General features: G+C 33.6%; 6 protein-coding genes across 16 annotated transcripts; all 6 read left to right on the top strand.

The window, feature by feature from the left end:
- The first annotated feature begins 5,253 nt into the window (after positions 1-5,253).
- On the top strand, positions 5,254-5,967 carry LOC107952479 (uncharacterized). The gene is made up of 2 exons (XM_016887730.1): positions 5,254-5,348; positions 5,493-5,967. Exons 1-2 carry the CDS (start codon positions 5,254-5,256, stop codon positions 5,965-5,967), a joined length of 570 nt encoding a protein of 189 aa, XP_016743219.1.
- Positions 5,968-29,222: 23,255 nt separating this feature from the next.
- On the top strand, positions 29,223-33,110 carry LOC107952068 (COP1-interactive protein 1). 2 transcript variants are annotated; one of them, XM_016887310.2, is made up of 4 exons: positions 29,223-29,405; positions 30,179-30,237; positions 30,528-30,709; positions 31,356-33,110. In XM_016887310.2, exons 3-4 carry the CDS (start codon positions 30,682-30,684, stop codon positions 32,981-32,983), a joined length of 1,656 nt encoding a protein of 551 aa, XP_016742799.2. In that variant the 5' UTR covers positions 29,223-29,405; positions 30,179-30,237; positions 30,528-30,681; the 3' UTR covers positions 32,984-33,110. The 2 variants fall into 2 exon arrangements, with proteins under 2 accessions (XP_016742799.2, XP_040941587.1); XM_041085653.1 differs by lacking the exon at positions 30,179-30,237.
- A 728-nt stretch (positions 33,111-33,838) lies between these two features.
- LOC107952069 (COP1-interactive protein 1) lies at positions 33,839-38,788 on the top strand. Of its 9 annotated transcripts, XM_041085649.1 has the most exons (6): positions 33,867-34,059; positions 34,545-34,605; positions 34,984-35,727; positions 36,002-36,172; positions 36,284-38,584; positions 38,691-38,788. In XM_041085649.1, the coding sequence occupies exons 4-5, from the start codon at positions 36,079-36,081 to the stop codon at positions 38,581-38,583; spliced, it is 2,394 nt and encodes a 797-aa protein (XP_040941583.1). In that variant the 5' UTR covers positions 33,867-34,059; positions 34,545-34,605; positions 34,984-35,727; positions 36,002-36,078; the 3' UTR covers position 38,584; positions 38,691-38,788. The 9 variants fall into 9 exon arrangements, with proteins under 9 accessions (XP_016742800.2, XP_040941583.1, XP_040941584.1 ...); XM_041085650.1 differs by lacking the exon at positions 34,984-35,727 and having other exon boundaries at positions 34,548-34,605; XM_041085640.1 differs by having other exon boundaries at positions 34,548-34,605; positions 36,284-38,788.
- A 3,484-nt stretch (positions 38,789-42,272) lies between these two features.
- Positions 42,273-45,302, top strand: LOC107952070 (uncharacterized). The gene is made up of 5 exons (XM_041085628.1): positions 42,273-42,640; positions 42,747-44,508; positions 44,659-44,719; positions 44,807-45,030; positions 45,136-45,302. The coding sequence occupies exons 1-5, from the start codon at positions 42,526-42,528 to the stop codon at positions 45,188-45,190; spliced, it is 2,217 nt and encodes a 738-aa protein (XP_040941562.1). The 5' UTR covers positions 42,273-42,525; the 3' UTR covers positions 45,191-45,302.
- A 1,341-nt stretch (positions 45,303-46,643) lies between these two features.
- On the top strand, positions 46,644-49,432 carry LOC107952071 (protein trichome birefringence-like 23). The gene is made up of 3 exons (XM_016887317.2): positions 46,644-47,084; positions 47,390-47,679; positions 48,320-49,432. The coding sequence occupies exons 1-3, from the start codon at positions 46,859-46,861 to the stop codon at positions 49,091-49,093; spliced, it is 1,290 nt and encodes a 429-aa protein (XP_016742806.1). The 5' UTR covers positions 46,644-46,858; the 3' UTR covers positions 49,094-49,432.
- Positions 49,433-83,650: 34,218 nt separating this feature from the next.
- Positions 83,651-86,707, top strand: LOC107952072 (probable GABA transporter 2). Of its 2 annotated transcripts, none has more exons than XM_016887319.2 (7): positions 83,651-83,959; positions 84,036-84,266; positions 84,714-84,757; positions 84,996-85,182; positions 85,677-85,807; positions 85,886-86,122; positions 86,197-86,707. In XM_016887319.2, exons 1-7 carry the CDS (start codon positions 83,875-83,877, stop codon positions 86,584-86,586), a joined length of 1,305 nt encoding a protein of 434 aa, XP_016742808.1. In that variant the 5' UTR covers positions 83,651-83,874; the 3' UTR covers positions 86,587-86,707. The 2 variants fall into 2 exon arrangements, with proteins under 2 accessions (XP_016742808.1, XP_016742807.1); XM_016887318.2 differs by having other exon boundaries at positions 83,652-83,959; positions 84,660-84,757.
- Positions 86,708-144,179: the final 57,472 nt, after the last annotated feature.

The raw sequence follows: 144,179 nt of genomic DNA, 5'->3' as shown, positions 1-144,179 counted from the left end.
CTCTTATCATGGCAAGTAACTCACATGCAAATAACAAACACACTTGACATAATAACTAAAACACATCTTTTAGGACACAAATAAAACATAACAATTAAACATAATTAAACAAAATATGTAATATGTAATAAAACAAAACATAATATTTTAGAAGATATTAAAATGTGGCAAACATGTTTAAAACACATTAAAAACCATGTAATAACAAAACATATAATAAATAAAAAGCTGTGAAATTCAACACAAAAATGAATAATTAGGCATTATCGTCCACATTCAAGAATTGCATGGTTTGGAATGGTTTCATCTTGCACTTAGGTCTTTCGAGCTTGGGCCAACTTTCAGTCCTTTTTTGAGATGCATCATAAAATGATGTGACTGGAATTACATCATACCCTCCTCTATCTTGAAAATGATTTGTCCTTAAGTCAGGCTATTTACTCACGAAAAATCTTTCACGATCACGTTCCCCTTTGGTCATAAGCTTGACAACATTGCTTCCAAAAACCTAAAAATCACACTTGGTTTGAAAAGAAAGAAGATTATTTTTAATCGTTCCCTCTTTAGAAGGGTACATTTCAAGTTGTCACCTATATAAGGACGAAACAACTTAGTGACTTTGGGAACTGTAAGTACAAAATAATTTTCTAGAACTCTTTCCAAAATTTGAACACGCAAACCAATGTCAGGATCAAAGATATAAGTTGGTCTTACCTTTCCAATATGAATCAAAAGTTTAATAATTGGCAACAAAGTAGAATCATGGAGCATGCAATAATTATTTACATAGTCATGCAAAACAAACAATAAAGAACAACAATCTCCGGGTTTAAAAATGCTATTTTGATCACTTGTCTTAGAAAGTAACAAAAGTTTTTCTTCTGCCAATAATTCAGACATGCTAGTCAAAGAAAATTTAGGCATACACACATTCAAACAACCCAACCTCTCAAATTTCATTCGAATAGGCATGAACTCACATGAAAATCTCACACAAAGACTTAAAGAATTCACATAACAATCATAATCAAACAAATTAAGCATTCTACATAAAACTCCTTTATCATTCAAAACAATCAAATCATGCAGACAACTAATTGGACCAAAAACATCAACGAATACTTCAATTTGTGATTTTATGTCACTTGAACCAAAACAGGTCATTTGATGAGAAATTCGTTTTAACATGTTATCAACATCTTTCAATGAATAGCAACAAGGCAGGTTATTGTAAAGAGATCCTTTGAAAGTAAAATCATTGGCAGTCCCATCAAAAATAATTGAAACTAATTGTCTTGACTTAATAACCAAATATTTCTTACCTTCCTTACCATTCAACACTTGAAGAACATTTGTACTTTTTCTTCCAAATGCGAAAACACCTTTCGTTGGGAAGATAATAAAGTTGGAACTCCTCCAACGACTCTTTAGAAATCTGAAATGAAGAGATATCACAAGGACAGTTCGCATGTTAGTTAATAAAAACACTTCTCTCATTTTCACTCATTTATTTCTTAGCTTCATTTTTTTTACAACAATGTCACTCGTATCACTCACACTTTCTTTTATTTCTTCAATTTCAATTTCTTTTTTTTCCCTCGTACTCTTTTTCTTTTTCGATTTCAATTTCTTTTTCCTGACGCTCTCTTTTTATTTCAACCTCTCTTCTCACAACCTCTTTTTCTTTTTTGATATCCTTTTCTCTCATTTTTTTTTCTTCTCAAAATTTTTTATTTTTCTCTCACTTTTTTTCATTATCAACCCTTGTTTTTATTTTCTTACAATTTTTTCCCATTCTTTCGTTACAAAATGAGGTTGACATAAAAGAATCGGAATGAGAAGATTTTCGTTGGGTAAAAGTGGAAGGATTTACATATGATACACAATCAACTCTTCGTGATTGAACCTCCGTGGATAAGTACTTTGGCGCACTTGAAGAGATAGTTGTGCTTTCTCGTTTGTTACCTCGATAGGCTTCAAACTTGTGGCTCGCTATACTCTAACTTACATTCCTCAACGAATAGGAATCATGACGTGGATCTCTTCTCAAGGAATCATAGGACGATTGGCTCCTTGAAATCTTGCTTCTATATGATCTACTTTTCTGTGAATTTGCTCGGCTTGAGATCTCATGACACTTCAGATTTCTTTTAAAGAATATTGTAATTCCAACTCGGAATAGTCTTGTGACATGATTCAACAATCGATTAGTAACAAAAAAAAATATGATAGAAAGTTCCTTACCAAACAAATCCTCACAAGTCACTCCAAAGGAAATTGCTTCAATTGTGTTTGCATGCAAATTCAGTTTTTTCCACTCGAATGATCTCACCACTCTTACCTTTTTCTGCTCATAGTTCCTCTCGTAGGGTTCTTAAAAGGACCAAAAGAACTTTTTCAAACCTTTCGAAAGATTGTGGGAAGAATCAAGTCAAAAGGTAACAAAAAATGTGATATGGGTATTTTGGTAATTTTAGTAATTTTTCACAAAAAGTTTAAAAATGGGTCTTTATGGGTTTTTACAAGGAATTTTGGTATAAGGGTAAAAAAGGTAATTTTTGGGTCAAAAATTTTTCGGTAGTGTGGTTTTTTTTTTGGAAAAAGTAAAATAGACTTAAACTATTTTTCCTAAACTTTAAACCCTAAATCCTAAACTTCAGGTTGGAATGTTATTTAGGTCCAAAGGCAGTCTAAGAGATGCTGGCATGCACTATGGTAGGCTGATAATTATTTTATTAAGTTTCCAAAAAATGATCTAAAAAGGTTAAAGGTAGTCTACAGTTCAAAATGTTCTTGGTACATATGGGCTTCTAGACTAAACCTTAATGACCCTTGTTAGCTCGATGAAGCAAATCGAAATGGGTGAAAGCAAAGGCAAGAATGAAACAATGAACACAAAGAATTTAGAGTGGTTCGGCCCCAATTGCCTACTCCACTACCTTAGCTTTCCATCTCTAAGGATTTTTTCCAAACTCACTAATTTGTTTAACCTTTGATGACAAGGTTTAACCTTACAACTCCTTAATATTTCTACCTGAAATCTCAAGTTTCAAACCCTCTCAAAGAGATTCAAATCAGCAAATAAAGAAATAATCCTTACAAGATAAAATTGTTTACAAATTGAAGCACAAATACAATGAGATACACTTGAGCAAAATAATAGAGATAAAACTCACAAGTGTATGTAAGAAGAATATGAAAATTTAAGCTCTAAGGTTGTTTGATTGATGAGTTTTGCTTGAAAGTGATTTCTTAGATGTTGTAGGACTTTGAAAGATGGTATTTATACCCCCAATAGATTTCCAACCTTTGAGGTTGTTGGTGAAGTTAATATGGCTGTTGGGGATGTAAAACCAAAGAATTTATTTCACTTGAAACTGGGAGTATCGATACATCCAAACAAGGTTTCGATAATTTTTATCATAAATGCTAATTCAGTGACCGTTAGAATGAAATAATCAATACTTAAAAAGTATTTTATCGATACTTCCTGAAATAGGTAATGATATTAGATGGATACTTCGTAGGGTTTATGAAAAACATAATATTATTTTGGTATCTTTTTTAAGAAATATATTGATTATTTTCAAAAAGTATCGATATCGGAAACATGGTATCGATAATTTTTAGGGTTTCTTTGAACAGAATGCCTTTTGGTTTCGATTTTTCTAAGCGTATCGATATTTCCAAAATTATTGATACTTGTCCATAAGGTATCGATACCTTTTGTCTTAGAGCAAATTTGACTTGTTTGAAAATCATTTTAACTTGGTTAAAATCATTTGCACTTGATTTTAAAATTGTTTCAAAGTTTTATCTCTTAGACTTCAAATTTAAAAATTATTTTGTCAATTTTAACTTATATTCAAAAACACTTTTAATTTGTTATATAAAAATATTTTATCAAATAAAGCTTAGTTTAACAATCTCCCCCTTTTTGATATAACAAAACATTTGGTAAATTTGTTTTTGAATAATTGCTCCCCCTTAATAAAAGACATTTTAAATTTGAGGCCAAAATAAAATTTGTCATTCAAACTGGCATTCATTTTTACTTTAAAAAAAATTGGTCACGTGAATATGCATTTAGTTATCATCAAATAGTAATCAATCAATTTACCTTAATTTACCTTGTCTTCTCCGCCTTTTTGTTATATCAAAAGACAAATAAAGCTTAAGGAGAAAAGAGTTTAGCTTATCAAAAAATAGATAAAATTGAATGAGCAATTAAAAAAAATGTATCTTAAAATACAAAGAAAGCAATAAAAAGATATAGGCATAAATATAGAAATAAAAGAGCAAATGTTATGAAAATGAAATGTATGTTCTATAGCTGGTCTAATAATCATGATAAGGGGAGAAAGGAGGCGTCGAAACGAAATAAGTTAAGAGAGATGACATTTGCATCTCTAAAATCGGGAGGCGAGAGTTAACATCTTTCCTAAGACCTTGAATGTTGTTGCTCAAGGAATGGATATCATCGAAGATTATGGCTTTTATTTTAATTTAAGGATTATTTTTGGGAGTTTTATAATAATTGGACTCTCTGGACTATTTGGTTTAATTTTGGGATTTGGATTTTTGTTTTTACACTTATTTATGACGGTTATCTAAAAAACGGTTTTATTAAAACAAAGGTTTTCCAAAAATACGAACGAGATTTTCTAATGCAACGGTATTTATAACTTTCACTGGAAATTACGTTTTGGCAAATAAATTAGTTAAATAATGTTTTTGATAATAGATATAAACAAATATGAGTTATAAAACTTGAATGATTAATCGAAACGAATCAGTTTTCAAAACCCTTCTTTGTGGCATCTTCGGACTCGACCATAACGTCTAAGCCATGTTTGGGGTGTTACATTTAGTGGTTTCAAAGTTAAGTAGCAAAACTCGAGCTGTGAAATTTTGGATTCCAAAATTGTGTTTAAAAAGAACTGATTTTCAAATAATTTGGATAGTTTTAAGATACTATGTGGTACATCGAGTCTCCAACGCCGATCCTGTAAATATTTCTGAACTTAGATAGTATACTCTAGAAACGCTATAGTTAGCACTTTTTGAAAACTATACTGAGCTAGTTAGAGACTAAAATCTCTAAAACACTTTAGAACTTCTGATAATTTACGCATAAAATATCTGCTAAGAAATACTGGAACTAATATATAAAATTTTATAATGTAGATAAAATTTGAAATATACGATGAGCTCTCGTGGAACTAGCGGTCATGGTATTCATGGGCGCAGTAGATGCCGCAGGGGGCTCGAGTTGAGTCTTTCTCTCTAGGCAGTAGGCCAAATTTAGACACGAGTGAGACACCAGTTTTACCTGCTACTGAGACTAGGTCTTAAAACCGTTTGGCTGGGGACGACGCACTGTGCCAAGCCATGTTGAGAATGTTGGAGAGGGTCACTAGACCCCACTCTGGATCTGGGGGCCGTGAGTCAATAATTGAATAACTTCAGTCTAATAGAGCTGAGCTGTTTAGGGGTGTCACTAGAATTGCCACTACTGTGGCCGAGTATTGGTTGGAGGCCACCGAGAGGATTATGAATGATATAGACTGTACTCTTGAGCAGAAACTAAAGGGTGAAATCTCTTTATTTTGCGACGAGGCGTATCAATGGTGGTTGTCGGTTGAGGAGGGTACTCCGCTAGATTATCTGAACTGGGACTATTTTAAGACTGCTTTCCAGGGGAAGTATGTGGGGGTAAGCTATGTGGATGCTTGTAGGCGTGAGTTCATGAATCTCAAGCAATGTGATAGATCTGTGGTTGAGTATGAGGCCGAGTTTTTGAGGTTGAGCCGCTACGCTCGAGGCATGGTGGCATCTGAGTGTGAGAAATGCGTCCATTTCGAGGACGGCTTGAGGGATAATCTAAGGGTATTGATTGCTCCACAGAGGGAGCCAGAGTTTGTAGCTTTGGAAGATAAGGCGAAGATCACCGAAAATGTTAAGTAAGTGGAACGCCAAAATAGGGACCAAAAGAGAGGCAAGAATAAGAGAGATTTAGAGCCATCTAGTTCTGTTCAAAGGCCTAAGGAACGAGTCAGACCTGATGGGTCTATTAGAATGGGGGTTCTTGTTGCTCATACTGGGATTCAGCCATGTGGGAATTATGGTAGATGTCATCCGGACGAGTGTTGGAGGAGGTTAAGGGCTTGTCTAAGATGTGGGTTTTTAGAGCATCAGATTAAAAAGTGTCCACAGCAGGCTAATCAGATGCAAGCTTCAAGATCGTGTTCTTATAGCCTCAGAGATTAGTTCAGCAGCCATCTAGGGGTCGTAGACCGGCCAGGGGTGGTCATGGTATGGACCGAGGATAGATAGCACCTGGTGTAGAGGTGCTAGTCAGACTCAGGCGAGGTAACCTGCGCTATTTTATGCTGCTCGACGTCGAGAGGATAGAGACGCCCCTAATATTATCACAGGTACACTCTTTATTTTTTATGTTCCTTATACTGGTTTGATAGACATATGTTCTACACATTCCTATGTAGCTAGTACTATTTCCAAAAACTTAGGGATTTCTATGGAGTACACTTCTAGTGAAATTACCGTATTAAGTCCACTGGGGCAGTCTATTCGAGTAAGTAGACTTTATAGGAATATGCCGTTGGAAGTACAAAGGACTGTGCTTCTAGCAAATCTGATGGAGCTGCCGTTTGGAGAATTTGACTTAATTCTGGGTATGGACTGGTTAGTTGAGCACCGGGTTAGTTTAGATTATGCGACTAAGAGGGTTGTTCTGATGACTGAGGATGATAAGGAGGTGGTTGTGATCGGTGAGCATCGAGATTATCTGTCTAATGTGATCTCTGCTCTTGTAGCTGAGAAATTGGTTCGGAAAGGGTGTGAGGCATTTATGGCTTTCGTCAGTGTTTTAGTTTCTGGGACTCTTCTGTCGAGGATATTAGAATAGTGAGGAAATTTCCGGATGTTTTTCCTAATGAGTTACAGTGTTTACCTCCGAATCGAGAAGTTGAGTTCGTCATTGAGCTTTTACCGGGTACAGCTCTGGTGTCCATCGCTTCATAATGTATGGCACCAAAGAAGCTTATAGAGCTTAAGACTCAACTTCAAAAGCTTCTGGATTGTGGTTTCATACGTCCTAGTATGTCTCCGTGGGGATCACTGGTTGTGTTTGTAAAAAAAAAAGGATGGCACCATGAAGATGTGTATTGACTACCGGCAGTTGAATAAACTGAGTTTGAAGAATAAGTATCCACTTCTGAGTATCAATGATTTGTTTGATCAGTTCTGAGGGGCTTCAGTGTTCTCGAAAGTAGATCTCTGATCTAGGTATTATCAACTTAGAGTTAAGGAAGTTGATGTTCATAAGACTGCATTTAGGATTTGTTGTGGGCATTACGAGTTCTTAATTATGCCCTTTGGATTGACGAATGATCTGGTTGTATTCATGGATTTGGTAAACCGAGTGTTTCAGCTGTATCTGGATCAGTTCTTCGTGGTTTTCATCAATGATATTCTAGTGTACTCTAAGACTGAGGACGAGCATGATGAGCATTTTAGAGTATTGCTTCAGATACTATGAGAGAAATAGCTCTACGCTAAGTTGAGCAAGTGTGAGTTGTGGTTGCGAGAGGTAACCTTTCTAGGGTACGTGGTTTCTTCTGAGGGGATCCGAGTTGATCTTAGAAAGATTAAGGCTGTGCTTGATTAGAAACAGCTTAAGAACGTATCAGAGATTAACAATTTTCTGGGTCTTGCGAGGTATTATCAGTATTTTGTTGAGGGTTCTCTCTGATTGCAACCTCTTTGACTAAGTTTCTGTGCAAGGGTGTTCTTTTTGTCTGGACTGATGCGCAAAAATCGAGCTTCGAGAAGCTCAAGTCTATTCTGACTCAGGCTCCTGTTCTGATACAGCCTAAATTTGGTAAAGAGTTTGTAGTCTATAATGATGCATTGCACGTTGGTTTGGGATGTGTACTGATGCAAGATGGTAAGGTTGTGGCTTATTCGTCTCGTCAACTTAAGTTACATGAGGGGAATTATCTAACGCATGATCTCGAACTAGCTATTGTTGTTTTTGCATCAAAGATCTGGAGGCATTATCTGTATGGTGAGAGGTGTAGAATTTACACTGATCATAGGGGCCTCAAGTACCTTCTTACTCAGAAGGATTTGAATCTTAGACAGCGTCGGTGGATTGATCTGCTCAAAAATTACGACTGTGCGATTGAGTATCATCCTGATAAAGCCAATGTGGTGGCCGATGCTCTCAGTCGAAGAGCGATGACTGATTTGAGAGCGATGTTCGCTCGTCTTAGTCTATTCGAGGATCGAGGTCTATTAACCAGTTGCAAGTTAAGCCGACTTGGATTGATCAGATTCGAGATAAGCAATTGGGGGATGGGCCTTGGTTCAACAATTTCATCAGGTTGAAAGTGGTAGCACTACAGATTTTGGGCTGAATACAGATGGGGTTCTGTGTCTTCATGGTCAGGTTTGTATACCGAATAATTCTGATATGAGACAGTCGATTCTGAGGGAGGCGTATAGTAGCCCTTATGCTATGCATTCCGATGGTAATAAGATGTATCGAGATCTCTGTGAACTATACTAATGGCCAGATTTGAAACATGAGGTTACGAATTTTGTTGCTAATTGCCTGATGTGCCAACAAGTTAAGGTTAAGCACTAGTTGCCTTCGGGTTTGCTACAACCTATTAATATTCCCTTATGAAAATGAGAACGAGTAAAGATGGACTTTGTTAGTGGGTTGCCCTTGACACCCACTAAGAAGGATTTTGTTTGGGTCATTGTAGATCGATTGACCAAGTCCGCTCATTTTATTTTGGTTCAAACGGACTACACTATTCAGAAGTTAACGAAGCTCTATATCTCTGAGATTGTAAGACTGTATGGGGTTCCTGTTTCGATAATTTCTGATAGGGATCTTCGTTTCACTTCTTGGTTCTGGAAGAAATCACATGAGGCTTTGGGTTCAAGATTGGACTTCAATACTACATTCCATCTTTAGACCAATGGTCAATCTGAGAGGGTGATTTAGATGCTGGAAGATATGCTTCGGAGTTGTGTGATTGATTTCCGAGGTAGTTGGAAAAATATTCTGCCGTTAGCTGAGTTCGCCTACAACAACAGTTTCCAGTCTAGTATCCAAATGGCACCTTACAAAGTTTTGTATGGTCATAAATGTCATACTCTGCTCTGTTGGACTGAGTTGGGTGAGCATCGATTTTGGGTCTTGCGTTGGTTTCCAAGACTGAAGATAAGGTTAGACTAATTCGGGATCGTCTGAAGGAGGCTTCTGATAGATAGAAGTTTTATGCAGATCTGAAAAGGAGAAATATTGAGTACTCTATGGGTGACTTCATTTTTCTTAAGGTTTCTTCATGAAAGAAAGTTCTGAGGTTCGGTCGTAAAGACAAGTTGAGCCCTAGGTTCATTGGGCTATATCGAATTCTGAAGCGTGTGAGACTGGTCGCTTATCAGTTGGAGCTACATCCAGAGTTAGACCGTGTCCATGATGTGTTTCACATCTCAATGTTAAGATGATACCAGTCTGATCCATCTCATGTTGTCTTTGTGGATGAGATCGAGGTTAGACCGGATTTAACTTTTGAAGAGAAGCCAGTTCAAATTTTGGATCGAGATATTAAGGTTCTAAGAAGGATGTCCATTCCGTTAGTAAATGTTCTATGGCGGAATCATGGCATTAAGGAAGCCATGTGGGAACTTGAGAACTAGATGCATCAGTAATATCCTCATCTATTCTGATCAGGTAAATTTCGAGGCCAAAATTTCTTTTAGGGCGGTAAAGTTGTAACGCCCTAATTTATTTATTCCTATTTCTGTAAATATCTGACACAAAGTGTGTATTTATTTTAGTGGTTAAGTGTTCTGGATATGTGTGTGAGGTCTTGGGTTCAAGTCTCCCTTTTGCCAAATTTTGTTTTTTTTTTAATCCTAGCCTTACCCTTGTTGAATGGACTTATATAAAATTGTCTGTTAATCCATATCAAAATGAGCTTGCTAGTTCAAGTGGTAAGGAGTTGGTGTATAAGAGGTCTTGTGTTCGAAATTCCTTGCGTGAGCATGGGTATTAATTTTTGCCTCGACTAACTAAGAGAGTTTGGATAGGATTGGGAGTCTGAGTGAGTGGGTAGTTGTGGTTGAGAAGATAGTAGGGAGTTGGGATATTGGGACTTATTAGATTTTATTTTTCTTTTTCTTTTTTTCTTTCAAAATTTTGGTTCTTTCTCTCTCAAAAAAATCCTGACGTTGGTTTTTCCCTTTTCTCTGTGTTTTTCTGTCATTTGACAATTATTTTCTTTTACTCTCTACTTTCTATCAATTTAATTGTTCAATCGCAGTCTTTTGGCTTTTCAGTGTTCTTGTGTGATTGGTAAGTGGAGATAGAATTCTTTGATCGGGTTAGAGAATTTTTCCTTTAAATCCGTTTAGTATGATGTTGGTTTTCTATTGGTATTGAAATTATGTTGTTGGTAGTAGCAAATCGTGAAGAACGGGACTCTCTTCACGAGGAATTGTAGTCGGAGTCGTTCGGTGTAATTGGGTAAGTGTTGAATGCTTGAGTTTTACCGTTGTTGGTTCCATTAGTTCGGTTTAATTGTGCGCTTAGACTGATTTTAGAAGTTTTGTTATATTAATTTTAGGTGTTGGTTGGCTCAAAAGTGATTTTGCATCAAAATCGTACCAGGTGTGTTCCAAAACGCAGAAAATCGAGCTTCAGTGAAAGCCGAAAAACCATATTGTCGATGCCACACAGGCGTGTGCGAGATACGACCGTGTGTTTGATGAGGGCACGGTCGTGCGCATGACATGACCATGTGGTGGTGTGAGTGTGACCGTGTGGGCTATACAGGCTAGGCCAAGTTAGGCGTGTACGCCTACATAGGCATGTGGGTTTTGGGCCAGGCCGTGTGGGCCACACGGGTGAGGCCAATCGGGCATGTGGGCCCATATTTCTAAAATTTTCCCTAGGGTTACACGGGTCGTTTGATCGACTTTGGGCCTACCATAGGGTCAATAAAGGCTATCAAAACCCTAAAATTATGTGATCTAATATTTTAATATTCTGCTATGAGTAGGACACTATTATGCATGTTTGATTATTCTGTTAAATATATAATTGTTATCTGTATACCAGCATGTAAGCATGATATTCTTGTATATATGTTTGGGGTGGGAATTGTATATATGTAGAAGAAGTGTTCTGTATGGCGACCTTTGCCTATATTATGGCAGCTTGGCTGCATATTATCTGATATGTATCGTAATGACATGATATGGTGTGTAGAGGATGGGAGTAGGATTCTGAATATTTTTTTTACATATCTGATTCTGTTATCTGTATCTGTAAAGGACTTAAGTCTGAATTTGAATCTGACTGTATATGTGATTTCTGTATGTATTGTATGTCTATTTCCGTTGGGTTGCACATTGAGTTTACAAAAACTCACATCTGTTTGTTCGTTCTGTTCAGGTAATCCACGGACTTAGACGGATCGGTGTGACGGAGCCTCACGGTGATCACAAATTCGTAAATTGTTTAAGATTATGGCTTTTATTTTAATTTAAAGATTATTTTTTGAAGTTTTGTAATAATTGAACTCTTTGGACTATTTGGTTTGGGATTTGGATTTTCGTTTTTACACTTTATTTGCGACAGTTATCTAAAACACGGTTTTACTAAAACAAAGGTTTTCCAAAAATTCAAACGGGATTTTCTAATACAATGGTTTCTATAACTTTCGCTGCAAATTACGTTTTGGCAAATAAATTAGTTAATAATGTTTTCGATAATAGATATAAATGAATATGAGTTATAAAACTTGAATGATAAATCGAAATAACTCAATTTTCAAAACCCTTTTTTGTGGCATCTCTGGATTCAGCCATAACGTCTCGGCCGGGTTTGGGGTGTTACATGATGTGTCCCAGATTTTTGTATTCATAGCATATGATGGGGTCTTTCTCTTTAGTAGATTCATTATTGAGTCCTTCCTTCTTTTGGAATTGTCTTCCTTTGTTGGACCTTATAAACCTCTTGAATATTTTTGCAACAATTGTCATCTCATCATCATCATCATTATTTCTAGAGTCTTCATCCTTATCACAAGTTGTTGATTTGAATGCAACTCCCACTTTCTTTGGAACTTCTTTGATTTCCTTTGTATTGTAGTTGATCTTTATTTCATACTTCAACAAGGAACCAATGAGCTTATCAAGGGAGAGTGAGTTGAGATCTTTTAACTATTCTATCGCCATCACATTAAGTTCCCAAGATGTTATGAGACTATTCAACATCTTCTTTATCATCTTTTTATTGAGATATGTCTTCCCAAGAGCTTTGAGACCATTGATGATATGAGTGAAGCGATCAGATGCTAGAGCAAGCACTTCAAGGGGTTTTGAGGATGTCGTGGCTGAACTGAAGAATACCAATCGACATGCTTATGATTGGTTGAAGGAAAAGAACCTTAGACATTGGTTAAGGTCCCACTTCTCAATTAGGAGCCAGTCTGACATGGTGAATAATCTTTCTGAATGCTTTAACAAGGTAAACCTCTATTATTTATGTTACTTACTAATCATTAAGGACATGCAATGCATTAAAGAATTTGTCTCACTAATCCTTTATGTTGCTTACCGGTAGGTGATATTGGAAGCAAGAGGGAAACCTATTCTAACCATGATGGAAACAATTAGGACTAAGATTATGTTGTTGATTGTGAAAAAGAAAGAAGAAGCTGAAAAAATTAAAGGAATATTATGTTTAAAGATCAAGAAAAAGTTGGATGTCAATATCAGAGATTCATTAAGGTAAATAGATAATTTTTTTAATATATTGATGCCTTTATTCTGCCTTGTGTATGATTGCTGGTGGGACTGATCACATGTTTTTAATTCATGATGTCTTTATTCTGCCATTTTTCAATATATTTATGCCTTGTGCATGATTGTTGTTAAGGCCGATTAGATGCTGGTGGGGATAAATATCAGATTAGATGTGGTGCAGGCCGTCAGCATGTGGTGGACCTAGTTGAGAATTCTTACTCCTACAGGTAGAGGTGAGTATTCGATTGAGTCGAGTCGAATCGAGTCAAAAATTTTCGAGTTAGTCGAGTTGACAAATCCTATTTTAGCACCCAAACTTAATTTGAATTTTTTTCAAATCGAATCGAATCGAGTTAAAAAATTTCGAGTCAAATCGAGTCGAGTTAACGAATCCTATTATTTATACTTAATGTTACGTTTAGATGGACCGATTATTTAACTAGTAGACGAAGTACAACATTATTTAACTACATGAACAATATAATGATTTTGCCTTTTAATTTAATGGGTAAACATTTATCAAAACGATGTAGTTTTGCATTTTAACTTAATTATTTTGAATTTTAACTTAATTATTTTGAATTTTAACTTTTAAAAAAGTAAACATTTATCAAAACTATATAGTTTTATCTTTTTTTATTCGGATTTTCGGATAACTCAAATTGTGTAATTCATATTCGAGTTAAACCGAAAAACTTAATTTTTTATTCGAGTTGATCCGAATAACTTAATTAACTCAAATAACTGAAACTATTTAATTCAAAATTTGAATTTTTTATTGAGTTTTGCAAATCGAATCGGATTTTTCTCACCCCTACCTGCAGGAATTGGAATCTCACTGGCATCTCTTACATGTATGCAGTGGCTGTCATTCATCTAAAAGATGAGTACCCAAAAGCTTATGTACAAACTTGGTACACTAAGCAAACCCAGCTTACCATTTACTCCAACTTCATAAGGCTAATAAGGGGTCCTAAGCAATAGAGGTCTATGCCAAACATGCTGCCAATACTCCTCCTACATTAAGAAGGCGACCTGACAAACCTACTAAGGTGAGAAGGAAAGAACCTGATGAACCAGAAACAACAGAAAGGCTGACCAAGAGAGGGGAGAAAATGAGGTACAATAAATGCAAGAAATTATGCTACAATAGGAGGAGTTGTAGAGAGGAAGTTGGCCAAAACGTTCCAGTAAGTCATCTGCCTTTACTTCATTAGATTACTTATAAGTGCAATTTGTTTGATGGATTTCACTTGTTTATGTAGGTCCAAAGACACTAAGTTAGTGTCCATAATCAAGTGGTTGTTCAAACTTAGCAACAGGCTACCCCAACTCAGCAAGAGACTGCCCTAACTCATCAACAAACTGCCTCAACTCACCAATAAGATGTTACCCTAAGAGAAAAGCTTCCATTCAAGAGGAAACCAACCACTGTTAGATGGATGCCTTCTACTCAGGAGTCATTTGTGATAGACCAATGATGACATTGTGGATAGGACATTTGTTTTGTTAACTTTTTGAACTTCTGTAAATTTACCTATAATTGTTACTGATTTCATAACTTAGGCAAATTATTTTTTACAAATTTGCCTATGATTGCCACTATTATCTAAACTTAGGCATATAGTCACTGAATTTTTTTGTAAATTTGCTTACAATTCAAATATGTTAAATTGTATTGAATTGTAGGTAAATTTGGCAATAATTTGCCTTCCTTTTGTAAACAGTTTGGCATTAATTTATGAAAGAAGTTTAATGTTGATCAATGTGTTTTTTTTTGTTTTTTTATTATCTATTTTATCTTTTTTACAATTTTGAGCATTGATCATGCAATGTAAGAAAATAAAAAATAATAGCCAAATATTCTTTCAAGTCTTAAAAGAAGATTAAACATTCAGAAAATGAAATGAAATACAAATGTGTGAGAATAGTCTCCTATTACAATTAGTCTTTCAACTTTCAAGTTTGTAAGCAAACTTTTACCCTTTATAGACCATTACATTTAGGACCTCTAGCTTCCACTCACCATGAATGAATACTCTTCCAATACTAGTAACCACATAAGTTGGTTTTCATTGCTAATGACAGCAACAACACTAATTATGACATAAGTTAGTTTAGGGTTTAAAAAACAAAAACAATATTACAAATAAAGCATCAAAACCCATGTTTCTCTCTCTCTCCTCCTTGCATCCTCCAATGTCCTCACTTTTTTCAGAAGACCAAACAACACAATTCGTGAATGGGGCGTTAATAGTGGATCAAACCAGGTGAAAAATGACATGGTTTTCGAAACCCACTACCAACTTCTTACACCCCAAAAACCTCCTATTTAAGTTGTCATTGGACCAAGACGTGTTTAATTTGGCTAGGTTTCCACAATAGCACACCGAAATCATAGTCAGAATCTCAAATTTTTCTTTTCTTTTCTTCTTCTTATTCTTGTAACACCCCTTACCCGAGTTCGACGCCGATATCGGGTACGAGGCATTACCGTTCTCAATTCACATACACATGTACTAAGTCAGATCACATGAGCCTGTTAAAATTTAAAACTTTTTTGAACATGTTTAAACACCTCAATATGGGCTTACGAGGCCTCAAACATCCATTGGAAGCCTTTCAGAACCAACTCAAGTCCTTAAACCAACTTTATAAAAATGACCCTTGAAATAGGGCACACGCTAGTGTGGAAAGGCAACACGCCCGTGTGGCCACTATGATGTGGTCGTGCTGATGGCCCGTGTGGTTCACACAGCCTAAGCTCAAGGGAACACGCCCGTGCCCCGAGTCCCAGACATGGTCTTACACTGACACCTCTATACGTTCTGATACCATGTCCCAGACATGGTCTTACACTGACACATCTCGTAGCCGATGCATGTCCCAAACATGTCTTACACTGGCTTACATCTCGAAGCCGATACATATCCCAGACATGTCTTACACTAGCTCTCATCTCAATGTCGATGCCATATCCCAGACATGGTCTTACACTGGCTCCCATAATGTGGCCGATGCATGTCCTAGACATGTCTTACATTAGCACACAAATAACCCGAATGTCATGGCATGAATATCCGATTTATTTCTTAAGGTTCAAACGGGAGTTCTACTATCTCAATATTCATCATACATAATCATTTCCACAAACAAGAAATTTATGCTATATCAATTCAAACACATATAATAACAATGTAGTTGTAATATTTACATACAACTTACCTCGATACTCAAAATGTGGCGACTAGTTGATTTAATCTACTTGTTTGGCTTTTCCCCGGTCTAGGTTCAAATTTTGTATTTTATGATCTAAAATGGAAACATTTAGTCGTTAAATCATCAATTAAATCTAAATGCTCAATAATTTATGATTTGGGCAAAATGACCATTTTGCCCCTAGACTTTTACAAAATCACCATTTTACCCCTAGCCCCAGAAATAGATTTTTATCGAGTTTCCTTATTAGTCAAGCCTAACCAACCATTTATCTCTCTTATGAAAACCCCAAATTTCCAATATTTCACAACATTATTATCTATTTTGCAACTTTACAAAATGGTCCTATTAGGGTTTTCATGAGAAGTCCCTTCACAAAAGTTGTTTATCTCAAAACCATAATTCATTTTCTTCCATAAAATTTCAGAAAAAAACATGAAAATTCTCATGGTAAAACCCTGGACTTTCAACCATTTAACAAAATAGTCCCATTGTTAGAAAGCTCATGCTACAAGGGTTCTAAAAATATAAAAATTTTCAAGAAAAGCCATTAAAGTCACTTACTTGCAAGAGTAGAGAGTGGCTGAAATTTTTGAAGCTCAAAAACCCCTACAATGGCTGAGTTTTCGGTGGAGAAGTAAATAGGGAAAAGATGATATCTTTTCTCTTTATTTTATTTCATTTTGGTCAAATAAATTACCAAATTTCCACCTAATTTTGACTTTCTCTATCTTTTGTCTGCCATCGTCGGTCATCACTTATCCAAGGGTCTATTTGCTCTTTAAAGACCCCTAATTTTGGTTCTCTAGCTATTTAACACCCTTAGCTATCAAAATAGGACTTTTGCACTTTATGCGATTTAGTCCTTTTTTCACAATTGGGCTCACAATAGCTAAAATTAATTCACCAAAATTTTCATTCTCCTTTATAAACATGCCATCACACATGAAATAATATAAAAAAATAATTTTTTCGACCTCAGGTTAGTGGTTCTGAAATCACTGTTCTTACTGAGCCCAAAATCGGGTAGTTACAATTCCCCTCTTAGGGATTTTCGTCCCCGAAAATCTTACCGATGAATAGATTCGGGTATTGGTCTCTCATGGTCTCATTAGGTTCCCATGTGGCTTCTTCGACTCCATGTCTATGCCATAATACTTTAACAAGTGTAATACTATTATTCTTCAATTGTTTTACTTCCCGAGCCAAAATCTTAACCAGCTTTTCGCCATAAGTCATGTCCGAGCTAATCTCAACCTCTGTCAGCGAGATGACATGCGAGGGGTCCGAACGGTAGCGATGTAACATAGACACATGGAATACATTGTGTATCTTTTCTAACTCTGATGGTAACGCTAATCGGTATGCTACCGATCCAATTCTCTCAGTCACCTCATAAGGTCCAATAAACCATGGACTTAATTTGCCTTTCCTTCCGAATAAGAGAACCTTCTTCCATGGGGATACTTTCAAAAACACCTTATCACTGACTTGAAATTCGATCTCTTTTTGTTTCAAATCTGAGTAGGATTTCTGGCTATCTGATGCGGCTCTCAGGCAATCACGAATCACCTTAACCTTCTCTTCGGTCTCCTTGACCAAGTCGACCCCATGAATTTGATTCTCTTTAAGTTTCGTCCAATATAAGGGTGTTCGACACTTGCGTCCATACAAAGCCTCATAAGGCGCCATTTTTAGACTTGACTGATAACTATTGTTATAGGCAAATTCGACTAGCGGTAAATACTTTTCTCAACTACCTTGGAACTCGAGAACACAACACTGCAACATGTCTTCTAAGATCTGAATCACTCTTTCTGACTGACCGTTGGTTTGCAGGTGAAAAGTCGTGCTAAAATTCAGTTTCGTTCCCAATACCTTTTGCAACTTTCTTCAAAACTGTGAGGTAAACCTCGGATCTCCATTTGACATAATCGACGAGGGTACTCCATGAAGTCTCACAATCTCAGAAACATACAATTCAGCCAATTTCTAAAGGGAATAGTCAGTGCACACAAGTATAAAATGTGCCGTCTTGGTAACCCTATCAATAATAACCCAAACGGAATCCTTTTTCTTTGGCGTCAATGGCAATCCTGACACAAAATTCATGGTTACTCGGTCCCACTTCCACTCGAGAACCATGCAGGCTGAAGTAAACCTGAAGGTACTTGGTGTTCGGCCTTCACTTGTTGGCAAACTAGACACTTAGAAACAAACTAAGAAATGTCTCTTTTTCACCCCAACCACTAGTACATTTTCTTCAAGTTGTTATACACTTTTACACTACCCAGATGAATAGACAAGCAACCACTATGTGCCTCTCGTAAAATCTCTGAATAAGCTCATTATCCTTGGGTACACAAACTTTATCCTGAAATATCAAGTATCTGTCGATACTAATCCGAAAATCTGATTCAACACCTGACTCACACTAAGTTCTCTTGGCTTGCAATTCACCGTCGTTATTCTGAGCTTCACAAATTTCTTGGAGAAATGTCGGTCTAGCCTTTAACTCTGTTAGAATCGAACCATCCTCTGACAAGGCCAATTAGGCATTCATTTCTCTCAAAGCAAATAAGGATTTTCTACTCAATGCATCAGCGACCATGTTCGCCTTTCCCAGATGGTAGTCGATAATCAACTCATAATCCTTTATCAATTCAAACCACCGTCGTTGTCGTAAATTCAGCTCCTTTTGAGTCATCAAATACTTTAGACTCTTATGGCCAGTAAATACTCGGCATCTCTCGCCATACAAATGGTGCCTACAAATTTTCAATGTGAACGCAATGGCGACTAACTCTAAATCGTGCATCGGGTAGTTTTTCTCGTGTAGTTTTAGCTGTCTTGAGGCATAGGCTATCACCTTACCTTATTGCATAAGCACGCACCCTAACCCATTCAAGGATGCATCACTATACACCACAAACTCTTTTCCCAGTTCTGATTGCACTAGAACTGGGGCTTCGGTCAACAAGGTCTTTAGTTTCTTAAAACTCTGTTAGGACTTCTCTGTCCATTCGAACTTGACATCCTTTTGTAACAACCTTGTCATCAGAGTAGCTCTCATGGAGAATCCATTCACAAATCTTCTGTAGTACCCAGCTAAACCCAAAAAGCTTCGAACCTCTAACACATTCCTCGGCGGTTTCCACTCAACAATAGTTGAGATCTTGCTTGGGTCAACTTTAATCCTATACCTGACACAATGTGGCCTAGGAATCCGACCTCGTTAAGCCAAAATTCACTCTTACTAAACTTGGCGTATAACCGTTTATCTCTCAAGGTTTGTAAAACAGTTCTCAGATGCTCCGCGTGCTCACTCTCATCATGCGAATAAATCAATATATCATCGATAAAGACGACTATGAACTTATCTAAGTACGGTCAAAAATACTGTTCATTAAGCCCATAAAAGCTGTTGGGGCATTTTTTAAGCCAAAGGGTATAACGAGGAACTCATAGTGGCCATACCTCATCCGAAAAGCAGTTTTCGGTACATCTTACTCCTTAACCCTTAACTGTAGTAGCCTAACCTTAAGTCTATTTTAGAAAACATGGTAGCTCCCCTTAATTGATCGAACAGATCATCGATTCTTGGCATATGATACTTGTTCTTCACAGACACCTTATTGAGCTATCTATAATCTATACATAACCTTATCGACCCGTCTTTCTTCTTCATAAAAAATACCGGAGCACCCTCCAAGGAAGAACTCTTTCTTGCAAAACCCTTATCAGTTAGTTCTTGCAACTGTACTTTCAACTCTTTTAATTCAATCGGAGCTATCCTATATGAAGCGATTGAGATAGGTGCCGTACTAGGGACCAACTCGATACCAAACTCAACTTTCCTAACTGGAGGCAATCCGGGTAATTCCTCCGGAAACACATCCGTAAACTCGCATACCACTGGTATCGATTCAATCTTCAACTTAGACATTTGAATATTCAGCACAAAAGCGAGGTAAGCCTCATATCCTTTTCTCAAATATCTCACTGCCAACATGGATGATATCACCACAGGCAAGTTATCCGTTCTACCCGATTCAACCCGAACATCCCTGCTTTCACACTTCAACTCAATAACTTTTCTTCCACAGTCCAATACAACGCTATGAGAAGTCAACCAATCCATCCCAAGGATTACATCAAATTTATTAAACGGGAATAACATCAAGTTAGCCTGAAAGCAATGACCTCTAATTGTTAAAGGGCAATTTCTACACACTTGGTCAACTAGCACATGTCTGCCTAAAAGGTTGGACACCTTTACCATAAATTCAGTGGACTCTATTAGCATGTTCATACGAGGTATCAATTCCATACAAATATAAGAGTTGGTAGACCCTGGGTCAATTAAAGCAACAACAGATATATCGTGAAGAGAAAAAGTACCCATAATCACATCTGGTGAAGATGCCTCTTCGGGAACGCGAATGGTATAAGTCCTTGCAGGCGCTTGGCCCTCGGACCTCACAGCTGTATCTCTAGGAGCACCTCTGCTACTAGCCCTACTGCTTGGGTTCTTTTGTGGTCTACCCCTCGAAGGAGTATTACTCGCTCTCTCATCTTACTTTTTCTCTCTCCTCTAAATCGGAGCAATTTTAGATGAAGTGGTCTAGAGATCCACATTTGAAGTAACCTCTTTCATCCCCTTGGCACTCACTGAAATGACACCTAACACACTGCGAACACTCCGGCCTATTTGGCCGAGCACTACCAACACTTGCGATGGAAGTGGTTTGGGCTTTAGACGCCGTGTACTGCTTATTCTTCTTTCTACTTGAGAACTCCACTGAAGCATTCAATCTGGTAGTGAATTCCCTCAATCTCTTAGATGAGGACTGATGCGATTTCTCCATCTGTCTTTTTCTTAAGTCTCGGGACTCGATGTCAGTTTTTCTCTTCTCTTTGGCCAATTCCTCGGCCTTACATGCTCTCTCCACGAGCGCCACAAATTCCCTCAATTCTAAGATGCCAACTAATATATGGATATCTTCGTTTAGACCATCTTCAAACCTCTTGTACATAATAGCTTCTGTAGATATGCACTCCCGTGCATATTTGCTGAGTCTCACAAACTAACGCTCGTACTCCGTCACAGTCCTACGACTTTGCTTCAGCTTTAAAAATTATTTCCTTTTCTGGTCATAAACCTCTGGCTAACGTACTTCTTTCGGAACTCTTCTAGGAAGAATTCCCAAGTTATCCTCTCTCTCGGTATAATAAAAACTAGAGTATCCACCATTAGTAGGCCGAGTCTCATAGGAGTGAACTGCGCACTTCACGCACTCCTCAAGTGTGCACGATAGCTCATCAAATACCCTAATAGTATTTTTTAGCCAAAACTCTACTCTCTCCGAGTCATTATGAATATTCGCCCAAAATTCCTCTACCCCTTACTTACGAATCTTGTTTAATGGAGGTTTCTCTCTCCTAACCATATTTACTCATTAAGGAGCTACAGGGGCATACTGAGGAATCGGAGGAGATGGGGGAGGTGGAGTATTCGGATTCACATGAATGAACTCCGAATACCATACTTCTATCATATGGAGGTAAGCTTCTCTAGCTCCTCTACCTTGACTCATTGTCACGGGCCCACTATCTACTAGTGCAGTCCTTTCAACGGGAGTCGGCGCATTACTCTCCACATCATCCGCCGTAGCTACGCCAGGATCCATTTACTATATAAATAAAAATACAATTTATCTCATTAGGAGTCGTCACACTATCAATATAAAATTATGGCATGTATAACTAGACACGTACTCACACTAGGTTAGTCCTAGAACCGACTAAGCCATAGCTCTGATACCACTAAATGTAACACCCTTTACCCGAGTTCGACGCTGATACCGGGTACGAGGCATTACCGTTCACAATTCACATACACATGTACTAAGTTAGATCACACGAGCCCGTTAAAATTTAAAACTTTTTCGAACTTGTTTAAACTCCTTAATATGGGCCTACAAGGCCTCAAACATCCATTGAAAGCCTTTCAGAACCAACTTTATCCTTAAACTGACTATATAAAAATGACCCTTGAAACAGGGCACACGCCCGTGTGGCCACTATGACATGGCCGTGCTTATGACCCTTGTGGTTCACATGGCCTAAGCACAAGGGAACACGCCCGTGCCCCGAGTCTATACGAATTAAATTCTAAATTCGAACCTACAGGGGCATTCACACGGCCTGATACACACCCGTGTCCATTGCCCATGTCCCTCACATGGCATGACACGCCTGTGTCTAAAAACCTTGACATTCTGTTTCTGACGTCAGCATCCAATTTAGGGCATACGGCCAAGGTACACACCCGTGGCCAGAGGCTGTGTCCTCTACATGGCTGAGACACACGACCGTATCTCTGCCCGTGTGTTTACTACCATGCATACTGACTTGTCAATTTAATGTGCAGGGGACACACGGCCGGATAACACGCCCATGGGGCTGACCGTGTGTCACATACGGCCTAGACACACGACCGCGTAGACAAAATAAGGCTATTTACCAAGCCTTTTTGCCACCCTTACTTGCACTAACCTGTGACACCCCTAATTTGACCCTAGTCGAAAGTGGTTTTGGAACCCCAAAACCGAGTTACAAAAATAATTAGATGTTATATTCTGTGCTTATTGTATGTGGAATTTGTATGTGTGAATATTTCATGCCTTGATTTTATCAAGGCGGTGTTAATTTATAAGAAAGGACCCATGTGATAAGACTTGAAAATGTGATAGGTGAAATTTAAAGTGGCCAAATAATGCATGAGTTATTGACATGAGGGACTTGCATGTCAAATGGACCACTTTTAATTAGTGGCCGGCCATAATGATAGTTGATAGATATTATATGCATTTTATTTTAGCATGATAATAGTTAATGGCTTTATATTATGGAAGAAAGAATAATTAAAAGAAGGAAAGAGTGATAGAAACAAGGTATGTTCATCTTTCTTTTCCCCATTGCCGTAACTAGTGAAAGAAAAAGGGAGAGGAAGAAGCCAAGCCATTCGGCCATGGTTAGTTCATAAATCAAAGGTATGTTAATGTGATTTTTATGTAATTGTTTATGAAATTAAATTGATAAGTGTATTGTATAGTTAACCCATGGTTTAAATTCATGAATTATTGAACATATGTGCATTCGGCAATTTCTTAAATTGTGATAATTTGATAGCTTTTGGAAGGTGTTGTTTAGATGTTAAATTTGCTTGTATAATGGCCGAATGAGTGTAATGTTAATGAATTGATGGAGTTGTGAGTGTATAAATTTCCTTAGTTGAGGCAAAGCATGTATTCGGCCATGTGAGTAAAATGTTAGATTTTGAACTTTTGAAGTTTTAAATTATAAATGGTTATTAGATGAGCACTAAGCTTGTTAATCTTTGTTTGTGAAGTTGTCAATTGATATCTTAATTAGGGAATTGAATATTGTTTATAATTTGAGGTTATTGAAAGTCGAATTAGATGATAAATAACGATCGGCTATTGTGTTTATGTGAATATATATATATGCTGAATGTAGTCTTGGATAAGTAAATTTTGATGTATTAGATTGGTAACATGGTTTTGCCGATTGTGAAAATGTGATAAAGGTGCCAAGAAATAATTTAGTAAAGTAAATTGAAATGAAGTTTTGCTGAATGTGTTTATTGGTGTGTGAAAATTTGAATTGTAACGTTAAATCGTTAGCATGTGTTCTATGACTTCCGAATGTGAATTAAGGTAAATAATGTGGAGAAGGATGAGTTGAGTTGTAAAATTTATGTATATGAATTAGTGGTTAATGGACAATCGGTCAAAGTGGTTAATATGCATTTGTATATGTTATAATGGCCGATTGTAATCAAGAATAAAGATGTGAATGAATGGTTGTTAATGAGTTGTCGTATGTTTCTTATTAAGAAAAATTATTAATGTTTGAATCTAAACAAATTAGTTAAGTAATTAAACAAACCAATTTATTTTACCTAGCTCAAGAGCGAAAGGAACTTAACTCGGAAAAAAGGAAAAGCGAAACAAATGGAATAGTCGATTCGTAGTTGTCCGACGACATTTAAGGTAAGTTCTTAAGTATTTGAGTTTGATTCCTTTGTAAGTCTTAAGTTTTAAAACGGGATGAATATGAATTATGTATATACGTTAAGGTCAATGACTTTTCTAAATGACGGCATATATGATATTATGTTTTAAATATGTGAATGAGAACTTTACAGAGTAAATTGTATAAATCTGCTAGGGACAGCAGCAGTAGCGTGTTTTGGAAAAATTACCATAAATTGTGAGAGTTGAGTTAAAAGATGGATAAATTATGTAATTAAAGCTTGACGCGTCTAGTTTCGTATAAAAGAAATCGTGTAAGTAAAGGGGTTGCCGATAATGAGATTTTCAAAGTTGTGTGAGACAGAGTCAGAATGGCTCCGAAATCCTCTATTCAGTATTTGGAAAATCATTATAAATCGTAAAAAAATGATTATAAGTTAAAATTTTATGCTTAGACTCCTTAATGAGTCTAGTTTCAAACAAAATAAACGAAAACATATTTTGAATTCTGTACAATGAGAAATTAAATTCTTAGTGAAGAGTAGTCAGAGTAGTCAAGCAGTAAAATAGGGGAAACTTTAAGAAAAATCTGGTATTGATTGGCCAAACCAAAAATTCTGAAAATTTTGTGGATAGAGGATATACGAGTCTATTTTCAGGGAAAATTAACGGCACATAATTTGGAATCTCGTAGCCCTAGTTACAAATAATTTAACGACTGTTGCTCAGGAAAACAGCTTGTAGAGAAATTGTGGTCATGTTGTAAACATGGATAAAACTTGTTTTAGTTGCTTATAAGCTATTGATTAAACCCATACGTGAATTCTAAATTGTGATGTTATAAAATGATATATGAGTGTTAGATGGATCTTTGATATTCAAATTTGTGAAATTGTAAGTTTATAAGTATTCGAATGTGAAATGATAGTATGGCTTGAAATTGAATTATTCATCGGAGAATGACAGATGTAGATTCAGCCAAGACAAAGTGTATACATGAAAGTATATGTGGTATGTGAAGTATATTTGGATAATTGTGATGTGAATACATGAAAATTTATATTTTGATTTAGGATTCAATGTGATGAATGTGAAAGTGTATGTGTATGTGATACGGCCGAATGGCCAATGTGATGAATGTGAAAGTGTATGTATATGTGATAAGGCCGAATGGCCAATGTGATGAATGTGAAAGTATATGTATATGTGATAAGGCCGAATGGCCAATGTGATGAATGTGAAAGTATATATATATGATAAGGCCGAATGGCCAATGTGATGGAAGTGGAAGTGTATAACTGTGATAAGTCCCGAAGAACATTTGTGTCAGTACTGTATCCGGGTTAAAACCCCGCAGGCTTTATGCGAGAATATTATCCTGATTAATGTCCGTAGGCTTCGTGCTCGTACTATATCCGAGCTTTAAAGACCCGACGGCTAAATCTAGGATTCAAGTAAGACTTTGATATTGAGTATCTGCAATAAGTTACCATCAAATAAGTATTATGTATTTAAGATGTTCAGGTACGTATTACTTACTCATCGGTGGAGTGATTTCGAGGTGAATTATCAGTATCAAAGAGGTAGGTAAATGTGATTAATATTATAACTCCAAATATGAGAATGATCTAATTGGTAATGGTATGCTTGTATAATGAAGTATGTGATGAAATATTCTTATGTATTAGTGCATATTCGGCCCAAAAGCCTTAAGATTTGAGTATGGGTTGGGTTCAGCTAGATGTGCCAGTACAAGGTAAGGATTATGTTTTGTAAGCTTACGTATATGTGATAAGGAATATGTTTGGTTCTTTATGTGCCTACGGTAATTTAGTACTTGTCATGTTGAAATACTTAATAATATGGATGTGATTATGAACAAGTGGAAAGGATTATGGAAATTTGAAAATTGATGAAGAATGTGCTTTGGAAATATCTGACCATCTAGGTCATTATTATTCGAAAGTATATATGTGATAGCCAAGTGATGCGTTTATTGATATTATAGTTCGAGATGAAGCTCTAGATTAACTTCATCGAACAGTTGAAATGAATGACCAATGATAGTGAATGAGAACACTTTGTTTTGCTTAAAACTTACTAAGCTTACAAAAGCTTACTCTGTTCGATCATGTTTTGGTTTATAGGTTGTGGATTCTGACTACCAGTTCGGGGATCATCAGCGCTTCGTCACACTATCTACCATTACGGAAACTATGTAATTAGACTTAGCTTATGGCATGTATAGGATAGACAATATAGTAGAATGATAATTTGACTATTGTATATAAGCCATATGAAAATGGCATCTTTTGAATGTTTACTTATAGAATTTTATTCTTCTGATCTGATTCCTAATTTCTAGTAACGCCTCATCCTACTCTGGCAATGGTTACGGGATAGGGGTGTTACATAACCTACTTAACCTTTAACATGAAAAATCTACACAATAATACAAGGTCTAATCAGCCACACAAGATATTATCTCATTCATGAAAATATCATCATTTACATAGATCAATAATAATATTAACCATTATCCATGGCTTTATACAAAATGAAGGGATTCATCCCAAGCCAACACATTTAGTCAAATTAATATTGACACAAAACTCAAAAGTCTAAGCCCTATACATGCCATATTCAGAATAATAAGACCAACTATACCAAGTGCTTCAGTTGATAGTGTGATCGATGCCTCCGACGTCTGATGATCCTCTAGCTAATTATGTGGCACTATAAGAAAATGGAAAGGAGAGGGAGTAAGCATAAAGCTTAGTAAGTTGCATGCAAATAAATATAACAACAACTTTACCATTCATCATCATGTTCATAATACAAAAGTAGGCATAAGTTCAACTTACTCATCACTATCCATTACAATTCACATAGCATATATTGAGCTCACATCTCATTCATTTCAAATGGGTACCTGTACCACTCACAACATGGCTATACTTTTCTCGTTTAACTCAAACTGTAACTCTCACCATTGAATCATTTGGAATACTATTGAATATTCACTAAGCTTCAAACATAGGGTATAATGCTGATGCCATGTCCCAGACATGGTCTTACATTGACTATCAAAATCGAGGCCGACGCCATGTCCCAGACATGATCTTACACTAGCTCTCACATATCAGTGCCGATGCCATGCCCCAGACATGGTCTTACACTGGCACTTTTATACGTGCCGATGCCATGTCCCAGACATGGTCTTACACTGACACATCTCGTAGCCAATGCATGTCCCAGACATCTCTTACACTAGCTCTCGTTTCAATGCCGATGCCATGTCCCAGACATGGTCTTACACTAGCTCTCATAATGTAGCCGATGCATGTCCCAGACATGTCTTACACTAGCATACAATAACCCGAATGTCATGGCATGAATATCCGATTTATTTTCTAAGGTTCAAACGGGAGTTCTACTATCTCAATATTCATCATACATAATCAATTCCACAAACAAGCAGTTTATGCTATATCAATTCAGACACATATAATAACAATGTAGTTGTATTATTTACATACAACTTACCTCGGTACTCAAAATGGGGCGACTAGTTGATTTAATCTACTTGCTTGGCCTTTCCCCAGTTTAGGTTCGGATTTTGTATTTCATGATCTAAAATGGAAACATTTAGTAATTTAATCATCAATTAAATCTAAGCGCTTAATAATTTATGATTTGGGCAAAATGACCATTTTGCCCCTAGACTTTTACAAAATAACCATTTTACCTCTAGGCCCGGAAATCAATTTTTATCGAGTTTCCCTATTAGTCAAGCCTAACCAACCATTTATCTATCTTAAAAAACCCCCAAATTTCCAATATTTCACAACATTACTATCTATTTTACAACTTTACAAAATAGTCTTATTAGGGTTTTCATGAGAAGTCCCTTCATAAAAGTTGTTTATTTCATAACCATGATTCATTTTCTTCCATAAAATTTCAGAAAACAACATGAACACTCTCATGGTAAAACTCTAAACTTTCAACCATTTAACAAAATAGTCCCATTGTTAGAAAGCTCATGCTACAAAGGTTCTAAAAATGTAAAAATTTTCAAGAAAAGCCATTAAAGTCACTTACTTGCAAGAGTAGAGAGTGGCTGAAATTTTTGAGGCTCAAAAACCTCTACAATGGGTGAGTTTTCGGTGGAGAAGGAGATGGGAAAAAGATGATATCTTTTCTCTATCTTTTGTCTTCTATGGCAGGCCATCACTTATCCAAGGGTCTATTTGCCCTATAAAGACCCCCAATTTTGGTTCTCTAGCTATTTAACACCCTTTGCTATCAAAACAGGACTTTTGCATTTTATGCGATTTAGTCCTTTTTCACAATTGGGCTCACAATCGCTAAAATTAATTCACCAAAATTTCTATACTCCTTTATAAACATGCCATCACACATAAAATAATATAAAAAAATAATTTCTCTGACCTCGAGTTAGTGGTTCCGAAACCATTGTTTCGATTGAACCCAAAATCGGGCCGTTACAATTCTTCTATTTCTCTTTTTCTTTTACTGCCTAAACCCTAAATTAGTGCCAAAATGGGCTATTTAAATTTGTGCTAACTGGGCAGCTGGATGGTTAATGACAACAAGGAATCCGTCAACTGTCATGTCACTTTTCCGTTATGTCTGTAACGAAAAATGGTTAAAAAGACTTGTTTTATTATTTTTTGAAAGTTGAGTGACTAAATTAAAACCTGACTGACTATTTTGTTAGTTACCTCAAAATTAAGTAATTGTTGGTTTAATTTATCCTAATGAATAATAAATTTATCATAATAGAGTAAAAAAACCTAAAGATTTATGCTTCACTGTTTCAAATATAGGTCATCTGCCATAGAGTAATTTAATTTAAAAAATATAAAAATTAATTAAAATTTTAGGACAAGACAAAGCGCGGGACATCACCCACGTAGCATTTACGTTTTGAAATTTTAGCCACTTATTTTTTATTGTTTACGATGAAATGAAATTATCGCGTATTTTTGCTATCCGATAAAATGAGATTCCATCGTAATATACAAAACGAAATTTTAGGGCTATTTGTATCATAAAAAAGAAACCGCCAAAATTCCGTTCTCATGGACCGGAAACATCACAAACACCGAAAGCCTATTTTATAATTTCACTTTTTTGACTATTTTCCCTTTTTTCTTTTCACCTGAAAATGTTTCCTAATTTTCCATCATTTTATCAATTCGCATTCCATTTTGATCCGCTGAGAGAAAATCCGCCTTCGATTTTCAGGTAATATTTGCTTTCAATTCATTTTCTTCTTTTTTTTTCTTCGTTTGATTGTTAACGAAGATGGAATATAAAACGAAGAAAATCATTCAAATTAATAATTTCATGTTTAATTCAGAAATAAAAAACTAAATAAGTCAAATTTGAATTTTCTGATCTTTCGATTCGTCTAAGATAAATAATGGTTAGATTGAATTTTGAATTGGATTTTACGTAGCTTTCAGCGAATGTCATTCCTTATCGAACATAACCGACGTGTTAACGCTTAATCCCATAATTAAAATTTAAATATTGTGATTAAAAAACCTATTTGAAGGCCATGGGTGGCAATGAACTGGATGTTAGCTGGTATATTTTCTCCTTGTAGCAAGACAATGTGTTTGAATTTCAGAACTGAATTGGTGAAGAAACGGGTGGGGGTTGTTGTTGCCTTTGAAGATGACGTATCAAACCTTGGCCACCATTTATCCATTACCCAATCTTTGGAAATTCTGATTTATCAATGGACCACCATTCTTTTTTGGTGGGTCTTGTTGTCAAAATCAACTATTATGTAGAATAATCGTTACATGTTACTCATTATCCGATAATGAGTGTCGGATACAAATGTAATGTGCGGTACCGTGTTGAAGGCAATGAAGGGTTTGTCTTTTTAGCTTTTTGTTGCACTATTTGATCTAATTATGTATCAAAATCAACGATATTTCCGGCCCATAACAATCTCCTATTAGGAATTTTGACTAGGTTGTGTTCTAATTAATGAATTCATAATGCAGATATGTCAAGAATGCACATGGAAGGATTTGACAGGCATGTCTTATTACTTGTTTCCAAGGTCAAAATTTTGCCAGACTTTGAATTTTAAAGAGTTTGGTTAAATGCCTGGTGAACAGTTCTTGTGTAAAAGATGAATTAGCTTTCTTCTTTTATGACTTTGCTTATGATGAAATGCACATTTTTGGTATTGGCTAGGGAGGAAGAAAACTAAGGATAAAGTGTAGACCATCTAAAAAATAGTGAATGCACAAGCTGTTTTTGAGGATATGCTTGATTTAGGACTTTGTTATGTTTGGATGTGTCAATGTGAAAAATAATTTACTAATGCTATGTCACCTTTATTTTCAGATATTTAGTTTGATGTGTTTGAGATGGAGCATGCATTTTTTGGCTTGGGGATTCATTCTTTAAGTTCGCAGCAAATTTCATATTGGAGAAGACGCTATAAAGCCAGACAACGACCTCTAAGGGTTGTTATCCTGATACACAGAAGTTCAGAACAATGGAGCAAGTGGAAGTGATTAAACCAGGTTTGTAAAAGCTGATGAAAACCTGAAAATATGCACACATTGTTTGGCTGCAAAACCAAATTTTACACCCTCGCTAATATACCCCCGTGCTACCTTCCTTTTATCATCCTCTTACATTATTTTTGTAGATTCAAAGATAACATGAGTGCCATTATAGGCACATTTTCTTTTTCTTCCTCAATGTAAATCTTAATGGATGCATGTCTGCAAAGTTATGTGCATTTTTGGCTAAAGATTAGGCACTAGTCAGTGAAAAGTTAAAATCACTTTGTCATCCTCAAGTAGTTGTATTGAAACTGTAGTGTTGCATTCACCATTTTTATGTTTCCGCAAAAGCGAGGTTTAGGAATCTGCTTATAACCTTACTTTGCCCTCTAGAGAAAAACTTGACAGTGCCTTGTAGTATTATCCTGTTTCTAGTATCCTACGAGTTATGACTGTCAGCTTATTAGTAATTCTTTGTCATTGTTTAATGTCAATTGCTTTTGTCAAAGTCTCCTGATTTGCGTTCATTGTTGTATTGATTCCGTGCTGTAAGATCTCAGGTGCTTTTGACTAAGATAATGTAAGAGTTTTAACATTTTCTTCCATACATATTTCATTTGATGTTGATGTATCAGATTCGGAATTTCCCTGTTTTTCACAGATGTTGAAAAGAGAGTAGAAAGAATCTTGAAGCTCATCAAGAGGAAAAGCAGGAAAAGGGAGCCAGAACTTATTGGGCATGTTGAGGAGTTTTACAGACAGTACCAGTCACTCTCTGCGCAATATGAGCATCTTAAACGAGAGTCCGTTGAGAAAGTTCTCAAAGGAAAAGGAAAAGGAAACGAAAGTCATCCCTATTATTCATCCGGCTCGGACTCAGAATATTACTCCCCTACGGATAGAGAAAATGACACTGACACGACATTTGATAATGATAGAAGATTCCATAGATGGATGGCAGATAACATCAAGGAAGAACTTAATCGTGCATATGAAGAAGACGCTGATTTGAAGCACCAATTGGCCTCTAAGACCGAAGAGAGTGAAGCTTTAGCTTCAGGTCATCTGTCTGCTTCAAGTAAAACAGAAGAAATAGAAACCATCAACAAAGATGAGCCTAAAAGAGATTCTGAAGTTGGGATTGATGGTAAGACAGTTGAAACTAAACAGCAAGGAGAGACAAATACCGCAATGTATGTGCCGGTTTGGGAGGAAGGAGATGAAGTAACTAAACTCATGAAGCAACTCAAAGAAAATGAAAAGAACCTAACATCTAGAATCAATAATTCAATGGCACAGGTCTGCAGTCTGAAAAAGGAAGTGGACTATTTACGTGCTCAACAATGTGAAGCCAGAGGAAATGTAATGAAGCCGGAATTAGAGGTTCAAGTGAAAACTCTGAAAGAGGAAAACCAAGGCTTACAGGTGCAGGTGATCGACTTGGAATCGGAGGTTGATGCTCTACGCAAACAGAATATTACATCCAAAGATGAATTGAGGAGTAATGTTCATGAAATCAATCAATTGAAAGAGGAAAATGCTCACCTGAATTCAAGAATTCTAGGACTGGAAGCACTATTTAGAGAGAGGAGACTTGAGGACTGCCAAACTAAAAGGGAAAAACAAATAACTCAGATGAGTACAGAGGTTAAGTTGGATCATGTGACGGAGAAAAACCAAGTGGAGTTACAGATTGCAGACCAACAGAGAATGATGAAAGAAATAGAAGAACATACTAGGAAAACCATGGAACGTAACCCAAAGCTTATCAAACAATTATCTGCTGGAAACAAGTTAAATTACATAGAAAGAAAGATGGGGAATTTAGCACAAGAATTCTACCAGAAACTCGATGATAACATCCGTCTTCTGTGCTTAAGGATTGCGGTTGCTGAAAAAAAGCATTACGAAAACAAAGAGAACTACAAGAACATAAAAGAAAGTTTAGAGCAAGAAAACAAAGAACTGAAACAAAAGCTTGTTACTTGTGAAACTGAGTTGACGAAGCTGATAGATAATGCAGAAAAGAAAAGGGAAAATGACGAGGTATCGAATTCAGAAGAAGAACAAAAGTTGAAGTTATTGAAAGCTGTGAGTGTGCTTGAGAAAAAAGTGGGAGAATTGGAGAAGATTAATAAAGAAAAAGATGCGACATTGTTGAGTCGAGAAGAAGAAAAGAGGGAAGCCATAAGGCAGCTTTGTTTGTTGATTGATTATCATCGTACCAACTGTGATTATCTCAAGGAATTGGTCTCAGAGTTGACTGTTAGAATCAAGAAAAAGATATGACTTTTTTTTTTTCACATTTTCAGAAAATTTATGATTTTTTCTTCTTCTTTTCAAATGTTTAAATTCATTCTTTTTTAGAGGAAAGTAACACCGTCTGAACTATCACCAGTACATTGTTTCCACCTAATAAGTCTATTTACTTTATTCATTAATTTTTGTAAAAAAAAAAAAGAGAGAGAGAAAAATCTTACATTCTTATCTAGTTTTATTCTTATTCATCGATTTTTATATTTGGTGAATTGAATATTTTTAGAGAAGAAAACGTTGAAGCTGATTGAATGGTTAAGTTGGTGTTTGACAAGAAGAAAAGTTTACAATTATATATGTAACTTTTTCTTTTGACTCTTTTTAACTTATTGTAAAATTTCTTATTTTATCCACCAAAAAGAAAGAACACTAATGTAATTTAAATAATGTATTAAAAATATGGTAATTATTTTGTACATGGTCTGCGGCCATCAAAATTGAAATATATTTTTTATCTATTCAATTTGTATTTTTTTTATTATAATCTATATTCATCTTATTTTATTGGTGAATTTTCTTTAAAAATAGTTAATAAAATTATAAATTATTGTATTAATTATGTTAAATAATTCTGGGTCAAAAGAAATTATTGCTATAAGTAATATAATTAATAAAATCCTAAATTTTGCGGTAACTATATCAGTCAACGACATTCAAATAAATGCGAAAATTGAAAACACCAAAAAGCGCGGGAAAATTTTAATTATGTCTTTCCGATTAAAAGGAATCAAATCATCTCGCGTTTTCTTCTGACGAGAAATTGAAGGGAATGGAAGGGTATAACTGCAATAAATAATAAATGGAAGGGTAAGTTAATTAATATTAAAAGAATTTCCAAAGATTCAATCTAAAGCTACAAACTGGCTAAGGAAAGTGCTCTCTAAATCTAATACAAACAAATTCATTTTCTCCATTTATTCCTTTTCACTGCTAATTTTATTTCTCAATTCAAAGGAAAAAAGAACAAAAAAAAAAATCCACAGTCTCTCTTTCTCAGATTTTTTTTCTGGTTCTTCTTCGTAATCAAGCCTTATAGCTCTGCTTCAGAGGTAATCTTTGATTATCAAATGATTATTCATCACTGTAGTTTCTGTTTCGATTACTTAAACTCTAGTTTTTATCGAAATCTTTGATCTTTAGTAGTTTAATTTTCGTTATCTGTGTTTTATTTTATCATGATTTTTGTAAAATAAATTAAGCTTTCATCCATTCGTTTTCTTAAACATAAATCTAACTTAAGATTCTCTTTTCCTCGTTGAAAATTATCTTGTATTATTGTATATAGATTCCCAAAAATCCACGTGGTTTTGATTTTTTTAAGAAATAGAATTGAAAATGATTTGAGATCATGAATTTGAATTCAAGTAAATGAAGTTCTTCTTCTTCTTCCTCACTTTTTTCTTTTTGCCTTTTTCAAAAATTTTCCAGATTTTTCTACTTTTTGAACTTTTTGCTTACATCATCTTAGATTCGATTATTACTGTTAAATTCATTCTCTTTAGATTTGAACTAAAAAAATATCTATTTGCTTCAGTAGAAACTTATCAAAGCTTCATAAGCAAGACTGAGAAAACAAGGTGAAGAGGAAGAATCAGGTGAATAATACTGTTTATTTTTTAACGAGTTGTTTTTTTTTTTGGTTACAGTTACAGTTTATTTCCTTTTTAAATTTTAGCAATACTATTTCCTCTTTTTCATATTATACTATAAAAGGTTTTTGAGTAATTGAGTGATAAATTGACTGGGCGTTGCCTTATGTTTTGTCAAACGGAAAAAAAAAAGGAGGAAAGAACAGCTGACCTTTTCTTTTTCCAAATCAATTTATCAAATTTACGAATGGGTGATACTGATGATAAGATATCCATTCGGTTACGACGACGACGTTTTTGTTTCTTGTAATAATATAATTAAAATCATTAATCTTGTTTATTATCATGCTTAAAAATTAGAAAATTCTTTTTTGTTGGTTTCAGATTGTCATTTTGAGCTGGATTACCCCAAACAAAAACAAAAACAAAAAGAGCTTGGATTTGATATTTCAATTGTTTCTTTCTGCTTGGAAGTTTTTATGTGTTAGGATAGTTGATTTCATTGGTTGTGTCTGTGGTAAGGGAGTAACGATTTTAGTGATAGACATGATATGATTACGCAATATAAACAAAATAAATTAAACAAGACATAATGGATTTATATTTGATGCAGTGACACATCATCTAAAAATGAATATAAGTGGATTTATTTTAAAAAATTTTAGATGATGTGTAAATATGTGATTCATTGACAATACATAATTTATATACCGTTGCATCAAATATTAATTCTATATAAATTTCATTCAAGCAGACAATTTCGAAATTTGTATTATATAAATTATCGACTATCAAATTCATATGCCAAGTATCACACGATTAAACATGAGGACAGGACAATTCAACAGTAGTAAACCATTTTCGGCCCATGTATGGTACTGTTTCTTGGACCATTATAATTTACATTCTATAACTTTGTAGGAGAGGTTTGTGAATTAGCATTTATTGAAAACTTAATGCTCACTTGCTTTGTTGGTGAAAAAGATGGAAAAGGTAGGCATTAATGATTTGAGATCATGGAAACAAAATATTGGTGGATTTTCTTGCTGATCTTTCAGGATTGTTCGGAATTAACCCTGTTTACAATGCAATACTTTGGGATTTAGTAATTTAAACACTGTTTACCAGGTATGTGAATAAACCTTAGATAGTTTATATTCCTGGTTCTGAAAAAAATCCTGAGAACTGTTCATTAAAGAACATACTGTATAGAATATGATGGACTGATTCGAGACTCTTTGAGTATTAAAGGAGGGTCTACTGTTTAAATCTTGAGAATTGTTGTTTTGTCTATTTGTTTTTCTTGAAACATCTGTGTTCAACATTCGCATCTGAGTGTGTAAGTAAATGGATATGGCATGAGAAAACTTAGAGCGTCATTAACCTTAATCCTGCTTGTCAGATTTTATGCTCAAGATGGAGATTTGCCTTGTCTTAACGCACACTTGCTGAGCAAAATTTGTTGGTAATCTAACTTAGATGAGAAAGCATCGTTTTAGGGAGTCTATGAAGTCCTTCTTTGGGCATCATGTTGATCCAGAAAAGGATGAACAGCTTAAAGGAAGTAAAATAGGTAATTGTTCTACATTTTTATTTATTTTTTATTTTTTTTTGGATGTTCTGAAATGCCACCGCTCTCAATTTAACAGGATTTTCCGTTTATGTTTTATTCTCTTCACTGCAGAAATTGATGACAAGGTGACAAAAATATTGAAGCTCATCAAAGATGGAGAAAATGACTCCAAGAAGGAACCGCTTGTCCAGTTAATTGAGGATTTCCACAAGCACTACCAAAGTCTCTATGAACAATATGATCATCTCACAGGGGAGCTGAGGAAAAAAGTTCATGGAAAACAAGAAAAAGATGCCTTGTCCTCGTCAAGTTCAGATTCAGACTCTGATTATTCTTCGAAAGACAGAAACAGTAAAAATGGCCAATTGGAAAGCGAATTTCAGAAAATAGCTGACGGCATTAAACAAGAACTTGAGGAAGCAAATCTGGAAATTGCTGACCTGAAAAGGAAGCTGACAGCTACAAGTGAAGAAAAAGATGCTTTGAGTTCAGATTACCTAGCCTCTTTAAGCAAGGTTCAAGAAGCAGAGGAAACCATAGAAAATCTGAAGCTTGAATCTGAAAGATCAGAGAGTGAAAAATCAAAACTTTTGGTTGAAAATGAAGAGCTGAGGCATAAACTGGACGCTGCTGCAAAGGTAGAAGCTGAGGTTAATCAAAGATTGGAATCTGCAGAACACCAAGTTATGGAATTGGGCGAAGGTCTTAATGCTACCGTGGAAGAGAATAAATCCCTTAACTCGAAACTTTCTGAGGTTTCAAATGAGTTTCAGCAGGCACAGGGCAGAATACAACAGCTCATGGCTGAATTGAGTCAGTCAAAGGAGGAACTAGTTGAGAAAGAAAGGGAACTTTTGACACTCAAAGAGTTGCATGATATGCATGGGAGTCAATCATCTGCTCAGATAAAAGAATTAGAGGCACATGTAACAAGCTTGGAACTTGAGTTGGAATCATTGCAAGCAACTAACAGAGATATGGCGGAGCAGCTAGAGAACAAAGCAAGTGAAGCAGAACAGCTGGGAGAACAAAATATAGGACTCCAATCCCGCATTTCAGAACTCGAGATGATGTTAGAAAAGAGAGAAGAAGAAGTTTTTATTCTCACGAAGAAACTTGAGGATGATAACAGAGAATCATTGTCTGGAATGGAGAACTTGACTGCTCAGGTAAATAATCTGCTATCGGAGATGGAGTCGTTGCAAGCTGAGAAGGCTCTGTTGGAAGAAAATTTAGCGTTTAAAGGTGATGAAGCATCAAATCAAGTACAGAGCTTAATGGATGAGGTAAACACATTGCAGCAGCAGCTGGAATCCCTTCATAGCCAGAAGGCAGAACTGGAATTGCAGCTTGAGAGAGAGAAACAAGAGTCATCCGAAAGATTGAATGAAATGGAGAACCAGAAATCAGAGCTGAAGCAAATGGTCGAGGACCTTCAAAGAGATTTGGAAGCAAAAGGAGATGAGAAAAATGATCATCAGAGAATGCTTAAAGAACAAGAAGATGCATTTAACAAGCTAAGCGAGGAGTACAGGCAACTTGAAACTTCATTTCAGGACTGCAAAGCGCTTATCGAAGTTACAGAAAGGAAGATGCAAGAAATGGCTGGAGAGCACGATAAGAGCGTTCACTCCAAGGATCAAACTGTAGCTGATTTGGAGCAAATTATTGAAGACTTGAAACGAGACTTAGAAATGAAAGGAGATGAGATAAGTACTTTTGTCGAGAACGTCCGCACAATCGAAGTTAAGCTCCGCTTGTCAAACCAAAAACTCCGAGTCACGGAACAGTTACTAACTGAGAAAGAAGAGAGTTTCAGAAAAGCAGAAGCCAAGTTCATGGAAGAACAAAGAATGCTTGAAGAAAGGATCACAACATTGTCTGCAAACAATGAAGCATATCGCAGGATGATCACTGATATCTCGGGGAACGTGAATAATACCTTGACTGGATTTGAAGCTATCAACCAGAAATTCGAAGAAGGCTATAGTAAATACAAACACTGCGTTGAAGAAACATCAAAAGAGCTGAGGATTGCTAAACATTGGGTTGGAGAAACAAAGAGCGAAAAGAAGCGGCTTATGAATGAAATGACTAACCTGATCGAGCAACTGAAAGATCAGAAGGAAAAAGAATCTACGTTACGGGAACAGGTTGAGAAGCTACAGATTAAGGCAAACAAGGAAGAAAACGAGAAGGAGAATCTGATGAAATCGGTGAAGCAACTGGAGAATAAAGTTGAGTTGTTGGAGAGGGCAATGAAAGAGAAGGATGAAGGTATATTAGGCCTAGGAGAGGAGAAGAGGGAGGCCATTAGGCAACTTTGCATGTGGATAGATTACCACCGGAGTCGCTGCGATGATCTGAAGGAAATACTTTCGAAAAGTGGCAGAGTTCAAAGGGCAAGCTAGAGTAAGTCCCTCATATTTTTCATTACATTAGTATGTTCATTTTGGTTCTGCATTTATGGATTGTTTTTAATTGTTTCATTTGTTTTTTTTTCTTTTTATTCCACAAGTTGGGCTGTTGATAAAAGCAAATTGTCAGGGTGATGTTCAGTTATGTCTCGTAAAACTCGGTTGCTTGTAAAGATAATAAAACTGCAGTTATCAGAAATTTCTTGAGCATTGGTAAATGAGTTAAAAGGTGAATACATTTTAGCTCTACACGGGGTGAGTTAAAAGGTTATCACATGTTTCAGGGTTTTTTAATCAAATCTTTATTCATAATTTTTTAACTCACATTTCATTTAAATTTTAGTTTTTATATTTTTCGAATTGCTTAATATTAATATTTATATTTTTCTAAAGTTTGAAATTTTAATTAAATTCAATTATTAGTTTTATCTTATGTGTATAGCTATGGATTTAGTTCATAGTTTTCAATTAAACCATTCTATATTTAAATTTTGGAAATTACTGTTTTAGTAATGATATTTTTTTAATCTATTAACTGATTTTTAGTGAGTAATACATATGATAATATATTTATTGTGTTAAATTTTGAAAATAACAAAACTTTATAAATTTCACCGACAACGAAATTTGAAAATTTAAAATTTTAAAAATATAAAAACTAAATATGATTAAATTATAATATATTGATTAAAATCAAAAGTTTAATTAAATACAAAAATTAATAATAGAATTTAACGTTCCGGTCTTATAGCGATGAAAAGAGAAGCATGGCAGAAAAATTTTAAACTCATCGACAGCTAGCTATAGTTCAGTGTTGATCAAAACATCACTCTCATCTCAGCATCTTCAAATCTGCTTTAACACTAGCACCACTGTTCACCATTCACACTGTACGTGGGAGAGATTTAATTAAAATTTTCTAAAATTTTAAGGTGTTGTATAACATTGCGTCAATGTATAGAATAGAAATATCAAAGTAAAATCTTTTGAAATGAGTTATAAATATTTTTTATCATTAATTATAAATGAAAAACTATCCAAGTTAAATAAATATGAATGTAATTATAATATTTCTATGATTTGTAATGACATTTATAGATAAATAAAGTTTTCGTGCATAAATCTCATGTACAATCAGTTATTAATAACATGTAATCTCATTATTAAATAAAAAAATAGAGGACTTGTAAAAATATATTAATAATTTTATTTAAATATAATTAAAATCATAACAAAATGTTAAACCTTTAAACTCAAGAGTTATTAATATTTATTTATAATAGTTAGTTTAATGTTTAATTATGTTTTAAAAAAATTGTTAGTATTTATTTACAAATCCTCTATATTTTTTTGTTTAATGTAATAATAATGTGTTATATTATTATTCATTAATGGTATATAAAATTTATATATTGACGATGCATCAAATAATTTTTTTAAGTAATAATTTTTTTTTTAAAAAAAACTTCTCTATTCTTACATAAATTAATTAGAAGTTTATTGAAAAAGGGGTTTTTTTTTTATGATTGATTGAGGCTAGGTTTAGTTAGTAAGAATTTTTTTAATATTTTAAGTTGGAGTGATTAGGGGTGTAATTTTTTTGGTAATATAATTAGATATTTTTGTTAAAATATAATTTTTAAAACTAGACCGGTGGTTGAATAAGTTAACTACCACGTAATTATTTTTTTACATTATTTTGTCACATCAATTATCCACTTAACAATTCGTTAGATGTTGACCGGAAAACAGATTCAAACGATTGAATTGGGTGAAACTTATAATTAAGAAGGAAATTAATTGGGTGATTTGAGGATGGATTTAATTAATTTACTAACACGTAATTGATATTTTAGGTAATAAAGAAAAAGGTATGAGATGGTCAAATATACAGAGGTTTGTGTGAAGAGAGTTATTTTATTTTCCTTGAGGAAACGTTCAACCATTTTATGTTATTATCACATCTCTATACTAATAAATAAAAGCAACTAAGCAAAGGGAAAAGATTCTGATTTATTTAAGAGTATATAACCTTGTCTCCCGTAAGAGCTTGTAGACAAAAAAGAAAAAAGAAGCTTAAGTTTGACTCCATTTAATTCCAAGAAAATTAAAATTAATAACACACCCACCAAAAATAAAAGTAGCACTAATTGCCTCATCTTTGCTTTCTGATTTCACCTTATGGATGGTCTAATGTCAAGACCATATTGTTAGGAGGGATAATCACGGACCCGAACATAGACCGTAAAACAGACATAAAGTATATATAAAAAATTATTAATTTAAATTATACTATTTTTAAAAAAATTTACCTCAAACATTTTATCACACGTGTAATACAATTTTAACTCATAATTTTCACATAATACTTACAAAAAACCAAGCTTATTTTTAATTAACAAATTTAATTGCTACCATTTGAGTTAAGATTAAAATTTCAAAATTCGTTAAGTATAGGGACTAAAAAAGATTAAATTGAAGAACATGAACTAAACCACACAATTAATGTGGGACTAATAGCAAGATTTAACCTAATTTATTTAACTATTATCATTTGAGTCAAGATTAAAATTTCAAAATTTGAAAAGTATAATGATTAAAATTGACTAAAATAAAATTTAAAGACTAGATATATAACTTACTCATAATATAGAGACTAATAACAAAAATTTGACCAATTACTAAATGTGATACAACTTCTATTTTAAGTTTTGGCTAAATTCATGATTTAGCTCCAGATGTATACCCATTTTGCCACTTTTGTACTTAATTTTTATTTTTATTTTTACAATTTGATACTTAAAGTATCAATTTCCTCTATTTTCAATCTATTTGGTAACTACCGTTAGGCCACTTTGGCCAATGGAAAAGTGCCACATAACTTGTTCTTGATCAATGAAAAAATTCCATGTGGCAATTAGATTTATTTAAATTAAAATATTAAATTTAAATTAAAAAATAAAAAACTATAATATTAAATATTTAAATATTAAAAAACACTGTTAACTTTGATCAACCATTGACCGAGTTGATCGAGTGTTGGTCTAGCATATGTCACTATTAGAATATGTCACATGTTTTTTTTAATATTATATATATTATATTGATTAAAAAAAGTAAAAAAAAATTATATATAATACAAAATAATATATAACAATTGAAATTGTTATAAAAATTTAAAAAATATATTTAAATTTCAAGTAATTACAAAGAAATCTTGAAATTTAAGTATAATTTCATAAAAAAAATTATTTTTATAATTTTTACAATTTCTTTTAAAAATTCTTGTAATAATATTATTAATTCCAATTAATTCCTTTTCAGTTATCTTATTTTATTATAAATTTTCTATAATTTATATTTTTTTTCTATTTTTTGTATTTTTTAAATGTATATATATATTTAATAAAAAAATATTTGTTTTTTACATGAAGTCAAACATGTGGTGTATCAAAAATAAGTAAAAAGGAGGCATACTTTTGGTATTAAATTGATGAAAAAAATATTTAAGTACAAAATTAAAAAAAATGGGTATACTTCAAAATTTGTGTAGGATCAGTTCAATACTTCAATGGTAAACGTTGATTTCTTCTTCGAAAACAAATCATGTCAGTCTCAGACCCATTGAATTACTTTCTTCGAACCAAAGAAAGCCAGGTTTGCTCTTCCATGGCAGCCTTTTCCAAAGAAACTTCGACACGTCATCGTTTTGGGCCCCCTTCTTCTAACGACTAAACCCACCACTGAAACTACAGATTGTGACTTTTTGTATTTTTTTCTTTCCCTCCAAACTTCTGCTTTAGTCTTTTACCATGAAACACAGATTCTTTGACTTTTTAAACATTAGTCGTCTCTCAAAAACACAATTTTGAAGCCAAAATTAAGATACCTAAAGCTTGGTTTATCTCTTTTGGGATCTTTTAGTTTTGTTTTTCAATGGCTGAAGAATCAAAAGCTCGGTTAGTTCGTTGCCTGAGGTGTGATAGTCTTATAAAGGAGCTTCCTCGGTATTCTTTCTTCAAGTGTGGTTCTTGTGGTGCTGTTCTTCAAGGTTAGAATTCTCCTTTAACAGTTTTAAACTTTTTATTATGTTGGTTTCTCTGCAATTAGATAGACTGTATCTGAGAGAAATTTGCTGCTTTTCTTTGAAAATACAGCAAAGAAGAAAGAACAGGTGAGTAATGTGAGGGAACATAGGCTTAATCCTGGTAGAATCGAGAAAAGAGATGGATATGTTGATGATTATATGTCACAATCAAAGAATCCAATGAATAATTGGGCTCATCAAAGGCATGATCATCATGATTTGAACATTAACAGGTCTAGATCTGTTAATTCAAGTAGGGAGAGCAAATTTGGGGTTTACTCGCCCAGATTAGATAACTTGAGTAGGTCTTTGAGGTTGAAAGGTGTGGATAGAGATGGGTTTGGAGGGTTTTACAAAAGGAGCCTGGAAGCAATAGATGAGGGACCTTCAAGTTATAGGTCTGCTTCAGCCTATGGCTACTGTAAACCAGTGAAGGGATTTGAATGTCTAGATGTGCCTAATGGGGTTCGAAATTTCGAGAAGGATCGAGCTCAGGTGCTTAAGAAGCTGGATGAGTTAAAGGATCAACTGAGTAGGTCTCATGATATGCCCCAGAGACCTAGGGAACTGGTTCCGAGTTATAACAAGATGGACTCAACTGACCATCTTGGTAGTTCTATTGGGATGTCTTCGGCTCATCTTCGGTCTGGACAGTATCATTATTCAATGAATAATGATGAAAATGTGGTGAACTTCTATGGAAACTACCATTCAGTTTCGAAGCATGCTCGTCCTCACCCTCAGCAAAGGACTTATGGCTATGAGCATCATCTTGCATCATATATGAATCAAGAGGAAGCCTTGTATCACCTCACTGCATGCTCATGTTTATATTGCTATGACAAAAACCGGAAAGGCCCTTTGCGAGTTACACCAGCTGCTTTTGGCAACAGAGGTTCTTTGAAAGACCCTTGCAATTCTACTTCGAATCATTATGTGAGTTCTAACAGAGTTGGGCAACACTATCTACCTAGACCTCAATCAAACTTTGAAGATACACCGGTGCACTTATGGCCAAGTGACATCGGTTCGGATATTGATGATTTTGGTCGAAGATGTATTAGAAAGGTAGTGCTAACCGAAAGGAAGAATCGGCTTTGTCACCCTATAGCCAGTGGTGCTCCATTTATAACATGCTATAATTGCTTGGAACTGTTAAAATTGCCTAGAAAATTCAGGAAAATGATGGACAATGAGCAGAGATTACAATGTGGTGCTTGTTCCACTGTGATTGTGTTTGAAATGAGGAAGAAGGGACTGATTATTTCTGTCCCTGGAAATCTCAAGCAAACACCTACTGAAGCCGAAGAAGCGTCTAATGGATGTTTTAATGCTGGTGGCACCATCCAACAAATTTCAAAGGAAGATCAGAGTCCTCCTAATGTCATTGATTGGAGAGATTCACCAGGCTCTTCCGAGCTTCCGTTTAGTTCCGATATTTCCACAACAGTTTCAAGTTTACCTTTTCGGGATAGGACTAAACCAGAACATCAAGAGAATGTTATCCTAGTGAAAAGTGCTTCTCAAGCTGTTTCCGGAAAAAATTCACTGCGGGGGACAACTGAGGCGGAAGTTTCTTTCAATAGATGTCGGAGTTCAAGTTCATCTCGAGACTCTTTGGAAGGAAGCAAAGAACAAAACCAGCTGAAACTCCACAAGGGGAGCAGATCATTTTTAGGTCTTATAAAGAAAAGCTTTAGAGATTTCTCAAGATCTAATGGTAACATCAAGAATGAAAGGCCTAATGTTTCGGTGAATGGACATCCAATATGTGAAAATGGAGTTAGAAAGGCAGAAAAGCAAGCTGGGCAGGTTCATCCCGGAAATTACTGGTAATTCATGCAGTTCCTTCTAAGCATGCTTCGGTTAAATGATATCGAACTCTGAGAATAAATGTAACAAGTAACATAGATGATTTAAACTGTCTGCAACTCAAAAACAAACAATTAGTACTGATTTTTCTTTTAATCTGGCTTTAAAAGGTACGATTCTCGAGCCGGATTCTGGGGTGTGATTGGCCGACCATGCTCTGGCATAATTCCTGTGAGATCATTTGATACTTGTACTTTTCATTGTTGACAGAACATGTTCACTCTAAGTTATGGATGTTTGTCGGGTTTTACCTTGCAGCCGTTCATCGAAGAATTCAATTACCCCATGCCCAAAAACTGTGCTGCTGGAAACACAGGCGTCTTTATAAATGGGAGAGAACTGCACCAGAAAGATCTGGACCTACTAGCTTGCAAAGGATTACCAACTGCAAGTGATAAAAGCTATATTATCGAATTCTCCGGACGAGTTCTCGATGAAGACACGGGCGTAGAATTATACACTCTTGGCAAACTGGCCCCAACGTAAGTCCTACACTGTCATTTGATAGTTTGACACCCTTTATAGAGACTAATTTGAGGTTCCAATCTTTATAACTTGTTTCTAAACTATTGGTGATCGGATAACAGAGTCGAGAAAGAGAAACGTGGATTCGGCATGCGAGTTCCCGGTGCGGTCGAGTGATTAAAGATGGAGCTGCGATGAACTTATTGGAAACAGGTCCAATAAACAAAACCATGTTCAATGGTGAATGTAAAGTCAGAATCATACACAACATTATGTTGTATTTGTAAAATAAAAAATAAAAAAATGAAAGAAATTCAGTAAGCACCATATATTATTTCTTGCCTTGTGAGATTCTTTTAAAAGGCAGGAAGGAAAGATGTCAATGTCAAACACAACTTATTTCACTGCCACCCAAGAACAAGCTTGGCCATTAAAATATGTGTGCAATATTCAGCTGTTAAGGTGTCTTTATATGTAAAAGTAGAGAAACTAATTAAAAAAAAAAAGGGGTCTTGCTATATCTCATTCTACTCTTCTTCAATTTTTTAATTTAATAACTTCTATCAAATTGGATTAAATGACAATTTTTAAAAAAATATTCTCACATGATTAATTTGGGGCTGTAAGGCTGTTTCCCAGAAATACAATAATTTTAATTTGGTCAGGTGAACTAATTTTTTTAAATTAAAAAATGACACATAATTTCGAAATTCTTTTATTGGTGCTATCAATTATAATAAATAAATTAAATTTTTAAAATTAAAAGTAGAGAGATTAAATTTCAAGTGTGAAAAGAGTATAGGGACTGAGAATAGAATTATAATAAAAGTATCATGGAGGTCTTTGTACTAAGTGTCAGATTGTGCTTTTATCCCCTCTATTGAAAAACTTGGCAAATTAATTTTTATACGTTATATGAAAGAGTAAATTAGTCATTTCTATTAAAAATTTCATCTATTTGTACGGTTATAAACTGTCATGATTTACAGAATATCCAGACAGTGAAATGTGGCATGCCACGTAAATATCATACTGATGTATCAGACCAATTTTTAACAATAGAAATGAATAAAATTTTTAACAAAATGGCTAATTTACTCTTTACTTTAACATAAATAGACTAATTTACCTATTTTTGAATAGAGAGAACTAAATGTAATTTAACTTTGAGTACACATGTCTCTATAGTAATTTTATCAATTCTTTTGCCGACAGAAGCCACTGCTTTTTTTATTGGAAGAAACTGAAGACCTGCAATTTTTTTCCAAAACGTTGGATTTGTTATTGAGGAGCTATTAGATTTTTACCACCAAGTTTGATAATTTAGTACTACTCATATTTGGTAAAAAGAATATATAAAAAATATTGACAAATAAATACAATATTTTTTTGGAAAAAAATACATTTTATTATCTTATATCACATTTATCACTGTCATAATTAACTTCACTACTTTTTTTTTTTATATTTTATTTCATTCAAATTATTTGAATCTAAACTAACCTTTAATTGCTACTTAGTAATCATAATCACTTTTATTAGAGGCCCATAAAACCTACCATTATAAAAATCCATAAATATATGACCAGTTAATTAAGGTTAATAATTACTTAATAATTTGAAAAAAAAAAAACAAGCCTGTAATATTCCTCATCTGTTTACCCTAATAAAATAAAAACCTGTGATAACAAAATCCAGAGTCCAATGTCGGTCTTCTGGATTTATTACTAAACTATTTGGATTTTGGTTCTCTACCCAAATTCAGACAAGCAACCGGAAAAAAGTGTCAGTTGTTTCAGTTTTCAGACAAGGAAACAAAGCAGGAAAATCGGGTCAGAAAAAAAAATGAGAGTTAACTGGAAATCATGGTCACTTAACAAGGACCATCTTGTGAAGCTTGCAATTGGCATTCTCTTAGTGGGTTTTGCTTTTAAGCTCTTGGTTTTTCGTTCTAAAGGATTTGGTGTTGATTTGGAATTCCCTGAGGTAGAGAAAGAGTATGTTCAAAAACCAGATTTGAAATCTCCTCTCCCTGTTCAAATACCTGAAAATGATGATCAAATGCCTCTAGGTAACTAATTTTTCATCTTTTTCTCTTGCTTTTTTTTTTGGGGGGGGGGTGTTTATTTTCATTGATATATAATCTGCTGTAAGTAGAGTTAGTATTCTGAGATCCGCTGATCTAGTGTTTCTGATAGTGTTTTTTTACTACAAAGATTGAAATTTTTGATGGTTTTTTTCTTTAACAAATTGATTTATGTGATTTTAACTTGATAATTTCCTGATAAACTATATGCTAATCGGATCTACTACTGCATTTTTTTTTTGGATGTTTTAGTGTTGTGGCTTAATTGTTTAAATTTATGGTTGGACCAGATGTTGTTATAGAGAAATGTGATCTCTTTACAGGGGATTGGGTTCCCAATCCCTCAGGTCCGACCTATACCAACGGGAGCTGTCCCTTGATAGAAGGTCATCAGAATTGTATGAGGAATGGCCGTCCTGATTCCGGGTATCTACACTGGAAATGGAAGCCGCGTGACTGTCAGTTACCTCGTTTTAATGCGGAGAGATTTCTGGAGTTGATGAGGAATAAAGCATGGGCTTTGATCGGTGATTCCATATCTCGTAACCATGTGCAGTCATTGTTGTGCATGCTCGCAACGGTATTTGGTGTCCCTGGCCTCAACTTTCCATTTTATCAGAAGAACTGTGTACTAGTTCAATTAGATGAGGAGGAATTTATCGTAACATATAAACTATTTGATGTTAAAAAGATCGGGACCCTATGAAAATGTTTGCTCTGCATATGCTTATGTGCTTTGCTCGTTGTTGATTGCGTCTGATATTACTGAATCACTCCTAATACACATCAGCATTGCATTATAGTATGCTCAGATAGCTGATACACAAGACACTAGCACCTAGTAATCTGCTGAAAATACTGTTACTAATCGAAGGCCTTACATTATCTCGATTTCGTTTCCTTGTGTTAAAGTGGATGAGCTTCACTAGTGCTGTTCTTGGTACCTAATAGCCCTGTCATGTCTATTGCTCCCTAGTTCCTTTTCCATGTTCTGTAAGCATATTAAGGCAAAGGCCATGATTGATAGTTTGCTCTGTTACTACTGTGCCCTGGCTCTATTTTTTTACCTGAGGTTTTGATTATAAGCAATTTATGCTGCAATTCATACCTGGCATTCGTGCTATTTTATGTTTGACTATGGTTGTATGCAGAACTCTCTCTTCTTTATAATTTCTGTTGTCAGGTTATTGACTATGTTTATTTTTTCGTAAAACATTCAGGTTGAACGGCCTGCTGAAGTTTACCATGATGAGCAGTACAAATCAAAGAGATGGCATTTTGCATCATACAATTTTACCGTTTCAAACATTTGGTCTCCTTTTCTTGTAAAGGCTGCTGTTTTCGAAGATAATGACGGTGTTTCTACGGCTGAAGTTCAGCTTCATCTGGACAAACTTGATAAGACATGGACAGATCTCTACCCAAGCCTAGATTACATGATAATCTCGACTGGGAAATGGTTTCTCAAGGCTGCAATCTACCATGAGAATGACACTGAAGTTGGCTGCCATATATGTCCAGGAAAGAACCTGACCGAATTAGGATTTGTTTATGCTTACAACAAAACACTCCATTATGTCATGGACTTCATTGCAAACTCAAAGCATAAGGGGTTGATCTTTTTCAGGACATCCACGCCGGATCATTTTGAGAACGGAGAATGGCATAACGGAGGGAGTTGTCCGAAGACAACCCCGGCTAAAGAAGGAGAAGTTGAAATAAAAGACTTGAGCCGAATTCTGCGTAATGTTGAATTAGAAGAGTTTGAGAAGGCAGCTGCAAAAGCCGCTAACAATGGGGTGAATCTTAAGCTTCTTGACTTCACAAACCTCTTATTAATGAGACCAGATGGGCATCCGGGTCCATACCGGCAGTTTCAGCCGTTTGCAGAGAACCAAACAGCCGTGGTTCAAAACGACTGTCTACATTGGTGTTTACCTGGACCAATGGACTTTTGGAATGATGTGATTATGGAGATGGTGGTCAGGGGTTAAATTATTAAAAAGGGAGAAGTTCTGAGCAATTTTTGGAGGTTGGTTTTTCTCAGAAATTTTGACAATGGCAAGCCTGAAGCTATTTCATCAGATTGAAAAGTAGATAAACTATACTTGTCTGTAATTCATTTCTTGGATTGGCAATTGTAACTTGATTCTAAAACTCTATGATTGGAGATTTGCTATTAGTGTATAGATAAATAATCTGCAAACTTGTACCTATATGCAATTTATTGCATTTTCCATACAACCATGCCCCCATAAGTGCTTTGCTGAATTTGGAATTGAGAAGGCTTAGGTTTTGCAGCAATGAAAAGATTGTGATTTATGGGTATTGAATTTAGAAATTTTTAATTGGATTCAAGAGTTATATCCTCTTTTTCTTACCATGGTTTTGGTTTTTTTAATATTATTTTCTTATTTTATGGATTTCACATTAATATGTGTATGTCATATTTATTTTCTTTTTTTTCTCATGTTGGGTTTTGTATAATTATGGATAATAGTTAAAAGTTTGTTTATTAGTTCATCATATATATTTTACATAATTTATTATAATAATTCAATTTTAAAAATGAAGTGTTATGTTTTCATATTTTTTTAATGTAAAATATTACAAATTCATATAATATTTTACAGGTTTAATTTCTGTCAATTTTGACATCTTCGTATATTTGAGTGATATTTATTATTTTTAAATAATATCATAATATACATATTCTAATAATTTTCAATCAAGTTTGAGTTTTTGGGAATCAAAACAACTCAAAACAGGAGAAGATTCCTTGTTTGACCTAGTTTGTTGGTATAAGTTGGTCAGTAATCAAAATGTACAGATACTTGTAATGGATGACACCCACACCCGACCTGATCATTAGGTCCGAACGTAAGATGTCATATTATGTTGCCGGAATAACTTAGACTGTCTGAACTCAATTAATGTAAAAATTAACAAATAACACAATACAATTTATTTATAGTTGAATTATACAACTCAAACATACATAATAGATACATTTTGTTCTTATTTAAATGATTACAAATTTATACGAATTGAATTTAGAGTCAAAATTCAAATCCATTTTTATGTCATAATTTAGTTCATTTCATAATTTATATTGTTTTTGTCCTAATAATTCAACCTTAACTACAATTTCATTTTTAAAAAATTGTATCATTAAACCAATCATATATTAATGAAAAAACATTTACTTAATTAAAATTTTAATATGATTTTACAAAGAATGCTGAGTGAGTATATTTCAATATTAACAAAAAGATACCGCTACAACACGTGACCTACGCTTTAATATGACTAATTTACCTAAAAAGGTTCATTTTCAAGCATATTTACGGAAATGGGTCGATTATAGAATTATTTACCGGAAAGGGTCGGTTTTGGCAAAACGCTCCTACGTGGACGCTTTTTAAGGGGAAAATGCCAGCTAATCGCGCCCTTGGGGGAGCATTTTTGCCATGTCAGCCAAAAACGCGCCAACGAGGACGCGCTTTGCTGATGTAGCAAAAACGCTCCCCCAGGGGCGCGTTTTGCTCCGTGTTTTTATAGGTTAAGGATTTTTGCATGTTTAGTCCCTAAGGTTTATTTAGGATTTTTAGGGTTTTTAGGGTTAATGTTTTGTTAAAATAAGTTAAGGTTTAAGGTTTAGGTTTTTGTTAAAATAAGTTAAGGTTTAGGGTTTTAGTAGATTTTAAAAATAAATTAGGATTTAGTGTTACTTTATAAAAATTAGTTAAATTAGGGTTTATGATTTTTCTATAGTAGTTCTTGAAAAAATAATTTTGAGAAGACGTTTCTGAACAAATAGTGTCAAAAACGCTTCAAGCAGAATGCAATGTCAGTAAAATTTCTTAAAAAAGCTCCCACGTGAATGTTCTTTTCCTTTAGTAGTTCTTGAAAAAATAATTTTGAGAAGACATTTCTGAACAAATAGTGTCAAAAACGCTTCAAGCAGGATGCAATATCAGCAAAATTTCTGAAAAAAGCTCTCACGTGGACGCTCTGTTTTTACAATAGTTCCTGAAAAATAATTTTGAGAAGACGTTTCTGAATCAATAGTGTCAAAAACGCTTCAAGCAGGATGCAATGTCAGAAAAATTTCTGAAAAAAGCTCTCACGTGGACGCTCTTTTTGGACAGTAGTTCATGCTTGGCCTTAGGCTATAAACGAGACAAATTTCATTCTCAGGTTGCATAAGTTACAACAAGAAAAATTAGAGAGGCTAAGCAGAATAAAAGTTGAAGATAAGTGAACGTATTAGTGCTGTTATTACTATGATGGTGAGGTCCGTGACATCAAAAATATCGTTTTTATCAGAGAACACAGCACGAATGGTTTTTAACTAGAGTATAGATTTTATAGAATTTCGTAAAAGAATTAGGCGCAAAATCTTCGGAATGACACACCAAGTAGGGTTTCTTCTATTAAGTATCGATTTTGTTCGTTGATTGATCCCGTGAGATATGACTCATTTGATATCAAAGGTGGTCGTAACTTTGAGGTGGTGGTGCAGACTCATCTCGCTAGTGGATCTCCCTATCTTGAGTTATATGTTCAATTTTCACCGCCAAATTAAACATTTGTGACTTCAACATCCACTGTTGTTTGAGAGGAATACATGACCCCTAGCTGACACTCCGTTAGTGGGAGGCAGAACACGGAAGTACCTGTGTTTGGTGGCAGTATGAAAATACAACTCCTGCACGACATTCGGTTAGTGAATGGGACATGCACATCGGTGGGTCGATGTTCGATGTTGGAAATACTTATTGGAGAATGACATTAAATTCTAATGGTTGGTAATCCACATCTGATTGGGGACGTTTCGAAACGTCCACAAGAAGGGATGATGTACTCCCTACGACGTCCACCAATGAGGGGACCTTATACGTTGCAGATGATGGTGGGTTGGATGATGAGTCCAATATAGATCCACCTCGAGAGTCAGGCCCCGATGGTGCAGAAGTTTTATTATTTCTGAACGGAGCCTGTTCCATCCGAACTTGAAGACGTTGAAGGGGGTTCAGACGAAGAAGAAGAAGATCCGCAATTCAGAGTGTACTCACCTCCAGCCCACATACATAATGTCGATATATCGACAGATGATACGTTGAAGTTTCTAGATCTACCATACAGAACGTGTGACCGTACAGATTCATCATTAAATTTGGGTGTATTGGAAGTTGGTAAGGAGTTTTCCAGTAAGTATAGTTTTCTTGGTGCTTTGAAACAATAACATCAATCACGGGGTTAACTACAACGTGGCTAAATCCAAATCTGAGAAATTCGAGGCCAAGTGTGCAGTGCAATGCGGTACATGTTCATGGAAAATCATTTAGGAAAAAGACAGGCTTGTGGGAGATAAAAAAGTACAAAGGTCCACATACATGATTGTCGGTACAGTATCACTAGGTGTTTAGGGTTTTGAATAATAATGTTATTACGCAATGTTGTATTATTTAACGTACTTTGTTTACAGGTGTTTCACAAGATCATCCCAAGATAGATTCAGGTATGATAGCTATCTTAATACCACCGATGTTGAAGGCAGATCCCAGGACTTTTGTGTCATGCATAATTGTCAGTATTCGTAGCCAATTGAGGTACATGCCATCTTACCGCAAGGCTTGAATAGCTAAGCAAAATGCATTAAAAAATATGCATATTGGGTAGGATGCTTCATATAATGAGGTTTGACAATGGTGTTAGGTGCTGGAGAGGTACGCCCCAGGTTACATAATAGACCTTGAAACGGTCCCTACATACTACAACGACCGATTGCTCCGTGTATGCCAAGTGTTTAAGCGTCTGTTCTAGAGCTTTAAGTAATTTCGGGACACATTTGTATACTACAAGCTATTGGTACAAATCGATGGTACCTTTTTTTATGCTAGATATACCCATCGACTATTGCTAGCTGTGACATAGGATGGCGATGGTAAAATCCTTCCAATTGCGTTTGCAATAACACTGGGGGAGTCAGGTGATGATTAGGATTTCTTTCTTTTTAGGTTAAGGAGGCATGTATGCCCCCAATCTGATATCTGTATTATATCAGATCGGGGCACTAGAATACTAACCGCAATTGAGCGATAGGGAAGCCTATGAGATCACACACACCATCGGTATTGTCTAAGGCACGTTGCGTCCAACTACTACGGGCAATATCGGTTTACTACTGAACGATGGCAAGTGACCAACATGGGTATTTAATCTCTGTTAATATACTTTCGTTTGTAATATTTAATTTATTCTGAATGGAATATTGGTATGTAATTTTCGCTATCAACTTATATTGGCAGGGTACGAGATCAATAAGGATCGTTTTCATGAGATGTTGGGGATTTTACTTTCAGTTAACAATGAAGGCGCAGACTACCTTTGAACATACCTTTCGAACAGTGGACACAAGCATACGACGACGACCTACGATATGGTCATATGACCACAAACCTAGCTGAATGCGTAAATTCTGTTCTAAAAGGAATGTGTTATTTGTCGGTAACCTCGTTGTGCGAGAGACATATTTTCGTTTGGCAGCATTATTTCCAAAGCGAGTAGTGGGTTATAAATGCCAAATACAGGGAGGCCATGTATGGTTCTGAAAGGTTTTGCAAGAAATTAACAAGGCGAAGGTGTGGGCCAACACGATGCATACTGTGTGTTGCAACAACCTATAGTTTCGTGTGATGGAGTTTGACAGACCGAGCCAATGTATACTAGCGGGCAATATCGTGTACACTTGATAAATAGAACTTGCGATTGTAGGATGTTTGACGCACTTCGTTATCTTGTCAGAATCTCCGTTTGGATCCCATGAGATATGTCGAACAAGTGTACATAATAGAATACATGTACAATGTGTGGAGACACATATTCCCACCGGTCCTAAATGAACGTAAGTAGTCGTCTGTATCGCTTGTTCTATTTAAGTTGTTATCGAATAGAAAATTACGTCGCAAACCAAAAGATCGACATTGCTCGAGTAGAATACGTAATAATATGGATATTCGGGAAAGAACGAACCAACAGATGTTGTGTGGATGGTGTAGGAACCCAGGTTATACAATTCGATCATGTCTAAACCGAAATCGTTGATAATTGTTATAATGAAACTCTGTTGCATTATTTCTATTTCGCCTTATTCAAAAGAACTTCTATTTTATTAAAATTATAAAATTAATTTACTATTAAAATATTAAAAACAACATTTATTTTATTAAATGAAACAATATAGAAATAATTTGTACAAATATATTAAAAAAATGTATATGCCGATCGGAATCAGTGCCACATGGGGGTGGTCAACGATTACGTGCTAGATTCCTCATTGGTTGCTCCGGCAGGGGTTGGTGATTGATCCGGTGGGATTTTTGGTTGCTTTGGCTGGGGTTGTGGTTGCTCCGGTTATGAGTGTTGGGAGGATAACCCACCTTAGGAGAATAAAGAATGTGGAGGTGTTTGCATTACCCACGGCAGAAGTGTTTGAATCCCATTAGGCGATGGGGAATGGTAATGAGATAAGCTCACCGACGGTGCCTCGTGCGATCTCTCCAGCGATGATGGCCTATATATCATAGGTTGAGTCAGAGTCATCGGGAAAGGAGATGCACTGGGCTATGCATTCTAACCTGGCATAGGATTGGGAAAAGGAAACATATAAGGGTTAGGATACATATAAGAGCTAGGATACGCACTTGGCATAATCTAAAGGGGTTTGTTGTGGGTGTTGTCGGTTGAGGCGTTGGGTCCGGTAATTGTGTGGGCACTATTAATGGGCCCGGTGATTGTGTGGGCGCTGTTAATAGGTTTGTGCCGTCATCCCTTTTTATTAAATTTAAACGGCCCTGTCATTCCTTTTCGACACGGATTTGTCAATGCCTGTACTCTTCCAACAGCAAATATGGCTTGCCATAGATCCTAAACCATGGCATGTAATCTGGCGTACACGCTAACTCTGGGACGATGATCTATTCGCGATCAGGTATATGATCATATCGATTTTTCCAAATTTTGATATATTTGGGCCAGAGTACCGGCCAATTCATATTCGTTTGCCGTAAGTCGATTTAGGAATCGGTTGTCGAAATCCAAATTGCCGCAACACTCTATCCGTCTGGTACATCTCGACAATAGCATTGTTGACCAATGAGACCTTAACATGTCAAATGTTTGGATTTTGAAAGACTTCTTCCCGAATTACTGCCCGTATTGTCGGATCCTCGAATGGTGTCTATTGAAACTATATGAACGAGATAAAAATATTAGTTATATACATAATACATAATACTAAACACTAAATACTAAATACTAAATACTAAATACTAAATATGAAACGACTATTTTATGTATATATATATTATTTAATACTTACTTGCGCTTCCGACCGTTGGTCTAGTAGAAGCCGTATATCTTCAAGAGCGGTAGGTATTCCAACATAACTCGTCGGATGGTTCCACCTAATTAAATAAATTTTCAGCATACAATTTTATTTTAAATCTATGGAATAATTGTAAAATCAAATAAAAATTTTACCTCGCTATGAATGAGAATGTATATGGGTGGTTCACTCGAGGATATAAAAATGAAAAGTGAAATCGAGCCCATTATTGTAGTAATGATAGGAAACCTCTAATTTTGGCTTTATTTGGTGGTGTCGTCCTGTAAATCTCCCGGTACAATGTTGCCAACACGATAGACCCCCAAGTAAGTTCCCCAGCTGCTCTAAAATCAACGAGTTTTAGCAGCCACCTTAGATGTACGAGGTTTTGTGACAAGTTTGACATCAGATAACCTCCAATCATATCAAGGATGTATGCTCGAACATATTGTATTCTTTCTACTTCAGTCGAATCATTCCCCGACTCTAAAAATGTGTCTCGTAACCAGCCCATCTCGATCTGACCTCCATAAATATTATCCGGAATCGCATCCAAAAGATCGTAGCATATAGAACAATTAATTCCCCGGCCATTGCTAACACGATCAAATATTTTTGAAATTATGTAAAAACTAATACTAATTTAAAAAAAAATTAAAGTAAATAACTAATTAAAAAGAGCTTTGAGAAATTTAATGAGAAATTTGAGAGCTTTAGGGAGAAATTTTAGAGTTTTTTTTTGCTAAAATGTGAAGAAATAATGCGTGAAATAATATGAGGGGGTTTTATACTTTTTTTTTACTGTTGGACCCCCCGCAACGGTAAAAAAAATAGCCGTTGGGTTTAAAAAACACGGAGCAAAACGTGCCTTTGGGGAGCCTTTTTGCCACGTCAGCAAAGCGCATCCTCGTTAGTGCGTTTTTGGCTGACGTGGAAAAAGCTCCCCCAAGGGCGCAATTTGTTGGCATTTTCCCCCTAAAACGCATCCACGTGGAGCATTTTGCCCAAACCGACCCCTTCTAGTAAATAATTCTACAATTGGCCCATTTCCGTAAATATACTTGGAAATGAGCCTTTTTAGGTAAATTAGTCCTTTAGTACCTTTCCTAATTTTTATCCCCCAAATATATATTTCAACTTCAAATTTGTTTTTTCTCGAATTCAGCAAATAACTTCAACTTAAAAAAAAACTCAAACCATCACTCAAAATGAGTGTTTTTATTCTCTAAATTTAAGAAGCTTCCTCTCTAAAGTTTTGATTGGTAAAGTGAAAAGAAAATTGGAAGGATAAAAAATCGAAAGGGTAGAAAATTAGAAGGATGAAAATGTAATTTTTCTTTCCATAGGTGTGTTTGGTAGAAAAAATGGAAAATAAAAAAATTACTTTTTCTTTCCATTTCTTTCCATCTATTGCTTGGTATAGTTGAAAAATTAAAGTAAATATAATAAAACATTTGAAAAATGCATAACTTTGAACTAACATACACAACTGTTTTATTTTCTCTCATTTCATCATTGCAATTTGGAATGATTGATTTTTATATATTATGATGGAAAATGATCATCTCTCTTATTTTATTTCTTCTCACTTTTTTTTCTAACCAAGCACATTTAAAATTTATTTTCTTTTCACTTTTCCACTTCCTGTGACAGCCCAAAATTGACCCTAGTCGGGGAGTGGTTTCGGGACCACAAAACCGAGTCATACTAATAATTAGCCATCATATTTGATGTTTATTATATGTATATATGCATGTGTGAAAATTTCATGTTTGAATTTTGTTAATTGTAAGTGAATTTTATTAAATAGGACTTATGTGAGAAAATTTAGAAATGTGCTAGGCAAATGTGAAGTGGCCTATTAATGCATGTTATGAAAATGATGGGTTTGCATGTCAAATTACCCAAAATTTGAGCTAGTGGCCGGCCATGCTATGAGTGGAAACATGTTGGGAACATGTTGGCTTAGTGAGGTATGTTAGAAAAAAATAAAATAGGGAGTATGGGTAATAAAGAAATAAAAACAAAAAAATGTGTGGTTGTCCCCCCCCATGGCCGTGAGCTAAAGAAAAGAAAAAGAAAGGATAATAGAAAAACAAAAGAAAGACAAAATGTTGGTTTCATCTTCTCCCTTAGTAGCCGAACTTTAAAGAAGAAAATGGATATAGCATTCGGCCATCTTAAGCTTAAAACAAGGTTAGTAATTCATGTTAGATTTTGAAATTTTAGCTTATTTTAAGTTAGTTACTAAGTTCCTTACTTTGCCCATGTTAAAAATTTGGATTTGGGTGGTGAATGGAGCATTCGGCCATGGTGGTTAATGAAGAGATTTGATTATTTTCTTTATGTTTTAATGAATAAATGTTGATGAGAGATGTTTGATCTAGTTAAAAATTTAATTTGATAGTATTTATATGTGTAATAGCCGAACTTGGACTTGCTTAGTTACTTGAATAAATGTTTTGTATTTAAATGCTAGAATGTGAGTGTTGCCGTTTAGATGATTTGAAAAGAATAGGGTAGATGTTTGAATGTCTAAAGGTTCGGTATTGTACATGAATTCTAATGGTATGATTTTGTGAATGCCGAATGAGCTATCGGAGGTGTGGATGACTTTTATGCATGTGAGTGTGTGTATGCCATTTAGTTGGTGACATTCGGCATTTCTTAATTAACATTAGAGATGAGTGAATGAAATCGGCATGTGTATTTGTGAAAATGCCGAATGTGAACTTGGATAATATTGAGTAATGTATGTGCTTTAAAATGATGGAATGGAGTGGATGCTTTAAATGTGTTATGAACAATTATAAGTTAAATTAAGGTTTGCTAAATTACCATTGTCATTGCCGAATATACAAACATACATATGCATGTGTAATTGAAGTATGAATGTTTAGCAAGATGGTTAAACTAATTGATTTATTGATTAAGCACAAGGAGAATCAAGCAAAGGCAAAGAAAAGATCATCGAGTAGCCGAGTTGGAACCGTCTTACCCAACATAAAGTAAGTCATCAAGCATATATTTTGTATTGATCTAAATAGACATAATGTCTATGTAATTATGCCGAATGGAATGATAAATTTATATACATGTATGCATGTGGTGATGAAAGTGTTGAATGAAAAGAAAAGAGGTGAGAGGTATTGAGTTGTTGATCTCGGCACTAAGTGTGCGGGTATAAACATTTATGATCATGAGATTGGCACTAAGTGTGCGGGTTTAAATTGTTCAGCACTAAGTGTGCGAGTTTGATTATATAGCACTAAGTGTGCGAGTTGATTATATAGCACTGAGTGTGCGGACTTAATATATATATTTTTGAATCACTATGGGCACTAAGTGTGCGACATTATTGAGTTGATCACGGACAGCGGATCGGGTAAGTACCTTGAGTTCGTGACTACTAGGCGCTATGTTTATATTTGAAGTTGAGCTTGGTAAGTTTGAACCTATGTGACAATTATAATTGAAGTCACGTACATAAGATTTATCGTGGAATAGGTGAAAGGTCGTTTAGTTGTATGATGGTAACGAAAATAAAATGATGTATGAAAATGCCTCAAATATCCTATTGATTAGTATATGGAATGTGAATGCATGACTTGGTATGAGATTGAACCGATAGGCCTGAGGAACTATGGTATGGTTCGGTGTGGATGGAGTAACTAACCTCGTTCCATTTTGTTTCCTCTTGTGATAATGTTATTAATGTATGGTAGTGCATTGCTTATGACTTACTGAGTTATATACTCACTCAGTGTTTGCTTGTCGCCTACTTTAGGTTTCTTGGACTCGTCATTTTGCGTGCTTGGGACCGTCATCGAAGCCATCACACCGGCTAGCAACTTTTGGTATCTTCTTTTAGTCGGTCTAGGAGAACATTTTGGCATGTATAGGCTATTATGTTTTGTTGAAATTTGGTATGTAAAATTTTAGCCATGCGAAAATGGCATAAATGTTCGGTTGGATTTGGTTCTATGATGTTTGGACACAAGTCTTGGTAATTCGGTTTTGGTTGAGTATCGGTTGAGGCCTACTCGGTTATTATGCCATATGTCATGGTTGATTATTTTGGTGTTAAAATTCATGATATGGCAATAGTGTAGTAGGGAGATGTTTGATAATGATTAGCCTTTGGCATGGCTAGACATGATTATAAATTGGGGATATGTATGATGAATTACTGGTTAGATCAAGGAGAAATCACGAAATAGGCATAGTTGTTTTAGTAACAGATGCTGGCAGCAGCAGTGATGTGAGATTGAAAAATCACTAAAAACAGTAGGAATGGAATTAATTAATGAATAAATTATGTAATCGAAGCTCGATGAGTCTACTTTCATATAGAAGAAACGAAACGACCATGTGAGCTGTATGTTAGGAGATAAGTAAACTCTTGTGAAGCAGGGCCAGAGCGATTTCTGGATTTCCTGTTCCGACTTTGGAAATTCCTTATAAATTAACCAGAGATAATTAGGAGTCATGCCATATATGTATAGATTCCTCTCTGAGTCTAGTTTCTAGAGAAACAAATGGCATCAGTATTGAAGCTCTGTGCAGGGAGATATCCAAGTCGTAATGCGCAAAGGTCAGTGTAGTCGACCCCTGTAACATGGGAGACTTTGACTAATAAACTGTACTAATTGGCCTGACCAAAAATTTTACAAAAAAATATGTAGATGGGCATATGAGTCTAGTTTCAGGGAAAATTTACAGAACTGGATTTCGAGTTTCAGAACTCAAGATATGAATTTTAAAGCGACTAGTACGCAGATTGGCAGCTTGTCTGGAAATTTTTTTTTTAAGTGGTTTGAAGTCTATTAACACCTCGTGTTCGACTCCGACGACGGTCTCGGGCTCGGGGTGTTACATTTGATTGGTATCAGAGCTATGGTTTAGTCGGTTCTAGGACTACCATAGCACGTATGAGTCTAGCTATACATGCCAAATATGTTAATGTTTAAATGTGTGATGACTTCTGACGGTTAAAATTTTTTTTTGTTTTGATTAGTAAATGGATCCCGGTGTAGAGAGAACCTTGGCGGATGACGTTGAAAGCGTAGCGGCTGCTCCTGCACAAGGGACGCCGCCTGTTGAACCTCAGTCATCTGCGAATAATCAAGGTGAGGGGGCTAAACAAGCCTTCTTTACCATGATGAATGAGTGGGTCGCGCAATATGCCTGAACCAATCCGGCTGTCCAACAATTCCCGAATTTGAATAATCCACCCCAAGAGCCCGTAATGCCATCAGTTACTGATCTTGTGAGGCTGAGTAAACCACTTGTAGACTTGATTAGGAAGCGCGGGGCTGAGGAGTTCAAGGCCATAGTTACTGATGATGCCGAAAGGGCCGAGTTCTGGCTTGATAACACCATTCGGGTGTTCGATGAACTGTCATGCACACCCGATGAATATCTAAAGTGTGCTATATCTTTGTTGCGAGACTCATCCTACTATTGGTGGAGGACCTTGATTTCCATAGTCCCAAACGAACGAGTTACTTGGGATTTCTTCCAAGCGGAATTTCGAAAGAAATATATTAGTCAACGGTTCATCGATCAAAAGCGTAAGGAATTCTTGGAACTCAAGCAAGGCCGTATGACAGTATCTGAATACGAACATGAATTCGTAAGACTCAGTAGGTATGCCCGGGAGTGTGTAGCTGATGAGGTTGCTATGTGCAAAAGATTCGAAGAAGGATTGAATGAAGATTTAAAGCTATTAGTGGGTATTTTGGAGATAAAAGAATTCGTGACACTAGTCGAACGAGCCTGCAAGGCGGAATAACTTGGAAAGGGGAAGAAGAAGGCTGAATTTGAAGCTAGAGACTATCGTAAAAGATCGACGGGTAAAGCTCCGTTCTCAGCTGTAAAGAAGTTCAGGGAGGACACTAATAAGTCGAGGATGACTGCGGGAATTTCCATCAGAGCACGACCATCGACGGACTCCCGAGCTACTTCGGTAGCTAGTGTGGGCAATAATCGTCTAGAGAAACCTGAATATCCCCAATGTGGAAGACGACACATAGGTGAATGTTGGGGTAAGTCTATTAACAGGGCCTGTTACGGATGCGGTTCAAAGGACCACTTCATTAGAGATTGCACGGAGCTGGATGAGAAGAATAAAATTCAAGGTGCAAGACCTAGTGGAGTGACAACTAGAGGTAGACCACCGAGAATTTTAGGAGGTAGGGTGGTAGTCAGAGAGGGGCCTCTGATACGGCTGTTCGAGCCGAGAACCGTACTCCTGCTAGAGCATATGCCATTCGCGCACGAGAGGAGGCATCCTCCCCTGACGTCATCACTAGTACCTTCACTCTCTTTGATACTAATGTGATTGCATTGATTGACCCTGGCTCTACTCATTCATATGTATGTGAAACCTTAGCATCCAGTAAGACTCTACCTGTTGAGTCTACTGAGTTCGTAATTCGGGTGTCAAATCCCTTGGGTCGTTACGTGCTTGTCGACAAAGTGTGTAAGAAATGTCCCCTAGTAATTCGAGGTTTCTGTTTTCCGGCGGACTTGATGCTTTTGCCGTTTGACGAATTTGATGTTATTCTTGGTTTGGATTGGTTGACCGCGCATGATGCGGTTGTGAATTGCAAAAGCAAGACTATTGATTTGAGGTGCGCAAATAACGAGATAATCCGAGTTGAGTCTACGGACTTAAGGGGGTTGCCAGCTGTAATATCAGCAATGTTGGCCCAGAAATATGTAAGAAAAGGGTGCGAAGCATACCTTGCGTATGTACTTGATGACAAAGAGTTAGAAAAGAAACCCGAATCTGTGCCGGTGGTTTGTGAATACCCGGATGTTTTTCCTGAAGAGTTACCGGGTTTGCCACCTATTCGGGAGATAGAGTTTGGTATTGAGCTTGTACCTGGAACTACGCCAATTTCGATAGCTCCGTATCGTATGGCACTAACCGAGTTAAAAGAATTGAAAGCTCAATTGCAAGAGTTGACGGATAGAGGTTTCGCTCGACCAAGTTTCTCACCTTGGGGTGCACCAGTATTGTTCGTGAAAAAGAAGGACGGAACCATGAGGTTGTGCATTGACTATCGTCAACTGAATAAAGTGACGATAAAGAATAAATATCCGTTACCGCGTATTGATGATTTGTTTGATCAATTAAAGGGAGCATCAGTGTTTTCAAAGATAGATTTGAGATCGGGTTATTATCAGTTGCGGATTCGAGATTCGGACGTACCCAAAACTGCTTTCAGAACGAGGTACGGTCACTACGAGTTCTTAGTGATGCCGTTCGGGCTCACTAATGCCCCTGCGGTATTTATGGATTTGATGAATCGGATCTTCAGACCATATTTGGATCGGTTCGTAGTTGTGTTCATTGATGACATCTTGGTCTATTCAAGAGATGAGACCGAACATGCTGAACACTTGAGATTAGTGATGCAAATTTTGCGGGATAAGCAGTTATATGCGAAGTTCAGTAAGTGTGAGTTCTGGTTGAGAGAGGTTAGCTTCTTGGGTCATGTGGTATCCGCAACGGGTATTCGAGTTGACCTGAGCAAAATTTCAGCCATACTTAACTGGAAGCCTCCAAGAAATGTTACCGAAGTTCGGAGCTTCCTGGGGCTCGCAGGTTATTACCGACGATTTGTAAAAGGTTTCTCGATGATAGCCACACCAATGACAAAGCTACTTCAAAAGGATGCTAAGTTCGAATGGACAGAGAAATGTCAGAAAAGCTTCGATCAATTGAAAACTCATTTGACTGAAGCTCCAATTTTAGTGCAACCCGAATCAGGCAAAGAGTTTGTCATTTATAGTGACGCATCCCTACTCGGGTTGGGTTGCGTATTGATGCAAGAAGGCCGAGTTGTGGCCTATGCGTCGAGACAATTGAAGCCACACGAGAGAAATTATCCAACCCATGATCTCGAACTAGCCGCCATCGTATTAGCTTTGAAAATATGGCGACATTACTTGTTTGGCGAAAAGTGCCATGTATTTTCGGATCACAAAAGTCTCAAATATTTGATGACTCAAAGAGACTTAAATCTGCGACAAAGACGTTGGCTTGAGTTGTTGAAAGATTACGAGCTTGTCATTGATTACCACCCGAGAAAGGCTAATGTGGTTGCGGACGCCTTAAGCCGAAAATCGCTGTTTGCTTTACGAGCGATGAATGTGCACTTGTTTATTCTACCCGACAATATGTTAGTAGCTGAATTAAAGGCCAAACCATTATTGATTCATCAAATTCGTGAAGCTCAGAAAGTCGACGATGAATTGGTTGCAAAACGGGCTGAATGTGTTCCGAATATGGAATCCGAATTTCAAATTGATGATGACGATTGTTTGAGATTCAGAAGTCGTTTGTGTGTTCCAAGGAATTCGGAACTCATTTCGATGATTCTGAACGAAGCCCATTGTAGCCGAATGTCAATTCACCCGGGGAGTACGAAAATGTACAATGATTTGAAACATCGGTTTTGGTGGCATGGTATGAAACGGGACATCTCCGACTTTGTTTCGAGATGTTTAATATGTCAACAAGTGAAAGCAGAACATCAAGTGCCTTCAGGATTACTTCAGCCGATCATGATACCCGAGTGGAAATGGGATCGAGTCACAATGGACTTTGTGTCCGACTGCCATTGTCAGCAAGTAAGAAGGATATGATTTGGGTTGTTGTTGATAGACTGACTAAGTCGGCTCACTTTATCCCCGTGCGTACGGATTTTTCATTGGATAAATTAGCCGAATTGTATGTTTCTCAGATTGTGAGATTACACGGGGTACCTATTTCTATCGTGTCGGATAGAGATCCGAGATTCACCTCACGATTTTGGAAGAAATTGCAAGAAGCCTTGGGTACCAAGCTGCATTTTAGCACCGCTTTTCATCCCCAAACCGATGGTCAATCCGAGCGGATAATTCAGATACTCGAGGATATGCTGAGATGCTGCATCCTTGAGTTTAGTGGTTCATGGGAACGATATTTACCTTTGATTGATTTCACTTACAACAATAGTTTTCAATCAAGTATTAAGATGGCACCTTACGAGGCTTTGTACGGTCGTAAATGCCGTACACCATTGTTTTGGACTGAGCTCGGTGAAAGTAAAATTTTCGGAGTCGATTTGATTAAAGATGCCGAACAGAAAGTAAGGGTAATCCGTGAAAGTCTAAAGGCAGCCACAGATCGTCAGAAATCGTATGCGGATTTGAAACGAAAAGACATTGAATATCAGGTGGGAGATAAAGTATTTCTTAAAGTTTCGCCTTGGAAAAAAGTACTCAGATTTGGACGAAAGGGCAAGTTGAGTCCGAGATTCATTGGGCCATACGAAATATCCGAACGAGTCGGTCCAGTTGCGTATCGATTGATTTTACCCCCTGAACTTGAAAAGATTCACGACGTCTTTCATGTTTCGATGCTTCGACGCTATAGATCTGATCCTTCGCACATAATTAGTCCGTCGGAGGTTGAAATTCAAGCCGATATGAGTTATGAAGAAGAGCCGATGCGTATCCTAGCTCGTGAAGTGAAGGAGTTGCGAAACAAAAGGGTTCCGTTAGTAAAGGTGTTATGGCTCAAACACGGGATCGAGGAAGCTACTTGGGAAACCGAGAGCTCGATGAAAGAACGATACCCAAACCTATTTACCGGTAAGATTTTCGGGGACGAAAATTTCTTGAGTGGGGGAGAGTTGTGACAGCCCAAAATTGACCCTAGTCGGGGAGTGGTTTTGGGACCACAAAACCGAGTCATACTAATAATTAGCCATCATATTTTATGTTTATTATATGTATATATGCATGTGTGAAAATTTCATGTTTGAATTTTGTTAATTGTAAGTGAATTTTATTAAATAGGACTTATGTGAGAAAATTTAGAAATGTGCTAGGCAAATGTGAAGTGGCCTATTAATGCATGTTATGAAAATGATGGGTTTGCATGTCAAATTACCCAAAATTTGAGCTAGTGGCCGGCCATGCTATGAGTGGAAACATGTTGGGAACATGTTGGCTTAGTGAGGTATGTTAGAAAAAAATAAAATAGGGAGTATGGGTAATAAAGAAATAAAAACAAAAAAATGTGTGGTTGTCCCCCCCCATGGCCGTGAGCTAAAGAAAAGAAAAAGAAAGGATAATAGAAAAACAAAAGAAAGACAAAATGTTGGTTTCATCTTCTCCCTTAGTAGCCGAACTTTAAAGAAGAAAATGGATATAGCATTCGGCCATCTTAAGCTTAAAACAAGGTTAGTAATTCATGTTAGATTTTGAAATTTTAGCTTATTTTAAGTTAGTTACTAAGTTCCTTACTTTGCCCATGTTAAAAATTTGGATTTGGGTGGTGAATGGAGCATTCGGCCATGGTGGTTAATGAAGAGATTTGATTATTTTCTTTATGTTTTAATGAATAAATGTTGATGAGAGATGTTTGATCTAGTTAAAAATTTAATTTGATAGTATTTATATGTGTAATAGCCGAACTTGGACTTGCTTAGTTACTTGAATAAATGTTTTGTATTTAAATGCTAGAATGTGAGTGTTGCCGTTTAGATGATTTGAAAAGAATAGGGTAGATGTTTGAATGTCTAAAGGTTCGGTATTGTACATGAATTCTAATGGTATGATTTTGTGAATGCCGAATGAGCTATCGGAGGTGTGGATGACTTTTATGCATGTGAGTGTGTGTATGCCATTTAGTTGGTGACATTCGGCATTTCTTAATTAACATTAGAGATGAGTGAATGAAATCGGCATGTGTATTTGTGAAAATGCCGAATGTGAACTTGGATAATATTGAGTAATGTATGTGCTTTAAAATGATGGAATGGAGTGGATGCTTTAAATGTGTTATGAACAATTATAAGTTAAATTAAGGTTTGCTAAATTACCATTGTCATTGCCGAATATACAAACATACATATGCATGTGTAATTGAAGTATGAATGTTTAGCAAGATGGTTAAACTAATTGATTTATTGATTAAGCACAAGGAGAATCAAGCAAAGGCAAAGAAAAGATCATCGAGTAGCCGAGTTGGAACCGTCTTACCCAACATAAAGTAAGTCATCAAGCATATATTTTGTATTGATCTAAATAGACATAATGTCTATGTAATTATGCCGAATGGAATGATAAATTTATATACATGTATGCATGTGGTGATGAAAGTGTTGAATGAAAAGAAAAGAGGTGAGAGGTATTGAGTTGTTGATCTCGGCACTAAGTGTGCGGGTATAAACATTTATGATCATGAGATTGGCACTAAGTGTGCGGGTTTAAATTGTTCAGCACTAAGTGTGCGAGTTTGATTATATAGCACTAAGTGTGCGAGTTGATTATATAGCACTGAGTGTGCGGACTTAATATATATATTTTTGAATCACTATGGGCACTAAGTGTGCGACATTATTGAGTTGATCACGGACAGCGGATCGGGTAAGTACCTTGAGTTCGTGACTACTAGGCGCTATGTTTATATTTGAAGTTGAGCTTGGTAAGTTTGAACCTATGTGACAATTATAATTGAAGTCACGTACATAAGATTTATCGTGGAATAGGTGAAAGGTCGTTTAGTTGTATGATGGTAACGAAAATAAAATGATGTATGAAAATGCCTCAAATATCCTATTGATTAGTATATGGAATGTGAATGCATGACTTGGTATGAGATTGAACCGATAGGCCTGAGGAACTATGGTATGGTTCGGTGTGGATGGAGTAACTAACCTCGTTCCATTTTGTTTCCTCTTGTGATAATGTTATTAATGTATGGTAGTGCATTGCTTATGACTTACTGAGTTATATACTCACTCAGTGTTTGCTTGTCGCCTACTTTAGGTTTCTTGGACTCGTCATTTTGCGTGCTTGGGACCGTCATCGAAGCCATCACACCGGCTAGCAACTTTTGGTATCTTCTTTTAGTCGGTCTAGGAGAACATTTTGGCATGTATAGGCTATTATGTTTTGTTGAAATTTGGTATGTAAAATTTTAGCCATGCGAAAATGGCATAAATGTTCGGTTGGATTTGGTTCTATGATGTTTGGACACAAGTCTTGGTAATTCGGTTTTGGTTGAGTATCGGTTGAGGCCTACTCGGTTATTATGCCATATGTCATGGTTGATTATTTTGGTGTTAAAATTCATGATATGGCAATAGTGTAGTAGGGAGATGTTTGATAATGATTAGCCTTTGGCATGGCTAGACATGATTATAAATTGGGGATATGTATGATGAATTACTGGTTAGATCAAGGAGAAATCACAAAATAGGCATAGTTGTTTTAGTAACAGATGCTGGCAGCAGCAGTGACGTGAGATTGAAAAATCACTAAAAACAGTAGGAATGGAATTAATTAATGAATAAATTATGTAATCGAAGCTCGATGAGTCTACTTTCATAATGAAGAAACGAAACGACCATGTGAGCTGTATGTTAGGAGATAAGTAAACTCTTGTGAAGCAGGGCCAGAGCGATTTCTGGATTTCCTGTTCCGACTTTGGAAATTCCTTATAAATTAACCAGAGATAATTAGGAGTCATGCCATATATGTATAGATTCCTCTCTGAGTCTAGTTTCTAGAGAAACAAACGGCATCAGTATTGAAGCTCTGTGCAGGGAGATATCCAAGTCGTAATGCGCAAAGGTCAGTGTAGTCGACCCCTGTAACATGGGAGACTTTGACTAATAAACTGTACTAATTGGCCCAACCAGAAATTTTACAAAAAATATGTAGATGGGAATATGAGTATAGTTTCAGGGAAAATTTACGGAACTGGATTTTGAGTTTCAGAACTCAAGATATGAATTTTAAAGCGACTAGTACGCAGATTGGCAGCTTGTCTGGAAAATTTTTTTTTAAGTGGTTTGAAGTCTGTTAACACCTCGTGTTCGACTCCGACGACGGTCTCAGGCTCGGGGTGTTACACTTCCTCTCCCCGTCCCTCTACTTTTTCACCCAACCAAACATACCCTAAGTATTTTCGATCCTTGATTGGTGGTTAATCTTCTTCTTAAGGGTTAGATTCTAAATCTTTCATCTTGGTTTCCCCCACCTTTTATCCATATCCCTTTTAGAACTGTAAAACTCTTATATAAACTTAGAATTGTAAGCCAAGATCTATCATGTTAGGTCATCATGAACAAAACTAGATATGGAAACGTACTTAAATCCATCGGTATCTTGAAATCTTCATTTTCTGCAGTTTTTTATATTCTAAATTAACACACAAGCATTTTAGAGAAGGTGACTGTATCTTTTCTGAAGAATAGACATAAAAAAAGTTACCGATGTATAACTTGGAGACCATAACCTTCATATATAACCTTTGCACATTAACCTTCATTTTTAATCAACTCATCGTCAATTAGAAATTAGTTATTAGACTATCTACACATATTTGACCCATACATTATTTAATAAATTAAACCCAATAAACTTCAGTCAAATTAGATTACTTTTAATTTGGACCAACCTTTTATGATAGTAAATAATAACATGTAATTATTCTTATTATATATGTGATGTCTATATTGTCTAACCATCTCCCACTTGGGTCGCATATATAATTATAACCTTATAATTACATGTCATTATGTAATATTATGAGCTCAAAAACTTTACAATCATATCCAAAAGGTATTTTGAACAATCTTGTCCATTAATCATGTTAACATAGAACCAATATGACTTTCATTACATATATCGTAACTAAATCCATCATTGATCAGATATATTAACAAAATCTTTTCTATTCAACTTTCCAATAACCTAACATCTCATTTCTATTCAATTTTCCAATAACATGACATCTTAATGGGTTGATACTTTTGTGAAATCTAAAATTTCAAAAGTGGAGAAACCTCACCGAACATTACAGAGGGCTACAAATCAGCTGTAAGAATTGTTTGATGGCTTTTATTGCCTAGAGTAAGGGTCAACATGGGTTCAAAATCACTTTCACTATTATTTATCATGTTGGCGTTGTTTTAAAGCAAAAAAGTCAATGTTTAAACAATTGAGATTCAACATCTTGTAAACTTCAAGCGATAAGAGAAGTTCTCATGATAGTGCTTTCCTTGAATTCCAAAACTCATCTATTCCTTCTATTTGACTTTAGAATTTTTTAACTTGTTGCAAGGAAAATAAGAGCATTGGAGTTGGAAGCATTAACCACAGATTGAGGACATTAAAAATCTTTTCTATCTCCTACAATCTGTATAGTGCAACAACAATAAAAGCTTAATAATAGAGGAAATGTGAGCAGATGCAGCTTCGCAAATGAGATTAACCTTCACATATGCTGCTTGTTTTATCGTACAAAAAAATCAAATAGCCATATGTTAAAAGGTTTAAATATCTATATTTATTTTTTAAATTTAATTAACAAAATGTTTTTGTCTAATTTATTGTTTGTACATATTTATATATCAACATTATGTCAAATATAAATACATAAAATTATTAAGTATTGAGTGCAGTGATAAATCTATAGAAATGTCATTTTTGGAAGGGTGAATCATAAAATCTGAAAGGATTAATTTTCATCAACAATAAAACATAGATAAAAAACTGAAAAAAGAAAAACAAAATCCATAAATAATTAAAGCTTCTTTTACATTTATGAATTGTTGACATAGAGATACAATAATAATGAGGAGATATAGAGGAGAGTGTGGTGGTTGCTTGATATGTTGTAATTTGATATGTCAAATTAGGCTTTCTAGTATGTTTAAAGAGCTTGTTTTCGAGCAATTTATATGTTTTTTTTGTGTTTTTACTTAGTTTTTATTATTTTCCTTAATAAGTAAAATAGTGTGTTTTATGCTATTTTTAAGACCCAAAATGGCCAAATGCGCTATAAGGACCCTAACAGTTGATTAAGTATTGTAGGAAGTCGACGGTGGCCCAAACGTGAACAAAAATATCACCTAGAAGGGAGGTATCATGATATCGAAGCATGAAAGTCATGATACCCTTGAAAATTTTGAAATGAAGAGAATTGAGACCATCTATAGTAGTATCGCGATACCACTGTCGTGAGAAGACAAAAAATGACCACAAGGGTAGTCCTTGTCCAACATGTCCCCCAACCAAAATTAGACAATTAGGGGCAATTTAGTCAATATTTTTATATGTGAACTCTGCTAAAATAGGCCAAATTGGTTGAGAAAAAACACACATTTCACATTTTAGGTTTTTCAAGATTGTTCTTTTCATCTTTTAGGGTTTAGTTTTCTTTTCATAGTGTAATGACCTAAAATTCACGGGTACCGAAAAAGTGAGCTATAGGGCCTCCGTCTTAGTAAACCGAGTCATAAATATTATTAAAAGTAATTATGAGTTTAGTTGTGTGCTTAACTAAGATTTAATTAGGTGAATTTAGTCTAATTAAGAATAATTAGGAAAAAGGATTAAATAGAATAAGGTGTAAAAGTTGAATTATAAATTAAAAGAAATCATAAAGGACAATTAAGCCACATTTTGTATATGACGCGGCAAACATTGAAACAAACTTTGTTAAGTTATATATTATAAATATATTATTTTAGTTGTAAATTGTATTGAATTAATTTAAAATGATTATATTATAAGATTTTTATATGACCAATAAGTTATGATTTTGACAAATGGATGGTGATAAAATAATACATGTGTAATTAAAATATGTATACAATTGTAGTTTATAGATTTAATCTTCTTATTAATTAATCATAAGATATTTATTATTTATTATCTATTATTATTAAATTAAAAGATATTTAATAATTAAATAATTAGTATAAGATTTTTTTTGGTTGATAATAAATTATGATTTTGCCAAGTGTATAGTAAAGATAAAATACAAGTATATTAATTTAAGTATGTACATTTATAATATTTTTATTTAATTAGTAAATAGATATTTATTATTTATTATTATTAAGTTAAAATATAATTATTAATTAAATAATTATATTATAAGATTTTTTTTATTATTAATAAATTGAATGGTCACAATTGTAATCTAGATATTTGTTATTAAATAGATATTTATTATAATTATTAATTAAATTAATTATAATATAAAGTAAATGAAATAAAAGAAACAAAAGCATAAAACAAAAGAAACAAAGCTAAAAAGAATCGGAAAGCATTCCAACAGGGGAAGGAAAGAAAGAAGAAAAGAGAGAAAAAGGAAAAATTAGGGTTTGAAAGCTTTAAGCTTTAATTGGTAAGTCAATGAAGTCATTTTTTCTTAATTTTAATGTTTTAGAAGCTTTAGAACAAAGTTTTATTGAAATTAAGTTAGAGTTTTGGAAGTTTTTAGGTTTTTGAACATAGTTCATGTTGAACAAAATAATGAATTAGGGATTTAATTGAATGAATTTTAAGTTAGAATTGATTAAAGGATTAAATTGTAAATTAGGCTATAAGTTTTGTGTTGTAGGGATTAAATTGAAAGAAGTTTTAAATTAGGGTTTTATTATGAACATTAGATAGTTAAATAGAATATGAAAGGAAATTGAATAGAAATAAAGTATGAATTGAGTTAGAAAAGTAAATGAGTTAATTAGGATTAAATAGGAATTAGGGTATAAATTGGATAGAAATTCAGTTATTATTATTAATTAGTGTTGTAATTAATAGTGTAAATTATTATTATTTTCGTAGCTAGCAAAAAACCTGAGGCATTAGCACAAAAAGGAAAGGAGAAAGTTATTGAGGAGTAATCGCGAAATCCGGGTTGTATTACTATAATTCAAGTTATTCATTATTTAATATTTATTTTGATATTTATATTTAATAAGTGAATATGAGGTAAGTGTTAATATTGAGATGAATGAAAGTTGATATTGAATTAATAGTATTTTTGAATTGAATTTGAATGATTTGTGATCAAAATTGAAAGTGAAAGTGAAATTGAAATTGAAAGTGATATGAATTATGAATTGAAAATCCCTATTAACTAGTCGGGCTAAGTCGGATATAGTTGGCATGCCATAGGATTGGAAGAGTTCAGGTATTCTTCGACCTTGAGTCGATGAGACACTGGGTGTCGCTATTTTACTTCAGATAGATTCAATGAGGTGCTGGGTACCAACTTTACTTCAGCTAGGCCGATGAGACACTGGATGTCAAATATTGCTTTTAACTATCCGATGAGGCACTAGTGCCAATTTGGTGTGTTTGGTTGGATCCGTGTATCTGCCAAAGTCTGAGTCTGTTAATAGGGGTAATTAAATGAAAAGTTAAATTGAACGAAATGAATCAGTTGAGCCATTGAAAAGAAATGTGAATGTGGAATATGATTTGAAAATGTGAATTGAATATGAAAATGTGAATAGAAAGCATGAACTAAATGTTCATGAGATAAATAATGGCTCAATGTGATAGTATATGATGTTAACAAATGAAAAACCAAATTGAATTGTAAATATCAAGAAATGGAAGTTATATATGAATTAGTTTGGTAAATTTTAAAGTTAAATGATTTAATTTACTTGGTTATTATATTATAATTTGAATTATAGTAATACCACTGAGTATAAAATACTCAGCATACGGTTGTTTCCGTGCACAGGTTAATAGATATTCAGAGTCTCGGTTCAACATCCAGGCAATCTCGACTCCAGCGCAAAACTCGGTGATGTATTCTTCTTTTGGCAAAAGTGACATGTACATAGATGTTAATTTGGTCAATAATGCTATATAATTTTTGTTGAAAGAATGATATTTGGTATTTTGGTGTTTAAACTAATGAAATGGTATGAAAATTTACATGATATGCATGGTATAATTGGTGCTAAATTTAGAATGGATGAACGAAATTCTAATTTAATTTTTAATGGTAGCATAAATGTTCATAGAGTAAATTATCAAATTATTGTTATAGGTATGGTTTTAATACGATTAAACATGAAATTGCATTGGTTGGAATATTGGTTTTGGATTTGTCCCGGTTTGAAATTGCAGGGAAGGTTAGATATTTATAAAGGATTTATATTGAGTTTTTTTTTTAAAATAAAAAAACTCAATTAGCAAAAGTTTTATATGAATTTATGATTATATTATAATATGTTTGATAATTATTTGAATATTAATCGTAAATTTTTTGATTGTTCAGTAATGTCTCGTAACCCTGTTTCGATGACCGTTTAGGGTTAGGGGGTGTTACACATAGTTTAAAGTTTAATTTCTTGCTCATTTTTTGGTGTTTCTTAGTTTCATAGATAGTAGTTAAGTTAGTTATTACTGTAGCTAGGAGTTATTTACTTTTTTATACCTTCAAACTCTCTTGTAGTTACATTTTAATCCTAGTTTAATGTTAATCCATTTTATTTGAAATCTTCTGTTAAAAATAATTTCTTGTTTAGTTTTCTTACTGTCATTGTTATGCTTTCCAAGCCTTTGCAAGAAAGCTTGGGTTTTTATTAATTTTCGTTTTCATTTCATTTCTTGTTGACAATGGGTTTTAATACAAGTATGAGTGGATAAATATTAAGGGATTAGTTAATAGAAATTATGGGTTAATTGATTTTTGGGTTCAGGGACCAAATCGTAAAAATTAGACTAAATTAAATAGACTTCAAAACTTATGATTGACGACCCTAAGGAAAAATTAAGATAAGTGAGACCGATAGGAGATCTTATCAGGTATCAATTTGATAGTCTTGAGCTAGTTTGGTGAGGTCGAGAGATAAACTAGACTAATTTATCGAAACTTGTAAAGTTGAGGCCGAAAGGTAAAATTGAACCAATTTAGGAGTAATAGAGATTTAGATCCATAAGTTAAAGGTTAACCAACCTCATGGAAATCAACCAACCACTGTATGTTATCATATTTGTTTGAACTCGCTAGTTTCATATTTTGTTTCATTTCCAATTTAGTCCTTTGTTGTTTTTAGGTAATTAATTAGAGTAATTAAACTTGTGAATGGCCTGCCATAATATAGTAACTAGTGAGTAGTTAGCTAGACTTCTTTAATTGCATGTTTATAATTTAGGAATTACTTAATCACCAACTCCTTTGGGTTCGACCCCTTGGAATACGTTGGTGTTCCATCGGACACTAAAAATATTACAACTGACATTGTCCGCCTGCAGTCAAACTGTACCTTTAAGATTGATTTATAAGATTATTTTTTTACGTGCACGTGTGACATGCAGTTATTTTTGTGAAGGTTGGTTCACTTAATCAAGGTGGAAAGCTTAAAGAGTGAAGATAGGGAGAGTATGAAGGCTAAGGGTTAAAGATGAGTTAGTAGAGTGTAGGCTTGGTATCTTGGAGAGTTGATCCCTTCTTCCACATTCCAAGAGGTATTTATAGATGAGGGTTTCGTGTAAGGTGATGTTTACAAGTTGGACTTGCCATTAAACCATCATTATGGAACTTGTGGGGTGGACATCTTCGATGTGACGAGGATGTTTGTGATGGAATGAATCATGTCATTTATTTTGGCTTTATTGTATGGATCAGTTGAGCTCATATGGTATTTAGTGACTAAAACCTTTATGTTCCCCGTGAAGACTCCGAGACTCGGACAATGAATGGCTTGCATTTTTCCGGATGATCATCTCGAAAGGGAAAACTCACAAGTGACATGCTTACTGTTTGGGCACCTTTCTAGCTTGCCACATGTTTTTACACAGATGGGGGTATAACAATATTCCCCCCTTTTGAGTTAAAAGGAGGATTATAAAGTGGTATTCCTCTATACGCTCTGATTTGTTAACTTTCTTTTTTGTAGGTTGCTTCGGATGGTGACCTTGTTTTATGGTGAAATGTTATTTCAAAATATTTGAAATTTTGCCATAAATATACCATAAGGACTACGTTTCTAGGGAGTCGTGATAATAATGAACGACTTTTTGGAATAGGTGGTGAAGTGTCATTATGTAACAACCCATTTTCGGTGAGATCGAAACAGTGATTTCGGGACCACAAATCTGAGCCAAAAATAAAAATTTATTTTATTTTTATTTTATGATTGGAATCATATAGGAAGGTTACATGAAAATTGTGATATGAAAATTTTACCGATTGTGTGTTTAATTAGGGAAATGACTAAATTACATAAAATGCAAAAGTTGGGTTCTAGTAGCTATATGTATCCTATAGCTATGGAATTCAAAACTTAAGGTCCTTATATGATAATTAGACCATTGAAGAGTAGTTAGTAGATTTTTTAATGACTCATCCATGGAAAAATTAGAAAAGGGTAGGGACTAAATTGGAAATCAATAAAATTAATAGATGATAATTAATCAAAAAGAAAAAAATCATCTATTTTCATATCATCTTCCCCAAATTTTCTATGGAAACCCTAGGAGAGAGGAAGAAAACTTTTCAAGCTTAAAAAGGTATGAAATCAAGTTTCGCTTTTTAGTAATTTCTATACTTTTTGGAATCGAGATAGTCTAATCTTTCTATTTAGGGGATTTATTTGAAAGGTTATCAAGGTGTGAAATTTGGGTCATGGATGAATATACTGAAAATTAGAAATTTATGGTAGAAAATGAAAATTTATTCATAGATAAACAACTTTTACAAAGCAATTTTTGATGAAAACTTGATTTATGGACTAAAATGAAAAAGTGGTAAACCCATGGAAAATTTCAAAATTTGTGAAATTTATGAGCAGTAAATGTAGTATATAAATTTTGGCTAGGCTTGAAAAGATGGTTAAATTTCATGAATTTCATTTTCCGAGCCTAGGGACGAGATTAAAATTTTTGAAAAAGATAGGGGCAAGATGATAATTTTGCCTAGGATGTAATAGGATGCAAATGTATATGAAATGTGACAGATTAATAGTTAAATTTACCCATATAGATTAGGAAGGACCAACTACGTAACTAGATCGAGGAAAGGAAAAGGTTTCGGATTAGTTGAAATTCAAATACGAACCATTATCAAGGTAAGTTTGTGTAACTTAAATATGTATGTTGATATGCTTGAATTGAATTGTATGATTGTGTTGATATGTATGAGATGATATACATAATGAAATAGTCATAAGTTGTGAAATATGGACAAATTGTCATGTTTCGGTTGAATGTTGAATTTCAATGGATTAATGTGATTTATTCAATAAGAATTGTAACACCACTTACCTGTATTCAACGCCGGAACAGGGTACGAGGCATTACCGGACTTATAACACAAACCATCATACACTTCCGAGTCACAAATTTGCGTCCAAATTAAAACCATTTGCATTTTATCATAAAGTCCTTAATACGAGCTTACGAGGCCCAAAACATGCATTGAAAGTGGTCCGGGACTAAACCGAGAACTTTAGAAATTTTTACAAAACTTAGAAAATTTTCCACTAAAAAGGGGTCACACGCCTGTGTGGATATGGGACATGCTTGTGTGGGCAAACCGTGTGGTCATACATGCCTGTGCCCCGACCCCATGTAACTCTCTGACTTGTAACTCATGAACAAATTAAGATCACACAGCCAAGTCACACGACCGTGTGCTAGGCCGTGTGGAAAATTAATTTTCACAAAATATGTGCAGACTTCACACGGCCAGGGCACACGCCAGTGTTCGAGGCCATGCCATCCACATGGCTGAGACACATGCCCGTGTCTCTGCCCGTGTGCTCAATTATGAGCATTCTATTTCTCAAATTTTAGGTGCAGGAGACACACGGCCTAAACACATGTCCATGGGACAGGCCGTGTGTCACACACGACCTAGACACATGCTCGTGTTTCTACCCGTGTGGACAAAAATAAGGCTATTTACCAAGCCATTTTGCCACCCTTTAATGCACACACCTACGCAACATAACATAGCACCAATCTAAGCATATACATACAACCGAACATCTACAACCAAGACATCAACACATCATTCATGAAAGGAATCATTATATGAATATACTTATAACCAATATTAGCCCATTTCCAATGGCCTTATACAAAATGAACTTCTAACCAATATTAGCCAACACATTTGGCCAAATCAATTATGACACATAACAAAATGACCAAGTTCCCTATACATGCCATAACTCAAAATGTTGAATTCATTAATACCAAAATAATTGTTGATAGTGTGAATGGATCTCCGACGGTCTCCGAACCTGAGCTAGCTTGGTGACACTATAAGACAAGGGAAAGAAAGGTGAGTAAGCTATATAGCTTAGTAAGTTCATATGCAAATAATAAGCATTTTAACCACACTTTATTCATGCAATTTATATAATGTGGGATAACATAAATGTTATTAAAATCTCATAGTCATAACTTGCTCAATCACAACTTTACCAAGAGTTCATCACCTATCGAGTTTATTATTTATGAGCTTTATGTACATACCTATACCAACTCGTAACATAACCACATCCTTTCACATATTTGACATTCTTGTTGAACAGTTGGAATATTATTGGATACTTGGAAAATCTTACACATAAGTGCCACATATGTAGCCAAAGCTACCTCATAACTCATAACACATATAGGCTCGCTTTCGAGCTACTCACGGGTTTGCTCACACAAGCTGTTAGTCAGGACGTAGCTACACAGTGCTACTTACACAGGCTGTCAGGTATCCATAACATATGCCGAAATACCCAGCCACTGGTAGGACGTACAAGATCAACACCCGGATCACATAAACACATATACACATGGGTTCCTAGTGACATGTCACTCGTATCCTATCTATTCCTAAGGTTCAACCGGGATTTCTCACTTGTTGAAACTTTGTCGAATATGTCCAAAGAGTCAATCACACAATTCATACAATATTAAAGCATTTAAAACATAAATATATCATTGCATTATTTATAAACGAACTTACCTCGGTACAAAAATAGTAGAATTAAACATAATCGTCAAACATTTAGTTTTTCCCCTGATCTAGGTCCGAACCTCATTTTTCTTGATCTATAATAACAAATTTAACTCATTTAATACTCACATTATTCAATTTGACCCAAAAATCATATTATAGAAAAAATTATATTTTTGCCCCTAATGTTTCACATTTTTACAATTTAGTCTCTAGACTCGTAAAATGAAATGTATTCAACTTCTTCAAAACCCAAGCTTATCTGAACCATTTTCATACTCATATAAGCCCACATTTTTCACTTAATGACACTTTTACTACTCATTTTATAACTTTTACAAATAAATCCTTTTTGACATTTTTACTGAAAATCACTTAGCAAAAGTTGTTTATCATACAACTAACATGCATTTTCTACCATTAGACATCAAAATACATGCATGTCTAACATGGGTAAAATTTTAGACTTTGATTTTCTTTCAAATTAGTCCTTGAAATAGCTAAAATAGGTTACAAGGATCTCAAAAACATAAAAATCATTAAAAATAGGACTAGAACGGACTTACAATCGAGCTTGGAAGCTTGGCCAAAAACCCTAGCTATGGCTTCTCCAAAATTTCGATCATGTAGGAAGAAGATGGACAAAATTTTGGCTTTATTTTGCTTATTAATTTATTTATTAACCAAATAACCAAAATACCCCTAACTTAAAACATAAAAATTCTCTTACTTCATGTCCATTTTTGTCCACTATCTTAACAAATGGTCTAATTACCATCTAAGGACCTTCAATTTACAACCTCATAACATTCTAACACTTTTAGCATGTAGAACCTAAATTTTTCGCTTATTTAAATTTAGTCCTTCTAGCTAAATTAAGTGCCCTATCGATAAAATTTTCGAACGAAATTTTCACAAAACAATTCCATAAAACTGTAGACCATAAAAATATAATAAAAATAAATCTTTCTACTTTAGATTCGTGGTCTCGAAACCACTGTTCCAAGTAGACCCAAAATTGGGTTGTTACAAGAATAATACTACATATGTTGTAGATAGAATTTAGCCCGGACGGGTAATTCTAATGTAAGCCCTGTTGAGCTTATGTTATAGATTGGATTTAGCCCGGATGGGTAATCCAAATTAAGCTCTTTAGAGCACATGCTACGGATAGGATTTAGCCTAGACTGGTAACCCTGCCGTAAAATGTGTGGCTCAAGAGAGTGCCTTTTTATTGTGTACCCTAATGGGTACTTTTGCACATGAGTATGTTACCCGAACATCCATCGAAATTTCAATAGTTTGAAAGAAAAGACTCTTGAAGTGTGAAAAGGTGAAATTAATGGAAGCTGGTAATGTGATGAGCTCGTCTATGTTTACTTGATTTTTATACGAGGTTATGTGATTAACTTGTTTGATTAAATGTTTGTGTTTAGGTAAACTCATCCAAAATTTATGGAAAATATGACTATGTATGCTTGTATTGATAAATATGATTGGTAAGTTTATTTTCTATTATACGAACTTACTAAGCATAAAATGCTTACTCCGTTTAATTTTCCCTGTTTTATAGTGCTCAAAAGCTCGCGAAGGTTGGAAGTCGGTCGGAGCAATCATCACACTATCCATTATCTCATTTTGGTATAAATAGAAATCTTATTTTGGTATAATAGCATGTATAAGCTTATTTGGCCAATGATGGCTTGTAATTGTTGTTTTGTAAACTAGCCATTGGAATGGTTAGTGATGATCTAACTGGGATATCTTAAAATTATGTTTTGGTAATTACGCAAATGCTTATTGTGTGTTGGTTTGATGAAATTATGTCAGTATATAATTTTATATCCACTGATGCATGAGATAATACCTCATGATTGATGACTAATTTTGTGTAAATATGATTCTGGATTGGTGGATATATGCTTGTGAGTTTTGGTGCAGGAAAATGGTAAGTTTTGGGTGACAAATGAGGCTAGGAAATGACTTTATTTTGTCCACACGGGTAGACACGAGGGCGTGTGTCTTGGCCGTGTGTGATATACAGCTCGTCCCATGGGCATGTGGTTCGGCTGTGTGTCCCCTGCATCTTAAAAATGAGAAATAGAATGCTCAGAACTGGGCACAAGGGCAGAGGCACATGGGCAGAGACACGGGCGTGTGTCTCAGCTGTGTGGTTGACACGGCCTTGAACATGGGCGTGTTACACTGCCGTGTAAAAACTGCACCTAAATTTCGAAAATAAAATTCGCCAACGGCCTAGCACACAAGTGTGTGACTTGGCCGTGTGACTTCAATTTCTCCATGCCTTATAAGTTAAAGAGTTACACGGGTTAGGGACACGGACGTGTGTAGTCACACGGCTCGACCACACGGGCGTATCCCTATACCACACCGGCGTGTAGGTACTGTTCATAAGCAAAACTTTTAAAATTTTGAGGAAAATTTTATGAGATCTAGATTAAATCCTGATTTGTTTTTAATGTTCATATTGGGCCTCAAGGGTCCATTTAAGGGACGATATGATTGTTTTCGAATATGAGTAGTATTTTTACTTGATTTATCTGGGATGATTCTGTAAACTCCAGTAATACTTCGTAACCTTGTTCTGGCGACAGATACAGTTTAGGGGTGTTATACATTAGATGTTGCTTACCCTTTGAAACGATGCGATTTGGGTAATAGATCTATATATTTTGGGTTTTCTTCTTCGAAATTGTTTTGCCTCCTTTTCTTTTGAAATTTCTACATCTGTTGTTGGTTGTTTTCTTGCTTATGTTGGTTTTCTGTAACGATTTCTGCATTTCAAAGGTTTGTTTGCTTTGATTTTCCTTGTGGTGCTTCTTCTTTGCTGTTGCCAGAGCTATTTTTGCATTTTTGTTGGAAAAAATGGCTAGAAGAGATGAATAGTCTAGAAAAAATAGGGTAGGAATGGTGGTCGTACTGGCCGTATTCTGTCGAGACAATTGCTATACCCTCATCCATGTCAAGACATGTGGCAAGCCAAAAAGGCACCCAAATAGTAGGTTTATCATTTGTGAGTTTTCCTTTCTGAGATGACCATTTGGACAAATGCAGGTCATTCGTTGTTCGAGTCTTAGAGTCTTCATCGGGAATGTGAAGTGGTTGGTTACTAAATACCATATGGGTTCAACTGCTCCATATCATCAAGTCAGAATAAATGACAAGATTTATCCTATCACAGACATCCTTGTCCCATCGGATACGTCCACCCCACACATTCTATAATGATGGTTTAATGGTAGACCCAACAAGTTAACATCACCTTACATGAAACCTTCCCTTGTAAATACCTCCAAGAAAGAGGAAGAAGAGAACGACTCTCCAATATACCAAACCTACACTCTACTAACTCATCTTTAGTCCCTAACCTTCATATTCTCCTTATATTCACATTTTATAATCTCTGATTCTCTGCCCTAGTTAAGTGAACTGATCTCCACAACAATCACCATATTCTCCTCCATATCTTCTTATTGTATCATTGTATCAACATAAATTAAACAATGCGACTTTCCCTAAAAGTAAGAGCTCTTTGTCAATATTTTTTTATTATTACTTTTCCTGATTCTTATTTGCCAAAGCAATAAATTTATATTAATATATGTTTATCGTTGTTATTAATAATTTGCTTTATTGAGGGCGGCATTGATAAAGCATTATTTTTGATTCGGCATTGTTGTCCAAACCCACCACCAATATATATATATATATATATATATTTACTTTTAAATCATGTCGACATGTATAAATAATTAAATTTGGTAATACAAGTATTTCTATTGCATTTTTGTTAAATAGTAAACATCTATATTTATAAAAAAAATTTAAATTTTACTATTATTCTTTTATATTATATATAAGTTGTAGATTCAATTTTTATATTTTAATTTGTTAATTTCAATCCTTATATTTTTTGAGTTTTTTAATATTAGTCCAAATCCAAATGGTAGACATTAAAATTTTTTAGTTAAATTTTATTTTAAAAAATAATTAACTTTTACTATTTACTAAATCTTATACAACATGCATATTATTATATGTGTAATATTATGTCGACTTATTATTTTTACATATAAAAAATCATATCATTGTAGTTAAAGGATTTAAACGGCTACCAATTGAGTTAAGAATGACATTTGAGAAGAATAGGAACTAAATTGATGAGTTATACGTAGTATAGATAGTCTTAATAAATTTAAATGCTATTGTTTTACATGGATTAAAATTGAGAAAATTATAGTATAAGGACTAAACCTGTAACTGATGCAAAATTTGACCTTTACAATCTATAATCTATAATTAATAACAATAAAATAATTATATAAAAGTAGCGTTAACAAAGTAAGCTCGAGCCAATATGAGCTTGAGAAAATCCAAGCTCGAAAAAATCGGAACTAAAAAAAAACCTAAGCTCAAGAAAGCTTGATTTTGCAATGATCAACCCCCTAAACCTATTTAGATCGAGCTCGAGACCAATCCCATTCAAAACTCGAAAAAAATTTGATTAATCTCTAAGGCTATCTTTGTTTCATTGAAAATGACTTTTGAAAAATGGATTAACTTTTTGAAAAAATTGATATCTTTTAGTAAATTTTCTTGAAATTATTTGGTAAAAGTTAATATTAGTGAAACAAACAATGCATAAAAATATTTGTTATAAAATAAAATGGAAACATTATATTTTGACAATCACAACAATTTATTTTTATAAAAAGATAATATTTTATAACAATTGATATCATATATAAACTTAATAATAAACAATTACTCATTGAAACTCAATTTAAATTACATATATGAAAATAAAAAATAATATATTAAAGTTGAAAGAGATAAATAAAATAAAGTATAATTTTTAAAAAATATTTAAATTTATACAATTAAAATATTGGTTTGAAACAGTTAGATATCAACACTTTCCTAAATTCTTTTGAAGAAACTTTCCCTCGTAATACAACTTCTAACTACAATTTAAGATTTTAATTTAATTATAAAAATTTTCTAATTGTTTTAAATTTAATTGCGAATAATGTTGAGATTTATTTTAATTTTAATTTTAATTTTAATTTTGATAAAATAATATAATTATTTGGAAATGTATTTTTTATAAGGGCTAAATTTTAGGATCCACGTTCCAAAGAAATGCAACTAGTTTTTGTAAGATCTCGAATTCCATAGTCACGGAAACCAAGGAAACTTCTTGTATGGCCGACTCCCGGTAGGCTGTAGGAAAATAGAGAAAATAAAAAGACCAAAAAACCCTTACCTATCACCATATTTAATTCACACTTGGGTAGGCAGTCAGGTAATTTTCTCATACGAATTAATACAGAACCACAAGCAACATTGAAGACCTGTTGATTTTATATTTAGACGAACACATTCTATCACCCCCTTGTATGATGAATGATGATGTTTGTTCACTAATTTAGTGGATTCTTTTACGTCCTCGGGCGGCTAAGCTAAGCTCTCCCTTCATCGGGTCCTCCTTCCCCACGTGGTGGTTGCTACCGTGCGTTACTTCCCATAATAAATTAACCCTTCTTCTTCTTCTTCTTCTTTCAGAGGCACAATTAATGGCGGAGCCTCCAGAACGAGACCCGTTCCCGGAGTTCCGCCTGGATTCTGATGCCGGAGCTACCTTTGTTCTTGAATCAAAAGGTGAAGAATCAGAATCAGAATCAGAGCAAAATTATAAAGCCATGATATAACCAAATCGTTTTTTTTTTCTTTATAGGGAAGTGGTGGCATGCGGGGTTTCATCTGACGACGGCAATAGTGGGGCCGACAATTCTGACACTGCCGTACGCGTTCAGGGGACTAGGTTGGGGCCTGGGTTTCTTATGTTTAACGGTTTTAGGATGCGTCACTTTCTACTCTTACTATCTCATGTCCAAGGTGCTTGAGCACTGTGAAAAAGCCGGCCGCCGCCATATCCGCTTCCGTGAACTCGCCGCCGACGTTTTAGGTAGCGACCGACATAAATTTTCCTTTATTTCGGTCATGCAATATTCGTTCCGTGTTAGCCGGTTGCATTTTCGCTTGCGGTTCGGTATTCATTTTCAGTAATTATTAGATTTTGTAAAGCGTAGAAGTTGGATCACATATAAACTAATGGAAAATGATTACTGTCTTACAGTGACATTCCAAGTTCGATGATATCATTCCTAGAATAAAAAGAAGGTTGACTTTTTTCCATTTCGATTTTGGCAATTCACATTATACAAGTTGTATACGTGTCTTTACCTAATAGGTTAGGATAGGTGATTCTGAAAGAGTTCTTGCAATTAGGACAGAACTGAACCCAGTGTTTAGTTCCGTGGTTAAAGATGTTAAAAGGAGACGACAATGTTTCATGCAGGGTCTGGTTGGATGTTTTATTTTGTTATATTCATCCAAACCGCTATCAATACAGGGGTTGGCATAGGGGCAATTTTGCTTGCAGGGGAATGCCTCAAGGTATGGTCCTCCAATCCATCTATTAATTCCATTTGGAAGTTATATGAGCTATGAATATGACATATAATAGCAACTTCGATCTCATCAAATACATTTGAAAATTAAATTTCCATCTTCTAGCATGGTCCAATGGCTAGCTCTAGTTCGAAGATGTGACTTGAATATGGGGTAAAATTGGGTCATTTATTGCTATTCTTTTATGTTTTTCTAATTTTGCCTGTTTTTGGTTTTTGGAAAGATCATGTATGAAAACCTTTCTCCAAATGGATCATTGAAGCTGTATGAGTTTATAGCAATGGTGACAGTGGTGATGATAGTTCTCTCTCAACTTCCTTCCTTCCATTCCCTCAGACATATCAATTTTGCTTCCCTTATTCTCTGCTTGGGGTACACTTTCCTTATGGTTGGTGCTTGTATTAATGCAGGTACAGACTCCATTGACCTGCTTCCAAATCTTGGTTTATAGGTTCTTATGTTAGCCTGGTAGGGAAAAAGAAAAAAAAAAAACATAAACAGGATTCAATACTTGGTCCAGACTGCCATCACTTTTTCTTGTTTGAAGCAGAAGTGCAGATAATTTGACTAGTTTTGATTTCATACTGACATGCATGTGAAGTATTCAATGTTGTGCTGAAGGTGTCTCCGAATCCGACACATTTTTAACATCAAGCTTAATTCAGGCCCTACCAATGTTAAACAGAGGATAAACACACTTTTAATGGCCAGTTACTTACAATGTTTTCAATGTAAATTTATTCAATAATATAGTGGTTAAATTTCTGTCTTTTGTGTTAAAGACTGTAATAGTTTCCACCATTGTTTATGCGCAGAATTCTCTTTATTTATTATCAGTGTTGACACACACATTCATACAGCTTCATTAGTGGATTGAATAATCTTTAATAATTTTTTACTGCAGGTCTCTCCAAAAATGCTCCTCCTAGGGACTATTCCTTGGACCATTCAGGTTCATCAAGGGTGTTTAGTGCTTTCACTTCTATCTCCATAATAGCTGCAATTTTTGGGAATGGCATACTTCCTGAAATACAAGTAATTTCAACTCTTATAATTTGATTTGAACGTTATGAGTAGTGGAAACATTCTGAAAACACATTCTCATTGTTATAGGCTACTTTGGCTCCACCTGCTACAGGAAAGATGGTGAAAGGACTGCTAATGTGTTACACCGTAGCCTTCCTTACATTCTACTCAGCTGCAGTCTCCGGATATTGGGTTTTTGGCAACAAATCTAACTCAAACATTCTTAAAAGCTTGATGCCTGATGAAGGACCTTCTTTGGCTCCAACCATAGTTCTCGGCCTCGCTGTTGTCTTCGTTCTCCTCCAACTCTTAGCTATTGGCTTGGTAAGCCATTCATATGCTCTCTTTTTTCATTTCCATAGCGTTGAGGTAACTTTCTTTCTCCGATTACAAAACAGGTTTATTCACAAGTTGCTTATGAGATCATGGAAAAACAATCAGCTGATGTGAAACAAGGGATGTTTTCCAAAAGGAACCTTATCCCTAGGCTAATACTTCGGTCACTGTATGTGATATTCTGTGGGTTTATGGCAGCAATGCTCCCTTTCTTTGGTGACATTAGTGGCGTCGTTGGTGCCATCGGCTTCATCCCGTTAGATTTCATCCTCCCTATGCTTCTTTATAACACGACTTATAAGCCTTCAAGGTCAACCCTCACCTACTGGATCAATTTGTCCATCATTATTGTCTTCACAGGTGTGGGAATCATGGGTTCATTTTCATCTATTAGGAAATTGGTTCTTGATGCCAACAAGTTCAAGCTTTTTAGCAGTGATGTGGTTGACTAACCAGAGATCATATGGCTTAAAAGCTCAGGAAATTCTGCTTCTTAAAGGCAAGAAGCATTGTTTCCTTTGTTGTAACCAAGTGTAACTTGTCCCCATAAATGAGTTACCATAATTTAGATAATCAATGTGTAGTTAACCCCTGAAATTTATCACATTTTTCAATTTGGTACTTAAAAGAACAAAACTTGGCAACGAAAGACAAAAAGAGACAAAGGCAGTGCTATGTTGATGTTGCAGTGCCTGGTTGACAATTAATAAAATTGGTTGACAAATTGCTGCATAAAAATACTATTTATTCAATAATCTAAAACTTGTATTTTAGCTTTCACTTCCCTATTAATTTATTCTTAAAAGTGCAGCTGACTATCTTCATCAAATCAAAACAATTTCCAATGAACTTGCTACTGCTGGTTCACCAATATCCTCAGAAGAATTCAGTCAAAATTCTCAACGGTTTTGGCCCTGAATTTCGACAAGTTTCAGCCTCTATCCGTACTCGCAGCATACCAATTCAAGACGAAGAGATGCTTGAAAAACTCATGGACCATGAACTAGTCCTTCGACTTGAAGGAAAACATACTTCCTCGCCAATAATCGTTACCGTAGGTAACAGAACCAATGGATGTTATATTGCTTCTCGCAACAACAAACAAGCTTCACAATCACTATGGCGGACAATAGGATCCTAGCCCCCTTCAACACACCTAACTAATGGCAATCTTTGTCATCTTATCAACAACGACCCATTTGTCAGCTTTATGGCGGTTATACACACAGTTTCAAAGTAGAACTAGAATCATGACATGCTTCGAGTTTTGCTATTCCGAATTGTTTTATCGTATAAATAGGACTAGCTTGAAATTTAGTACGGTTTCAAGATATTTAAAATTTGGATGATTTTTAGATTAAAAAAAGAAACATGAGGAAAAAATAATAGAGAAATTGAGATAAAAAAAAGGGAAAATAATAAAATAATGGGAAAATAATTTAAAATATCAAAGTAGGTGTGTTTGATCTGGAAAGTTTTCAACTAATAATATTTTAAATTTCTTTGGTAATTATATTATATTTGTATTTAATATACCCTTCGTTGTGGGTACTCTTCGGAGAGGTAACAATTGTTTTTAAAATATCTATTTTTAAAAGTAAAGATCGAACCTTCAATCATATAATTAAAGGATAATGTGAGCAACTGTCATATCTCATGTTTTTTTTAAAAAGAAACACACACACATATATATATATTTTATAAATAATATCTAACTTTTAATTAAAATAATATAATATATTTTATAAATAAAACTGGAATTAAAAAATAAATAATTTTAAAAAATCAAGATTTATTTTTATCAAATAAAATAATTATATTTAACACTTAAATTTTACTAATGTACCAAATAATTTTCTAATATAAATTCAATACTAACAAAAATTCAAAACTTATTTTTTAATTACTTTAATTCTCACATCAACTACAACATATACATCAAACTTATTTATAATTTGGATAGTTTATTTTTAAATAAAACAAAATATATGTTTAATTATTTAATTATCATATAATAAAAGAGATATAATGCAGCTAGATTTTAAGTTTTAAAATTTAATTATTTAAATTAATAGTTTTAAAATTTTAAGTATTGTATAACAAATATTGATAAAAAATTCTATAATAATTTTTATATTATATTCAATTTTTTAATTACAACAATGATTTGAATTCAAACTATTCTTAAAAAAATTAAACACTTAATCAATAATAGATTACAGTTGGGGTTCATAATATATTAAAATTTATTCTTTAGATAATATTATTGAATATAATATAAATAGATAATAGATTAGTTATGTTGAAAGTGATTTAAAAGAAGAATGATTGTAGAAAAACTTTGGAGAAATAAGTAGCATAAAACAAATAAAAAATATATCATATGAACGTGACATTTCTTGAAGGCTATCTAGAAGAAGTTTACATCAAGCAACTATCTGGATATAGCAAACGAGGATAGGAAGGTAAAATCTATCGCTTGAAGCATGAAACATGAGATTAAATGAGTCTTTTTAAGAAAATGGTTTCATGAAAAGTATGTACAAACACCCTTATATATAAAGAAAAATGGAGATAATATCATGATCGTATACTTACACATGAATTATATGATCTTCTCAACAAAAAAATTTAAGCATGTTGAATGATTTAAAAAACAGTTATGACGAAAGAATTTGAAATGACTATGTTCAATGGTTTAAGAAAAAAATGTACTGATCAAAGAATTTGAAATGATAAATATTAGTGAGATGTTTTATTAAAGTCTGATGTGAATGAATAAAAAATAAAATATGTGTGTCTTAAAAGAAGTATGCTAAGTAGAATGAAAGATTGCAATCCATTGGCCATGCTAGTGGAACCATGCATGAAATTGAGTGTTGATTCAACAAGAGAGTAAGTAAATCCAACATTGTTTAAGAGAATTGCTAGTTATTTAAGGTGTTTGACTATCATATGACTTGGACATAATGTACATATTGGGATTGAGAAATAGATTCATGGAGAAGTCAAAACAAGACCATTTGATTGCAGAAAAATAAAATAAAATTGAGATAAGTTAAAGTTACGATGAATCATGGTTTATTCTATACATATTCTCAAAATTCAAAAATGGTTGAGACCTAGATGATTACAAAAACACGTCTAGATATTTATTTCATATTAACTCTGCATAACATTTTCATGATTATCAAATAAACAATAAATAGTAGCTCTTTAACATGTGAAGTAGAATACATAGTCGAGCAATTTAGTTGAAGAATATTTTAGACAAATTATCTCATAGACAATATGATCCAATTACAATTTATATTACTATTATACCTTCGGCAAAAAAAAAAAAAATTTAATGTTTCATAGTTGAAGCAGGCATATTAATAGAAAATATCATTTTACTTGATAGTAAATGACAAATAGAAAAACATATAGAACTAATTATGAATTTTATATTTATGATCTTGGTTTACAGAAATAAAATTCAAGTCATTATATCATTAGCTAATTATGAATTTTCATCAAATTAACTCCAAGAAAGACACAAGTACCACATTAGAAAAAAGTATCAAACTCAAATACCAAATTATATATGGCGTAATGACTTAATTTCCCTCCAACTTTACAAAAAAAAAATTTCATTTTATCCCTCTATTTAATTTTTCGTCTTTCTTAGTCCTTAAACTTGCATTATTTGTCAAATTACCTCAAAACGGATAGATAGTTAATGTTTGCTAACTTTGTTGACATGGCAACAATTAATTTTTTAAAATTAAAAAATTCAAAATTTTTATAAAAATATTTTAAAATTAAAAAATATTAAAATATTTGATTTTTTTTGAAATTATAAAAAATATTTTTAAATTTTAAAAAATTATTAATTACTAATGTATATGTCACGTCAACAAAGTTGATTTTTCATTCATTTTGGATGTGAATTGACAAACAATTCAAGTTGAAGGATTAAAAGAGGCGAAAAAATAAAAAGAAAGCTATTTTTTTTCCAAAATTGAAGGGCCAAAAAATCATTATGCAATTATATATTAAGTATAAGTTATAGAAAAATGGGGATGATTGTAATTTTTTGTCCGAAAACAAAACCTAATAATATAAATTAGATAAATTTCCACTTAAAAATTGCACATAATTAAAGTTATTTATAGACTAGATGGTTTTTTTTAAAAAAAAAATCTTATATACTATATTTTTAATTGATTTAGCTTGATTTTAAATCTTAAAATTTAATTATTTTAATGAATTGTTTTAAATATTTAAATATTTTATAACAAATATGGATAAAAATCCTTGAAAACTAATAATAATTTTTATAATATATTTAATTTTTTTCGGATAATATTGTTGAAATAGTATAAATAGATATGGATTAATTATTTTTTTAAGTAATTTGAAAGAAAAAACATTAAAACTCACCTTATTTACTTTAAAAAGAGATTTCTTTAAAAAAATATTAGACCGCATGCGTACAAAAAGAAGCATGTATAAATTTATAAAAAAAAGTTGAAATAAAAATTGAGTGAGATTTTGGTTGAAATAGAAAAAGTGAAACAATAAAGACTGAGATTTTAGTAAATTCAGGATTGAATTAAAATTCAATTAATAGATTACATTAATTTAAATAAAATATTAAATAATAGTATAGATAATTGATTTATAAAAAAATTTACTTAACCCGCAATCATTTTTAATTTCTTTTTGGTTTTTGAAAATGTTTGCTTATGTATCAATTAAATAAAATGCTCACGTTTGCACTTTTGGCTATACTCTTATTATATATATACTATATATTAAGGGCTTGAGTTTTCGCATATTAATAGGACCTTAACTCAATTAAGAAATTACTAAAAAATTTCCTTTTTACTCAAAATAATAAAGGTTATGTTGTGGGTACTTATATCTTTTGTTAATAAGTCTAGAAAACTAAATACACATAATGAGAATAATAAGATTTGAATTCAAGTCATCAATTTTTTAAGCTTAAATCATATTTAGCCCTTAAAGTATACTTATTTTTGCAATTTGGTACTTCAAAAATTTTTTGTCATAATTTGGTACCTAAAGTATCATTTTCCTCTATTTCTGGTCCATTTCGTAACGGTCGTTAAAAAAATTCTGTTAGGCCAATTTGGTCAATGGAAAAGTGCCATGTGGCTTGTTGAGGCTAATGAAAAAATGCCACATGGCAATTAAATTTATTTAAAATTAAAATATTAAATTATAATTATAATGAAAAATAGAAAATAGAAAATTATAATATTAAATATTTAAATAATTAAAAATACTTTTGACTTTGACTGATCATTGACCAATTGTTTACCGTTGTTGGCTAGATGTTGACCTACCACATGGTGCTATTAGAATATGCCATGTGTCTTTTTTAAAAAAATTAGTATTATATATATATTATATTGATTAAAAAAGTAAAAAAAATTATATATAATATATATAAAGTTTAAAAATATTTTTTGTAAAATTATAAAATATATAATTATAAATTTTAAAAAATGAAAATAATATATAAAAATTGAAAATTGTTATAAAAATTAAAAAAAAGTATTTAAATTTCAAGTAATTGAAAAAAAAACCTTGAAATTTAAATACCTTTTTAGAATTTTATAAAAAAATATTTTAAAATAATTTTTACAAATTTTTACATAATTTGTAATAATATTACTAATTTCAACTAATTTATTTTCATTTATTGTATTTTTTTGTAAATTTTATTTTTATAATTTTTTATAATTTATATATATTTTTAATTTTTTTATATATTTACTTCTATTTTCATATTTTTAATGTCTATATGCATTTAATAAAAGAATATATTTGTTTTTGTAGATAAAGCCATCACATGGCGCTTTGTGATTGACTATCATTTTTTTTAACTTTGTCAAAAATGGACTCAAAAATATAACAGAGGCATACTTTAGGTATCAAATTGGGACAAAAAAAGTTTAGGTATCAAAGTGGGAAAATTGGTATACTTTAGGGGCCAAATCGTAAGTTAAGCCTTTTTTTTACTAGCTTAACTTTACCATTTCAACCAAAGCTATATTTGATTTTTATATCATTTAAAAAAAATTGGTATATGAATGTTTTCACCCACTTTCGGGTGTGTCATAACCTAGCATATATAAAATGTTTATTATCTGTACTTATTATTTAAGCCCCTAATTGAGTTTGTGTCATGAGCTAGACACCAACTCAGTTAAAAAATTATGAAAATATCATTCAGTAATTAAAACAAGTTATGTTATTAGAGACTATTCTAAAAACACCAATAAAAATTTGCATGTGGTTGGAATTAATCTTTTGTTATTAGCACCAATAAAACATTAATTTTACCACTAAGCCTATGAAGTGTGCCTCGTATTTACGAGCAAACATTACAATGAGACAACCATGACGTCCTGCCAAGGAGCATGCGACGTTGTGACGTAACGATGTGTTTCCCAATTCAATCGGGTTTTTTTTCTCTTAGTTAAACTCTGCTATTATTTCCTAGATAAACTTGATTAGTCTAGGGTTATTTTAGTCATATTTAACCTACGAATTTAGCCTATAATAAGGGTTGTTATAACTTAGATTAATCATCTTCATCATCTTTGAGATTGAAAAAGTTATGTGAGTTTTGGGGAATTTTAGGTTTTAGCCAGAGTGCTTTGTTCTTTCAAGATTTAGGGTTTTTGTTGATATTATTGTCATTTTGTACTCTTTTGATTTTTGCTCATTTAGTGAAGTCTCCTTTACCCGTAGTTTTTTTATTCTATTCTTCAGATGAGTTTTCTATGTAAATATTTGTGTGTTTGATCTTTTCTGGTTTTACTGTTATTTTCTCATTGCATATACGAGCCGATCCCCAATAAACTGGTATTAGAGCTTGGTTCGGATTTCGCAATCGACACGTTCAAATGTAGAAATGAGGTTCGATATCGAGAGGTTCAATGGCTATACAAATTTTAGTTTATGGCAAGTTTGGATGATGACAATTCTAGTTCAGAGCGGCCTGAAAAAGGTCATTATCAGGAAAAAGCTTGAAAATCTAAGTAAATTAGAATAAGATGAGTTTGATGAGAAGGTCTTGTCTGCAATTCAGTTGTGTCTCACGAACGATGTGTTGTAAAAAAGGCATTTCAGAGAAAACAACAGTAGCCTTATGGAGAAAGTTAGAAACCCTATATATGACAAAGTCTCTGGCTAATCATAGTGTTGAAGCAGCGCCTCTATACATTCCGTATGGGAGAAGATGACTCCATTAGTGCTCACATCAGTGAGTTTTTTCTTTCTTGAATGATTTAAAAAATGTTGAGGTTCATATTGATGATAAAGATTAAGCTATGATACTATTATGCTCTTTACCCACTTCATTAATTTATGGTAAAGGTAAATTCTCGTTCAAGAAAGTGAAGGGAAACTTGTTGAGCGAAGACAAATTCAACAATAAGTTTGGTTCAAGGAGCAGTTCAGGTTGAAAACCCTCGGAAGTTGTTGCAAGAAGCCAAACTGATTCGAGGTCGAGGAATTGAGGCAAGGTATGTGGCTACTGTTGGAAGAAAGGTCACATTAAGGCAGATTGTTACAAATTGCAATATAAAAATAGGAGGGCTTCTAAGAGCAACGAGCACAAAGTAGCTGATGCTAATTTGGCCAAAGACAAGGTGATGATTGGTTGTTGGTGTCCATGACTGAAAGGTCTAAGTCTATGTTCGAGTGGATCTCGAATTTGAGGTGTTCTTTCCACATGTGTCCTAATAAGGACCAATTCTCAACATATAGTTAAGTTGAAGGTGGAGTTGTGCATATGGGGAATGGATCACTCTGTAAGATAACCAGTATTGGTTCAGTTCAGATCAAGTTGCAAGAAGAAATCATTAGGACACTGTCAGATGTCAGGCATGTGTTTGATTTAAAGAAAAATCTCATTTCCTTCAGTATGTTGGAATCGAAAAAGTGCATAATCGTTATCAAGTCAAGCGGTATTAAGGTATCTCGTACAGCTTTCATTTTGATGAGAGGTCGAAAGACTGGCAATCTATATGTTCTTTAAGGTTCAATCGTGATTGGTGTAGTAGCAATTTCCTTGAAAATTACAGAGTCAAAGTCGACTCGACATCAATCTAAGAAATTTAGCTCTTTCAAGTTAGACAGTGGATCTAGAATTAAGAGTCTTTTAGTTTTCAAGTTCAAATGCCGATTTGGACCTGGTGAGTATCTTGCAAAGGTTTAGATAGGCCCGTGATGGGCTCGAAAAAAAGAGGTATGAGAAAATATAAGTCAAGGTGGAGCTTTGTAGAGTGTTTCTCGTATTTACTAGCCGCAGTCACGAGAAAGAGTCGATATCGCAACGAGACAAACACGACGTCCTGATGATAAGATTGGCCACGTCCCAATTACTCGAAAAATGGCGTCCCGACGAGGAGCATGCGACGTTGCAATGTGGCGATGTGTTCCCCAATTCAACTGGGTTTTCTTTTCTTAGTTAAACCCTGATATTGTTTCCTAGTTAAACTCTGATTAGTCTAGGGTTATTTTACTCCTATTTAACCTACGAATTTAACATGTAAAAGTGACTGTTGTAACCTAAATTAATCATCTTCATCATCTCTGAGATTGAGAGAGTTCTATGAGTTTTGGGGAATTTTGGGTTTTAGATAGAGTGCTTTGTTCTTTCAGGATTTAGAGCTTTTGTTGAGATTGTCTTCATCTTGTACTCTTTCAAATTTTTTTTTGTTTAGTGAAGTCTCATTTGACCGTGATTTTTTTTATCCTCTTCAGAGGAGTTTTTCACGTAAATATTTGTGTGTTTGATCTTCTTTACTTTTATTTTCTTGTTGCATATACGAGCCGACCCCAACAAAACCAAAACTTTATTTTAATATAATATTTACACACTACAAGAAAACAGACTTTTAGCGGCATTTTTTTTGGCCTTTAGGGGCGCCGCTAAAACTATTTGTGGCGTTTTCACAAGCGCCGCAAAAAACGCCGCTATAGGAAACGCCGCAAAAATTTGCAGTGTTTATTTGAAAAAAATGCCACAAAAGATCACGAATTTTAGCGGCGTTTGTGGGAAAAATGCCGCTAAAAGTCATGGCTTTTAGCGGCGTTTGTGGAGGAAGCGCCGCTACAAGTGATGGCTTTTAGCAGCGTTTGTGGGGGAAGCATCGCTAAAAGTTATGACTTTTAGCGGAGCTTTTGTCACAAACATTGCGAATTTTGGAAGATTTGTAATAGACATTTTTCACCAATATCCAGCCCTTCCTGTATTAAAATCCAACCAAAAACAGCAAATATAGGATGAAATCCAACCAAAAACAGAAAATGTAGCATAAAAAATACAAGCAAAAACATTAAATTTAAATGATACTTCAAATTCAATGAAATATATATGATGTAAATTAATAAATGGAGTATAACTCAAAATATTCTTACAATAATGTTAAATGTGACAATGATAAAAATATTCTTACAACGAGAAAACAAATGTCTAATATGACTGCTTTTGCGACTGCTGAAACATCTTCATCATATGCTTAAGCTGTAGCTGGAGCTCATCGTACTTTTTGCTCTGCTCTGCTGCCATCATTGCTGCCGCTGCCTCCTTAGCTGCTGCCGCTCCGTTCTAAGTTGTTGCTGGAGTTTTTCATATTTTCTTTGAACCTCGACAATTTGCTCAACTGTGCTCATTTGCATCTGAGCTATCTGGTCTCTTAACCTCTGAACTTCAGCTTGAGCTTGACTCTCAGAAGGCATGTATTGCTGGGAGTTGGATCCAAAATATTAGGTTGGGGTAACACCAGATCCTTGAAATCAAACCCGACCATACCTTTCAGGACCCAAAACTTCAGTAATAATTCTGTTATCAATGTTCTCAAGATTAACAGAACTATCAGTCGAAGCAATCGCTTCATACTCCGCCTTCTTCTCCTTTCGTTTCTCCTAATAAATCAATCAAAGAGTTAGAAACAAAATATATAATAAAAAGGAATGCAATATAACTTAACATTATTTAAAGCTATTAATGACGAATTAAACCATTATAATTAAACATTATAAATATTTATAATAAATCAAATTTTATTAAGTAAATATACCATAATTTCTCCAGCTTCGGATGTCATAGGAGATCCATCTTTCTTCCTTTGCGTAATCTCAAAAAGTTGAAGGCGTCCAACTTTTTGACCAGACGAGAATTCCTACAATATAGTAGTAAAAATATTATTTAATAGTAGAAAGTCATTAATATTTGACAGAATTAATAAATTCATAATACCTCGGCCTCAGCTACAGAAGTAAAACTTCTCAACCTTGCCGTGTGCGTGAATTTTTGTTTTTGCTTGCTGCTTGTTCCAACTCGCTCACAGTCCTACATAATGAAATTATTATTACGTATATAGTAAACACTATATACCGAAAAATTTATAAGAATTTGGAAGTACTTAATACCTCTCATTTCTTTTAATTCCAGAATCTAACCGCAATTTTTCTTCGAGGCTTATGTCTTTCTTAAAATATATTTTTTTTCAAAGTGCTTTTATGGTCTCTCCATTTTTTACCTAATGCCTTCTTGATATAGTCATCCGAGACCTCTAAAGCAAATTTCTCCTAAAAAAACACAAGTTTAGAATGTAAATATAAATGAAACTTAAACCAAAGTATTATAAATTACATTCACGTTTTGTTACCTTAATATTATCGAGAGCTTGATTTTTGTTGCTATCAGGCATGTGATGCTATGATTCGTAGTTGATGGGAAACATATTGGCATTTTGTGCTATAATTCCCAAATAGCCTGCTAAAAGTCGAGCTTTAGATCCAGCAGGCTGACCATGACTGTTTCTACTTACTTTGACACGCTTGACAGGATTTAAGTCGTATAAATCTTTAAGTAGCGTACGTCCTCGACCTCTGTGCATCCCACCACTTTCAGCTGAAAAACGATATATTATTATTATATTAAAATTGAAAAATAAATCAATAATAAAAGTCAATACACATGTAAAATAAACTTAACATTACTTTGAAATTCTGCAGGCTCGTCAAGTGTTTCCGGCACATTCGAAGATCCAATAACTGTCTGCTGTTCACTATTTGCTTCTTCCGAATTTGGAGTATTCTGGACAATACTTAACTCTCGTAATCTTCTTCTATGCTTTTTTCCCGCAATACACATAAAATAGTTGAAATTTTAGTAACAAATTACAACAATAATAGTACATATAAAATAGTTAAATTATATAACATGACCAAGATTAAAATTATAATATTACATATAATTAAAAAATTTTAAAATCTTACTACATCATAATTCGTAAATATCTTCATCCGCATCTTGAGGAACCCATTGAAATTGTGTACTAGTACTAGGGATATTTTCATTTAAGTTTTGTTTTGGAAAAGACAAAGTTTCTGATCTTTCGACAATGTCATCTCTACTTCTATTGCCCATGTCAAACAGGTCTCTAGGGGTGTTTCAGAGTACAACGTACCAACCCTCATCAGTTGGATCTTTCGAGTAAAAAACTTGTTTCAATTGAGAAGAAAATACATACGGCTCGTCTATCAATTGTTCTCCAGTGTGAATCAATTGAGAGAAATTCACCATTGTAAAACCAAATTGATCGTTTTTAATTCCGCGAGCAGTATTAACATCAACCCAATCACATTGAAATAAGACAACTTTCCATTTTCCATAGTAATCCAACTCAATAATATCAGTAAGAAGTCCATAATACTCCATATTTCCCTCAACGAGATTACTGTCCCTAGCACTAGTATAACTTGTAATTGAAGAATTAACAACTATTCCACAATTTTGAGTTCTCCCCAATCACTCACGATATTTTTTATGAAATCTGAATCCATTAATGATGAAGACACTATATCTTTTTACTACTCTATTCGGACCTTAGGAAAGCCATTTAACTTCGTCATTAACGTCCTTCCCACTCCAAACCTATTAAATCAAAAGTAAATTGAGTAATTATAAATGTTATGAAAAAACATTATTATTTGTCAATAAAAGGTTGAGTTGTATACCGTTTGGCTTAACCATTCATGAAAAGATTCTGTGAATAACTTATTAATCTCTCATTGTTGTAATCTTCAGGAGTGTGAACGAGATCTCAAGATTTGTTTGTACTCACTATTTTAAAAATAGGTTTAATTGGTTAGAAAATAAACAAATCAAAAAGATGAATATGTATCATATTCTAGAACTTACTTACGTAATGGTTCAGTTGAATCATGGTGATAAAGAACATATCTATGTGATTGTACCCAAGATCTTTCATTTAATTCTGTAATTTCAACCTTACCAATTGGTTCTCCATAACTTTGAAATAAATAAGTTTCGGCCAAGTTGGGATCATTGAGCCCAGCATTTCTGCTTGGTCTATTCAATCTTGTTTCAACATCTTCTAAATATCTAGAATAGAAGGTCATACACTCCTCTGCCAAGTAGCCTTTAGCAATTGATCCTTCTGGATAACGCTTATTTCGACCATAAGATTTCAATTTGCTTAGGAACCTAAACACGATATACAACATTATCAAAAGTTGTAACTAAATGTATAGAGGTGAATGAATGAATACTTTACAGATAAATTAACACCTTTCTATAGGATACATCCATCGATAGAAAATTGATCCAACAATTATTGCTTCACGAGGGAGATGGATTACCAAATGCACCATAATAGTGAAGAAGGAAGGTGGAAAAATATTCTTCAAATTGCATAAAGTCAAAGCGGCCCGATCCTGTACTTTCTCAAGTTCTTCAACATCCAAAACTTTGCCACAAATAGCTTTCATTATATTGGAAAGTTCAATTATACAGGACATCACTTACTTTTTTTTGACATCCAACACCGTAAAGCAAGTGGCAGTAAATCTTGCATCAAAATGTGATAATCATGTGATTTTATAGAATATAGTCTTCGATCTTTAAGACTCACACATCGAGATATATTTGATGTATACGCATCTGGGACCTTTATATCCTTCAACACCGTGCAGAACACTTCTTTCTCTTCCTTTAACATTACAAAAATTGGAGGCGGCAACCGATATTTCCCATTCGAAAGTTCTTGGGGATGAAGATCATGCCGAATTCCCTTGTCAACTAAATCAAGTCGACTCTGAAGATTGTCTTTTGATTTTCCATCGACATTCAAAATTGTCCCGATGATGTTCTCGCAAACATTCTTCTCAATATGCATGACATCAAGATTGTAACGTAAAATGTGATGCTCCCAATAAGGCAACTAAAAAAAATACTTCTTTTTTCTACAAGTTCGCCTCATTAGGATCATCCTTTTCATCAGATTCGTCCCTCGATCTTCTTTTGGTTTGTATGTTGGATGGTTGATTCATCTTCCCATAATTGAAATCCATATCTTTTAACATGAACAAGATTTCAGATCCAATGGTCTACTCAGGAGCTTCTCTAAACTCTTCAGTATCGTCAAATAAAGTCCTTGTAACATCCTGATTTTGGGCTTAGTCGGAACAGTGGTTTCAGGACCACAAATCCTATGAGGAAAATTTCATTTTTATTATATTTTTATGGTCTACGATTTCACAAAATGATTTTGAGAAAATTTCGTTCGAAAATTTCGACGTTTGGGCACTCAATTTAGTAAAAAGGACTAAATTGTAAAAAATGCAAAAGTTGAGTTCTACATGTTAAAGGTATCAAATTGTTATGAAATTTTCAATGGGAGGTCCTTAAATGATAATTAAACCATTTTATAACTTGTTGGACAAAAATGGCCTTGATTGGGTAAAATTTGAAAGAACAGTAAAAAGGGCATTTTGGTCATTTAGGGGTAAAATAAATTAAAAGACAAATTTTAAACTCCAAATGTGTCCCTTTCTTCTTGCTACAGCAGAATGTACCAAGAGCAGCCATGGTTAGGGTTTTGCCAAGCTTCAAAGCTTAATAATCAAGGAAATCGAGATTTGGGCTTAAAACGGGAAAATACAAGGTTATGGACTAGAATGGTAAATTTCCATTTCTGGATCCGAGGTAAGTTTGTACGTAAATAATTTATCGATTCTTTTTATTTTATTATATTTTGTTATCATATGAAATGTGGCTACCTATAGAATAATTATTTGTTGTAAATTGCAAACTGAAAAAGGACTATGAATAAATTGTAACATGTTGGAAAGTGAGGAATTTCCCGTTGAGCCTTTGGAATAGAAACGATACGAATGATCTATTGTGAGGTCACGTGTGTTGTACTAAGTGCAGGGCATGTGTAGTACTAAGTGCAGGCTACTATACGTACCCGATAACTTCGATCACGTGTGTAGTACTAAGTGTAGGCTACTATGCGTAGTACTAAGTGCAGGCTACTATGCGTACCCGATAACTTCGATCATGTATGTAGTACTAAGTGCAGGCTACTACGTGTATCAGATGGTTAGGTCACGTGTGTAGTACTAAGTGCAGACTACTACGTGTACTGGATAATTGGTCGCATGTGTAGTAGTAAGTGCAAGCTACTATGCATACCAGATAGCTTTGGCTACAAGTGTGAAAATATGTGCAGGCAACTGAGTATTAGTCATTATTCCGAAGAGTTCAACGGGAAAATCGATTAAGTAAAAAATACATGTGAACATGATTATATGATGAATAAGTACAGGTATATGTTTAAGAAAATTTTAAACAATATGCTCGATATTTGAGTGAACTTCGATAAGACAAAATGGATTAAGTGAAATTATGTAAGAGTGAATTTTAGTAGTAAAACAATGTTGGACAGCAGCAGTTGTGTGAATTTGAAAATTCACCAAAAATTGTGTAAGTTGAATTAAATTTCAAATAAATTATGGAATTAAATCTTAATGAGTCTATTTTCATGTAAAAGAAACAGGGGGAGCAAAAGAGTTGTATATTATGTGATATTCTAATTTTTGTGAGACAGTGTCAGAATGAATTCGAGATCCCCTATTCTGAATTGAAAAATTGTTAAAAATTGTAGAAAAAAAATTATGGTTATAATTTATATGCTTAGAATATTTGATAAGTATACTTTTAATAGAAACAAATATAAACATTATTCGAGTCTCGTACTATGAGATAAATAAATTTTAGTGAAGAAAGGTCAAAGCTGTCAAACAACAAGATAGGGGAGAATTTGAATAATAAACTATACTTATTGGCTAGGCCAAAAATTCTTAACATTTTATGGTGGAAAGATATATGAGTATAGTTTCTGGGAAAATTTACAGATCTTAATTTGGAGTTCCGTAACTCTAGATATAAATGATTTAGTGACTGTGACTCAAGAAAGCAGCTTAACCAGAACATGTGTAAATGTACTATTGGGTTAGTTTTACTATGGAAAGCATGTTAGTAAAGCTTACCCCCTCCTTTCCATTTCTTTTAGTGTTGTCAAGTTAGCTCAGGGTTGGAGATCGTCAGAGGCAGCATCACACTATCAAGCCAACACCTTGACAGTATAAACACATATGCTAGAATTATCAAGTGAGTGGCATGTATAGGGACCTAGTTTTATAACATGTGTTATTATAATTTGGCCAAATATATTGGTCTTTAGTGAGCTAATGATTCTGACTTATAAATCTAACTATTTATGTTATGTTTGATATTGGTGATGTGCATATGCGTGTTTGCCATGCATGGTTGGTAATATGTTATGTGTTGTTGTGAATGTTTAAGTTCGTTAACGCCTCAAACCCTGTCCCGACGTTGGATACGGGTGAAGGGTGTTACAGTCCTTTGAAATATAAATCTATGATTTTCATCCAACCACTGATGATGTCCCATATAAGAGAACTTCTTCCCATTATATAATCATTTCGAACATGTTTGCACAGCACAACAAGGACTAGCATAACGTCTTCTGGTACTCCAACCAGATAAATTGGCATAAGCCGAGAAATCATTAATTGTCCATAATAAAGTTGCATGTAAATTGAAGTTCTCCTTTCTCAATACGTCATATGTCTCAACACCCGACTATAGCTGTTTTAACTCTTCAATAAGTGGCTGTAAATAAATGTCAATATCATTTTCGGGACCTTTCTCTCCAGGGATAATCATAGATAATATAAAAGAAGATTGCTTCATGCAAATCCATGGAGGCAAATTGTAAGGAAAAACCACTACAGGCCAAGTACTGTACGAAGTACTCATGATTTTAAAAGGATTAAAGCTGTCAGCTGCTAGCCTAAGCCTCACATTCCGAGGATCGCTTGCAAAACTTGGAATTTTACTGTCAAACGATTTCCAATCTAAAGAATCAATAGGATGCCTTAATAATCTATCATCGGTTCGTTGATCATTATGCCACCTCATAGAATCAGTTGTCTTTGTCGACATGAAACACCTTTGAAGTCTTGTTATTAGGGGAGAATATCACAAAACCTTGACTGGCTTCTTTCTTAATTGTGCCCCACCTTAATCCGCATTTACATCTTATGTATTCCTATTCATCTAACGAGACTTACCGCAAACATGACAAGACTGTTGGTTTTTCTGATCACCCCAGTACAACATACAGTCATTTGGGCAACTATGAATTTTATCGTGCCTAAGGCCCAAATCTTTTATTAGTCTCTTCATATCTTGACAAGACTGGGGGATTTTTACAAACGGAAACATCTCTCTCAGGAACTCTAGCAGCATTGTAAAAGAGTTTCCGGTCCACCCTCCCAAACATTTTAAGTGAAATAGACGAATGCAGAAGGAAAATTTCGAATATTTTGATCCCTCGTAAAGTTCTTCGTTCATTTCATTAAGTAAACTGTAGAACTTCGCCGCTTCTTCATTTGGCTCCTCATCAGGTGCACTTGTTCCCGTTTCGATAAAAACATTTCCACCAATATTACAATCATTGGATGCAATAAAGTCATGTGGAAGCGGTTGCTCACCATAACTGTGCATATTAAATGCATCTCGCAACATACCTTCCATGTCATCTTGTCTAACATACTGATGGTAAGCAGTATCAGGATAAGTCGGATTAATCGTTGAAGAGGTTCTACTAGATGTACACTCTCCAAGGAAAATCCATTTTTATACCCTCAAATAAAGCCATCAACAATTAGATGTTCGTAGACAACTTCACAAAAATGCCAATTGATGTTGCCACACTTCTTACACGGGCAAAGAATCATATTCTGTTGGCTTGCATTTTGAAATGCAAAATTTAGAAAAGTTTATACTCCATTTTGATAGCCGTTGCTTACCCTTGACAAATTCATCCAACTCCTATCCATTTTGTTGTTGTTGAAGTCTAAAGTTGACAGTAAATTACTGTTACTAAAATAGATAATACATATCAAGTATCAAGTATCTAATGAGTGTAAACTAATTCAGGTAAGTTGCGGGATTTTCAAGTGTATATTTATGTATTATGTAAGTTAAGTAAGTTTTGTAAGTTATGTAAGTTATGCAAGTTATTATATGATATATATTTATGTATTATGTTATGTAAGTTACGTAAGTTATTATATGATATATATTTATGTATTATGTAAGTTATGTAAGTTATGATATCATGTATTTAATTATTTTAATTAAATAATATTTAAATAAATTAATCCAAATTATATAATTCAAAAAATTGTGTATAAAAAAGTCGAAAACCGTATAAGATGAAATGTCAACTTTGTTCCTTGGAAAAAAAAATAAAAATAAAATTTGACGATGTGGAAAATAAGTTAAGATGTGTATATATTCCAATTCTGAAAGTTACCTTTTATAATTTCAATTAAAAAATTTAAGGTCAACTATGTAATATGAAATTAATATTGTTATTAAACATGTATATTTTAAATTTTGCAATAAATATTTTAGGCATTACATCCTAATATTATTTACCATATTGAAAAGCCTCAAATTTGCTTATACATAAGGAAGAAATTATGGTTATAAAAAAATTTAGTAATTATTTTGATGAATATTTTTTAAACAGAGTTTAAATATCTTTGACTTCATATTATGAGTAAGAAAATAAAATTAATAATATATGACATGTATTAAATATATTTAACCTTAGATTTTACTTTTAATCCCTATATAAATAACTAAAATTTATTTTTACATGTAGAGGACTACCGAAGGCGATGCAGCAGTCATAAACCCAGAATTCTTGACCAAATGTCAATATTAACAAATATATATGAGTTCCAGATCAAATAAACAACCCAAGAAAATATCTTATCATAATCACTATCATGAATTAGGTAAAATCAAACATAAAAAATGACATATACTTTTCGATCACATGATGAATTGCTACTTTAATAGTATCCTATTCCTATATATATACGAATTCCGTTTGTTGTTTCCTTACAAGTTCTTTCAATCAACATGAATTCTTCAATAGTCAAAATTCAGCAATAAGCTTCCTTACAAGTTTTTTCAATCAGCATGAATTCTTAAAACAGCTTAAAACAGGCAAAAGTTTTCCTTTTCACCAGCTTAAAACAGGCACAGGTTTTCCCGAAACAAAAAGTTGTTACATGATATCGTTCTATTCATTCAATCATGTCTAGAAAGTAATGACAATCCAACCAATACAAATATTCAACTATTACTTGAAATCATCAAGCCATTTCTCACGAGCATACATTACAAACAAAGCAAGTGACTGATATTAATGTGACATATATTACTATGCTGCAAGCACAACACAATAAGTATCACACGATGTTAATAGATGCATGCCTTAACAACATGGTCCAATAGCAAACAAAGGGACTGAAATCCTATCTAAACAGTAATGACTCTAACTAATTTTCAATTTAATTAATCAATTCAATCCGAATTAATTATAATTGCTCTCTACTTAATCTTAGTGATGCGACAGTCCTTCACAGTATATTGGTGACTGAGATAGTGACTCCTCCCCTAATCATGTAAACAAAACATTACAACATTTTCAATGCTTTAAATTTAGACAATGTTGGATAGAGTAATGACAAATTTAATACCTTTTAAATATATAAGATTATTAGTCATCATTAGAGTATCATTTTTCTATGAAAAATATATTGATTTTATAAATTATATAAATTAAGTCAATTAATTTTACAAATAAAAAGTCAATCATTCAACAAATACAAAATAAACAAGGAAAAAAAACACATTCTATACAACAGTATTATCTCGTATATGTAAAATAAAAAATTTATATATTAAAAAAAATAAAAAAGCGTGTTTTATATCCCAAAAAATACAGAAAACCCTAAATATTTTTTTAAAATGACTTTTTTTTTTCAAATTCTGCCTAGTTCTATATCACGTAAAGGAAGCATTTTTTTAAGTGAGAACAATTTGATACACCAAACCAAATCAGCGAGCAAACAAAAACACAATAGCTGATAGTGACAACGATGATTATGTGGACATGCAAATGGTTGAAAAATACCTCTAGGACCCAAATTTCCCGCGGCAGTGGCGGTGAGAAGACGCAACGGCGGAGAGAAGAGACGAAGAATTTTCTTTTGAAGTGGTAGAGAGAAAAGTCGAAGAGTTTCTAGCAAAAAGTAGGCTAAAACAAAAACTGAAATGATTTTGATAATTACAAGTGATTAGGGAAGAAATACAGGGATTTGGGAAATTAGAGATTTCAATCAGAAGGGATTTAGGAAGTTGGCAAATTAGGGATTGCAAAATTTGGGGAAGAAGAACTTGGGGGAAATTGGAGGAATAAAAGTTAGGAAGCTGGTGAAAAGAAATTGGAGAAATCTGATTTAGGGGAAAGTAAAGGAAATTCAGGGGATAAAAACGACGCCGTTTACGTAAACAACTAATACACATCTGCGGCGTTTTTGTTGAAAACGCCGGTAAAAACAATGATAAAAACGACGACGCTTTGCTCTCTTAATACATATTTGCGACGTTTATGTCGAAAACGCCACTAAAAACAATGAAAAAAACGACGTCGTTTTTCTCTCACAATACATATTTGCAGCGTTTTTGTCGAAAATGCCACTAAAAAAAAGGATAAAAATGCGGACGTTTTGCACTCTTAATACAACTTAGCGGCATTTTTTCAAAAATGCCGCTAATGCACAACCTTTTGCTGCATTTTTGTGGAAAAGCCACTAAAAACAAGGATAAAAAACAACAACGTTTTGTACTCTTAATGCATTTTTGTGGCGTTTTTGTTGTGAACGCCGGTAAAGAACAACATTTTGCGGCGTTTCTGAGAAAACACCACTATAAACAAGCATGGAAAACGACGACGTTTTGCACTTTTAATGCATTTTTGCGGCGTTTTTGTTGAAAACATTGGTAAAGAACAACCTGTTGCGATGTTTTTGAGGAAACGCCGCTAAAGAAAAGGATAAAAATGATGCTGTTTTGCACTCTTATTACATTTTTGGGCCGTATTTTAATAAAACACCTGAAATGCATAACATTTTGCATAATTTTTTATGAGCAATTAAACACTAGTAATCCTAAACCCTAAACGCTAACCTCTAACCCTTAATCCTTAAACCCCAAACCCCAAATCCTACTAATAATTGACTTCTTTTATGAGCAATTTTTATATTGAATTATTATATCTTTCATATCAATTCTAAATAGATAATTTAATATCTTGCATAATTTTGCATAATTTAATATAATTAAATTATTTAAATTATTTAATATATAAATTAAAAAACACTAATTACTTTAAACCCTAAACACTAACCCTCTATCCTTTAAACCCTAAATCATAATCATAAACCATAAACCCATAACCACTGACCCCTAAATCCTAAACCTTAAACCCTAAACCATAATCATCACTAAACCCATAATCCAAAAACCATAAACCATATACCCTAAACATTAAACCCTAAATCATATACCCTAAACTATAAACCCTAAACTATAATGATAAATAATTCAATATTTTAAAATTAATACTATCTCTTTTACAATTGTATAAGAAATTATTTAAAATACAACTTAAAAAACAATCAGTCATTTTAAATAATAGCATTTTAATTTTTTTCATTTTTAACAAATATTTTTCTATGTTTTTACTCTCAATTTTTTTCTACGTGTCATTACTTTTTTTTAAGAATTTAAATATTCAATTAAAAATAAATTTTACTTTAATTAATGTAAATAAACCAGTTATTAGACAGATAAAATGTTTTTTTGAGGCGTTTTTCAAAAAGTGCCGCTAATGCTTGACCTATAGCTTCGTTTTCCAAAAAGCGCCTTAGCGGCGTTTTCCAAAAAGCGCCGCTAGTGCAACTAAAGCTCAACATAAAACGATGGTGTTGTGCTTAATTTTTTGCGGCGTTTTTTGAAAAAGAGCCGCTAATGGGTCGACCTATAGCGCGTTTTTAAAAAAGCGCCGCTAATGCTCGATACATAATGGCGTTTTTCTACAAGCGCCACTAATGCTCGATCTATAGCGGCATTTTCTAAAAAGCGCCGCTAATGCCACTAAAGTTCAACATAAAACGACGATATTGTGCCTAATTTTTTTGCGGCATTTTTTGAACAAGCGCTGCTAATGGTCGACCTATAGCGGTGTTTTTTAAAATGGGCTACTAATGCTCGATCTAGAGCGGCAATTTTATAGAAGCGTCGCTAATTGCCGATTATAGCGGCGTTTTTTGTTCAAACGCCGCTAAAATCCTATTCTGCTGTAGTGACATTTTAATTGTATTATGCGTATTTTATTAACTCTATCAATTGTATATATTGATAATGTTGTTGATTGAGTTTGTATCATAAGTCTACTTGACACTAACTCAAGATTGATGAAAACAATATGATAACCAATTGTAATACATTTAGTATTTTAATATGATTTATTTATATATTTAAATTTTATTTTACTCACAATTTAATCTCTTTTTTTTTTCATTTTAATTTCATACATATTTTATATGTTATTACATTTTATTGTTTATTATAATATTATTTTTAAACTAACATCTATATATATTTTTAATAATAATATCATTATAGGTTCTTATCATATCTTCTCTTTCTGATACAATGTCTAGAACTACCCATAGTCCCTCCCAACCCTTAAATAGGAGGATAATGCGCTTCAACACACTCAAAATCATATCCTCCTGCACTAGCAACAATGTCAATACCAATCGAGTTAAAACTTAATCGACACTAATATATATTTTAGTTACAGAATTTCCACACATATATATGTGATAAAATTTCTAGTTTATTAATTATATTTTTAGGGAGCATATATTAAATGTCCATTCATATAATTACTTGAAGAGAAAATGTGATTAAGGGGAAATTATAGTTAAGGATTGCAAATGAGATAGATAGAAGTGAAAAAGTAATATCTCTCATCAATATAAAAGCAATGTTGATCCCCATAAAAAGCTCTCACAGATTATTAATGGTCCATAAGGAAGAGACCGTGAACTCATTAATGCTCTCTATTTTCCTTTTCGGATCATAACTCATAACCAACTCGTTTGATTACACCAACCATTAAAAAATATCAAACAAAAGAAACTCCTTCAACAAAGAAGATAAAACCTGAACCATACCCAAAGACACCAAACAAAAGTTAAAAACAGTGCTACCACTCTTTATGGCTCGTTTGAACCCAACTCGACTCAGCCATATGCATTCAAGAACCAGGTCGTCGTCCATGCCTCATGTAGTCGCCCCACCCGTTTCCAAGAAGCAACCTTCCAAGTTCTCTCGCTCCATTCAGAAACTGTTCAAATCCGTGTTCAAGTTCAAACAAAGCTCGAGTTCTTCTGTTTTGTGGCTGAAACAAAGATCCTACGAGGAGTACTGCCTGGTTTACGACATGACAGGTGCACTTACAACAATCCCTGAGGTTCCGGAGATAGATTTTGGTGGACTGTCGCCGGAGATTAATGGCTCGTTGGTTGTTAAGAGAAGTCCACCGCCAGAAGGGTTCACCGCAGCCTCCACTGTCGGTATTTCATGTGCTTAATGAAGAAGTTTATGCGAAGTTATATAAATGATGAATAAACGAAGATGTGATCGATTAGTTTAATGTGTATATTTTGATCATATTTTTATGTTTTTTTTTTCCGAGGATGTTTGATTCTTAAGATTATGTTACTTGAAGTTTTCAACTTTCAGCCTTTCCTATGTCTAAATTATATGTTCTTTAGCTGAATCTGTTTAATAATCAAGATCTATATAGGGTTATATCTTTTCTTTTCTTTTTCTTTTGTTGGTTAAAATTCTTTTTTTGTTATTGAAAATCAAGAAATAAATTATATATACAAGCATTTAGTTAGAGTGGCAAAAATTTTTGTTCTCAATTGATATCAGTTTCCTATCTGATCATATATAGCAAACAATTCCGGATTGCTTTTAATAGGAAGAAAAACTAGGAAAAAATCGCTCTACATTTCAACCCAAAAAAACCTCAAATACTTTAATTAGGATAGGTTTATAATTGCTCAAATAATCATCATTTTGATTATTATTAATCTCATTATAGGTTTTTATCATATTTATTCTAAAATGTCTAGAACTATTCATAACCTATCCCCAACCCTTAAATAAAAGGATAATGCATTTCACACACTCAAACTCACGTCCTCCCACCCTGGAAATAATGCTCATACTAATTCAGCCAAGAATCAACTAACCAATCATTTAAATACATGATTTAAAGCAAAAATGTAAAAAGAAAAAAAAATCTTAAGTGGGTTATATTTGAATTTAAATGAAAGTGTAGATAAATTTTCAAAATAATTATTTTAATTTTTTTAAAACATTAAAATTCTTAAAAGTAAAAAAAGACTAAATTTTAAAAGTTTGTGAAGTATATGGGATTGCTAGTTAATTATACTATTTTTCTCTTTTTCTTTCCCTCCTAGCTCCAAACCAAGACGAAGAAAAGAAAATAAAAGTCGCAAACGTGTCATGATTAGAAAAGCTTGAAAAGTATAAGGGATTGATAGATAATTATATCTTTTTTTCTCTTTCTTTCCCTCCCATCATAATGTCTTGTACTATTAGTGTACACTAATCTCATAAATACTTAAGTTTCACGGGCCACGAATCAGAGCCTGTGATGAATGCACATAGAACGTCCTATAGAGGTTAACTAATTAAATGAGGCTCATTTAATCTACTTGAATTGAGCCGATTCATGGAACATATGGAGAAACTCATCTACTTGAAATCTTGGTTGCCTAGTGAAACACTTTAATAGAACTAGAGTTACTAGGGTAATTATTGTAAATCTTAAGGGACAAAATATGTATAGAGTTAAATCTCTTAGGACTCTCATATTGTAGATAGGCACTAATCTTAGCCGTCAATGTAATTTGATCTGTACCGTTAGATCTGAGGGAGCTCAACTATAAACAGAGATCTTCCCCTTCATTTGTAATCACTCAATGGTAATCCTTCAAAGTAATAGAGATACTTTGAGAGCATTTACTCAAACACTTTATGTGTGTTGCTTTCTTGTGACATTTTTTGTTCTTTTGTTGCTCTTTTGTCTTTGAGTTGCTTCTGCTTTATTTCGGTGCCTTGGAGAATTTCTAAAAAAAATTCTCACTTTGCAAGAGTTAGACTGATTTAAATGAATTTGAACCTAAGAAATTGTCTAAGGTCGCACGGATTGCGAGATGACAGTTCTAGTCTCATGACATAAGTACATAGTTATTTACTGCATGCAAATAATATATGTATTATAACACTTCCCCTTGAATGACAATTTACTATAAAAATTTTCAATAAAACCTTGCAAAGGAAAATTTAGTAAAATAAAAACTTAGTAAAAAAAAAGTAAAATATTCATGGGAAGCTTCTTCTTACGTAATAATTATTCTAAGTCTTTAAGATGATGCATTCTTATGTTATGTCCGTGCTTCTTGAAAATTGAAGTTGGTAATATTTTTGTAAATAAATTTACTAAGTTATTACTTAAGAAAAGTTTGCAAATATCAATGTCACCTAATTTTTTCAAAAGTTCGTGCTTATAGAAAAATTTTAGAAAAATATGTTTATCTTATCACCTTTTAGTATGTGAAATGCATGTTGCGTATCCTCATGCAAATATTGTTGGCTTAACATTATCAATAATCATTCCATATGATTTTCTAATATGTTGAATTGTAGCTCGAAACCATATGCATTCGTGTGACTTGCTTCATAAAAAGCGAAATTTTTTAAATGGTTTGATGAAGCAGCAATGGTTGCTTGTTTACAAACTTCTTTAATATAAAAATATTACCACATGTGAAACCATAATTTGTTTGTGACCAAGTTTTATGAAGAATAAAAAAAATCCAACATCAACATACTCCATGTATGTAAAACAAACCCATATCGAATATGTCATAAAGATTGAACACACTTCACTTCATTCCAATACTTTTGTGTTGGTTCAAAACTAAACCTTAAAAGTAAATTGATCTCAAAGGCTATATCTAGTATAGTATAATTTGTTAAATATAAAAATACTTCTATTAAACTATGATGTGGTATTTCAAGATCAAAATTTTCTTCATTGAATAAAATTGATCTCAAAGCTTAATGGATAAATTTTTTGTTACATAATAGATAAGATTTAATCATATTAACTTATTTCAAAAGTTTTTCTATATAATTTGGTTGATAATAACGACTTTACTCCTTAAATGAACTTGAAATCTAATTCAAAATTTTGTTTTCCAAGATTCTTTATTTCAATCCTTCTTTAGATAATCAGTAGTTGTGGAAATCTCTTTTTTTTCGGTACAAAGGACTGCCAATCAATTGGTGATTACAAACCAGTGAAATACCTAAGTAGTAGTAAGGGATAATGCATCTAATTTCCATGCAGCAGTGCTAAAGCTAAGTATGAGGGTTCTTCAAATATCTGTAAACTATTAAGGTTATATTTGCTAGTTTAGCCGTGTGGTCAGCAACTTTATTGTGTTCTCTAGGAATATGTCGAATTCTCACACTCCACTTTCATTTTAGGAGTTGGTCAATTAGTCGCAACTCTATCATTCTATTAACAACAATCTCTCCAACTAAAATCAATTCAACTATCATCGCATTGTAACATTCCAAATCCAAATTTCTATAGTCAGCTTCCCATGCAATTTGGAATCCTTCCAAAATAACTCTAGCTTCAACTTTAAAAATTCTCTCCTTCCCAATTCTCATTGTGAAGCCATGTAACTAGTTTGCACCCAAGTCTCTAAAAACTCCTATCAACGCACCATTAGTGTTATCTGAAATAGCACCATCTATATTTAATTTGACCCAACCCTACTCCGAAGGCATCCAATGGTTAAGAGTGGCTCTAGTTTGTCTAAGACTATCACCTCATTCTCTTAGTCCATGCAAATGTTGTAGAAATTATTGATTCCCAGCTACTCTAGTTGTCTTTGAAAATAAATTATTACGAGATTTCATAACAACTAACATAAAATGGAAAACAATGTCAGCCAATTCGTCACTTTGCTACCAAAATCTCTCTTATTAGCCAAGTTCAACACTAAACACTCGTTAAGATCAGATGAGAAGAAGATACTCTTAGCATTGAAAGGCACAACAATATTCCAGATTACTTTTGAGAAGGAACAATCCTGAATCGCATGAATACCTGACTCAAAAACATGACTGCATTAGGGACAATGACTCTCATTTGACACGTGGCTTCGAGATCTCTCACCATTGGTCAAAATATGATCTCTCCACAATAACCACAAGAACATTTGAACTCATTGCGGAGCTTTACACCTCCAAACCAACTTCCAATTCATAGGCGAAGCAAAATTACCAATGGAGTAAATACTTTTGAAAGTTTTAGCAGAAGAGAACAAGTCATTTTATGACCACTTCCATGAGATACATTTGACATCTACATTTGGATTAGAGGGGTAAAACGACAGTAATGTAGTGGAGAGCAATTGATTTAGATGAGGCCAATCCCAATTCCCCGTATTATCAATCATGTCACAAACTCTAATAGGTTCATCTAGCAGCTCTATCCCTATATAGAAAAATTTAAGAGGTCAATCTATCTAACCCAAACATCATTCCAAAAAATAATTATGTGTCCATCACCAACTGTCTAAAACACACTATTGATAACCTCAAGAAAAACTCCCATGATAGAACGCCAAATGAAAAAGTAATAACTCCTCGAGATCGAAACTGGCAACAGTCCCTGAATGTTGTATTTGCTCATCAAGACTTGCAGCCATAGAGCTTCTGTGTTAGTAACAATATTAAATCTCAGTTTTAAAAGAAAAACCTTATTTTGATTCGCAAGATTTTAGAGTCCAAGACCCCCATTATCAAGAGGTTGGTAGCATTCGAACCAATTTAGTAGAGCAAGTTTAATTGAGTCTACCTTCGAACCCCAAATGAACTTTCGAGCAAGCTTTTCAATCTCTTTGCACACCAAGAGGGGTATACGTGTCGTGGCCATGAAAAATGATAGAATAGCTATAAATTTCATGCTTCTCAACCATTAAGCTTTTTTTAGACGTTCTCTACAACAAAATCAAACGTTTTAGATGAGACCCTCTTGTGAAAAATAGGCATCCAAGATATTTCCCTAGATCATCCACCCTCGAAATTCCAAGGTTCCCACATATTTCAGTTGTTAAATCCATTAGTGTGTTTTGGTAAAAGAAAATTTGAGTTTTATTCCTGTTGATTTTCTTTCTAGAAAAGTAGCAAAAAGTATTAAGGATACTATTAACATGCTCAGCTTGCTCCTTATTTGCTTTACAAAAAAGAATGAGGTAGTTTGCAAAAAAAAGGTGCGAAATTGTTGGTCTTCGTCTAGAAATCAACAAAGGGCTCCAATCTTTCTGCATGATTGCCTTATCTATGAGATGACCTAGTGGTTTTATACACAAAATGAACAAATAAGGAGATAATAGATCTCCTTGTCTAATTCCTCGTATGGGAAAAAAGGACTCGGTGATGGTGCCATTTCAAAAAATCTGCAAGGATGACGAATTTACATAGTTAATAATTACATTAACCATTAAAGAAGGAAAACATGCCTTCAACAAGGTGTCTTTAAGGGAATCCCAACGAAGTCCATCATAGGATTTCTCTATATCAATCTTCAGAGCCATCCAACATTGTCATCCAGTAACTGTTTTCATGGTATGGATAGCCTCTTGCGCGATCATAATGTTGTTTGTAATATTCCTCCATTTGATGAAATTAACTTGATTCTGTTTTACTAGCTTTACCATAAGCGGCTTGAGTCTATTCACAATGGTCTTTATAATGATTTTATATAAGACCGTACGCAAACTAATTGGTCGGAAGTGAGAAATGACTTTCGGTCTCTATATTTTTAAAATTAACACAATCAGAGTTTTGTTAAGAGTAGGGTCTATCCATGCCCTTCGAGTGCCCTACGGACCATTATGCAGACTGAATTACCCAATGCCTCCCACTAGGGCTGGTAATACTTTGCATGGAAATCATCAATACTGATGCCTTAAGAAGAGCCATAGTCAACACTGCTTTTGTGACAGCCCTAATTTGGCCCTAGTTGGAAAGCGATTTTGGGACCACGAAATTACATGTGAAAGTGCATGTCTGAAAATTTCATATTTTGATTTTGCCATTTGTGAGTGAAATTATGAAATAGGACCTATGTGAAAATTTTTGAAAATGCTATAAGCTAATTTGTAGTGGCCAAATAACTTATAGTATGAAATAGGTGAGTTTGCATGTCAAATTTCCCACCTTAAGGTATAGTGGCCGGCCATGATAGGTATAATAAGAATTATGGGCATTTTTTTTATTTGATAAGTTATGGCATGAGTATGGCGCAAATATTATATGTCATTTTGTGTCATGAAATGTTGGGGGAAAAAATAACAAAAGGATAGAAGGGACAAAGTTTTTCCATCTTTTTTGTTCTTCATAGCCGAAATTGAGAGAGCAAATAGGGGAGAAAACCCTTGAGTATTCGGTCACTAGGGAGAGAGTGTTTTCACGGTAAGAAAAATAGTAAAGGAAAATAAATAAATAAATTGTTGAGTTCTGCCCATTTCTGGGCTGTTCGAATTGAGAGGGAAGAAGAGGGCTGCTGCATGTTTAATTTTTGAGCTTATTTAGGAGCTGGTTCCTTAAGAAACTCGCTGAAGGTGGCAGCACGAAGGGGAAAGAAACTGCTCAAGAGTAGGTTCGGCTGCTGTTCAGTAAGTCCTTGCAATGAAACTTTGAAAAATTTCCATGTTTATACTATGTTTAATACATGCAGGTAAAACACAGATTCAAGGACTGTTAAGCAAAGTTAATAGTTAAAATACATGTTAGTTGTTACCAAAATACTGGTGTTAGAAGTGAAGAAGAGTTGATAAATAATGTATAAGTTGGTGTTGAAACCTGCTGTTGAATGCTGATAGTTTCAGCATGTAATTGCTGTAGTTTATCGTGCAATAAATCCTGGTGTAATTGATCTGCTGCTGCTCTAATTAAGGTAAAAGGTTGGTTAATAAATGTATTGTTTTGTGGTAATAAGCAAAATATAAAGATGGTTGAAATTAACATGCATTACTGTTCGGTTTATGTTTGAAGAGTTATTAACTTTTAGAGCTTAAAACAATTTAATTTGGGATTTACATTTTCAAATTTCAGTTTTATTAATGTCCCATTGTTATTGGTTGAAGCTAAGGAAATAAGCATTTGTTGAAAGGATGTAGGGAACTGAATTGTCTGAAAATTATTTGTTGTCAGCTAGTGAAATTTTAATGTTCGAATGTATGCTGAATTTTTAAGTGTCCGAATGCATGCCAGAATTCAACATGTTCAAATGCATGCTGGAGTGCTTTGTTTAGGTAGGTTAAATGTGTCTGATATTCAAACCGTCTATACACTAGAGTCGTTGTACCATTTCAAACCGGACAAGAACTCATGTACTTAAAATTGAGCTATCATGTTGCATTTGTATGGTAAATTAAATGAAAACCGGCGACATTGATATCAAATTTTAATACAAAATATAGGTGAGTACTGGATATATGAAATAATGTAAATATTTAAATTATGATGCATGATTTATGTGTATAGAAATGAAATGTCTTTAGTGAGAACTCGATGATGTGTATTTGTGAGCATGCATGTGCATTAGATGCTAAGTGGGAAAATCGGTTAACATGTTGTGTGTATTATGGCCGAATGTGAATTTGGATAATATTGAATAATGTTTATGCTTTAAAATAATGAAATGAAGTTTATGCTTAAGTGAAATTATAGGTATGTGATGATTGATTTGTGATATGCATGTTTAAATAACATGCATTCAAGGTATGTGTGAAAGAGTGAATTGGTAATAAATCTGCTTGGGACAGCGGCAGTAACGTGATTTTGGAAAATCACCATAAATTGTGGGAGATGAGTTAGAAGTTGAATAAATTATGTAATTAAATCTTAATGAGTCTAGTTTCTTATAAAATAAACCGTGTAAGCAAAATAATTGCCAATAATGAGATATTTGAAGTGATGTGGGATAGGGTCAAAATGACTTCTAGATCCTCTGTTTTGTTTTTATAAAATCATTATAAATTGTAAAAAAATGTTAATAAGATGAAATTTATATTCTTAGACTCCTTAATGAGTCTAGTTTCAAATGAAATAAACGAGAACATATTTTGAATTCTGTACAATGAGAAATTTGATTCGTAGTGAAGAGTGGTCAGATTTGCCAAACAGTGAAATAGGGGAAACTTTAAGAAAAATCTGGTATTGATTGGCCAAACCAAAAATTCTGAAAATTTTATTGATAGAATATATATGAGTCTATTTTCAGGGAAAATTAACAGCAATTTATTTGGAGTTTCGTAGCTCCAGTTATAAATGATTTAGTGACTGTTGCTCAGGAAGACAGCTTACAGTGAAATTTTGATTATGTGGTAAACATTGACAAAAATTTGTTAATGAGTTGCTTATTGATTTCTTATAAGCTTACTATGATCTGTAGGTGTGGAAGTCGAATATATATATTATATTTTGAAAGTGATGCTTGAATAGTCGAATAATGACTAGTTTAAAATTGTTGAATTTAAGCTCAAGACCATAGAGGGGCAAATTCGGATTAGGGAAAAGAGAAAGTAATCGAATAGCCGTTGTAATCGTTCGGCAACATTCGAGGTAAGTTCTTAAGTGTTTAAGCTTGATTCCTTTTTATATGCCTAAGAGTTAAATTAATATGGCAAAGAGAATGTAAATTTTATTTAGTTAATGTGTCGAATATGTAATGATTTAAGTCTATAAGCCGATTATGGCTATTATGCTTAAGTTGAATTGGATTTGGAAATTTGATGCACTAAATGAGTGTTACAATGAATAAACTATGCCGTATATGTGCTGGTAGAGATATCACGATTTGTGATGATTAAATATCTAAAGGAAACCATGATGTGTATAAAATTATTATTATTAGTCATTTGTGGTAGCCGAATGTGGCTTGGTACTAAAGTGATTAAATGTGAACTTCGATGAGGTAACTGTTAGTGATTGATGATATAAGTTATACATGATTGAAGTATAAGTTATGAAAGTGGGAAAGAACAGGTGAATTGTTTATCAAAAAATGATATCGGGCTTCGGGCCTAGCAGGCTATGATGCCGGTGAAATACTATTCGGGCCTTTGAGCCTAGCAGGCTATGATGCCGGTGAGATATTATTCGGGCCTTTGAGCCTAGCAGGCTATGATGCCGGTGAAATACTATTCGGGCCTTTGAGCCTAGCAGGCTATGATGCCGGTGAGATATTATTCGGGCCTTTGAGCCTAGCAGGCTATAATGCCGGTGAGATACTATTCAGGCTTTCGAGCCTAGCAGGCTATAATACCGGTGAAATGATATCGGGCCTCGAGCCTAGCAGGCGAAATGCCGGTGATTAGAGAAAAGTCTAAGACTAAGGTACCTTTTGTTAGATTGACAAATGAATATACTCAGTACGTTAAGTGGGCCAGGTATGCATTATGTATTCATATGTGAGTTTGATTTGAAGTGAATCATAAGTGTGTAATGTAATACATATGTGAACAAATGTTATAACTATATCTATGATCATGATACATCTGGTCAAGTTGAGAAAGTATGTGAAGGTATTTGATTTATTTATGTTATACGAATTCAGATTAAGTGTTATAAGAATGCTGAATATGCATTATGTGCATGTGTATATTCGGCCAGATGGTAATATACCTAGAATATAGCCGCTTGAGAAATTGAATAATCGAAATATAATTGCGTTTATTTGTTTGCATTGCTTAAAACTTACTAAGCTTATGAATGCTTACTCTGTTGTTACATTCCTCTGTTTTATAGATTGTTGGCTCCAGTTACTTGCTCGGGTTGGAGTTCGCCGGAGATATTATCACACTATCGAGCTCACGTTAATGGTGTAAGTGTATCCTAGTATTTCGAGTCTATGGCATGTATAGGGTTTTAACGTTGAGTATGTGATATTATAATTTAGCCAAAGGTGGCGGCTTGTATTGATAAAGTGTTTTGGCCATGTAAATTGGCCTATGTTGGCTAGTGATGTTTTGGGCCTCGTAAGCCCATATATGGGACAGATTGCATGTGAAAAGAAATTTTTTAAATTGATTGAGATTTTTCGGCACGGTTTTTGTGTGATTGACTGAGTTTAAGTCAGGCAACACCTCAAACCCTGTTCCGGCGAGGGATGCGGGCGAGGGGTGTTACAGCTTTATGGAATTCTTTATTCATTGCCAAACTTACAAGCATGTCCCGGTCTTGTGTTGATAGTACTGGGAACTAATTCCGAAAAAGAAGTACCCCATCCACTTGATTAGGAATGATATAAAGCTTCTGAAAAAAATCAATGGCATACCTCTGTAAAACATCCGTATTATAGCACCATCCTGAATCATCAATTCGAAAACTCTCAATTTTATTTCTTTGTTGCCTTGCTAGTGTACGACTATGAAAATACTTGGTATTTCGATCCCCATTTGCAAGCCATTCAATCATTGACTTTTGAAACCAAAGGAGTTCCTTATTGTAACACCCCTTACCCAGCCCTGTCGCTAGGCCCAAGTTACAAGATGCTACAACAGCATCGTATCAATTACATATACACACATAGCTTTAAGTAAGAACAATTTTTATTAGTTTAAGCATTTACAGAGGTGATCGCGATTAGACAAACATTATACGACATCTAAAACAATTTAAATACATACTTAGGGACTATATAGCAAGCTTTCAAAGAAAATAAAATAAGTATTGATACTCAACAGTAGGTATCGATATTTAGTAAGACAACTATCGATACTAACTAGAAAATCGATACCATTCTAGGATTATGTTTTTCCAACTCAATTTCAAATCAAATCATTTTATCGATACTTAAACGAAGGTATCGATATTTTTACCTCGAGTGTCGATATTAGAGAAAGGGTATCAATACCAAATTAAGCTACTGTTTTCTTGCACATACATTTTAATATCGAGGTATCGATATTTAAGTCTCGAGTATCAATACCTCTAGAAAAAATGGCAAAAGTTCAGCAAAACAGAGGTCACCTTCATTTGCAACATTTTCCTTTCAACATGCATCATTACTCACAATACCAATCATCAAATCATTCATAGATATAATTCCTAACAATATCAAAATTCCAAGTCCAAAATCATAATACACAAATACAATATTAATGTAACCAACGAAGTTCTAAACTCACATTGCCTTTATTCCAAAAGTCCAAAAGAATAATAAAATCACCTGTTCAAATTACTATTGCCTAGCTTAGGTCACTTCTTTGGTCGCACCGCTCACACCAGAATGCAATTAATTTGCAAAGGTTTAATGAGAGGTGTAAGCTTAAACATGCTCAGTGAATGTATTAGAATTAACATGCATTTCAACATAGGTTAAATCATGAACATTTTCAGATACATTTATAACAAGATATTTACTATAAAAATGTAATGACCCAAAATTCACGGGCATTGGAAAAGTATATTATCGGGCCTCCGTCTTAGCGAAATGTGTTCGTAAAAATTTATTAGAAATATTTACGAGAATAGTTGTGTGTTTAATTAGGTTTTAATTAAGTGAATTTAGTTTAATTAAGAGTAATTAGGAAAACGGACTAAATTGAATAAGAGGTAAAAATTGAATTATAGATTAAAAGAAAATATAAAAGACCAAAATGAAAATTATGCCATTTTTCCTAATTGAGGCGGCAAATGAATTGAAAAATCTAAGATTTTTCTTAGATTTCATCCATTAATTAAGTTATTATTATATTATTTAATTGATATTATATTATTATGTTATGAAGTAAATTAAAATAAAGAAAAATATATGGTAATAAAAATATATATGTGTAATAATTATATTTGAACAATTGTAGTATATTTATTTAATTACTTTTTATTTAAGTAAATATATTTTTATTATATTAAAATATTAAATTATATAAAATAAATAAAATAAGGACAATTGGATGGTGATGATAATAGACAAGTGTAAAATATATGTATGTACAAATGTAATATAAATATTTGTTATTAAATAGATATTTATTATAAAAATTATTATTATCATTAAATTAATAAAGTAAATAAACATAAAAGAATAAAGAAACTAAAGGAATAAAAGAAAGAAATGAAGGAGAAAAGAAACAGATAAGCATTCGAATAGCGAGAAAGAAAAAGGGGAAAATTAAGGTTTTAAAGTTTGGAGTTTAAATTGGTAAGTCAATTAAGCCATTTTTGCTTAATTTTGATGTTTTAAAAGCTTTAGAATAAAGTTTTTTTGAAATTAAGTTAAAGTTTTGAAAGTTCTTAGGTTTCTGAACATAGTTCATGTTGAACAAAATAATGAATTAGGGGTTTAATTGAATGAATTTCAAGTTAGAATTGATTAAATGATTAAATTGTAAACTAGACTATAAGTTTTGTGTTGTAGGGATTAAATTGAAAGAAGTTTTAAATTAGGGTTTTATTATGAACATTAGATAGTTAAGTAGAATATGGAAGTAAATTGAATAGAAATAAAGTATGAATTGAGTTAGAAAATTAAATGAGTTAATTAGGATTAAATTGAAATTAGGGTATAAATTAGATAGAAATTCAATTATTATTATTAATTAGTGTTGTAATTAATAGTGTAAATTATTATTATTTTCGTAACTAGCAAAGAACCTGAGGCATCGGCACAAAAAGGAAAGGAGAAAGTTATTGAGGAGTAATTACGAAATCCGGATTTGTATTACTATAATTCAAGTTATTTATTATTAAGTATTAATTTTAAATTTATTTATTTTATAGTAAGTAAATATTGAGGTAAGTAATTTTATTGAATTGAATTTAGAAAATTGAATTGAATGAGAAATATGTGTTGGTATTACTATAATTCGAATTTAATTATTATTAATTGTTGAATTTTAAGTTGATATGCATGGTAAGTATTAGTATTGAATTGTATGAAATTAAATTGAATTGTGATTATATGTGAATAATTGAAATGCATATTGAATTGAGAAAGTGTATTGAACTATGAATATGTGAATTGAAAATTTGATTGAAAAGTGGAAAATGATTGAATTGAAAATGTGAGAAATTGTAACTGAATTGAGATTTATATGTGATCCGGAAACCCTATTAACTAGTCGCGTTGAGTCAGATATAGTTGGCATGCCATAGGATTGGAAGTGTTCAGGGATCTTCGACCTCGAGTCGATGAGACAATGGGTGTCATACTGTTACTTCGGATAGATTCGATAAGGTACCAGTACCACTTTACTTTGGCTATGCCGATGAGACACTGGGTGTTAACTTTGCTTCAAACTATCCGATTTGGATCCGTGTATCCGCCAAAGTCCGAGTTTGTTAATAGGGGTAAATAAAAGAAAAGTTAAGTTGAATAAAAGGAATTGGTTGAGCTATTGAAAGAAATGTAAAAATGGAACATGAATTGAAAATGTGATTTGAATGTGAGTATGAGAATGGAATGCATGAACCAATGGTTTATGAATTAGATGATGGCTCAACATGAATGTATATGATTTCAATTGACGAATAGCTAAATTAAATTGTATGAATATATTGAGAATGGAAAATTTATGTTTGAATTGGTTTAGTAAATATTAAAGTTAGATGATTTAATTTATATGATTATTATGTTTATAATTTGAATTATGGTAATACTACTGAGTATGAAATACTCAGCGTACGGTTGTTTCCGTGCGCAGGTTAATAGAAGTCCAGTGTCCCGGTCCAGCATCCGAACTGTAACACCCCCTACCCGTATCCATTGCCGGAATAGGTACGAGGCATTACCAGAGTTTACCGAATATTTTCAGATAATTCTGAGTCATTTATTATTCATATTTTGAAAATAATCATAATGTCTCTCTATTGGGCCCTCGAAGCCCCAAACATACATTAAAAATCAACCAGAATTAAATCGGGATCATAAAAAAAATTTCGCAAAATCTTAAATTTTATTTTCATCTAAATACTTACCATTTCAATACTTCTTATAATTAAACATGTTACCATTCAATCAGTAGCTTGACACTTGTCTAAACGTCAAACAACATCATTGTTAGTATACTTGCATATAATTCATATAAATTCAATATTTATATACTTATTTTCTCGACATGTTACACTTGAGTTTAATAATTGTCTTTACTTACATAATTTCCTTGTATCAACATATCTAAGATAATCATATATGTACATGTCATGAAACATATCATTCTCTTACTGTTTCTTCATAAATATATATCAATCATTTCGTTATACCAATATTTCATGCACCATCATTTCCATATATTTTATGTATATTTATTCCGGTAAAGTTTATATCAAACTTAACATAAATTATATTCCATGTATTTATTCTTATTTTGTTTATCTATCTTCATAATTATTTCATACAACTATTTTGTATATATATTTCCATATGACCAGTTCTTGTAAACATTTCACACAACTATTTCATATAACCATTCGTCATCTGATACATATTACCTGAATATCAATTGTTCAATAGATGTCATCGCGTCTCCCATCCACGGTCTTACTCATTTTCTGTCATGTTGCCATGGTATCTTTCAACCATGGTCTTATTCATTTCATGTCACGCTGCCATGGTATCTTTCAACCATGGTCTTATTCATTTCATGTCACGCTGCCATGGTATCTTTCAACCATGGTCTTATTCATTTCTCGTCATGTTGCCATGGTATCTTTCAACCATGGTCTTATTCATTTCATATCACGCTGCCATGGTATCTTTCAACCATGGTCTTATTCATTTCCTATCATGTTGCCATAGTATCTTTCAATCATGGTCTTATTCATTTCATATCAGGTTGCCATGGTATCTTTCAACCATGGTCTTACACATTTCATATCAGGTTGTCATGGTATCTTTCAACCATGGTCTTACATTTCATATCAGGTTGCCATGGTATCTTTCAACCATGGTCTTACACATTTCATATCTAAGAGCACACTCCCACGAACCTCATCCTTACAGTGGGATTACTAGTCCAGGCTAAATCCCCTGTAATATAAACTCATAGAGTATTGTCGGGATTACCAGTCCAGGCTAAATCCCCTGCAACGACAATTACTCTAATGAGCTTGGATCTGAATTACCAGTCCAGGCTAAATTCAGACCTTAATTTGGATTACCCGTTCGGGCTAAATCCATTTACACGTATTCTTCGAGAGGGCTATATCAGGATAGGATCACCCGTCTGGGCTAGATCCTTTTTACCGTCAATTCCTTTTCAGAGATCCATCGAAATTTCCTTTTATTCAACCGAGATTTCTTCCCCTTTTTATTAAATATATCAATGTTCCATCAATTTTCATACAATGAACATTCAAATTATTTTCACATCAATAACATACATTTCAAGCATTTAAGAATATAATTCAAGTTACACGAACTTACCTCATTGCTTGTTTGTGTTTATAATTTCATTAATCCGATATCTTTTCTTTTCTACAATCAAGTTTCATATTTGAGTCGTCCTGATCTTTATAAATAAATTTGACCATCATTTTCATTCATTTCATATTCTAATGCATTTAATTAATGCTCTAGGCAAAATTACCATTTTACCCTTAAACTTTTAATTAATGATGATTTCATCCTTAGGGTCAGGGAAAATAAAATTCTTGCAATTTAATCCTTATTTCCAGCTATTATTCTCATATGTATTGATAACAGTTCATGAATTCTATAAAATATCAGAATTTTTCATAATTTCAACACTTTTCAATTTAATCCATAAAACATGTTTTCCCCCGATCTTGAACTAAATTAATAATTTCATTCAATTTTGTAATTTAAATAATAAAATAATCCATTTCATGCAATTTGGTCATTTCTGACATTTTTACAAAATTGCCCATAAAGTTTTACTTTTATTCAATTTAGTCCCTGAGCCTAAAATATACAAATTAGCCATGCTAGATGAATATTCATACATATTCTTCCTCCTCCTCCTCTCCATTCCACATCCTTAATGTAGATAACACATTTGTAAGTAACATTATCCATAATTTTTATTATTTACTTTTATGAATATTCAAGCTGTTTATCAGTGTCATAGTCACTAAATTATTTATATCTGGAGCTATAGAACTCCAAATTAAAATCCGATAATTTTACCTAAAACTATACTCATATATATTCTTACCATAAAATTTTCAGAATTTTTAGTTTATCCAATAAGTACAGTTTATTCTTTAAAGTTACCCCTGTTCTGCTGTCTGACAGTTGTGACCCTTCTTCACTGAAAATTAATTATCTCCTCTTTCAGAATTCAAATTATGTTTCCGTTTGTTTCTATTGAAAATATACTAATTAAGGATTCTAAAAATATAAATTTAAGCCATAATTATTTCTATCCAATTTTTTATGATTTTACAAAGTCAGAACAGGGGAACCTGAAATCATTCTGACCTTGTCTCACAAAATTTATTATATCTCATGATTTACAATTCCATTGCTTACATAATTTCTTCTATAAGAAAATAGACTCAATAATATTTAATTTCATATTTTATTCATTATATAATTTGATTTCTAAAATTTTTTGTGATTTTTCAAAGTCAGACTACTGCTGCTGTCCAGAACTGTTTTAGTACAAGATATTAATTACCATGTTATAACACCCTTATTTTCTTTTTCTACACCATTTCTCATCACTTTCTCTTATTTTCTCTTCACTAACATATCAAGAACATAGGACCTTATGTAAGAAAACTCTACTATAACATTATTTCCATGCTTTGTCAATAATAACAAACTTAAAAACATATTGAAATCTTGATATACTTACCTTGTTCTATTGATACTAATCTTTAACTTGATTTTCTCTCTCCTCCAGCTTCTATTTCTTGAATCCAACTTGATATTCTAACTCCCCATGATCTCCTTAACATTTTTCTCTCTTAGTAGCTATGAAAATTCTTTTGATTTCTAGGTGAAAATGGTGATTTTTTGGTGGAAGGACCAAATTATAAAGAAAACAAAATTTCTTTCTTTTCCTTCTGTTCTAACGTTGGTTGCATGGGAAAGGAAATGTGATGTTAATTTTTCATCTTTCCTTCCTTTTATACTAAATAAATAATAATATAATAATAAACATCTCATAAAAATATTAATAAAATAATATTTATCTAATTAATTAATTTAAAATATCATCAACATAATCATTACATTCTAGAATTCTCTCTCTTACTAATTGACCATTTTGCCCTTCATGATCTTTTAGAATTCCATCCTTGAGTCATCACTTAATTTGGTAAAATTACGATTTAGTCCCTCATAATTTTTCACCTATTCAATTTGGTCCTAATTCATCAATTTTTCTTGGTTTCTAGATCATTCCACCCTTAAAATATTTGCACCATTAGTCCTTCAACTTTTTTATATTTACATTTCAACCCTTAAATTTTGAGTATTTACTATTGTGCAACAAGACTTTTCTCATCTTTGCAATTTAGTCCTTTCTTGAATTAATATATCATAATATACTTCCCAATATTGACATAACTCAAAAATTCCCTTTTTGTCACTTTATTTCCTTATTTTACTATATCACGGATAATATTTTACTGTAAAAATTTTCGGAGTATTACACGAACGATCCCGACTCCAACAAAAAGATTTTGGTGATGTTTTCTTCCCTTAAGTGAAAGTGGCATGTACATAGGGATTTTAATGGTTATTTTAGTATGTTATATAATTTTTTTTGTAAAGAAAGGTATTTGGTATTTTGATGATTAAATTAGTGAAATGGTAGAACTTGTTATAACATTGATATTGAATTGAAATGGTTTGAATAGTTTTAAGAACTAATTAAAAATGATAGTAGGATTTTCATTACTTAATTTGTTAAGTCAATATGTCATGTATGATTCAAGTATATTTGAGTATATAAATGCATTGGTTGAAATACTGGAATTGGTTTGGTTGCAATTTCAAATTGCAAGGAATGTTAGATATTTATAAAATGGGTTTTATTTGAATTTTTAATAATAATGAAAAAAAATGAATTAATGAATTCAATTAGTAAAAGTTTATATGAATTTATGATTATTCTATAACATGTTTGTTATTTATTTAAGAATTATTTGTAAATTATCCGATATGTCTGGTAATGCCTCGTAACCCTATTTCGGTGATGGTTTAGGGTTAAAGGGTGTTATAATTATTGGTATCAGAGCTATCAGGTTTAGTCGATTCTCGGCCTAAACTGGGCTCGAAATTGAGTCTAGAAGTACATGCCACTGATGAGTCAAAATTGTGTTGGGATTTTTGGATGCTAACCTATTTAATTGTTTTTGTTTTATAGATTAAAGATGTCAGATGAAAGAATAAATGAAACTGATCAAGAAATGTACACTGGAGATGAAGAACCATATGATTTAGATGAAACTGAGTCGGTAACACCTAGTATAAACCCTATAAGAAATCAACCTACTAGAGTTGAAAGAAGAAATGATAGATATGACTTTGATATATTACGAGTAATTGTCGATGCACTACAAAGAGTAGCGGGAACTACTCCTACTATGACTTTAGTACCTACTCAAAGACAGGCCCCGATAAAAGAATTGAGGAAATATGGTGCCACTGAGTTTATGGGTCTGAAAGGAGTCGATATATCAACAACTAAAAATTGGATGGAGTCAACCAAAAGAATTTTACAGCAATTAGAATGTACCCCCCGAGAGTGCTTGATTTGTGCCGTTTCTTTACTATAATGGGAAGCCTATCTTTGGTGGGAATCAGTGGTTCGACATCTACCAGAAGATCAGATAACGTGGGATCTATTTTAGAAGGAATTCCAAAAGAAATATGTTAAGGAGATGTATATCGAAGATAAGAAACAAGAATTTTTAATGCTGCAATAGGGTGACATATCAGTTATAGATTATGAGAGGGAATTCTCGAGACTCAACAGATATGCCTCTGAGTTTTTTCCAACTGAAGCAGATAGTTGTAAAAGATTCCTACGAGGCTTGCGAGACGAGATCAAGTTACTGTTAGTATCTTATTGTATTACCGAGTTTTTGGATTTGATTGAGCGAGCCAAAATGGTAGAACAAGTATTGGGCCTCGATAAAAAGACTGAAAGTGTCAGACTAACTGGGAAATGTGCAAGAACTACCAGTTCAAATCTGCAGCCAAAAAGATCAAAGGAATCTAAAGTTGGATGGAGATCCAGTTTTAGATCAGATAGAGGCGGTAGAAGCAGAGGGAAACAGGCACTAGCAGTGTGAGAGGTCCCTTTCGGGAAATAGAAATTCTAGACTGTCAGCACTGCGGAAAGAAGCATATAGAGGAATGCTGGAAATTAACTAGAGGCTGCTTCAGATGTGGTTCTACCATCATTTCATTAGAGACTGTCGGAAAATTGATAGTGTTGCACCAGTAACATCACAGAGATTAGTATCTACAGCTAGAGGTAGGGGATCTGGTAGAGTTGGTTCGGTTTCTAGAGGAGGTGGAGTTAAGAGAAGCGATGACATTGTTACCCAGCAGTCTGAAGCCAGATTACCAGCCAGAGCTTATGTGGTAAGAACTCGTGAAGAGGGCGATGCTCATGATGTGGTAACAGGTATATTTCTATTATATTCTGAGCCTGCTCATGCTTTAATTGATCTCGGATCTTTACATTCCTATATTAATTCCAAATTAATTGAGTCAGGGAAATTAAAATCCGAAATGTATAGAGCATCTATTGAGGTGTCGAGTCCGTTGAGGAAAACAGTGTTAGTGAACCAGGTCTGTCCAAGATGCCCGTTGATTATACAAAATAAAACCTTTCCTATTGACTTATTGATTATGCCATTTGGGGATTTTGATATAATACTAGGGATGGATTGGTTATCTGAACATAGAGTGATTTTGGACTTCTATAAAAAGAGATTCAGCATTCAGACAGAGAGTGAAGATCAGATTGAAGTAAATGGTATTTGTACTAGTGGGCCACTACGAATTGTTTCAGCAATAAATGTGTAATAGCCTAAATTTTTAGTGGTGTCGGAACAGTGATTCGAGATCACTAAATCCGAAAAATGAGTAGAAAAATATTAATAATTTAGTGAATATAAGTTAAATGTGAAGTTAGGAAAATTTTTGAAATAGCGAATAGTGTACTAGAAATAAATATTAAAAAAAATTAGAATCGAAAATGAGGTATCGAGAGTTTGAAATTTTTAAAACGAGCCATAAATATTTTTATAAATATTTATGGAGTGTTAATAAGTTAGTATTAAAGTTTAATCAAGAAATTTTAAAGTTTCGATGGTTAATTGAATAAAAAGGACTAAATTGTAATAAATGTAAAATTATGAAGAATGATTAAATAGCTTAAATGATAAAAGAAAGAGGGTTTAAAAGGCAAATAGACCCAAGGTCTATTTGGGCTGGAGGGCAAGGGGTTTGAAATCAGCAGGAAAATTGATGAATTAAGGGCAAAATTGGAATATTGCAAAATTAACTAAATAAAGCTAGGACTAAATAAGAAATATCTAGATTTCTCTTCATTTCTTTTCAATTCCAGCAGCTAAAAACGCCATAGGAGGGTTCTATAAGCTGGTATCTCATAATTTTTGCACCAAGTGAGTTAATCCTTGCCTTTTTCTTGTAATTTTTGTGTTTCTAAGACTAGGTCCTACTATTAAATTCATTAGTTTTTGATTTCATGGATGAAATTTAAAGTCACCATGGTTGAGTGCTGTAAGTTTATGATGAAATAGAATGAAATTAAAGCATTAATTTGTTTATGAGATGATTCTATTAGGTAATTTCAATAGAAATTGATTTTTAGGACCTAAGTGTGAAAATGTTTGGAATTAAAGTCTATTTCTGAAATTTTGATTCCTAAGGTTGTAAACTAGTTAAAGGTGATAGAATAAAGTGTTAATTGAGAAAAATCAGCTCAATTGAGAGGCTAATTGAGTAGGGACGAAATTGTTATTTATTAGAAGCTTAGGCGAAAAATGGTAATAAACAGCTTGCACTAAAACAGTTTGGATAGCAGCAGTAGACTAACTTTGAAAAATCACCATAAATTGTAGGAATCAAATTAGAAGATCAAAAAAATATGAAATTAAATCTAATTGAGTCTAGTTTCTCATAGAAGAAACGGTGTAAGCAAAGAATTTGTAAATCATGAGATATAATGAATTTTGTGAGACAAGGTCAGAATGAATTTGAGTTCCCCTGTTCTGACTTTGAAAAATTATAAAATATTGAATAAATTAATTAGGGGCTTAAATTTATATGTTAAGAATTCTGAATAAGTCTATTTTCAAAAGAAACAAACAGGAATATCATCTGAATTCTATATGAAGAGATGATTAATTTTTAGTGAAGAAGGGTTAGAACTGTCAGACAGCAGAACAGGGGTGACTTTAAAGAATAAACTGTAATTATTGGCTAAACCAAAAATTATGAAAATTTTATGATAATAAGATATATGAGTCTAGTTTCAGTGAAAATTAGCGGATCCTAATTTGGAGTTCTGTATCTCAATATAAAAATAATTTAGTGACTATGACATGGATGGACAGCATTGAATATACATAGGTAAATAGTAAAATTACAGATAATGTTACTTGTAAGCGGGTTATAAACATTAAGGATGTGAAATAGAATGAATGTGAAGTCAATACTGATAAGTGAAAATTTTATATTATAGATCAAGAAATTGAGGATAAACGAGGAAAAGAGAAAATTCTGGAATAGTTCAAGAAATCTCTACAACTACTGCAAATTGTTCCGGGTAAGTTCGTACGGTTAAATTATTAAATTTCAATGTTATTTTATGAATGGTGATTAATATTTATGTATTTTAATTGTTGAAAATAATTAAATCATGTACAAAAGTTACGAAATTGAACTGAGTATTTCGGAGGAACGGAACGCAGGAAATGAGTACGATCGTTCGGTGAAAAAGATGAATTGACGGTAAATTACCCAAGTAAACTGAGATTTAGCATTTGTTGCGAACTCTCGTGTTTGCTTTCTGTTTAGCTCTTACGAGCTTCCGTTAACTCATATGAGTTTCAGTTAACCCTTTTGGGGTTTCAGTACAGCTCTGATGAGCTTCAGTTAGCCTTCGGGCTTTCGTTTAGCACCTATGTGCTTCAGTTAGCCTTCGGGCTTCCGTTTAGCACTTTTGTGCTTCAGTTAGATTTCGGGTTTCAGATCACGATGTACTCAAATCCGTAAGTCGTTCCTTAAATTGACAAGTCAGTAAGTCGTAATTGTAACGTGTGGAAAAAGAAATGTAAATAATGTTATCATTATTTTTGAGCTCAATTAAGTAAATTATTTTTAAAATGAGATTATGATTTACAGGATGAAAGTAACTTACTTGAAATGTCCATATGATTTGAATTTTTGAAACTAATATTGGTAAGGTTTATGGTTTAAGCCGACGAACTTACTAAGCTATAGTTAGCTTACCTGTAATGTTTATTGCTCTTTGTAGATTAACAGGAGGGTCAGAGGATCGGATCATCACGCTCAAGTCACATTATCTCGATTTTCTGGTAGATTTTGTTATAAATACTTTAAATGATTTATATGGCATGTATAGGAGCTGATGTGACTATGTTTTGTATCAACTCATGAATATATTAGTTAAGTTAATATAAGTTGATATATGATATGAATGGAAATTAATTAAGATGTTTAAATACTACTTGAAAGTATGAATGGATATAATGTTAGATAAAATAAGGATTAGTGATATTGTTATAAGACGAATGTGATTTGGATGAAGATTGTATTTGTTGAGTTGTTGTTGTGTTGAGTTAGTTGCAAATTTGAAATTGCAGGGAAGTTTAGATGTTTCTAAAGGGGTTATATTGAATTTTTTTTAAAAAATAATTATTATTATATTACGAAAAATTTTCGGAGTACTTGAATAAGTCCTTATTCATTTATAATACGTGATTTAGGCCTCGGGGGTTCATAAAAGAGACTTAATGATTTAATTTTAATATATTTGTTGTTTATTCATGAAATTGTTTGTAAATTAACCAATATGTTTAGTAACGCCTCATAACCCTATCCCGGCGAGGGTTTGGGATTAGGGGGGTGTTACATTTATTGGTATCAAAGCTCGGTTTAGCCGATTCTCAGAATAGACATGATACGTAAAATGTTTAGAAATACATGCCATACAAATATGTGATAGTGTGATGTGTATGATCCGATTTAACCCTTGTTTTTTTTAATAGATTGTAAAGATGTCGGATAGACCTGAACATACTGAACAGGAAGAAGCAAATAGTAGAGTACAGACATCTGAACAAGGGACAAGTAGCGATGTTCCAATTTCCTTGATGCGAGAACAAGAACTTAGAAACATGATTATTGGAGTAATGAATCAGTGGTATAATGAGAGGATGCAAGAAAGGAATCAGACCCAGCAACCTCCTCCCCCTACAGTACCACCAGTAGTATCCTCGGTTGCTCCTCCACCTCCTCCTCCGGCAACTGAATCAAATAAGAGAACTTCGGTAGAAAAACTCAGAAATTTGGGGCTGAAGAATTTCGGGGCAGGTCAGATGATGATCCAGTAAAAGCTGAGTATTGGTTGCATAGCACGATAAGAGTTTTTAAAGAAATGGCTTGTTCTCCAGATGACTATTTAAGGTGTACTGTTTCCTTGTTAAAAGAAGAAGCATATCACTGGTGGGAGACAATAGAAGCTGTGGTACCAACCGATAAACTTACTTGGGAATTTTTCCAAGCTGAGTTTAAAAAGAAATATGTTGGTAAAAGATATTTAGAAAAGAAAAAGAGAGAATTTCTTGATCTTCGACAGGGAAATCGGACAGTAGCTGAATATGAGAGGGAGTTTGTATACCTTAGCAGATATGCTCGAGAGATTGTTCCTACAGAAGAAGACATGTGTGTTCGATTTGAAGAAGGTCTGAATGATGAAATCAGAATGATGATAGGTGGTACAGAAATTCGAGAATTTGTGGTTTTATCCTATCGAGCTCAAAAAATGGAAGAAGTGTACAACAGAAAGATGCAACAAGAAAGAAGAAATAAAGAATCTTATAAAAGAAGCTCCTCCAAAACATTTTCAGCATTTCCGATTAAAAAGTTTAAGGAGGATTCCATTAGAGCTACATCGGTACCTGAACGATCGAAGACTAGAATAACTCAATCTGATCATGGAATATCAATCAGATCAATTGCTAGTGAAGCCAGTGTACAAAATACTCCCAGGTCTAAATGTTAACACTGTGGAAAATACCACTTGGGTGAATGCAGAGGTAAAACAGAAGCTTGCTACAAATGTGGAGCCACTGATCATTTTATCCGGAATTGTCCTCTGCTACAAAAAGATGAAGAAGAACAGAAGGAGAAACAGATGACTACTTCTTAGAGAAGTAAACGTGCGAGTCAAAGCAGTGCTGCAAGAGCTACTCACTCGAGTGCAAAAGATTCTGTTACTCGGTCAGAGGTTAGAGCACTAGCACGTACATACGCCATCCGAGCTAAAGAAGAAACCGGAGCTCCAGACGTTATTGCTAGTACTTTCTATCTCTTTGATGTTATTGTATATGCATTAATTGACCCAGGGTCTACACATTCTTATATTTGCACAGTATTAACATTAGAAAAGAAATTGTCTGTTGAACCAACTGAATATGATATTCAAGTTACTAATCTGTTAGGACAAAAGGTGATAGTAAATTTAGTGTGTCGAAATTGTCCACTGAAAATAAAAGGCTGTGAGTTCCCTGCTGATTTAATGTTGCTACCTTTTCGGGAATTTGATGTTATATTGGGAATGGATTGGTTGACAAAATATGATGCTGTGGTAAATTGTCGTGAGAAGCGGATCAGTTTGAAATGTCGGACAGGTGATATACTTTCTGTTGAGCCTGAGAATTCAAATGATGTTGTTAAAATTATTTCAGCTTTTTCGGCTCAGAGGTTAATGTGGAAGGGTAATGAAGTATTTTTAGCTTACATCATTGATACTCAAGGATTTGAACCAAAACTAGAACAGTTGCCAGTTGTTAATGAATTTCCTGACGTATTTCCTGAAGAATTACCAGGTTTACCACCAGATCGGGAAGTTGAATTTGTGATTGATGTAGTACCGAGGACAGCTCCTATATCAATAACACCATACCGTATGGCACCAGCTGAGTTAAAAGAGCTGAAGACGCAGTTGCAGGAATTACTAGACAAAGGGTTTATTAGACCGAGTATGTCACATTGGGGTGCACCAGTTTTGTTCGTGAAAAAGAAAGACGGATCTCTAAGACTGTGCATAGACTACAGGCAGCTAAACAGGGTTACAATTTAAAATAAATATCCTTTGCCTCGCATTGATGATTTGTTTGATCAGTTGAAAGGTTCTGCCGTGTTTTCAAAGATAGATCTTCGATCCGGATATTATCAACTGAAAGTTAAAGAATGTGATGTGCCGAAAACTACCTTCAGAACTCGGTATGGTCATTATGATTTTTGGTAATGCCTTTTGGTTTAACTAATGCCCCTGTTGCATTTATGGACTTAACGAATCGAAATTTTTCAGCCTTATTTGGATAGATTTGTAGTTGTGTTTATTGATGATATACTGATCTATTCAAAGACAGAACCTGAGCATGCTCAACATTTAAGGATAGTGTTACAAACTTTGCAAGAAAAGCAATTATATGCAAAATTCAACAAATGTGAATTTTGGCTTCATGAGGTGGGATTTCTAGGTCACATTGTTTCAGCCGAAGGGATTCGAGTAGATCTGAATAAAGCATCTGCAGTGGTAAATTGGAAAACTTCAAGGAATGTAACGAAAGTACGAAGTGCTACAGAAGAATGTTGAGTTTGTGTGGTCTGACGAATGCCAGCAAAGTTTTGATCAGTTGAAGAATATGTTAACAAAAGCTCCAGTGTTGACTCAACCAGAATCAGGTGTGCCATATGTTGTATACAGTGATGCATCTTTAAATGGTTTAGGTTGTGTGCTGATGCAGTCGAGAAAAGTGGTGGCCTATGCTTCTCAGCAGCTAAAATCACACGAGAAGAATTATCCTACGCATGATTTGGAGTTGGCTGCAATTGTTTTTACTTTGAAAATTTGGAGACATTATTTATATGGTGAAAAATGTTATGTGTATACAGATCATAAAAGTTTGAAGTATTTGATGATGCAGAAAGAATTAAATTTGAGACAGAGAAGATGGCTTGAGTTATTGAAAGATTATGACCTTGTTATCGATTATCATCCGTGGAAGGCTAATATAGTTGCTGATGCACTCAGTCGGAAATCATCTTTGTTTACACTCCGGTCAATGAATGCCCATTTGTCTGTTAGTGAAGATGGATCTGTAATAGCGGAATTGAAAGCCAAACCTGTGTTTCTCCAACGAATTCTGGAGTTGCAAGATGAAGATTCAAAGTTGGTATTAAAGAAACAAATAGCTCGAGACAAGCAGGATTCAGAGTATAACATTGATGAGAATGGTATGTTATACTATCGTAAAAGAATTTGTGTTCCAAATAATTCAGACTTGAAAAATAATATTCTTTCTGAAGCTCATAGTAGTAGGTATTCTATTTACCCTAAAAGTACAAAAATGTATTATGATTTGAAACATATGTATTGGTGGCCTGGTATGAAAAGCGAAATTTGTGAGTTTGTAGCAAAGTGTTTAATATGTCAACAGGTGAAAGCAGAACATCAAGTACCAACGGGTTTATTACAACCTATTATGATTCCAGAGTGGAAGTGGGAACATGTTACGATGGATTTTGTATTCGGGTTACCTGTGACCCTGAAGAAGAAAGATTCAATCTGGGTAATTGTCAATAGATTGACAAAATCAGCACATTTTATTCCAGTCAGAATAGATTTTCCACTAGAGAAGTTAGCATAATTGTATATCTCTGAGATTGTGAGGTTACATGGGTTCCAACATCCATTATTATCGAGATCCAAGGTTTACATCGAGGTTTTGGAGCAAACTACAGGAAGCTTTAGGCACAAAGCTAAATTTTAGTACCGCTTTTCATCCTCAGACTGATGGGCAATTTGAGCGGGTAATTCAGATTTTGGAAGACATGTTGAGATGTTGTATACTTGAGTTTGGTGGTAGTTGGGAAAAGTATTTACCACTGGCCGAATTTGCTTACAACAACAGTTATCAATCCAGTATAAATATGGCACCATTTGAAGCTTTATATGGAAGAAAATGTAAGACTCCATTACATTAGTTAGAATTGAGTGAATCCAAGTTAGTGGGGGTCGATTTAATTCGGGAAACTGAAAAAAAGGTTCGAATTATCCGAGATTGTCTGAAAGCTGCTTCGGATCGTCAGAAATCATATGCTGACTTGAAAAGAAGAGAAATAGAGTTTAATGTGGGTGATCAAGTGTTCTTAAAGGTGTCGCCGTGGAAAAAAGTATTACGATTTGGCAGAAAAGGAAAACTAAGTCCAAGATTTATTGGACCATACGAGATTATTGAAAGAGTCGGCCCTGTAGCATATCGGTTAGCTTTACCTCCAGAGCTTGAGAAGATTCATTATGTGTTCCATGTGTCTATGCTGAGACGTTATAGATCAGACCCTTCACATGTGATTCAGCATACAGAAATTCAGCTTCAGTCAGATATGACTTATTCAGAAGAACCAGTAAAGATTTTAGCTCGAGAAATTAAAGAACTGCGGAATAAAAAGGTACCATTAGTTAAAGTGTTGTGGCATCGACATGGTGTGGAGGAAGCAACCTGGGAAATAGAGGAATCAATGAAAGCACAATATCCGAACCTATTTTCAGGTAACAAATTTCGAGGACGAAATTCCTTAAGAGGGGGAGAATTGTAATAGCCTAAATTTTCAGTGGTGTCAGAACAGTGATTCGAGATCACTAAATCCGAAAAATGAGTAGAAAAATATTAATAATTTAGTGAATATAAGTTAAATATGAAGTTAGGAAAATTTTTGAAATAGCGAATAGTGTACTAGAAATAAATATTAAAAAAAATTAGAATCGAAAATGAGGTATCGAGAGTTTAAAATTTTTAAAACGAGCCATAAATATTTTTATAAATATTTATGGAGTGTTAATAAGTTAGTATTAAAGTTTCGTCAAGAAATTTTAAAGTTTCGATGGTTAATTGAATAAAAAGGACTAAATTGTAACAAATGTAAAATTATGAAGAATGATTAAATAGCTTAAATGATAAAAGAAAGAGGGTTTAAAAGGCAAATAGACCCAAGGTCTATTTGGGCTGGACGGCAAGAGGTTTGAAATCAGCAGGAAAATTGATGAATTAAGGGCAAAATTGGAATATTGCAAAATTAACTAAATAAAGCTAGGACTAAATAGGAAATATCTAGATTTCTCTTCATTTCTCTTCAATTCCAGCAGCTAAAAACGCCATAGGAGGGTCATCTAAGCTGGTATTTCATAATTTTTGCACCAAGTGAGTTAATCCTTGCCTTTTTCTTGTAATTTTTGTGTTTCTAATACTTTTACAACTAGGTCCTACTATTAAATTCATTAGTTTTTGATTTCATGGATGAAATTGAAAGTCACCATGGTTGAGTTCTGTAATTTTATGATGAAATAGAATGAAATTAAAGCATTAATTTGTTTATGATATGATTCTATTAGGTAATTTCAATTGAAATTGATTTTTAGGACCTAATTGTGAAAATGTTTGGAATTAAAGTCTATTTCTAAAATTTTGATTCCTAAGGGTTGTAAACTAGTTAAAGGTGATAGAATAAAGTGTTAATTGAGAAAAATCAGCTCAATTGAGAGGCTAATTAAGTAGGGACAAAATTGTTATTTATTAAAAGCTTAGGCGAAAAATGGTAATAAATAGCTTGCACTAAAACAGTTTGGACAGCAGCAGTAGACTAACTTTGAAAAATCACCATAAATTGTAGGAATCGAATTAGAAGATGAAAAAAATATGAAATTAAATCTTATTGAGTCTAATTTCTCATAGTAGAAACAGTATAAGCAAAGAATTTGTAAATTATGAGATATAATGAATTTTATGAGACAAAGTCAGAATGAATTCGAGTTCCCCTGTTATAAATTTGAAAAATCATAAAAAATTGAATAAAAATAATTAAGGGCTTAAATTTATATTTCCAAAATCCTGAATGATTCTATTTTCAAAAGAAACAAACGGAAATATCATCCGAATTCTGTATGAAGAGATAATTAATTTTTAGTGAAGAAGGGTTAGAACTGTCAGACAGCAGAACAGGGGTGACTTTAAAGAATAAACTGTAATTATTGGCTAAACCAAAAATTATGAAAATTTTATGATAAGAAGATATGTAAGTCTAGTTTCAGTGAAAATTAGTAGATCCTGATTTGGAGTTCTTTAGCTCAAGATAAAAATAATTTAGTGACTATGACATGGATGGACAGCATTGAATATACATAGGTAAATAGTAAAATTGCAGATAATGTTACTTGTAAGCGGGTTATAAACATTAAGGATGTGAAATAGAACGAATGTGAAGTCAATACTGATAAGTGAAAATTTTATATTATAGATCAAGAAATTGAGGATAAACGAGGAAAAGAGAAAATTCCGGAATAGTTCAGGAAATCTCTACAACTACTGCAAATTGTTCCGGGAAAGTTCGTACAGTTAAATTATTAAATTTCAATGTTATTTTATGAATGGTGATTAATATTTATGTATGTTAGTTGTTGAAAATAATTAAATCATGTACAAAAGTTACGAAATTGAACTGAGTATTTTGGAGGAACGGAACGCAGGAAATGAGTACGATCGTTCGGTGACAAAGATGAATTGACGGTAAATTACCCAAGTAAACCGAGATTCAGCATTTGTTGCGAACTCTCGTGTTTGCTTTCTGTTTAGCTCTTACGAGCTTCCGTTAACTCATATGAGTTTCAGTTAACCCTTTTGGGGTTTCAGTTCAGCTCTGTTGAGCTTCAGTTAGCCTTCGGGCTTCCGTTTAGCACTTATTTGCTTCAGTTAGTCTTCGGGCTTCCGTTTAGCACTTTTGTGCTTCAGTTAGATTTCGGGTTTCAGATCACGATGTACTCAAATTCGTAAGTTGTTCCTTAAATTGACAAGTCAGTAAGTCGTAATTGTAACGTGTGGAAAAAGAAATGTAAATAATGTTATCATTATTTTTGAGCTCAATTAAGTAAATTATTTTTAAAATGAGATTATGATTTACAGGATGAAAGTAACTTACTTGAAATGTCCATATGATTTGAATTTTTGAAACTAATATTGGTAAGGTTTATGGTTTAAGCCGACGAACTTACTAAGCTATAGTTAGCTTACCTGTAATGTTTATTGCTCTTTGTAGATTAACGGGAGGGTCAGAGGATCGGATCATCACGCTCAAGTCACACTATCTTGATTTTCCGGTAGATTTTGTTATAAATACTTTAAATGGTTTATATGGCATGTATAGGAGTTGATGTGACTATGTTTTGTATCAACTCATGGATATATTAGTTAAGTTAATATAAGTTGATATATGATATGAATGGAAATTAATTAAGATGTTTAAATACTACTTGAAAGTATGAATGGATATAATGTTAGATAAAATAAGGATTAGTGATATTGTTATAAGACGAATGTGATTTGGATGAAGATTGTATTTGTTGAGTTGTTGTTGTGTTGAGTTAGTTGCAAATTTGAAATTGCAGGGAAGGTTAGATGTTTCTAAAGGGGTTATATTGAATTTTTTTTAAAAAAATAATTATTATTATATTACGAAAAATTTTCGGAGTACTTGAATAAGTCCCTATTCATTTATAATATGTGATTTAGGCCTCGAGGGTTCATAAAAGAGACTTAATGATTTAATTTTAATATATTTGTTGTTTATTCATGAAATTGTTTGTAAATTAACCAATATGTTCAGTAACGCCTCGTAATCCTATTCCGACGACGGTTTGGGATTAGGGGGTGTTACAAAAGGCTAGTAAATTACTTCAGCAGGGTTGTTCAGCAAATTTGGCATATGTTATTAATTCAGATTCAGTTGGAAGCCAATGCGGTAAAATTCAGACAGTTTGTGAGTTTCCTGATGTATTTCCTGAAGAATTACCAGGTTTACCGCCAGATAGGGAAGTTGAGTTCGCTATTGAGGTTTATCCGGGCGCAACACCAATCTCTATACCTCTGTATCGGATGTCATCTATAGAGTTAAAAGAGTTGAAGATACAGTTGCAAGACTTATTAGGTCGTGGTTTTATTCGACCGAGCATATCACCGTGGGGAGCTGCGGTATTATTTGTTAAGAAGAAAGATGGCTCGATGCGACTTTGTATTGACTACCGACAGTTGAATAAAGTAAAAATCAAGAATAAGTATCCACTACCTCGCATTGATGATTTGTTTGATTAGTTAAGAGGAGCTACTGTATTTTCAAAGATTGACTTAAGGTCAGGCTACTACCAGTTCAAAGTAAGAGAAAGCGACGTTCCAAAGACAGCTTTCCGTACAAGGTATGGTCACTATAAGTTCTTAGTAATGCCATCCGGGTTGACAAATGCTTCAACTGCTTTTATGGATCTCATGAATCGTATCTTTCAACCGTATTTAAACCAGTTTGTAGTAGTTTTTATTGATGATATACTGGTTTATTCGAAGTTAGAGTCAGATCATGATTAACATCTCGGGATTGTACTACAGATATTACGGGAAAAACAGTTGTATGGAAAGCTCAACAAATGTGAATTTTGGTTGTCAGAGGTTGTATTTCTAGGACATGTAGTATCTGTAGATGGAATTCGAGTTGATCTAAAGAAGATTGAAGTGATTGTAGAATGGAAACCACCAAGAAACGTATCAGAGGTACGTAGTTTTCTTGGTTTAGCTGGGTATTATAGAAGATTTGTAAACGGATTCTCGAAAATAACTTTGCCGATGACCAAGCTGCTACAAAAGAATTTTCCATTTATCTGGGATGATCAGTGTCAGAGGAGTTTTGAAACATTGAAACAAATGTTGACAGAGGCACCAGTTTTAACATTACTAAAGTCAAGAAAAGATTTCATAGTGTACAGTGATGCTTCTTTGAATGGTTTGGGTTGTGTACTAATGCAGGATGGAAAAGTAATAGCCTATGCATCTTATCAATTGAAGCCACACAAACGTAACTATCCGACTCATGATTTGGAACTAGCAGCTGTGATTTTTGCTCTGAAGATTTGGAGACATTATTTGTACGGTGAGAAATGTTACATCTATACTGATCATAAAAGTTTGAAATATCTCCTCTACCAAAAAGAATTGAACTTGAGACAAAGATGATGGATAGAGCTCCTAAAAGATTATGACTGTGTTATAGATTATCATCCGGGAAAAACTAATGTTGTAACTAATGCACTAAGTAGAAAAGCTGTAATTGAATTAAGAGCAATGTTTGCACGGCTCAGTATCCGTGATGATGGAAGCCTTTGGGCCTGTTAAGAGTAAAGCCTGTAATGTTTGATCTGATCAGCACAGCTAGAAGACAATAAGATGATGAAGAAAAGAGAAATGATGCAGAAGGATTTAGTAGAAATTTCAGTGTTGATGATCATGGTTGTTTGAGATTCCGAAATCGAATTTGTATTCTAGCTACTTCTGAGCTTAAAGAGTTTATTTTTTGAGAAGATTACGATAGTCCGTTTTCCTTACACCCTGGAGGTACGAAGATGTATCGTGATTTATGAGAACTATATTGGTGGTTTGGAATGAAAAGGGACATAGTTGAGTATGTTAGTAAATGTTTGACATGTCAGCGGGTAAAAGCAGAACATCAGGTTCCTACTGGATTACTTCAGCCTATTAATATTCCTGAATGGAAATGCGATCGTATCACGATGGATTTTGTTACGGGATTGCCAATGTCAGCGAGCAAAAAGAATGCTATTGGGTGATAGTTGATCGAATTACCAAGTCCGCTCACTTTATAGCAGTCAAAACAGATTGGACATTGCAGAAACTTGCTAAAATATATATCTGAGAAATTGTGAGATTACATGGTATTTCAGTATCCATAATCTCAGATCGAGATCCTCAGTTCACATCGAGATTTTGAAGATAGCTATATGAATCATTGGGTACTCGACTTAACTTCAGTACGGCCTTTCACCCGCAAACAGATAGACAGTTCGAACGGGTAATTCAAATATTAGAAGACATGTTTTGAGCTTGTATCATTGATTTTGAATTAGGTTGGGAACATTATTTGCCATTAGCTGAATTTGTCTACAATAATAGTTTTCAATCTAGTATACAAATGGCCCCGTATGAAGCATTGTATAGTCAAAGGTGTAGATTACCGGTATGTTGGACAGAATTGAATGAAAGAAAAGTGATTGGGCTGGAATTGATTCAAGAAATAGAGGAAACAATTAAAAAGATCAAAGATAGATTGAAGGCAGCTTTCGACAGACAAAAGTCTTATGCTGATTTAAAACGACGAGACATTGAATATTCAGTCGGGGACAAGGTATTTCTTAAAGTTTCTTCGTGGAAGAAAGTCTTGAGATTTGGTCGGAAAGGTAAATTGAGTCCACGTTTTATTGGTTCATATGAAATAGTGGAAAGAATTGGATCAGTTGCCTACCGATTAGCTTTGCCTTCAGAGTTACAAAAGATTCACAATGCTTTTCATATTTCTCTGTTCTGGAGATATAGGTCGGATCCTTCACATATCATTTCCATTGAAGACATTGAAATTCAACCAGATTTGTCCTATGAAGAAGTGTAGGTTCAGATTTTAGCACGAGAGGTAAATGAATTAAGAAATAAATGGGTTCCTCTAGTAAAAGTATTGTGGAGAAATCATAATGAAGAAGAAGCAACTTGGGAATCGGAAGAAACTATGACAGCGTAATATACTCATTTCTTCTCAGGTAAATTTCGAGGACGAAATTTATTAACGGGGAGAGAAATGTAATAACCCAAAATTCACGGGTATCGTAGAAGTACATTATCGGGCCTCCGTCTTAGCGAAATGTGTTTGTAAAAATTTATTAGAAATATTTACGAGACTAGTTGCGTGTTTAATTAGGTTTTAGTTAAGTGAATTTAGTTTAATTAAGTGTAGTTAGGAAAAAGGACTAAATTAAATAAGAGGTCAAAATTGAATTATAGATTAAAAGAAAATATAAAAGACCAAAATGGCAATTATGTCATTTGTCCTAATTGAGGCGGCAAATGAATTGAAAATTCTAAGATTTTTCTTAGATTTCATTCATTAATTAAGTTATTATTATTATGTTATTTAATTGATATTATATTAAATTAAAATAAAAACAAATGTATGGTAATAAAAATATACATGTGTAATAATTATATTTGTACAATTGTAATATATTTATTTAATTACTTTTTATTTAAGTAAATAGATTTTTATTATATTAAATTATTAAATTATATAAAATAAATAAAGTAAGGACAATTGAATGGTGATGATAATAGACAAATGTAAAATATATGTGTGTACAAATGTAATATAAATGTTTGTTATTAAATAGATATTATTATAAAAATTATTATAATCATTAAATTAATAAAGTAAATAAGCATAAAAGAATAAAGAAACTAAAAGAATAAAAGAAAGGAATGAAGGAGAAAAGAAATAGAGAAGATTCGAATAGGGAGAAAGAAAAATGGGGAAATTAAGGTTTTAAAGTTTGGAGTTTAAATTGGTAAGTTAATTAAGCCCTTTTTACTTAATTTTGACGTTTTAAAAGCTTTAGAGAAAAGTTTTGTTGAAATTAAGTTGTAGTTTTGAAAGTTCATGTTGAACAAAATAATGAATTAAGGGTTTAATTGAATGAATTTCAAGTTAGAATTGATTAAAGGATTAAATTGTAAACTAGACTATAAGTTTTGTGTTGTAGGGATTAAATGGAAAGAAATTTTAAATTAGGATTTTATTATGAGCATTAGATAGTTAAGTAGAATATAGAAGGAAATTGAATAGAAATAAAGTATGAATTGAGTTAGAAAAGTAAATGAGTTAATTAGGATTAAATTGGAATTAGGGTATAAATTGGATAGAAATTCAATTTTTATTATTAATTAGTGTTGTAATTAATAGTGTAAATCATTATTATTATTTTCGTAGCTAGCAAAGAACCCGAGGCATCGGCAGAAAAAGGAAAGGAGAAAGTTATCGAGGAGTAATTACGAAATCCGGGTTTGTATTACTATAATTCAAGTTATTTATTATTAAGTATTAATTTTAAATTTATTTATTTTATAGTAAGTAAATATTGAGGTAAGTAATTTTATTGAATTGAATTTAGAAAATTGAATTGAATGAGAAATACATGTTGGTATTACTATAATTTGAATTTAATTATTATTAATTGTTGAATTTTAAGTTGATATGCATGGTAAGTATTAGTATTGAATTGTGTGAAATTAAATTGAATTGTGATTATATGTGAATAACTGAAATGCATATTGAATTGAGAAAGTGTGTTGAACTATGATTATGTGAATTGAAAATTTGATTGAAAAGTGGAAAATGATTGAATTGAAAATGTGAAA

This window comes from Gossypium hirsutum, chromosome A02, assembly GCF_007990345.1.
Source record: "Gossypium hirsutum isolate 1008001.06 chromosome A02, Gossypium_hirsutum_v2.1, whole genome shotgun sequence".
Lineage (NCBI taxonomy): Eukaryota > Viridiplantae > Streptophyta > Magnoliopsida > Malvales > Malvaceae > Gossypium > Gossypium hirsutum.
This window is presented reverse-complemented; position numbering and strand designations above follow the sequence as displayed.

What these genes read in the sequence shown, in the direction of transcription:
- LOC107952479 (XM_016887730.1), top strand. Translation starts at nt 5,254, where the DNA reads ATGCCGCAGGGGGCTCGAGTTGAGTCTTTCTCTCTAGGCAGTAGGCCA. An exon ending in TTACCTGCTACTGAGACTAG is followed by an intron (nt 5,349 to 5,492) that starts GTCTTAAAACCG and finishes TGAGCTGTTTAG; the next exon opens with GGGTGTCACTAGAATTGCCA.
- LOC107952071 (XM_016887317.2), top strand. Translation starts at nt 46,859, where the DNA reads ATGAGAGTTAACTGGAAATCATGGTCACTTAACAAGGACCATCTTGTG. An exon ending in TGATGATCAAATGCCTCTAG is followed by an intron (nt 47,085 to 47,389) that starts GTAACTAATTTT and finishes TGGTTGGACCAG; the next exon opens with ATGTTGTTATAGAGAAATGT. An exon ending in TGTTGTGCATGCTCGCAACG is followed by an intron (nt 47,680 to 48,319) that starts GTATTTGGTGTC and finishes TAAAACATTCAG; the next exon opens with GTTGAACGGCCTGCTGAAGT.
- LOC107952070 (XM_041085628.1), top strand. Translation starts at nt 42,526, where the DNA reads ATGGCTGAAGAATCAAAAGCTCGGTTAGTTCGTTGCCTGAGGTGTGAT. An exon ending in GTTCATCCCGGAAATTACTG is followed by an intron (nt 44,509 to 44,658) that starts GTAATTCATGCA and finishes TGGCTTTAAAAG; the next exon opens with GTACGATTCTCGAGCCGGAT. An exon ending in CTTGGCAAACTGGCCCCAAC is followed by an intron (nt 45,031 to 45,135) that starts GTAAGTCCTACA and finishes ATCGGATAACAG; the next exon opens with AGTCGAGAAAGAGAAACGTG.
- LOC107952068 (XM_041085653.1), top strand. Translation starts at nt 30,682, where the DNA reads ATGGAGCAAGTGGAAGTGATTAAACCAG. An exon ending in AGTGGAAGTGATTAAACCAG is followed by an intron (nt 30,710 to 31,355) that starts GTTTGTAAAAGC and finishes TGTTTTTCACAG; the next exon opens with ATGTTGAAAAGAGAGTAGAA.
- LOC107952072 (XM_016887318.2), top strand. Translation starts at nt 83,875, where the DNA reads ATGGCGGAGCCTCCAGAACGAGACCCGTTCCCGGAGTTCCGCCTGGAT. An exon ending in TTGCAGGGGAATGCCTCAAG is followed by an intron (nt 84,758 to 84,995) that starts GTATGGTCCTCC and finishes GTTTTTGGAAAG; the next exon opens with ATCATGTATGAAAACCTTTC. An exon ending in TGGTGCTTGTATTAATGCAG is followed by an intron (nt 85,183 to 85,676) that starts GTACAGACTCCA and finishes TTTTTACTGCAG; the next exon opens with GTCTCTCCAAAAATGCTCCT.
- LOC107952069 (XM_016887311.2), top strand. Translation starts at nt 36,079, where the DNA reads ATGAGAAAGCATCGTTTTAGGGAGTCTATGAAGTCCTTCTTTGGGCAT. An exon ending in GCTTAAAGGAAGTAAAATAG is followed by an intron (nt 36,173 to 36,283) that starts GTAATTGTTCTA and finishes TCTTCACTGCAG; the next exon opens with AAATTGATGACAAGGTGACA.